The sequence below is a fragment of the Ursus arctos genome, unplaced genomic scaffold, assembly GCF_023065955.2.
Source record: "Ursus arctos isolate Adak ecotype North America unplaced genomic scaffold, UrsArc2.0 scaffold_21, whole genome shotgun sequence".
In the NCBI taxonomy this organism is placed as follows: Eukaryota; Metazoa; Chordata; class Mammalia; order Carnivora; family Ursidae; genus Ursus; species Ursus arctos.
This window is the reverse complement of record NW_026622886.1, coordinates 3778273-3917886: the sequence shown is the minus strand read 5'-3', so window position 1 is coordinate 3917886 and position 139614 is coordinate 3778273. Positions and strand designations below refer to the sequence as shown.

General features: G+C 54.7%; 4 protein-coding genes across 16 annotated transcripts in view; 1 reads left to right on the top strand and 3 right to left on the bottom strand.

The window, feature by feature from the left end:
* BAIAP2L2 (BAR/IMD domain containing adaptor protein 2 like 2) overlaps nt 1–8200 on the bottom strand; it is a 26792-nt gene extending 18592 nt beyond the window's left edge. The window contains exons 1-4 of the mRNA XM_026479653.4: nt 7608–8200; nt 6388–6463; nt 5354–5440; nt 4858–4919 (exon numbers count right to left, since the gene is read on the bottom strand). Coding sequence (XP_026335438.1) covers nt 4858–4919; nt 5354–5440; nt 6388–6463; nt 7608–7658 — 276 coding nt within the window. The 5' untranslated portion in view covers nt 7659–8200. The remainder of the gene's footprint in view (nt 1–4857; nt 4920–5353; nt 5441–6387; nt 6464–7607) is intronic.
* A 428-nt stretch (nt 8201–8628) lies between these two features.
* PLA2G6 (phospholipase A2 group VI) lies at nt 8629–66922 on the bottom strand. 8 transcript variants are annotated; one of them, XM_026479649.4, is made up of 18 exons: nt 66517–66561; nt 56677–56711; nt 56323–56576; nt 39093–39308; nt 38135–38318; nt 36142–36329; nt 33247–33343; nt 31964–32146; nt 28346–28454; nt 26908–27069; nt 24980–25058; nt 22587–22750; nt 20748–20898; nt 11958–12094; nt 11476–11630; nt 10169–10336; nt 9603–9676; nt 8629–9402 (listed from the first exon to the last, which is right to left on the bottom strand). In XM_026479649.4, the coding sequence occupies exons 3-18, from the start codon at nt 56529–56531 to the stop codon at nt 9258–9260; spliced, it is 2421 nt and encodes an 806-aa protein (XP_026335434.1). In that variant the 5' UTR covers nt 56532–56576; nt 56677–56711; nt 66517–66561; the 3' UTR covers nt 8629–9257. The 8 variants fall into 8 exon arrangements, with proteins under 8 accessions (XP_026335434.1, XP_026335433.1, XP_026335435.1 ...); XM_026479648.4 differs by having other exon boundaries at nt 56323–56711; nt 66517–66578; XM_026479650.4 differs by lacking the exon at nt 56677–56711 and having other exon boundaries at nt 66517–66568.
* Nucleotides 66923–77490: 10568 nt separating this feature from the next.
* On the top strand, nt 77491–87463 carry MAFF (MAF bZIP transcription factor F). 3 transcript variants are annotated; one of them, XM_057316333.1, is made up of 3 exons: nt 77491–77568; nt 85050–85115; nt 85746–87463. In XM_057316333.1, exons 1-3 carry the CDS (start codon nt 77551–77553, stop codon nt 86199–86201), a joined length of 540 nt encoding a protein of 179 aa, XP_057172316.1. In that variant the 5' UTR covers nt 77491–77550; the 3' UTR covers nt 86202–87463. The 3 variants fall into 3 exon arrangements, with proteins under 3 accessions (XP_057172316.1, XP_048073779.1, XP_057172315.1); XM_048217822.2 differs by lacking the exon at nt 77491–77568 and adding an exon at nt 77582–77799; XM_057316332.1 differs by lacking the exon at nt 77491–77568 and adding an exon at nt 80132–83875.
* A 1556-nt stretch (nt 87464–89019) lies between these two features.
* On the bottom strand, nt 89020–136111 carry TMEM184B (transmembrane protein 184B). Of its 4 annotated transcripts, none has more exons than XM_044392415.3 (10): nt 136035–136111; nt 112452–112700; nt 110867–111032; nt 99352–99442; nt 98758–98833; nt 95855–95946; nt 94771–94940; nt 94202–94396; nt 92313–92333; nt 89020–91499 (listed from the first exon to the last, which is right to left on the bottom strand). In XM_044392415.3, exons 2-10 carry the CDS (start codon nt 112641–112643, stop codon nt 91258–91260), a joined length of 1245 nt encoding a protein of 414 aa, XP_044248350.1. In that variant the 5' UTR covers nt 112644–112700; nt 136035–136111; the 3' UTR covers nt 89020–91257. The 4 variants fall into 4 exon arrangements, with proteins under 4 accessions (XP_044248350.1, XP_044248353.1, XP_048073933.1 ...); XM_044392418.3 differs by lacking the exon at nt 136035–136111 and adding an exon at nt 111484–111600 and having other exon boundaries at nt 112452–112539; XM_048217976.2 differs by lacking the exon at nt 92313–92333.
* Between the last annotated feature and the right edge of the window lie 3503 nt (nt 136112–139614).

Sequence of the window (139614 nt, the reverse complement as noted above, 5' to 3'; positions counted from 1 at the left end):
ATCGAAGGTTGGCAAGCATGTCGAGCAGCAGCAGCTTTCACACATTGCTAGCGGGGGTGCGGCTAGCACGGTGGCTTTGGAGAGCTCTTTGGCGGTTTCATGTAAAGCCAAATATATGTCACCCTGTGACCCACAAATTCCACTCCCAGGTATTTACCCAAGAGGAATGAAAACATACAGCCACAGAAGACTTGTGCGAGAATGTTCACAGCAGCCCTAGTCATAGTACCCCAAACTGGAAACAACCCAAATGACCATCAGCAGAAAAAGAGATAAACAAGCTGTGGTAGACTCCTTCAGCGGAATGGTAAGCAAACAGGACGACGCGTCGATCCCCACGACGGTGTGAAGCCACCTTACGGACATCATACCGGGTGAACAAGGCGGGTCGCAGAGGAACACGTAGGTACAAGTCCCATCATATGAAGTCCTAGAACAGGCAAAATGAATCTCCAGAGACAGAAATCAGGGAGTGGGTTGCCAAAGAGGGGGAATACTTATTTTAATGAAAAGAAACAAAGAAACAAGAGTGAATGTTAATGGTGACAGTGTTTTAGGGAAGAGGGTGACAAAAATGTTCCAACATTAGATAGTGGGGATGGGTTCAAAGCTCTGTGACTACCTTAAAAACTTCTAAATTGTATACTTTAAAGGGGTGAATTTCAAGCTGATATTACATATTTAATATCTAATATATACTATATATAAGAATATATTTTTCTATATTATTGTATGTATAGATACATCCATGATAGGACTTCTTTTTTTTTTTTTTTTAAGATTTTATTTGACAGAGACAGCCGGCAAGAGAGGGAACACAAGCAGGGGGAGTGAGAGAGGAAGAAGCAGGCTCCTAGCAGAGGAGCCTGATGTGGGGCTTGATCCCATAACGCCAGGATCACGCCCTGAGCCGAAGGCAGACGCTTAATGACTGTGCCACCCAGGCGCCCCCATGATAGGACTTCTATTATGGGCTCCATTCTTGGTCCAGGTATTAAATCATAACATCTGGAAGTATGTGGGGGGAAGAAATGAAGAAAAAAGTAAAAATAGCCAAGAGGAAGGACAGATGTTAGAGATAAGCTGTGGAGATCTAACATACAGATAACAGGAGTCCCTGAAGAAGAAATGCAAAGACAGAGAACAAAAACATTCTAAAAACTGTGATTTAAGACAACGTTCCTGAAATTTAAAAAAAAAAAGATTCAGAACTATTTATTGCAAAAATACCCCATGTGACTGGGAATATTGACCCAGACTGATCAACACCAAGACATGTCTAGAAAAATTACTGGACTGAAGAAAAAGAAAAAAAAGGAAAAATCTTTTGGGCACCTAGACTGAGAAAGCAAATGATTTATGATGGGAAAAAAATCGATCATCAGACTTTTCAACAGCAACGATCAGCGTTCTGTGTCTGAAGACGTCCGGGATGACCGAATGCTTTCATTCTCTGTATCCTCGAGAATCAGGATTCTTTTTTTTTTTTTTAAAGATTTTATTTATTTATTTGACAGAGAGAGAGACGGCCAGCGAGAGAGGGAACACAAGCAAGGGGATCGGGAGAGGAAGAGGCAGGCTCCTAGCGGAGAAGCCTGATGTGGGGCTCGATCCCAGAACGCCGGGATCACGCCCTGAGCCGAAGGCAGACGCTTATAAGCGACTGAGCCACCCAGGCGCCCCCCCAAGAGAATCAGGATTCTTGAGGAGGACCAGGAACAAAGGAGATGCTGTGGAACCCCTGAGAGGCTGAGCAAAGCAAGACAGCTAGAAAGCTGTCAAAACTACTAGGGTTGTGCCCAGGAGACTCGAGCCAGACTGAGGAAGCTTCTATTGGCCAAAGAGGGGACATTTTCAACTTGGCTAAAGACAAGAAAATTGCGAAGGACTGAAATACATCAGATGTGTTTAAATCTACAAATACGGCTGATACTAAAGACTGCTACAGTAATGGTGTGAGGAAACAATACAGCTCATGGGTCACCTTCAGAGGATGACAGGGAGCGTGTTCATGAGCTTAAAAGTTAATAAATAAGTAAAGGGAGTGAATAAACCTTGATCCTGCTTTTCCCACCCAAACGTGCCTCTGGTAACAAGGTAGGTAAGGAGAAGCGTCTCCGTATAGAAATATCCCAGCTCATGGGTAAGAGCATCACAAGAGCCGGTTAACTCCCAAGGTGGGAGTGGATCGGGACACACAGAGCCTCCACGGCTGTTCATATCACATGCTACAGACGTGCCGTGGCTCCCGACGGAAGAACCCAGTGCCCTCTGTGGTCTTGCCAGAGGGATAGAACCTGGGTCTGATCAAGCCCCGGCATCCAGAGGACAGAGGGAGAAGCTGAACTATGCCAGGAATGTGAGGTCAGCAATTTCCAGATTGTAGGAAAACCAGTCATAGGGCCCCAGGGCCTTCAACAGACAAGTCGTAAGGGCGCAAAAGGGATGGAGGGGAACCAGGGGACTGAGAAACTTGAAGGCAGATTTGAAAGAAAAGAGACAGAGCACAACCAGACCGTAATTTAGGGACGTACGCCCGAGTGATCAGCTACAAGGAGGGCAAGAAGTGTCGGATCCGTGGTCACTTTCGGAGGGAGGAGGGGAGGGAGGGGCTGTGATTTTGACAGGGGGCGCAGGGAGGGGTCCCCGAGAGGCTGGCATAGTTCTTGTCCTGGACGGTAGTTTGCCTTAAAATGATTCCTTAAGCTCTAATTTGTTCAGTGAGATTTTCCTGTCTGTGTTTTCGTTCACAATAACAAAAGCAGATCCTGTCACCCTTTGGCTTTGCGCACTCAGAATGGCCAGGGCTCGGGCAAGGCCACACGACAGGGCTCTTGTGATGGCCGATCATCTCCTTCACACGCGCCTCTGCTAGCCTTTCGGGTCTGTTGCCTCCGCCCAGAATGCCCTTCCCGCACGCATTTCCCTGGCTAACACCCTGGCCTCCTCCAGGCCCCTCTCAGGGTCCCCTTCCTAGGGCTGTTTTCCTGGAATATCTGATAAAAATTAAGCCCTCCCGCACTGGCTATGTGCCTTCCCTGCTCTATTTGCCTCCGGAACACATTTTGCGTCTAACCTGTTGCGTATATGCTCCCTCGTTAGTCTTGGGTTTTGTCTGGCCCCTCTCTTGGGGAAGGCCAGGGTTTTCTCTGCGCTTGCAACAGTGCCCGGCACCCAGCTGAAGAGAGCTGTTGAATGAATGAGCCCACGGGGGAGACAGTGTCTGCTGTGCTGCGTCTGGTATGGTCCTGGCCGACGGCCCTGCCCAGTTGTCACAGCCAAGACACCGGTGCCCAGAGAGGGCAGCTCTCCTTACAGAGAGGGCCTGGAGGACACTCGTCCTCATCCAGCCCAGGGGGGCCATGAGTGACACAGAGAGCCATCAAAGCCCAGGATGGGAAGTCACAGGCCGCCAGCACAAGCAGTGCTCCTGGCTCCTTTCCTGAACCCCAGGACGAACACGGCTGAGCCCTAAGCCTGCAAGTGTCCCAGAGAAGGGCCCCGGCCCAGGGCTTTATCCTGGGCTGGTGGATGCATGTTTTCTGCTCCTGCAATTGCTCCCCATTTTGACAGGACAACCAAACTGCTATTTTCTGGTGTCCCCCAAAGCACACACTGACTTCCAAGGGTTCCCCCCACACACATTTGAGAGCCACATGCTGTCACAATGAGCTGACATTTCCTCCCAAGTTTTCCAAGACCCGTCACCATGAGGCCCTCTCCTACTCCGCCCCAGCTCCCCATCCTTGGCCCACTTCTGCCCGCTGCGCCCCCTGGGAACGCCCTCTCGTCTCCTCTCCATGTGGCCAGCCCCCACTCTCTTTTCAAAGCTTGCTCTTTCCATCCAGAGTCAGTGAAGCCCTGCTCTGTGCCGGGCCCCACCCCGGCCCTTGCAGGGCTCCCAGTCTCGGCAGGGATAGCCAGGCCAGTAGATCCTGCTGCCCGTTATCACCACGGAAATGCATGGAGGGCACCTAGTTTATCCTTAGGGATTCACCTGGTCCTCACCAGGGTCCTGCCGGTAGTTATGATCGTCTTCAATGTACAGACAGGCAGGCCAAAGTACAGAGAGGCTTGTTCAAGGTCACAGGCCAGCGGCAGGTGGCGCCGGGCTTTGAACCCAGGTGCTCTGGCAGCAGAGCTCGCTTTCTTCACCACCACGTGCTAAGAGGGCATAGATGCATCCGCTGGAGTTCAGAAGGAGAAGTAATGAGCTTGCCCAGGGGTCAAGGGAGGCCTGGTAAGGTGCTGGCCAGCGAGGCAGGGGATGCCACTGGGCTGGGAGAACAGCCCAGAGGTAGGAACACCAGGCCGTGTCTGCAGAGGGCAGCTGTTCGCGGTGCTGGGTTGTGACTGGGGGGCGCCACAGGGAGGCTGCTGGGTCAGCAGGGCCTGGGATCCCTCACTGGGAAGACTGGGTTTAGTTCTGTGGGGTTTTCTCATGGCTGTATCAAGGCCAGGTGGCTGGCAGCTCCCTGGGAGCATGGAGGGAGGGGCCGGGGAGCCAGAGAGGCGCAGGGCCTGGCCGCGTGCACCTGAGCAGCGGTCCTGTCTCGCCCTAGCTCCTCCACTCGCTGTGGAACTGCGGGCAAGGGACTCGGGTTCCTGGTCTGTAGAATGGAGACCGAAGCGGCGGCTGCCCCCCAGGGTTGCTGGAGGCTTGGACAAGCTCTGGCAGGTGCACACGCCCCGCATGGCTGGGCCTGGGAGGTGCCCGGAAGGCCTGCGCTTGTGTGTCACTAAGGGCCACAGGGAGCCCTCCCTGAGAAAGGCCGTGGTAGGTGGGGCCCTCGTCTTCCTTGGAACGCAGCCCACTCTCCTGAGTGACGTCTCAGGCCCACACGGCGCGATACTCACCACCACCTCCAGGTCAGAGTTCAAGTGCCGCTGCGTGTCCGACATCTGCACCAGGATCTCTCCTGGAGGCACAGAGAACGGTGGCGTCAGTGGCGCAGCCCGCCCCACCCGCCCTCCTCCTGCTAGAAGCTGTCACAGGGGCTGCCTGAGACGGGATTTGGGGACCAAAGTCCAAGGATTTCCCAGATGGCTCTGGGAGGATGGCAGTGCCTGTCCCAGCCCTCGATCAGCCCGGCAGGGAGTGGCGGGGAGGGGCTTGGGCTCCGGAGCAGGAGTCTGGGCTCTGGACTCACCCTGGGCTGCAAGGCCTGTGGCGTGAGGGGATTTCCAGGAAGGGTCGGAACATGAAAGGAACCCTCTCTGGGACGCCAGGATGGTGGGCCAGGCAGACCCCGGGCCTGAGGGACAGCACCAGGGAGACAGAGGGGCCTCGGCAGCACGAGGCGAGCCCTCCAGGCCCAAGAAAGAGTATATAGTGGAAGGGGGAGCGCCTCACCGAGAATCTGCGAGGTGGAGCTCTGCAGGGCCTGCTCCCCGATCTTTTGGATGGCGTTGAAGTACACCTCAGCCGCCTCAGACAGAGCTGCGTGGGGACAGGGGATGGGTGTAGCCCCAGCCCCCTCCTCCATCCGCCCCCCCCCCCAGGGGATCCCTCCTGTCAGGAGAGGGTGCATGGAGGGGACACTGTGGGATCTGGCAGAGGTGTCCGGGGAGGGGGGGGGTTCCTGGGTGGTGTGTGTGAACGCGGGGTACTGGCCAGAGGAGGAAGTGGGTGTGGAGCAGGGTCCAGGGCAGCTGCACCCCGCACGGGGACTCGGCGTGTATCTGTCGTGGGCGGGGGTGCAGGCGTCTGTGTGCACCCATGGGAGGGTGTGGGCACGTGTGGCGTGATGCGAGGGGTAGGGGCATGGGCTGGGGGTGGGCTGGGGGACCTGGTGTGGGAGGAGAGCAGGTTTTGACTCCAAAGTCCTAAAAGGCAGGGAGGGCTTGTGTGGCCCTCAACTCCGGGTGTGTCCCTGGCTTGTCCTTGGCCCAGAGCCTTGCAAGCCCTGGTGAAGTGATTAGCCTTGGTGGAGCGGGTGTTGTTGGAAAACGGGGGAGGGGTAGCTCTTTGCACGGCACCGTGGGGGGAGGTTTGGCTGTCGGTGTGTGGGTGGGGGCACTGGGCAGAGTGAGGACACACAGCCGTGGCACAGAGCCCGGCTTGCCGAGGTGGGCCTGGGTATCGCAGTGGGCTCATGGGGTAGCATCCGGGTGACACATACTAAGTGTGTGCAGTAGGGGCCGTGGAGGCCGCCAGGACCAGGCGCTGCGTCTCTGGGGGCATCCGGGGGCATCTAGGAAGCGGGCAGAGGAGGGTGTGCGGGTGTGCGGGTGTGCGGGTGAGAGTGCTGGTGGGAGTGTGGACGGGCGAGCCCGAGTGGAGTGTCTGGTGTGGGGTGCAGACGATGCGGGGGTGCAGGTGACTGCGTGGAGGGACAGGTGCGTGGGCACGGTGGGGGCTGGGGGGCTGGGGGGCCGGGCACTTACCATGGAAGGCCCGGAGGTAGTTGTTCCCAAGGTACACCAGGTTCTCCAGGGCGGGATTAAATTGCTCCATGATGCTCTGGGGCCCGAGGCCAAAGGGAGGGAGGATGAAGATTGGGAGAGGGAGAGGAAGAAAGGGACGCCCCCCCCCCCAGCCCCAGAGAGGAGCCTGACTCTAGGGAAACCCGCCTAGAAGTGTGGAGTCACCCCAAATCCTGACGCTGTGGCAGGGCCCTCGAGGTCATCTCCCCGAATCCCTGTTCCACACTGGCTCCCGCTCACACACCTGCCCTGGCAGGAGCTTGCTCCCAAGACAATGCACCTGGAAGCTTCTCCTCCTCCCATTGGGAGGAAGCTTGTGGTCTGTTGCAGCCCCCCGCTGGGGGTGGCTCAACCCTGCACTGGGTCCAGGCCTTGCCGGGCTGGACACACGGGTGTCTGACAGTCACCTCAGGGGCAAGGGCACATCTTGACTTCCTCAAAGAAGAGCCCCTTGGGAGCAAGGCTGTGGCTGGGTCACGGACCACCTCAGGCCACGGCCAGCTGGAGAGTACCCTTGGGGTACAGAGGGCCTGGGGCATGGACTTAGACTTGGGTCTTGGGTCCCAGAGGCAGAAGTCTCTCTGGGACGTTCAGAGACCTTGAACAAGCTGTTTTACTGTGCTGGCCTTGGCTTTCTCATCATTTGGGGTGATTATTTTCTATCCTACAGGCAGGTTGTTGTGGGGCTTACATATGAAAGGGTCCTGCACATAGTAGGTGCTCAATAAAAGTCTATGAGGACAGTGGCAATCCATCTGGAGTGAAGTAGAAAACTTGAGTGAGGGGCTCAGAAAAGAAAGAGACAGGAAGACAGAGACAGACAGAGAGGGACTCCCCAGTCTTGGGCAGGTGGCTCTTTGGGCCCCTGCCTCGCTCCCACCTCTAGCCACCCTGGGCCCCGTCCTGCCTTTGTCTAGCATCTAGGAGTGCTGTCTCAGCGGGCCTGTCGCTCACTGGGTGACTGCGGACAAACCCCTTCCCTGGGAGCCTCAGGTTGGGGCTGGGATGGCTAACTATCCCCCAGGATCCCCACCCTGTGCCCACAACCCAGCCTGGCTCTGGGCCTTCCATCCCAGAACACGCTATAGTCATGCTCACCCTCTGTCCTCCAGACCCAGCCCGACCTTCGAGCCCTGAGAAAGGGCGCTCGGGCCTGGGGCCTGGGCCACACGTCTGCTCACCTTGTAGATGGCCATGGTGGACCGATAGAACTGGTCCATCTCGGGGGCCATGGGGTGGGCTGCAAGCCGGCTGCTGGGCGGGAGGCTGGAGGTGCTGGCGGGGCTGGGAGCACGGAGGGTCGGTCCCCTCCAGAGCCCACAGCTCCGGAGCGAGCAAAGAAAGCTGCAGAATGAGATCTGGAGACGGAGGGCCTGCTGGTGGTGGTGGCCGGGGAGGAGGTGGCAGCTTAATTATTCACCAGCCAGTGATGTCAGAATGCGATCTGGGGCGTAACCAGACCCGGGGGAAGGCATCCTGTGACGCGGGCAGGTTCGTGTGACCTGCCTTCAATTATTTACCCCTCTGAGCTGTGGGCCCGTGGGCACGCGTGGACGGGCCACTGTCTTAGGTCCCCTCCTCCTCCAGGTCGAGCCTCCCCCAGGCCAGCAGGAACGCCCGGCTCTGGTGTGTGTGTGTGTATGTGGGACCCCTGCCCTCCCATCTGCCCACATTGGGCATGGCCCAAGTTATAGGGCCATAGCTGTCGGGGGCCCTGCCCCGAGACCCTCCCTGACCAACCCAGCCCTGGAGGCCAAATGTACCACCGGGTGTCCCGGCTCTCTGGCCTCTTCTCTGCCCCAAGTCCCCCCCCCCCCCTGCACCTCGAGGGCTGAGGCTCCCACATCTGCCGCTGCCTGACCACCTCCTCTCATGCTGGCAGCACGAACCCTGGAGCCGCACAGACCTGGGACAAACCTGGGCCCTGCTCGCGGCTGTGTGACGGGGTCCAAGGCCCCTGCCCACTCTGGGTCTCATCCCCTGCCCCAGCAAATGGGGCTCACCCTCGCCTCCCACCGTGGGCAAGTGGGCTTAGCTGCCGCCACTGAACATCACCGGCCTGATTGGGGGAGCCCTGGAGAAGAAAAGTGGTGCCCTCCCCCGCTCCCCGCCATCGGGAGAGTTAGGAAACAGAGCACTCATCCAAGGGGGCACAGGACGATGATAGGCTGAAGGGAGCACTCGTAGCACACACAACACGGGTGAGCTGGAATCAGGCTTTACTTCAGTTTGGAGCAGCCCCGGAGCCCCGCCCCCTCACCCACCACTTCCTGTAGGGGAGAGCTGAAGTTCAGGAGTGACCTTTGAGAGTCGAGGAGTGCTTCCAGGGTGGGGCAGCTCGAGGGGTGCAGGTGGCTGGGTGTGTGTTGAGGGGCAAAGTCGGACGGGGAACTCTGCTCCTGGAGCCTAGGATTCCCCGCTGATGGGCAGGCAATAGCCATTTCTCCAACCCCCGTCCCCTCCAGGGAAAAGGGCAGAGGGTGGAAGGGGTCTTGGCGGGACCAGTAAGATCCCTCCTTAGTGTCTATATCAACAGGGCTAGGGACTCAAGGGTCAGTTGTCCTTGGCTGTCAGAGAGAGGGCCCGAGGGAGGCTCTAGGATTCCCAAGTCTGGAATGACAAAAGGTGCCAGGAGGTGGGGACAGTGGGGTCAGGCCTTCCGGACCAGCCGCAGGCAGGAGGCCCAGCGCCCTCCGACGCCTGGTCTGGTCCGTAGATGCAGAGCCGCCCAGGCCCAGTTCTGCCCAGGGGCGTGCTAGGTGGACATCGCCCAGCCTCTCCATCAGGTTCTGGGCGGGTGGGATGAGGTGGGGGTGGCTGGGAGCCCAGCCTCACGGTGAGAGCAGCAGCTGAATGAGCTTCTGGAACTGTTCCCGGTGCTCGTGGATATAGACCTCAGTCTCCCACAGCGCATTGACCAGCACTGTGTCGTTGACCTCGTCCAGCATGATGTCTGTCCCCAGCTGGGGGTTCAATCTGTCTGGGTCAAGGTGGAGGGCTCACCCCAGGAGGCTCGGCTTGGGTGGGGGGACAAGAGCGAGGACTGGGGCAGGCTCGGGGCCCAGAGCAGCTGCTTGGGGAAAGGGGAAGTCCGCGCCAAGGGCTGGGTGGGAAGGTCACTGGGTCTGGCCAGGCTGGGGCATGGGGTGGGGGGGCGATGCTGGCCAAGTCCTCACCTGAAGTACTGGATGCCGACCATCTCACACCAGGCCCGGGCGCGGTCCACGGCCCGCCCGTCAGGATCTGTGCACTGGCAAGAAACAGGCTCTGTGAGCGTTCAGGACACATGCTACCCTGAGCCACTGCCCGGGGAGCCCCAGGTTCTAGTCTGGCTTAGCCACCCCACCCCCAGCAGAGCCCCCTGCCTGGGCTGCAGTGACTGTCCCAGCTGTGGAACAGGGGGGCCCGGTCTGAGATCTTCATAGGTGGTTCAGCACACCTGGCTGGGGGGCGGGGGGCAGGGGCTGAGGACAGGTCTCTGAGACCCGCCCCCTGTGGCTTGTGTCCCATATGATACTCTGGGCTCTTCCACACGGGGCTGTGTTCGAAGGAAGGGCTCCACGGTTAAAAGACACCTGAAACCCCCAGCGGCAGGTGGTCACTAAGGGTCCCTGCCAACACCGGAATCGGGGACCCCCTACCCTGAGTTGGCTCAAGAGGTTCAATAGAGCCTCTCTGACACCCAGGGTCCCAGGGACTGAGACCCAGAGGGCAGTGGAGGTGGGGAGGGGCCCATACTCACACAGTCCACCACCATCTTGCCCAGTTCCTTGGCCCCAAAAACAGTCTTGGCCAGTTCCCAGGGGTTGCTGGGACGGAATACATCCACACAGGTCACGGGCACCTGTGGGGACCTCCCTGTCCCCAGAGAGACCACGATGGAGAGCTTCTTCACCTTGCTCTCCTGACCCTGTTGGGGACAGGACAGGGGTAGTTGGAGGGGATCTTCTCGGCGGCAGACCTTTCCCCAGGTGGCAGGGGCAGAGCCTGTGCTGTCACCTCCTTTGCCCCACAACGAACTCCTCTGCCAATATGCTGGGCACCTTGGCAAGTCCCCCACCCCAGGGGGCTCATCCACCATAGGAAGCCACTTATATGATGGAAGACCCTTCCCCATTTGAACCTTAGAGTCCCTCTTCCTCCAGGAAGCCTGCCCTGCCCTATCTAGCCCCTAGAGGGCGCCTGCCTCTGTGGCTGCCGCCCCTGCTGTGTCTGTCACCCAGGGGCTGCATCTGGGGCTTCCTGATGACCACAGTGAGAACCACAGCCAGCAAGGATCTGGCACACTAGGGGTCAGGCAGTGTCCTACACATTTCATGGAAAAGCACGCGGACGTCTCATGCCAGTCCCCACACAGGTACCATCACTGCCCCTGCAGCGGCTGGAGTGAAACACAGGCAGAGCCAGGACCCCAACGCTGTGGCTGTCTGGCCCTGAGCCCTGAGTCCACGTCACAGCGACGCTGCTAACACACATGGGCCTGGCCCCACCGCTGCGCTAAGCTCCTTGGGCCAAGGGCCACTTCCGTGCCTCCAGATCACTGACTCAACACGGTCTCCTCCCTAGAGGTCTCTTCCATGGGCCCTTTCTGAGCCCCCGGGTCTCTCAGCAGAGGCAATCCTGCTCCCGGGCTCCTGCACGGCCCTTATCACAGCACCCGAAACCCCTGGAGGGGCATATCCTTATTTACAAATAGTCTCCCCTAGACGTGAGCTCCCCAAGGGCAAGCGTGTGTCCCCGGGCTGGGCAGAGCGGCCAGCACAGAGGCTGGCATGTCCTGGTGTGCCTGCTGCTCTCCCCACTAGGCGCCCTTCACCACGCACACCAGACTGGGCCTCAGGATCCTTCTGATTCCCACAGAGCTCCGGGCAGACGCCACCCATCCAGCAGGGTCAAGTGTGAGACACAGCGGCTGTCCAATGCACCAACGGATGAGCATTAATAAAAGCCACGTGCTCTCCTAGGAGTGGATCCTCAGTAAGATTTGCTGACACAGGGTGGCTCCGGGGGACGCTCCCGTCCAGCCCCTCTGACCGGAGGCGCTCTCACCTTGCGGATCATGTCCTGGTTGTACTCGTGGATCTCCGTCATGGCGTCCAGCGTGGGATTGTTGGCCAGCAGCCCGCCGTCCAGGAAGCGCCCATTGGGCCGGAAGTAGGTGGGGGCCGCCCCACTGCTCCGGGCGGCCCGCCACACCAGCTGCTCTGCGGGGGGAGAGGACGGCGGCCCGGTGGCACGGGGGACGGAGACAACACCCATGTGCTGCGGATCCCAGTGGGCGTGTGCATGCGTGTCTGTGGCTCTGCAGGAAGAGGCGGGGGCTGCGGACTCTTCGGAAGCATGACCCCCGCCATCTCCCCAGCATGGGGAGCTCCCCAGTTCTGCCTGTCCTCAGCTGATGAAGACTCGGGGCAGGGGGTGGGATGGTGGCGGGCTGGGGGTGCCCGGCAGCAAGCCCACGACTCCGACCCTCCACCCCGCGGCCTCGCAGGCCGACCGTTTCCCGCAGATGCATCAGACATGCTTTTAACCTGAGGGCTGAGTTGGCGGCTTGAGGTTAATATTCTGGCTGAACCGCGGCTCTCGGACAGACTCCGGAGCCTCATAATTCCGGAAGAGGTGGAGTTCAGCCGGCTGCCGGTCAGACAGTGTCCCTGTCAGCATCACCCTGGAGAGAAACGGGGAGCAAGACAGCTGGTCACTGACGTAGCCACCCCTGACAATCCACGTTGGCGATCTTTGTCCAGATTCCCAGAGGCGTTATCCTTACACCCAGCGATCCTGCTTCTGGAAGTTCATCCTGAGACATGCTCATGCGTGTGGGAGACGGGCACATGCAAAGTTATTGACCAGTTTGTTAAAGCAAATCACTGGGAACAGCTGAAATGTCCATCGGTGGGATGGCTGGACACACCCCGGTTCCCCTACCCCAGGGGGTCTGTACGGCATAGGACCGAGGAAGCGCTTTATGTACTGATGGGCGGTGAGCGCCAAGGTTTACGGTCAAGTGCAAAGAGTAAGGTTTAGGACAGTGTGTGTAGTATGCCACCATTTATTTAAAAACAAAACCCCAAACACTGCCTATTTGCTTGGTCAGAAGGACCCACGAACAGAACCTAGGAACAACGCGCTGCCTCTGGGGCAGGGAACAGACAGCAGTGGGACGAGACTTTTCACCATGTCACCTTTGGTTCCTCTTCAATGTTTCACCGTGTGAGTCTATAACCTATTAAAGAAGACTCCTACTTGTCTCAAAAGACACAAACATCCTTAAATGCCGCAGGGAGTGTGCACGAGCACAGCCCCCTCGGAGGCAAATACGTACTAAGATCTTACAACTATCTAAGAATTTCATCTGGGAATTCCATTTGGGAAAATCTACCCCAAAAGAATAATCTGAGCTACAATAAGGGCTTCTCGCATAAAGCTATTCAGTACAACATAATCTATTACAGTAAAAAAAAAATGAACCAAATCTAAATGGTAACAATAGAGGGGCGCCCAGCTAGCTCAGTCGGAAAAGCATACAACGCTTGATCTTGGGGTTGTAAGTTCGAGCCCCATGTTGGGTGTAGCAATTACTGAAAATAATAATAATAATAATAAACTTTAAAAAATAAATATATAAATGGTAACAATAGAATGGGTAAGTAAATAAAATGTTTTGCACCCATTCCAAATTATGCTAGCCAACTAACAAAGGAATACGTTTGCTGGAAAGAAAAATATACACGAAAGGGAACCCAAGCTGTCTCTGCAGAGGAAAAAAAGATTAGTTTTCCATTTCTGGGAATACTGTGGAAAGCATACCTGAACAACCTTCCCACTGAACAAAAAGTGAAATGTTGGGAAAAAAATATTTTTAAAAATCTCCTTAAAATATAGAAGACCAGGAGTGCTGGGGTGGCTCAGTCAGTTAGGCGCTGGACTCTTGATTTCAGCTCAGGTCATGATCTCAGGGTTGTGAGCTCGAGCTCCATGTTGGGCTCTGTGCTCAGCGGGGGTCTGTTTGAGATTCTCTCTCTCCCTCTGCCCCTACCCTCCACACTCTCTCTCTCTCAAATAAATAAATCTTAAAAAACAAAAAAACAAAAAACGAGGTGCCTGGGTGGCTCAGTGAGTTAAGCTCTGACTCTTGATTTCAGCTCTTGGGAGTCATGAGATTGAGCTTGTCGGACTCCGTGCTCAGCGTGGGGTCTACTTGGGATTCTCTCTCTCCCTCTCCCTCTGCCTCTCCTCTCACTCTCTCTCTAAATAAAGAAATAAATAAAATCTAAACAAAGCAAAACACACACAAAAAAATAGAGGACCTGACAAGATAGAAAGGAAATACCAGAGTAAGTTCTGAGGATAAGCAAGAACCCAGAGAGGTAAGTGGAGCACAGACCCGGGTCTGACCTGAAGAAGATACCAGACTCAGTAAATTTGAGCTTCAGGATCATGGTCTCATGGGGTCAGGGGGACAAGTTAAACCCAGGGTCCCACATTAGGCTGGGACCCCAAAGGACTGCACTTTTGGATGAGGGTACACCAGAGATAAACCTGCTCCTTTCTCACCCCAGAGGCTGTCAGGAAAGTTGCCTTGGCATTGGATAAAGGAGAGAGAAAAAAAACAAAAACAAAAAAAACACCTGAAAATGTATCACCACAAGCTAACCTTCTGTAGATATGAAGTCTAAATTCACATCACCTGGGGGAAGTCCCCAAACCTTCATGCCAGGAATTTAGTTATAGGGGCCCTAGATGGCAGGGTACCTAGGTACCTGGAAGAGACAACACAAAACACTCTTGGAGGAAGATACTCTCATTCTAGGCCTCAAAGAATCTGCACATATTATTTTTCAATACTAATGAACACCACACAGTTAAAAGGCAGTGTGTGTGGGGGTGGGTACAGCACACAACGAAATAAAACATCATAAATGAAAACCAGTATAAACCAACAGAAACAGCAAAACATACCTACATAGACTGCAGATATCTGAGTGCTTAAACAAAGATTATAAAACAGCTATGCTTACAATATTTAAAGACATCAAAGGCAAGTGTGATAATATCTTCAGGGAATAGGAAACTCTAAGTAATGACCTAGAAGATTTGAAGAACCAAAGAGTACTGCTAGAAATTAAAAAATAAAAAAGCAATAGAATTGAAAAAAATCAATGGATGCGTTAAGTGGAAAATTAGATAAAGCTAAAGAGAGAATTAGTGAATTAGGAAAGAGGTAAGAAGAAATTATCGAGAATGCAACACAGAGATAAAATGATAGGATATCATTTAAAAGACATGGAAGAAGTTAAAAGACATGGAAGACAGAAAAGGTCTAGCATATGTTTAATTGGCGTTCCAAAAGGAAAGGAGAGAGAAAATTAAGAAGAGGCAAGGGTTGAAGAGATAACAACTCAGGCTTCCAGAACTGAAGAAAGGCAAAAATCCAAAGATTCAAAACTAATAAATCCCAAACAGGATATACTGGAAGTAATTCCTACCTAGATATATCATAGTATAATGGTAGAACACCAAAAGCAAACACATAAATAAAAATATCCAGAGAAAAAAGATCAATTACTTTCAAAGGAATAAGAGACTGAAATTGACTTTACAGGCGCCCCAATAGAAGCTAAAAGATGACAGAACGATATCCTGCATGTTCCCCAAGAAAATCATCAGTCTAGAATTCTATACCCAGCAAGAACCAGAAAATACAACTATTTTCAAACAATTCTGCTGGCAGAGAATTCACCACCTGTGACCAGACTCTCTCTAAGGAAAAGTCAAAAGACCATACTTCAGGCAGAAGGAAAGTGGTGACAGATGGAAGTCTGAGATGCAAGGGAGATGGCAGAACAAAGATGTGAGACACACCTGTACACACACATAGGCATACACACACACACACACACACACACACACACACACAGCCAACAATGTGCTGGAGCCAGTGCATCCTGGCTTGTAAGAACCCACTGCTAAATCCCACAAGGTGGTTGTTAAATGGTTGGTAACCTGAAATTGGCCAGGGTAGGAGTATTTACGCCACAGGAATTAGTGAACACTATAAATCAGGGCTTCTTCCCCTGGAGGTCTGTTTTCCCAGCACACTACTGGATAAATCTAAATGAAAACAAACTTGGAAAGATAATAATAATGCTTGCGAGCTTAAAAAAACAAGATAGACTTCAAATACAGAAAAACACTTATAGATATGCTGCAACTAAATTATTTTAGAAGCCTTGATTATCTGAGGGAAGGGTAATGGGATCAATTAAATGTAGGCTTTCGTAAGTTAATCAAGCACTAAGAAAAAAAAGAAATGAGTGCACTAATTTCAAACCACAGGGGGTAAATATAAAGATCAAAATTATCCAGTAATTCTAAAAGAAGGCAAGTAAGAGAAAAGAAATGCAGAACAAAATAGGCTGGCACATATCATCCCAAATATATCAGTAATTATGTAAATATAAATGGACCAGCCATATAAACTATTAGATTAACCACATGAATCTTCTGATAATCAAATCAACCAACTAATTCAGACTTCACTAGTTAACTTAGGTCAATATATTAACATGCACTTAAAACATATAAATGGACTAAATGCTCTAGGTAAGAACAAAGAATACAGCTTAGATTTAAACAAAATCCAACTATATGCTATTTACAAAAAATATATCTAAAACATAAGGACTCAAGGAGAGTCTGGGTGGCTCAGTTGGTTAAGTGTCTGCCTTCGGCTCAGGTCATGATCTCAGGGTCCTGGGATCCAGCCCCACATCAGGCTCCCTGCTCAGTGGGGAGCCTGCTTCTCCCTCTGCCTCTGCCTGCTGCTCCCCCTGCTTGTGCTCTCTCTCTCTGTCAAGTAAATTTTAAAATAAAATAAAATAAATATTTTAAAATTTTTAAATAAAATTAAATTAAAATTTAAAAAAATTACAAAGAAAATTAGAACATATTTTGAACCAAACAATCATAAACATGCTTATGGGGTATCATTAAAACAGTTCTTAGAGGGGTGCCTGGCTGGCTCAGTTGGAAGAACATGCAATTCTTGATCTTGGGGTTGTGAGTTTGAGCCCCACGTTGGGTGTAGAGATTACTAAAAATAAATAAACTAAAAAAAAAAAAAAACCCAGTTCTTAGGGAAAAATGTTTAAACTTACACATATATACACATACATTATACAACAGAAGGTTAAAAATCCATGAGCATCAGTTATTTCAAGAAGTTAAAAAAAAAAGAACAGCTAAATAAACCCAAAGAAAGTACAAGAAGGAATAAAAATAAAAGCAGAAATAAATGAAAGAGAAAACAAACACACAACAGAGAGCCAATAAATACCCAAGAGTTGGTTTTCTGAAAGACTAATCCAATGGAAAAGCCTGTAGCAGGACTGGTAAAGAACAGAGAAGGTGGATATCATTAGGACTGAAGGGGGCATCACAACAGATGCTGCAGACATTAAAAAGATAGTAAGAGAACATTCTGAACAACTCTATGCCAATAAATTTGAAGAGCTGATGAAATTGACATATTCCTAGAAAAACCACCAAAACCAACTCAAAAAGACACTTAGAAATTCTAAATAGTCTTATAATCATTACAGAAGTGAACTCCACCATCAAAAATCTTCCTCCCAGCCAACTCCAGGACTTGATGACTTCACTGGCAAATTCTACCAAATACGCAAGGAAGAAGCAAAGTCTTTATTACACTAACGTTCCCAAAAAATAGAAAATAAGAGGAAACACTCCCTTAAAACCAAAACCTGGCAACCCCCAAATGGGGAAAAAATGGGTCCAGCTCACTCATGAATGTGGATGCAAAAATCGAAACAAGATATTAGCCAGTGGAGTCCCTCAGAATTCTCTCTGTAAAAGGCACCAGGAATTGAAAGCAGGAACTAGGAAAGGGACCTGTACACCCGTGTGAATAGCGGTGTTATCAACTAGTCAAAAGATGGAAACAACCTAAACGTTCAACAGATGAACAGACAAACACAATGTGGTATGTCCATTCAATGGTGTGTTATTCAGCCTTGAGCAGGAAGGAAACTCTGACACGTGTTACAACATGGATGAGCCTCAAGGACGTTATGCTTGGTGAGAGGGGCCAGATACAAAAGGACAAATATTGTATGGTCCCCTTCCAGGGTGGCCCGAGAGTAGTCCAAATCCTAGAGAGAGAAAGCAGAATGGCAGTTGCCAGGGCCTGGGGGAGGGGGGAATGGAGAGGTGCTTCCTGGGACCAGAGTTTCAGTTCTGCAGTATGAAAAAGCTTGGGAGGTCAGCCACGTACCAGTATGGACGCACTTACCACTTACTCAGCTGTACTTAAAATGGTTTAGATGGGAACCTTTATGGTACGTGTAAAATACATCGTCAAATGAATAAATAAATGGTATCTCTCAAAATGTATACTTTACAGTAGCACAAACCCCGTAAGAACCTGACCCCCCACGTGCTGGATCTCTATAGAGAAAACCATAAAACTACACTGAGGAACTTTATACCAATGGAACGTTGTACTATATTCTCTAATTGGGAGGCTCAGCATTCTCAGAGGCCATTTCTCCCCCCAAATAAGCATACAGATTCAATGTAATCTTTATCAAAATCCCAGCAGGACTGGATTTTCTGTAGAACTGGACGATCTGATGCTACCATTTATGTGGAAGCATAAATAGCAACAAGTAACCTTTGTACAGCACTTGTGTGTGCCAGGTGCTTCCTTTAAAAAAAAAAATTATTTAAGCAATCTCTACACCCAACGTGGGACTCAAACTCACGACCTCGAGATGAACGACCTCGAGATGAAGAATCGCATGTTCCTCTGACTCAGCCAGCTTCAGCGCCCCACCAGATGCTTTCTAAATATTAACTTTTCTCCTCGTTGTGAAAACCCCAGGAGGCAGGTCGGATGTTATTCCCATTTTCGAGGAGAGGAAACTTCAGGGCACCTGATCGTAACCACTTCTCTAGGGTGCCTGCAAGAACAGCCGCGATACCCCTGAAGACGGACAAGGCGGGAGGCGCTGCTGTCCCAGATATCGGGACTCGACATAAAGCTGACGAACGGAGCCAGCCCACCGAACAGAACACAGTCAGAAACCGCCGAGCAGACATGGAGGGAAAGACAGACCTCTTCACAGATGGGGCTGGGGAAACTGGTTATTCGTGTGGAAAACATGAAATTGGGCTTCCCCGGATAGAAAAACCAGTTCTAGGTTGATAAAGACCTCAGTGTGAAAGGCAGATCTAGAGAGATTTCTGACCTGATGAGAAGATCGCTTCCTGCCTCAGGCTAAGGAAGGGTTCTTGAACGAGCAGAAAAAGCACAAACCGTAAAAAGAAAAACATTGATAAATTCTACCACATTAAGAACATCCATTCATCAAGAAAACACTGTCAAGAGACTGAAAAGACAAGGCATGGAGTGGGAGAAAAGATTTAAAATCTACATCAAAGGACTAGTTTTCAGAATATAAAAAAGATCATTAAGAAGCCTCCTGGGGCACCTGAAAGGCTCAGTTGGTTAAGCAGCCGACTCTTGATTTCTGCTCAGGTCATGATCCCAGAGTCCTGGGATTGAGCCCTGAGTGGGGCTCTGCGCTCAGTGCGGAGTCTGCTTGAGATTCTCACTCTCCCTCTGCCCCTCACCCCTGATCTCTCTCTCTAAAATAAATAAGTGAATCTTTAAAAAAGAAATAAAAAAGGAGCCTCTTAACACCTTGGGGTTGTGGGTTCGAGCCCCACATTGGGTGTAGAGATTACTTTAAAATCTAACACATACATACAAAAATACCTTTTAACCCCCAAATCCCACAACCTAATTTTACCAAAAATAGGCAAAACACTTGAATAGGAACTTTACAAAAGAGGAAATGCAAACAGCCTTTAAAGCATATAAAAAGTAGGAGCGCCTGAGTGGCTCAGTCAGTTAAGCATCCGACTCTTGATTTCAGCTCAGGTCATGATCTCAGGGTCCTTAGATTGAGCAGTTCTTCGGGCTCACACTGGGTGTGGAGACTGCTTGAGATTCTCTCTCCCTCTACCCCTCCCCACCCCTCTCTCCCCCCCCAAAAAAAACGAAAAAAAGAAAAGGAAGGAAGGAAGGAAGGAAGGGAAAAAAAGAGAAGAAAGAAAGAAAGAAAGAAAGAAAGAAAGAAAGAAAGAAAGAAAGAAAGAAAAAGAAAAAGAAAAAAGAAAAGAGAAAGAAAGAAAAGAAATCAATCCAGGAAATCCACTTCACACCCGTCGGGAGAGCGGCTCCCCGAGGGGCGGCAGGGCAGGAGCTGCGAAGGGGCTGGGGACGTGCTCAACGGGCTTTGGGACTTGGCCGGTGGTTATGTGGCTGTTGGCTTTATAATTATTCATTGAACTGGTTTATGTACTTTTCTAAATGTATGTTCTATTTCACCATTTAAGAGAGAGAAAATGTCTAGGATACGATACACAAAAATGTTTTTAAAACATTATCTTTTGGTTTTTATGACATGAATGATATTTTCTTTTTTATGTTCTGTATTTTCCTAAAGACTATGCATTATTCTTAAAGGAAAAAAAAAGAAAAAGAAAAAAAGCTTCATTATGAAAAGAAATCCTCCCTAGCCCACTAGGCCTCGCTCATACATCACTACCTCCAGGAAGCTCCCCCTGACCACCTCGCCCTCAGTCCTCAGTCCTCCCTCTCTCAGCACACGAACACTTCTCAGTGCCCTGCTCTGGGGCAGTGCTGGGACTGCAGAGAAAACAAGGCAGCCGTGTTCCTGCCGCAGGGAGCTCAGGTCTGGCAGGTGACAGACACAGGCAAGAAATGAACAATAAAGTAATCCCGGGCTGGGGAGTACTACAAAGCAGCAGTTGTGCTGTAGGCCCTTCTGGAACGTCTCAAACACCTGCAGCCTTGCACAGCTGTCATTTTTCAGGTCACTTATCTCCCAACCAGATTGCAAATGGCTCACTGGCCTTTCCACCTGGCGGTGGCCCCCTTCAACACCCCTGTACACACACACGCACACGCACACACAATGCCTGGGGCACGGCCCCACTCAGCAGAAAGGTCCCGGGTATGTGGCGGACGAGAAGTGACCCCCTCTACCCCCAGAGATGTGCCGTCCGGATGGGAACACAGCAGCCCCAGGTGGGGGGTGTCCCGCAACAGTGTTTTCCAGAAGGCCCTGGCCCAACTGGGAGGAGCTGCTGGTCGCCCCCTCACCTCCACTTTCACCAGACCGGGGTGGGGAGCCCTCTGCCCCCCCAGAACAGCAGAAGGGCTGCCCGGCTGGGGCCACAGCCACAGTGCTCCCGCTGAGGCGGCTTACTTGGGTTTCTTGACGTCAGTCATCTTGGTGTGCTCCCCAAACTCACGCTTCAGGAACTCCTCCAGGGGCCCCGACTCGTAGGGCCGCGAGCCCCGGAACACCTCATCCTTCATGCGAAAGTACACACCCCGCATGTAGGCCATGGACTTGCCTAGGAACAAGGTGGGGGAGACACAAGGGCTGCGCCCTGACAGCTGCAGGAAGGAAGGCCAGCAGGGGCAGGGGGTGGCAGCAGGGGTCTGGCTTTACGCAGGCACTTAACCCAGCTGGGGCTCCTGGGCCTCTCCTTGGCAGCTTCCCACAGAGGCAGAAATCCCCGTCAGCAGCCCCGAGGCTCTGCCCTTAATTCTGTATTCACAATGTTGTCTTCTCCTTAAGGAGGGGCCCCAAAAGTCTAAGAGCTTGTAAGACTAATGAGATCTACCCCGTTTGGCTCAGAATAGAAGGACCAGTGTCCCGTGGGCCTCTGAGGACAGGCAGCATCAAAGGGCAGGCTGCACCTCACTGGGGCCAGGGCTGTGCGAGCAGGGGGGCTGCGGAGAGGGAGGTGTCTGCTCTTACGAGAGGCTGAACTAGCTGACTTCTCAAATCCCTTCCATAGCCCCCAGGAGTCTGAAGAAGGAAGTGACTCTTTCTGAAGGCGGCTAGGACCTCCGCCGCCAGACCTCACGCCCCACTGGGCAGACAGAGATCCAAGACAGCTTTTCTCTCATGGAAGGCAGGAACTGGAGACCAGAGAGAGGCTGTGGGGCCCCTGAGGCCAGGGGAGGGAAGTCCCAGAAGCTGCCGACTGCTAATCCTCTTCCCAGAGCCCCACGGGACGCTGCTCTCAGCCGCCTCCCGGACTGGCTGCCTCATGTCCCTGACACCCTGAACTGCGGGGCGATGGCCTCCTCACACAGTGAGCCCAGACGCCCGCGGCTTTCCCATGGGACTGGGGCTCCTTGAGCGGGGGCATGCACCTGCCTCAGCCCCACGACCCCACTGCCCAGCACAGGCCTGGCCTGGGGCCAGAGGGTCACCTCCCCATGCCTTCAGACCTGGGGGGTGCACTGGAGAGCCTGGAATCGCCAGGCACTTGGGCAGGGATGGCAGGTCAGGGAGGCCGAGGCAGAGGACCATTCTTGTCTGGGCAGCAGCTGGCTCTGGAAGGGCCCCCCACAGGCATCAGGCAGCCCAGACAGCTCCACAAAGGGGACATTGCTTGAGTGAAGAAAAGAACTACCTAGAAGGCTGTCCGGTAAGCGAGGCACCTCTGTCACCTCCGGGAAGCTGTGATGCGTGGGTGCCCTGTGGCCTTGGGAAGTGCTGGGCTGGGTGTCTAAGAACTGTCCTAGCCGCAGTAACCCCATGGCTGGGCTGTGGGACTTTGGGTCACCCCTCTCCGCCCACGGCCTGAATTGCCCCATGGGTAAACAAGGCACACTGACTAGGGCTCTGGCACCCTATGACTCCGTGGCTCCTCCTTCCTGACACCACCCATTGCACCCACCCTCCGAATGGTTTTCCTTATTTCCAGTGCTTCGGAGGCCCCGGGGGGCCTGCCTCACAAGGCTGTGGGAAGAGGGGTAGAGGCGACTGATGTAAAAATGCTTCGTACAGAAAAAGGTTCGTTCTGTCCCCCATGGAGGGGAGGGCCTCCACCCCCAGCCCACCCCCCAGCCCTTCTCTTTCCAGCCTCACACCCCAATGCCCTCAGCCGCCCCCACAAAGGGCTTTCAGGCCCTCCCCCCACCAACGGCCCTCTTTGAAAAGCTCTGAAAAGAAACTGAGTGCAATCTGAGGGCAGATCCCAACCGCACCCTGCCCTGTCCCCACCGCCCAGGGGCCTGCCCTCACTGTGCAGAATGGCCAGGGCCAGGATGCCCCCCGTGCTGGTCCCCGCCACCCAGTCAAAGAGGTCCTTGGTGGCGACGCCCGAGGCCTTCTCGATGGCGATGAGGAGCTGGATGATGACGAGGCCCTTCACGCCCCCTCCGTCCAGGCAGAGCAGGTGGTCGTGGCTGTGGTGGGGACAGCGGTGGGAGAGAAGAAGGTCCCGTTACAGCCCACTTTCTGTGGGCCTGCGTCCCTGAGCATCTGTGAGCGCAGAAAGGCCCCCCCGTGGAGCTCGCGTGCTCCTGTGGCTCCTTTTCGGGGGGGTGGGGAGGAGCACAGTCAGAAAAAGAATAAACGTATAGTATTTCAGGAGGGGACAAATGCAATGAACAATAAAGCTGGCCAGTAACGGTGGCCCAGAGGGTGAGGACAGTCCTCCCAGGTGGGAGCAGCGAGGGAGGAGGGAGCAGGCAAGCAGGACCTGTGTGTGCCAGGAGCTATGAGATTCACACCAACATCCCAACCCCCTTGGAGGCAGACACTCCCTATGCCCGTGCACGTCTGTGACAGAATGAAGGAATGGAGCTCAGAGGTTAGGTGACCACCCAGAATCACAAGACTGGGAGAGGATGCAGCCGGACCTGGTCCGGGGTCTGCTGACTCCTGAGTCACCTGCTCGGCCACATGCCCTGACACGGCTCCAGGGCCCAGCCATGCCCAGCTCCCTGCCCTGGGGAAGGCTTTCACGGTCTGCGCTCAGACCCAGAAGCTTCCTTCCGGTCTCTTCATCCTTCCATCTCAGCTGCTCTGATGCCTTCAGCACCCTCGGGCTCAGCTCGCTCTTTCTCCACCCGCTTCCCTGGTGTAGAGCACTTCGGGCTCCCGTAAGCAAGCATTTTTGTTTCCTCCTGCACAGGATGGGACAGAAGCTCCCTGAGGGCAGAGGCCGGCTCTGCTCTGTGCAGGGCTGTGCTTCCAGCGTCCTCAGGAGGCGTCCGGTACACAGCTGGTAAATGGAGGAGGCCTGCGCGGCCCACCTCCAGGCCCTGCAGCAAGCCCAGAGGGTGGCAGGGAGGCTGGGCTGTCACCGGAGGCCCGCAGGGCCCCTGACCAGGGAGGCTGGTGCAGACATGCGAGGGACCCTTCTGAGGATGCGGGGCTTACAAGGAGACATCAGCCCAGACGGAGCAAGGCGGAGCCGTGTGGCTCACAGCCCGCTGCGGTGAGGCCCCGCAGGGAAGTCCTGATTCTTGCTTCAGCCTTGCCTGCAGGGAGAGTACTCCAGCTGGGGCAAACTACCCTGGTCCTGCAGGAGAATCTGCCTCCTCTCCTCTTACTGGCCGGGATAGGTCGGTCCTCCCTCTGGTACCTTCCTCGGCCCCTGCGCGGGTGTGTGCGTGTGCGTGTGTGTCCACACGTGGGAGGCGCGGTGGCAGGAACTGCCAGAGTGCAGATGGGGCAGGGGCACCTCCAGGGCGCACATCACAGGGTGGCCTTGGAAACGAGTGGGACCTACTAAGGGGAAGCCAACCCCTCAGGCAAGGAGAGGTAGTCACTGGCTGCCACCACGTAGCCCTAGGCCCGGGGGGGGGGGGGGGGGCTGCTTCTGCTGACTCGGCGGCTTTCTGCACAGGAGGCAGGAGCCGGCCCTAGAGATGTGCCCCGACAGAGGCTGCAGCAGCAGGAAGGGAGTGAGCTCCGAAGACCCGGGCTCAAGCCTCCCCTCTGACGCTCACTGTGTGACCTTGAGCAGGGCACTTCTCGTCTCGGGGACTCAGGTCCTGCACCTGCGGAACAAGGGTCCTAATCCCTCCCCAGGCGGGCTGTTAGGAGCATGTGAGAGCCGGAGAACAAGAAAGCAGCTCTATTACGTGAGGGAGAAGAGAGAGAGAGCACAGTTGATCCCCAGCACATCTGTGCCGGGAACTTGCGATGCTGGCAGACCCTGTTTCTGAGCCCCAGGGACTGTCCTCAAGGACCAAGGCTTCTGAGCTTTGTGCCCATCACCCAGGCCTGGCTCTGAGAATGGGCCTGGGTGTACAGCAGGTGCTGGGAAGCCAGCCCACCCACGAGCTCCGGGAGTGGGGGGAGCAGGCCAAGGGGCAGGTAGAGCCAGGGGAGCCAGTCTCAGCATCACAGAGCGGATCTGGGTGATCTTCCCCAACACGCCAGGACAAGGTCAGGAGGGAAGGGACAGGACTGCAGCCGATGAGTCGTGTGACCCCCGAGCCCACATGGTCACTGATGAAAGAGCAGACCTAGACTCTCTGAAGGGCCAGTCCCTTCGCTGTGAAGTACAGAGGACGCAAACTACCTCGTGGGGGCCTGGCGTGGACTAGACGAGAGCCCCAAGCCTGCTGGGGGGCACCAAGCAGAGGCCTTGTGCGTGCACTCTCCCTCCCTCTTCCACTTACGTCCGCTTCTCGTCCCTCATGGAGCTCAGGATGAAGGCCGGCTTGCGGGACCGGGAGATGTGCACGATGTCCTGTAGTTCTGCGAGGCACAGGGCAGGGTGGGCCGGGGCCACGCGGGTGCCAGGTCCCACCATCCCACGGGCCCTGAGAGCAACTCTGAGGCTGTGCCCTCCCCCGACTGCCCCCAGCAGGAGCACCTGTCTCCGGCCAGGAGCAAGACACAGCTGAGCCAGGGGCCGCCGGGCCCTTGGGGTGAACATGCAGAGGGGAGCCCACCGCTCAGGGAAGTGCCCCCACCCCGCCCGGCCAGCTCCCAGACTCTCCTCGATGCCTTCCTCCCAAAGCCCCGAAGCCCAAGCACCCCCGCCATGCCCTGTGCCCTTCAGTTTCCACAGCGTTTTCTCATGCATCGGGCAAGCGGAGCTGCTGGAAACCACCATCACCAGAACCCTCACTCCCAATCTCCAGATGAGGCTCCAAGAGCTTTATGGGACTGACTCGTCCAAGGTCATTTAGCCAAAAGGGCTGAGTCTGGACATTCCTTGAGGTTTAAGTCCCTGAGTGAAGGGAGATAACCAACCACTCTCCAGATGCTGCTTATCCTGATCCCACGTCTGGAAACTTCCTCAGCAGCCTCTCAGATCAGCCACACCCACCACTCCCTCCGCGTTCTGCTCTGCGCCCAAACCCCCTGCCCCGCCGCCACCCGATGGACTGGCTGCTCTCCTGCCTAGCCCGGCATTGCCATGTCATCCAGCTTCCGACAGGCCCTCCCCACCACTGTGCAGAGTCTAGAAGCAGCAAAGCAAGAACGCAGGCTGCAAGGCAGGGTGCCTCTCCCTCACCAGGGCATGTGGCCAGAGGGTGGGCGAGATAAGCAGGAGACTGGCCAGGAGAGGCAGTGGCCAGAGTGCCAGGGAGAGGGTGGTAAGGCTGGGTGCGTGTGTCTGGCCTGCAGCTGGGAAAAGGGGGAACTAGAGCTACAGCTAACTCGGGGCTTGGCAGGCTCCGCAGCCCCTCGAGGCCCAGGGCATTACCCATCTGACGCCGCGCCCCAGGCCCACCATCCAGCCTGGCTTGGGTGACGGCCTGCCTGTAAAATTGAGAGATAAAGATGGGGTGGGGGGGCCAGGGCCTGGATGGGGATGGACAGGGGAGGAGAGGGGCAGAGCCAGAAGGGAACTGTGGCCGCAGGCTCCGCCTCTCCTGACTCCACGCTAGGCTGGGCTATCCTGGCTAGAGGTGCTGGTGTCTGCTTCCACAGCAAGGGGGGAAAGAAAACGCCGGCTTGCCAAGGATTGGTTTCTGACTGCTCTGTTCAGGGGACCCTACCCTTGAATAATCTCAGGCGCTGCTTGGGCCAGCCCACAGAAAGCCCAGAGAATGGCCCCCATCTCCTTGGGGGCCATCTCCACGGGCACCAAGGACACACAGGAGCAGAGGCAGGTTGTCTGGCCACGTTCAAAGGTCTGTAGGTCACCAAAGGGGCCAGCAGGGGACATTCAGGCCCCAGACCTGACAGATTCTGCAGGTGGCAGAAAGACACCTCATTGGAGCCTGAGGGCCGGGGGCTCTGGACCCCAACAGCACTCCTCACTGCCCACCCTGAGCTCCCAGGGCACAAGAAGAGGCCATGAAAGTGCACCCCTTCATGGGTGCCCTGGGGATGCCCAGACCTGAGACAGTGTCCAGAGCATTCTCTCAGGAGACATGGACTGTGGGATATTAGCCAGGCCCGTGCCCCCGCCACCCCCACCAGGCAGGTCTCTGGGTTCTACCTCCAGAGGCTGACAAATCCTGCCCCATCCTTCCTTGTTCCCTTCAACAACTTCTACCCTGGACCCCGTTTCCTTCGGATCAGGACTGCTCTGATCCCAGCACCTAGGGACCAACTGGAGCGGAGGGAGCGTGGCAGGGGGGAGGCCTACCTAGGTTGTTTAAGCTGATCGGTGGGGGCTGAGATCTTTCCAGGGAGAAGGAGTGATGTGTCGTAGAGGAGCACTGCTCCGAGGGGGGCCCTTGAGTGACTGGGAGGCGGTAGTCGGCCCCTACGGTTCTCAGCAGAGTTAAGAGCGTCTTCCTGGTGACAACTAGTCATGGTTTGGGAGGGAGGAGATCGCACAGGATCACAAATGATGTCAACACGCAAGTGAGAGGCCCCTCCTTTCCACACGCGGCCCCCTCTCTCATCTACCAGGTGACCTGGGTATGGGGAGAAACCAGGCGCCCCAGAGGCCCAACCCCACCCTGACGGGGAGTGCTGACTCCAGTCTGTTACAGCCAAATAGCTTCCGGAGGCCTGGGAAGGCACGGAGGTCGACCACAAGACTACAGAAGAAGGTCGAGGTTGCCCAGTCCAAGTATTTGGGGACCCCCTCTTTCCCTTCACTTTCAGTCAAGAAAACAGGACTCCCAGGGTGCCTGGGTGGCTCAGTCCGTGAAGCGTCTGCCTTTGGCTCAGGTCATGATCTCAGGGTTCTGGGATCAGTCCTGCATCAGGCTCCCTGCTCAATGGGGAGTCTGCGTCTCCCTCTCTATCCGCCCCTCCCCTTGGCTCCTACTCACTCTCTCTCTCTCAAAAAAAATAAATAAAACCTTAAAAAAAAAAAAACAACCCAAGATTGGGCTTAATTATATCTAATATAAATTATTTTTAAAATCTACTTTAAAAGCAAAGAAAACAGGACTCCCACCTCCACGTTCAGCGATTCTCAAAACCACTGAATGGAGGGCCCCTTTCAGAGCTTAAAAGGGACCAAGCAGCCTGGGGGCATTTACCCTCGTGAGCGGAGACGCTGTAAGAAGTAGCACACGTGCGTACCTGCACATGAGCAGCTACGCACCCACACCGACCCCCCAGCTCCTCAAAGCCCCCCGGAGGGGACCCAGGCTTCTGCTGATGATCTGCTGTTTCCAGCCCTGCTGCCAGGGCTCCCCAGGGGAACGTGCAGTGCGCGCGGTGAGCCTGCATGCACGGGGCATGCGCATACGCTCGTGCAGTGCATGCATCAACCCACGGCTGTCCATGCAAGTGGTTCCACTGGTGAATTCCTCAGGCAGGAGCAACTGGCTAACACTACTGCATATCTCACCCACCTCCCCGGGAGCCCAGGCATCCTGAGGAAGGATGGGGGCCGCACAGAAGAGGACACTCGTTTGGCAAGCCCCTTGGTGGGCTCCATCTACTGGTGATGGCCCTTGTTCTTGGGCGAAGAAAGTTTCCCCTCTCAGCCTGCCAGGTGCTCTTGAGCAAGAAGGGTGGGTACGGACAGGATGCTGGTGCCTGATGGTGGGGACCACACTTCTCCCCAGTGCATGCACCTGCCCACCCCGGCCCAACTCTGGTCCAGGGTGCAGGGCACTTACGTTTGCTGATCTTGGAAGCTATGAACGCAGGAGTCTCCCCAAAGTCATTTGGGGTATCCACCTCTGCCCCAAACACTATGAGGGCCTTGATCATCTCCACGTTGTCTTTCTGTTGGGGATGGAGTAAGGGGAAAATGCAACAGCTCAGGGAAAGGAAGAGAAAAAGGACGCCAGCCTCTTTCACTTTGCCCACCAACTCGGTGGGCCTCTCATGGGCACGGGAGAAGATGCTGGAACACTTCAGAACCCCCACCCACTTAACAACCCAGGCAGAACCTGGAAGTGACTCACCCCGGTCCCCGCCAGCAACTTCTCCAAGGAAGCAACGCATCTATGACCCCTGCCCCAGGAGCCATGGGGACACTGAAGGGTCAGCTGCTGATCACCTTCAGGAGCAGCAGCAAAGGCTGAGCAGGGAAAGGGAAGGCTGTCCTGCCCATCATGTCTCGGACGCCATTTGGGAGGGGTAACTGAGCACACGTCCTCCCTAATGGCAGCCTTCAAGGGCAGCCTCCGTCCACGGAGCACTGTGCACTTAACATCTGGAGGCTGGGCAGGGGGGTGGGGGACACGGTTTCCTAGGACAAACCAATAAACCGGCTGCCTGGAGACCAGAGCCCTGGTCTTATCACCTCCCTCTTCCTGGGGCTTAATTTCCCTGCCTAGAGAAGGAAGAGATGTGTCTAGAATGCAGTTTTCCAAACAACAGTTCATGTACATTAGCTTGAGTCATTAGCTACGTATTTTCTGTTCTGGTTACCTTTCTTTTGCGTCGCTGGTTTACCACTTTTGGTAGTGATGGAACACTTCCTTCGAAATAAATTTAAGTAAGTTTAAAGGCAAAGCATCTTCAAGAAATGATTAAGTTTGTAAATATAAACGTGGTTCATTAATGTGCCAAAAACCGTGAGGCTGGTCCGCAAGTACCTGCGGTATGGGAAACAAGGGACGTTGGCAGTTCTCAAAGTGCGATCTGTGGCCCCCCGTGAACGTGTGAGACCCTCTGGAGGGTTCACAAAGGTCAAACTGTTTTCACAGGGGCGCCTGGCTTGCTCGATTGGAAGAGTGTGTGGCTCTTGATCTCAGGGTCTTGAGTTCGAGCCCCACGTTGGGCAGTAAAGATTATGAAAAAAGATAAGTCAACAAAACAAAAAAACAAAACACCCTGCTTTCATAAAAAATCAAGATGTTTGCTTTTTGCATTGTATTGACTTTTGCACCGATGGTGTGAAAACAGTGATGGCTAAAGCTGCCCGTGCCTTAGTGAGACGCGGCACCAAACTAATGCTCTCTGTGGTTTTCCTCTCCGCTGTTCGTTCACAGTAAGAAATCAACCAGTTAATTCAAAAGCCAGTTTCCCTTAGGAATGTCTTTCATGAATCAGTAAGAATTAATTTTATTAAATTTTGACACTGTCTACTCCATGTCATAAGATGGAGAGAAATTGGGACGCCTGGCTGGCTCAGGCGGTTAAGCATCTGCCTTCAGCTCAGGTCATGATCCCAGGGTCCTGGGATCGAGTCTCACGTCGGGCTCCCTGCTCAGCTCCCTGCTCAGCTCCCTGCTTCTCCCTCTGCCTGCCACTCTGCCTACTTGTGCTCTCTTTCTGACAAATAAAATCTTAAAAAAAAAAAAAAAAGATGGAAAGCATAGGCATTTCGGTGGCATCCTAAAGCACAACTGTTATCTTGAGGAAAAGCATGGATGCCACTGGGTTGTGAGGAGAACCACGTTTTTCCTGGAACACCATTTTTACTTGGGATCATGACTGACGTGCTACGATGGGTTAGCCTTGGGAATGCAGAAGACATGTTCTCAAAAATGAATGCAGTGAGCCTGGCACTTCAAGAAAAACAACTGACAATATTTTGTGCCAAAGAAAAGATTCAGGCTTGCAAACAAAAATGGGAATTCCAGAACACTTGTATACGCCATGACGGGCTTGACAGCTTCCTAAAGCAGAAAGACTCTTCCTATGAGATCGGTGGGGGTATTTACAAATGTGGGGTTTTGATACCATGTAATGAAATGGTTCAACAGTTCTACGCAAGCACAGTGAACCAGTATTTTCCAAGGATGACCTGAAATCACGCATGGGTAAGAGGTACCAATGGAACAAAGTGTTTAATGGAACAAAGTGGGAAAAATTCATGGAGGTGGTTGCAGTGCCCGCTTGCAATTGTCACAAACTAACCCTTGTCCAGGTTGGGTGCAGCATTGAAGAATATTCATGATTCTCTGAAAGGCGCAACTGTGTATCTACGCGACGCCAGATTGTCTTCAAATCCTCCAACATATAGTCAACAACATATTGCAACAGGATAAATGTAGCGGAAGACAGGAGAATCAGTATGTCTTCCCTGAGGCCAGGCATTAAAAAGATCCACAAAAATGTAAAACGATGCCAACTCTTCTCGATTATTTTCGGTTTTAGAAAACAGAGTTGTTTTTCGTAAAAATGTTACTTATTGAAGTTACGCTGTGATTTGTGAATTGTTATTTTTAAATGAATTCGTGTTTTGAAATTTTCTTATTTTTAATCTCCAATCTAGTAAATATAGATAAAATCCATACAAATGAAAAGTCTTTGGGATCTTCAATAATTCTTTTCTAAGAGTATAAAGGGACCACATAGACCCCAAATTTTGAGAACTGACCAACTAGAAAATTGTAAGGGCTCCTTCAGTGCTGAAAATGGCCATGGTATTATTTAGGGTTTCTGCCTCCCAGGTAACAGTGTCTCCACCAGGGTTCTGGCCTTTGGTATAAAACAGGATGTCTTTGAGTGTGTCCTCAATCCACACTTTTACGTATTCCAGATGCTGCTCCAATTCCATCGCTCGGAGATCTGTTGAACATACTTACGTACACGTGGCACTGCTACGGAACCCCACGAAAGACATACAGACACGAGGCTGACAGAGTAACGTTCCCTCCCCTGCATTTACTATGTTCCTACTCTAGCTGTCTCTCCACACTGGAGGGGCTTTAAGGGCAGGAACTATGCTCTATAATAAGCCAAAAACTGTGGCCAGCACCTACCGTGGGGCTACCAAGATGTACAGGCAGACGCTGCCTTCCGGGAGCTTAGGTCCCACCCAGGAGACGGGACCAATGTGCAGATGAGTATTTCCCCCGAATAATGCAGGGGGAGGAGACCTGACATCTGAGGGATGCCCACTGGCGCCAGGGACTGCACATTATCTGGGTGTTCCTCCTGGGGTCACCAAGGGTCTGCCACTCACCCCTCTCAACAGCTCTGCCGGGTGGGTGCCGACACCCCCGGTTTCCAGATAAGGAAATGGAGGCTGACAAGAGGTGACTTGCCCAAGGCCACGTGGGTCGCCCGGGGCTGTACTTCTCCTCTCACACCATGTACTTGTTAAATGGGGAGCACGGGGCGAGAGGGACTGCAGTGCAGAGGAAGAAGATGATACTTTGGGCTGAGAGGGGGACACGGAAGGTTCCTGAGGGAGAAGGCAGCGTCCAAGCTGCGTCTCAGGTGAGACTCCCTGCAGCGGGGACAGGAAGAGGGTACCGCGGGAGGAGAGCGACAGGCAGTCCCCCCACCTCGCAGGCACTGCTGGGGGCGGGGGTAGAGGCGGACCACGGGCTCACCGACATGGCCAGGTGCAGCGGGGTGTTGCCGTGCTCCCCGCGGGCGTCGGCGTTGGCCCCGTAGGTCAGCAACACCATGACACAGTCGAAGCGGTTACGCATCACGGCCACGTGCAGAGCCGTGTTGCCCGAGGAGCTGGTGCTGTTCACGTCGCAGCCCCGTTTTAGCAGCATGCGGGCCATCTGCGGGAGACAGGGTCCGTGCCCGAGTGGGCGGTGACACCCAGGTGCTGCCACCTCCTCCCTGAGAGTCCCTTGGGAACTGGGCTTCTGGAAAGCTCTAGCAACAAGAACTCAGGTGGCAGGCCCTAGTTCTGGGGGTTGCCCTAGACCTTGGCCCACGCTATCAGCACCCCAGAAGTAAAGGACAAAAGGCTGAAGGTATACTGACTGATTTAAGGGGCTTCTGGGTTCTTCCCTGGAGTTAACAGGACTCGTGCATCTCTGCAAACTCCAGGAACTGCCCCCACTCCCTGTGACCTTCCCTGGGATCCTGTGAAGGTCTGACCCCCTCCCTGGGCCAAGGCAACACATCCCCTACACCCGGCAGCCCTGGGGAGCCTGGCCTTTGGCGCTGGACAGTCCTGAGCTCAAAGCTCAACCCCACTTCGTCCCGGTCCCCTGAGGTTGCAGCCCCTGCACTCAGTACTCTCTTCTGCGATAAGAGTCCCTACTTCACAGAGTGGTGACAATGACCAACGAAACATACACGGAAGGGCCTGACTTGGTGTCTAGGCGCTGGCAGGCAGAAGGAGCCCTGCAGAGGTTGGCAGTCTCCTCCCTCCCGGCCTATCATGTTTAAGAACAGGCCACAGTCCCTGGGGGCATCCAGCGCGCTGCCAAGCTCTGCTTCCTGGCAAGGAGAGACCAGAGGCCTCCATCCTCCCAGGGGGAGCTGGGCGAAGGGAAGGCCCCCCGGGGAGCTGCCCAGCCAGGCTCTCGGTGGATACAGTCAGCAGCAGCTTCACACCACCTTCCATCTGACAATTTACAAAGCATTTTCTCACACATTACCTCGCTGACTTCACACCTCCAAAGGCAGGCCTGTAGGACCCCCAATTCAGACACAAAGAAACCACAGAGGGGACATTGCCACTGTGCTGGCGAGCAGCAGAGCGATACCGGGATGTCATCTCCCCCTGCGGGACCACTAAGAGATCAAGCCCCACAGCGCCATCCCCAGAGTCATCTCAGGAAACGCTTTTCTGCAGGCAGCTGAGGAACATGCGGTTCTGGGACTGCGCCCGCTGCCCAGCCACCACTCTCCCTCAGACGCTGCCTACCTCCGCGGTCTTGGCCCAGTGGAGGGGGCTGGCTCCGTAGCGAGGGTCTTTGCTGTGGATCTGGTTGCTGTCCATGCTGATGATCATTTCAGCACACCTAGGGAGAAAGGAGCCATGGGGCAGTACAGAAGGCCGTGGGGGTGGAGGGAGGTGGCCTGGGGCTGGAGAAGGCCTTGACTTGGACTTCATCTCCTGGTGAAGAAGAGTTTCTGCAAAATTTCTGTTGCTTTTGCAACAGAACCAACCAGCATGTATACTATGGTATGTCAAGGGTATCCTGGGCCCCTACAGGCATAGCTCAAGCCCCCGCCTCCAAGAAGTCTTCCCTGATAACTCCAGTCTGCAATAATCACTCTCACTGGTGCTGGCCTTAAAGTCAGGCAGGCCTGAGGTCAAGCCCCAGATCACTGGTGATCTCTGGGAAGTGGCTGAGCCCATCTGCAACACGGGCACAGTCCTCACTGGACTGGTGGGGATTAAAGGAGGAAAGACATTTCATTTCTGTGCCTGGCACATGGCTGCCCTCCATCCCCCGGCCATCCACTCTTGATGTTTCATGCAATGACCTGCACCCTGTAGGAAGTATAGGCAGAGTAGTTACAGATTTATTTATTTACTTGAAAGAGAGAGAGAGAGAGAGCAGGGGGAGGGGCAGAGGGAGAGGGAGAGAACCTCAAGCAGACTCCACACTGAGTGTGGAGCCTGACCGGGGGCTCAGTCTCATGACCCTGAGATCAAGACCTGAGCCGAAACCAAGAGCTGGATGCTTAACCGACTGAGCCACCGGGGTGCCCCAGGCAGAGTAGTTAAGACTGCAGTTGCTTTCCACTCCGGGAGTATAACCAAAACTCACACAGATACTCGTACACGCGTATTCCTAGCAGCGTTCGCCAAAAGGGGAACAACCCAAGTGTCCATCAGCAGATGGAGGGAAAAGCAAAATGCGGTCCATCCACACCATGGAACACTATTCTGCCTTAAAAAGGAAGGGACTTCTGATGCATGCTACAACACTAATGATCCTTGAAGACATTTTGCAAAGTGAAAGTCAAGCCCCAGGCCCAAACCTGGCTCTATAAAGGTCAGCCGAGTTGACATAAAGAGCAGAGGGGCTCCCAGACTGGAGCTGGGATGGGATCTCTCCGTAACCCTAACGCCTGAGATCTTCTAGAGGACAGCTGTGCTGGCTACCGCCTGGTGGCAGAGGGATGTCCCCGCTGGGGCCCTGAGAGGACACGGCTGTGTGGGGCTGCGTAGGGCATGCCCACAGCGTGAGGCCACTCGCATTGTCTTCTGTGCATGATCCCTTGTGACGTGCCCAGCCCCATGGGCAGAGAGGAATGTCGCTAGAGGTGTCTTAAGGAGCAAGTGAGCCGGGCAATACCAGGCCCCAGGACAGGAAAGCTTGGGGTGGCCAGAGCTGAGCCAGAATGGGGCTGCCACTGCCCCCCTCTCGGGTATAAGAGACTATCACCCATCACTTGTGCCCATTCAGGCTGCAACCTGCCACCAGCGAACGGGACTCCTGGGGGTGAGGGTGTTGGGACTGTCTCCAACCATCTGGTCAAGTCTTCCTGAAAGTTCTAGTCCGCTTTGGCTCTGCTGCAGAGGATCACAGAAAGGTGGGCTGGCCCAAGCTTGGACTAGACCTCTGAGGGAATGGCCAATGGGAGGAGGGCCAGCAAGGTGGGTGCAGGCTCCAGAAAAAGGGAAAACCTGAGGGAGGGCACGGCTTGCCCCCCACGCATGTGCCGCCCTCTGTGCTCTTCCGGCTGCCCATCCAGCACACAGTCTAGAAGGACCCAGTGACTTATGTATCTCCTGTCCCAGAGCTGCTCTCTTTTCCATCTCTTTAAGGCCAGAGCTTAGCACAGCGCCCAGACAGAGGGACCGACTGCCCCATTCATTCCGTCAGCCAGTCATTCTAGATACTGTTCTCACTGGGCAATGTTTTGAGATATTCATCTCTTTTTTTAAAGACTTCTTTATTTTAGCGAGAGAGAGAGCACGCGCATGCACACACATGCAGGAAGGGCAGGGAAAGGGGAGAGAGAATGTCAAGTGGACTCCATGCTAAGCACAGAGCCCAACATGGGGCTCGATCTCACTACCCTCAGATCATGACCCAAGCTGAAACCAACAGTTGGACGCCCGACCAACTGCACCACCCAGGCACCCCTTCATCTCTTTTATCACACACCCCCCACACTACACACACACACACACACGCATGCACACACTTCACATGGAGAATTTTCCTGAGACCAGGGTTTCCCAGGTCTGGGGAAAAGGGCAGAAAATCGACAGTGGTCCAGAGCTCCCCATGGCATGGGCCTGGTACCTGCATCCCAGCAGTGCCACCAGCCAGGAAGAATGGACACATCTAGGCAGAAGGGGCTCTGGGCCACCTTGCCAAGTGCTCCTGCACTTCGAGGCTGGAATGTGCAGAAGCCACGGGGCAGCGCTGTAGCCACGAAGGGGTTCAAATTGGGCTGGGGGGCTTGGACGGAAGAGGACCCAGGCAGGTGGGCCCCTCCTTGGGGCTGCATGTGACTCCAGCACAGGAGGACCACCTAGGGGAGGTGGAAAGGGAGGACCCCAGGGAAGATTTGGATTGTTCTTCTCTAGTCTGGAAGAGGGAGGTTCATGGCCAGACATTACGGTGCATTACAGAAAACATTTTAAAATTCTACCCTTTGCACAGCGGACTTTCTGGACTGAGACTCACATCCACGATACGTTCATCGAGCACCTTCTTCAGGCCAGGCCGGCCCTTGGCGCAAGTGTGGAAAACACATCTAACGAGCCCGTGCAGGCCAGTGCTCGCCTGGGCGTGAGGAGAAGAGCTGTAAGAGCCGGGGGCCCAGCCAGCCGCGCGGGGGCGGGAGGTCTTACCCCTTATGGGAGAACTTCATGGCCGTGTGGATGGGGTAGCCGGCGGAGCCCATGACATTGCACCGGGCGTTGCAAAGCAGCAGCACGCGGACCATCTCCTGCTTGCCCATCTGGCAGGCCAGGTGCAGCGGGGTCTGCCCCTGGTTGTTCACCCGGTTCAGGCCAGCTGATGCGTTCTTCCCTAGGAGCTGAGAGCAGGACACCAGGGTGGGCTGGGGCCAGACAAGGACAAGCCCCCGAGTGACCCTTCCCGACACCCCCCGCGCCAGTCCCCTGTGCCCACATGAGGGGAAGGGAAATCAGACTCTGCGAGAACACGGTCGGGACATTAAGGGAAGCCACCGAGAAAGGAGGTTCGCAGGAAAACGGGGCACCGGCTGTGCCAGGGTTGGCTGGGGGCTGGTCTGGCACAGCCAGGCTCGTATGGAAAAACTTCTCGACCAAGAAACCTGAAGGGAGCTTGTTCATATGGATGGGCACTGGGGGTCTGGGTGGGAGTGGTTCCTGCTTTCATTGTACACTTTCGTCGTATTTTCATCTCTCCTGCTTGGATTTCTTTTTGCTAGGTTCACATATTATTTTTCAATTAAAAAAAAACCAACCACGCAGCCCTTTATGTCCATGGGTCCTGTCCTCTGCTTTAATAAAAACACCTTTTTGCACCAAAACGAACAAACAAACAAACCAGTATTACAAAGAAAGCCAGGACCTTCCTTCCTCACTTGTGGCCGAGTGCTGTCTCCACAGTGGGCTACAACTCCTGTGTGCCCAGGGGACCTCGCTGGGCCTGTCGACAGGCTGGGGACACGGCGAAGAGGCCTGACTCGAGGGCCAGCCCCGCCGCTCACAGCTCTCCCCGTCCCTGGGCATGTTTCTTTTTTTTTTTTTTTTAAGATTTTATTTATTTATTTGACAGAGATAGAGACAGCCAGCGAGAGAGGGAACACAAGCAAGGGGAGTGGGAGAGGAAGAAGCAGGCTCCTAGCGGAGGAGCCTGATGTGGGGCTCGATCCCAGAACGCCAGGATCATGCCCCGAGCTGAAGGCAGACACTTAACCACTGTGCCACCCAGGCGCCCCCCTGGGCATGTTTCTTAACCTCATGGAACCTCTCAGTTCCTTTGGCAAAGAGAGGAGGATCATGACCCCCACCCCCCCACCCCAACCCAGAGAGGCTACTTTGAGAATTAACTGGAACACACAACACTCAGTACAGGGCCAGACACGAGACCAGCCCATGACAAAGGACAGCTATTGGTAAGAGTGTGTGCCTGGCGTCTGCACCGAGGCAGGCCCTGTGGGGCACGGTGCTGGGCGCAGAGCCGGCTCTCAGGAAGGATGGAGTTCACCGGGACATGTGGAAGTCCCTTCCCTGTGCGCCAGACAACACAATCGTGTATTTTCTGGAACAATGTCACTCCTTTCTGATGCCAGGGCAGAGAAGGACATAACCTTTAAAAGAAAGTCTTCTAACTCTGGGAAATAAAATCCTGTTTGGTATTCGGTCTTTTCCATCCAACACATAAAGTAGCCTTTAATGACATCACTCCATCTACTTGCCTACGATTTTTATTTTCGTTTCTCAGCCCGATAAACAAACATTTAACAGGAGGAGTATGTCTAGTGCAAATGTCTACAGGAGCCGGATGGAGTTTTGAGTTGCTGTAAAAAGCTAAGCTCGGGTCCCACTGGACCATGAGCCCCTCCAGGCAGGGCTGAAATGAATTCACCCAGCCTGGGGTCGGGTTCCGTAGGTGCTTGGGACAAGCTGAACCGAACTGCTTGGCTGGACTGGGACTTCCGTTTAGTTTGCTGGGATGGGGGACCTCCCTAGGGTTGTCAGAGCCCAGTGGCCGAGGATGTGTCTCCTTCACAAGCATGAGGAGGGAATGGGGGAGAGGAGGGTACGCCCTCCACGAAGCAGCTTGGGACTAGTGGGGATAATAAGGTGTTGCCGGCTCCGGTCCCCCTGTCCCTCCCCCACCCCCCCTCACCTGCAGCACCTGGGCGTTGTCACCCTGCACAGCATAATGAAAGGCCGTCTCCCCGTTGTTGTCCGTGACGTCCATCTGGGCGTGGCAGTACTGCACCAGCTCCACCAGGATCTCCCCGTCACCCTTGCGGCAGGCCAGGTGCAGGGGGGTGCAGCCCTCCTCATTCTCCCTGTTATTGGCGCAGCTGTGGCGGTGGGGGTGGGGTGGGCACAAGGAGGGAGGGGTGCTGAGAAACTCAGGCGCAGCAGAGGGAAGCGGGCTAGGGGCTCAAGAGCATTCCTGCCGTGCTCGGGCCGGCTGGTGCGAACTGAGGGCTGGCTCACAATGTATGCGGGCCTGAAGTGATTTCATCAGTTGTGTACTTGGGACGGGTCCTAGGGCCACACCAGCCGGCAGTGGGTGGTGGGGTGGCGCAGAACGGGTCGGAAGGCAGAAATCTCACTAACCTCGGGCAGTTTCCTAACCTTTCCAGGCCTCGATACTCTTATCTACAAAAAAATAATAACAATGCCTGCCCTAGGAAAGGGACAGGGCCACGGGGAGATTAATCCCTATGATGTCCAAGAACAGGCCTGGAAACTATAAAGGGCAGTGAGGAATTCTGAGCCTGGGGCCTGGGGGCTGACCCAAGCTGTGGCCACCTCAGGGCAAGCAGGTGAGCAGGAGTCCTATGGCAGGGCCCACACGGTCCCCTCTCAGGGGCACATCTCCTGACATAAGTATTGGCTGAAGGGCCACATGAGAGAGGGCAGCCAGATCTCTGGAAGGAGACACGAGGATCTGAGGCCTCTTCACCTCTCTCCGGCAAAGCGACCCAGCACGGGTCACATCTAAGGTGCTGGGCAACGTTTGGCTTTACAGAGGGAAACTGAAGCAGGACTCAGCGACTGCCCCAGGCCCCGCCCCTCCACATATGCAGGCACATGCCCTGTCCCGGGGTCCCACCCTCCTGGCACACCTGATGATGCGGCTGTGGTGGAAACACTCTCGGATCCCCAACTCCACCGCCAAGTGGGCCACCGACCAGCTGGGGTGGTTGCGGATGAGGTCAGTCAACTGCTGCAGGACCTCCACGTGCAGGATGTGGCAGGAGCTCTCGTAGAAGGGCGGCAGCTGCGAAGAATAGTGCTGGAAGTTCACGAGGGCATCCGCCTCTGTCTCCAGCTGGAAGAGCCTGTGGAGCGGGGACACAGAAGGACGACACAGAAATGAGCCGGCTTCAGCCCACCCTCTTGCTAGAGGCAGACGCCTTGGGTCCCCCCGTACATGGGTCGCTGCCTGCCTCTGGCCACACAGGGACCCACTCCAGCCGGACTCCCCTTCCCACCGCACGTGCACACACACGCGCACGCACGCCTCCAAATGGAGTCAGGATTTTATTTTTATTTAACAAGATTTTCTTTTCCATTTTTTTATATCATCTCATGGTGCTTTTAAATCTTATTTTAACAAAGCCCTGTCCTATCCATTTTCTAATTTGACTATGACATCTGAGAGCCCCAGCCTCAAGTCCCCGGCCCTCCATACCATAGGAAATAAATAAGCATATAACTGAAATGTCCAGCACTAGAAGATGATATAAACGGTGGCCCAGCTACGCGATGGAATATTACGCAACCATTAAGATGCGATGTTAGAAGAACGGTGAAATGTTGATTTTGCAATGTTAAGTAAAAAAGATGCAAATTTTATATGATACGATGTGATCTAAATTGTGTTAAAAATGTCAAAATGTACACGGTAATATAGTAATTGGAATGTTCTTTATCCATTTCTGAAGTTTCTAAATATTCTACAATGAGTTTATATAATTTTTATTTTTTTAAATAGGACTTCACTCCCAGCATGGAGCCCAGTGTGGGGCTTGAACTCATGACCCTGAGACCAAGACCTAAGCTGAGATCAAGAGTCAGATGTTCAACTGACTAAGCCACCCAAGTGTCCGTATAATTTTTATAATCAGAAAAAAAAATTTTTTTTTTGAGAAACCACTCAGATGGTGTCTCTTCCCTCTCACTCCCCCAAAGGAGGAGGAGAACAATCATCATAAACCTTGTTCATTTTTGAAGAGTTGTGTTTATGTCCAAGGTTTGCTATTAAGCTGCTGTGTGACCCTCAAAAAATTCCTTCCCTCTCTGAGCCCTATTTGAAACACGAGACTAACTGTACCTGTCCCACCTAGCTCACAGAGGTACTATGAGGATCAGATGGGATAGCCAAGTAATAGCACTTTAAAAACGGATAATCACAATGACGGTTGACCTTGAAGATACTTGAAGTTTTGACCGGGGCTTTCAACATGGAAGACCCACGGCCAGCCAGGGTCTAGCAGGAGTGGTGCCCAAAGAGTGTTGGCTCCACAAGCCTCGCCTGTTCTTTCCACGAGAGACTGCAATTGTTTAGCAAACATCTACCGAGTGCGTGTTCTGCACCTGCCATTGTTCCAGATGGAAGGGGTAAATTAATGAACAAAACAGATGACACGCCCTGCCTTCCTGGAGCCTGTGTTCTTAGGGGAGGGACTGACACAATGCGTAAGCGACAAATCAAAGTAAGAAAGTACAATAAACAAAGCTCCAGATAATAAGCGCTAAGGAACAAACAAGCCAAGAAAGGAGGACATGGAAGGAAGCCCTTCCTCGTTCTCCTGGGGTGGTTTTGTGTCATCTCAGCCACCCCTGCACGGAGCGCTCCATGTTAAATGCTGCTGCTATGTCCGATACGACGACACTAAATGACAACGAAATTATGACACCAAATGACACTAGACAGGACACTAAACACTGATCACTAGATTTAGCATCAATAAAACATTAATGACCTTGACAAAGTACTTTTGGTGGAATGGAGGGAACCAGAGCCTGATTGGAGAGGGTTTGAGAAGGAATAAGATGCAAGAAATCGGAGAAGCAAGGATAGGTGATATTTGTTAGGGGTTTTGCAGCAGAGGGGAGCAAACAGAGGTAGCTAATGGGAAAAGTGGAACCAGGCATGTGAATGCTGGTGAATCGCTCTGAGGACTCCCACTTCCGCAAGGACAGACGAGGCAACGTGAACCAGACTGCCTCCTGGGGACAACCAGAAATGCTGGACAGAATGTAAAAGGCGTCTGCTGGAGGCACTGGGCATCTAAGCAGACAGGGATGAAGTGTCAGGTTGGAAGGGATTATGGAAACCCAGGAAGTGAGCCTGGGATTTCGGACTGCTGGCACCTGAGAGGCTGAAGGAATATACCATGGCATCAGCAACCTCATGGGCTCGGGGGACAGGGACCGGAGGCCAGGGGAGGGCCCTGATGAACCCCCTTACCGTGGGTGGGGGTCCCGAAGGACTAAGGCATAAGATGAGCCACAAGGAGACAGACCCTCCCAGAGACTGCAGCACAGCTCCAAATACTTTCAGTTCCAGAAAATGGATTGAAGTTACCCTCACTGATAATGTTCCCAGGTACCCAGGAGAAGCAAACATAAAAGAAACATGAAGCCAGGCTTCAAATTGTTTCTACAAGCATCGTTGCAAATCCAAGGTCTAGCACATAATCAAAACACACAGGAGATACTACGTTGTATGAAAGAAAACCAACAGAAAAAATGTATGATGGAAACTGATCTGTAAGTAGGGGGATGCAAATACTGAAGTTATCTGACACAGACTTTAAAATAACTGTGATAGGGGACCTGGGTGGCTCAGCTGGTTAAGCATCTGCCTTCGGCTCAGGTCATGATCTCGGGGTCCAGGGATAGAGCCCTGCATTGGGCTCCCTGCTCAGTGGAGAGTCTGTTTCTCCCTCTCCCCTTGCTCATGCTCGCTCTTCCTCTCTCAAATAAATAAATAAATAAATAAATGTGATAAGGGGCACCTGGCTGGCTCAGTCGGTACAGCGTGTGACTCTTGATCTCAGGATCGTGAGTTCAGGCCCCACGTTGGGCACAGACTTACTTAAAAAAATTAAATAAAATAAATGTGATAATATTCAAGAGAATAAAATAGAAGATTTAGAATTGGGGCAAAGAACTTGAAACCATTTTAAAAATGGAAATTACAGAATCAAAAAATACAGTTGCCGAAATGAAGAACCCAGTGGCCAGGTATAAAAGCAGACTGGACAATGCTGAAGAGAAAACTAGTGAACAGGAAGATAGGCCAGAAAAGAGGAAACAGAATAGAGCCTGAAGAGCCAAAGGATGGAAAATGCAGGAAAGTAGATAAAAGACATAGAATATATAACAAAAAGATCCACCATACATATAACTGGCCACCAAAGCAGGTTAGAAAAGGAGAGAAGCCATATTTGAAGAGTTAATGTCTGTGAACTTTTCAAAATTGATGAAAAAAAAATTTCATAGTGATTGAAAATATCTATGAACCCTCCTGCACACACACACACACACACACACACGCACACGCACACAAAGAAATCCACACTTAGGCATCTTGTGGGTTTTAAAACATGGACCCAAATTTTTTGACAGTGCTCCCATTGAGACATGATGTCTCTTATCATTATCCCATGAATGTCTCTCAACCCTTTCATCTGGCTCTGCAACTGCTTTACCGACAGAATAGGGCAGAACTGATGCCGCCCTAGTTTCTGGACCAAGGCCTTAAGAGACTGGAAGCTTTTACCTCTCTTCTCTTGGGACCCAGCTATCATATGACGGGAAACTGATGCAACCCCCAGGGATGATTCTTGGTCCTGGACCCTTAGCCCTGGACAAACTCACAGCCGACAGCCAGCAGCAACCTGCCACTTGCGAGTGAGTCAACTTAGAAGTGGATCCTGCATGTGGAGAAAGGGGATCCCTCCTACATTGTTGGTGGGAATGCAAGTTGGTACAGCCACTCTGGAAAACAGTGTGGAGGTCCCTTAAAAAGTTAAAAATTGAGCTACCCTATGATCCAGCCATTGCACTACTGGGTATTTACCCCAAAGATACAGACGTAGTGAAGAGAAGGGCCATATGCACCCCAATGTTCATAGCAGCAATGTCCACAATAGCTAAATCGTGGAAGGAGCCGAGATGCCCTTCAACAGATGACTGGATTAAGAAGTTGTGGTCCATATATACAATGGAATATTACTCAGCTATCAGAAAGAACGAGTTCTCAACATTTGCTACAACATGGACAGCACTGGAGGAGATAATGCTAAGTGAAATAAGTCAAGCAGAGAAAGACAACTATCATATGATTTCTCTCATCTATGGAACATAAGAACTAGGATGATCGGTAGGGGAAGAAAGGGATAAAGAAAGGGGGGGTAATCAGAAGGGAGAATGAAACATGAGAGACTATGGACTATGAGAAACAAACTGAGGACTTCAGAGGGGAGGGGGGTGGGGGAATGGGATAGACCGGTGATGGGTAGTAAGGAGGGCACGTATTGCATGGTGCACTGGGTGTTATACACAACTAATGAATCATCGAGCCTTACATCGGAAACCGGGGATGTACTGTATGGTGACTAACATAATATAATAAAAAATCATTTAAAAAAAAAAAAAAAAAAAAAAAAAAAAAAAAAAAAAAAAGAAGTGGATCCTGCAGTCGAACCACCCCGGCTCATGTCATGTAGAGCAGAAGAGAGCCTTCCCGCTGAGCTCTGCTCACATTGCAGACTCGTGGGCTAAGTAACTGATCGTTGTTTTAAGCCACGGAGTTTTGGGATAGTTTGTTACACAGCAGTAACTGCAGATGACACATATCGGCCAACATACGGAAACACAGCAATAACTGACATATGTACCACATTACAACGGCTATAAACAAAATGTGAAGAAAAATACTGAAAACAGCAGAGGAGAAAGTTAGCTTCAAAGACTGACAGCCGGCTACTCAGCGGCAGAAACCAGAGATAATGGAATGACATTCATAAAGAGCTAAAAGAAAATAAACGCCGATGGGAATTCTGTACACAGCACACTTCCCTTTAAGTATGAAGTTGAAACTAAAACATTTCACCAGTCAGGGGCATCTGGCTGGTTCAGTCGGTAGAGTGTGCGACTCTCGATCTCAGAGTCATGAGTTCGAGACCCACGCTGGGTGCAGAAATTACTTAAAATGAATAAGCAAAATGTTTTTAAAAAAACCATTTCACTAGTCACACAAACAAACAGAAAGAGAGAAAGGCTTTGTCATTAGTAGACCTACACGATAGAAAATATAAAAGGGTTTTCTTCGGGTAGAAGGAACTTGATCCCATATGGATGGTATAAGATACAGGAAAAAAATAAAATACCATGAAAATGGCAAATATGTGGGTGAATCTAAATAAGAATTGGTAGCATAATGTCTTATGGGGTTTAAAATAAAGACAGAATTAAATATATATATATATGTATATATATGTGTGTGTGTGTGTGTGTGTGTGTATATATATATATATATATATATATATATATATATATATATATATATGGCATAGAAGCCTGGGAATAAATGGGGTTAAAAAGTTCTAAGACCCATTTATTGTTCTGGAAGACACTAAAGTACCAATTATACTTCAGTAAGGCCGAGGATGTGTGTTACAATCTCTTGGGTTCTACCAAGAACTGTGAAGGGTTTCAGATTTTGCCCTACTTGCAAACTAACAAGTTAGCCTGACACAGTTTCATGGGTGCTGGCAGGAAGAAACAAGATTCCTGGATCAAAGACAAAGGGCAATTTATTGCTCACAGCAACACCAGTGGCCCGTTTCAGTGTTTGTGCCAATTCCCTGGGATCCAGTTCCCAAGGGTGACACGAAGAGGGCACGTGACACCTGCTCCTGTTGCGCTAGGGGAGAGAGAAGCCCAGCGTGTAGGGAACTTGAATCTTCCACAGTCGTTAATAAGCAAATCTGCCGAAGCTTTGCTCGGGAAGATGATATGACCCTTATTGCAGAAGACAGTAAGCAAACCTCCCCCTCTGCTCTAGGGAATGACCCAATCTCTATCTTCTAAGGCTGCTCACTATACGAACGTCCTTGTAAAGATAGCCTGGAACAAACGGAGTCAGTGTCTCCGCTTGCAAGATGTAGAGACCCACGAGAAATCCGTGGGGAACTGTCCCCCAACAGCTATCGCTAAAAGAGAATGACAGAATGCATAACTTCCAAACTGACAGGGAGGGAACACATGGGATAATAAGAAAACACTGGATCGTGAATTGCAAAACCATTACGCTAAGTGAAAAAAAAAAGTCATATGACTACGCGCTGTATGATTAAAGGCAAAGCCATAGTGACAGAAAGCAGATCAGTGTTTGTCGGGGGCCATGGTGGGTGCAAGGGACTTACTACTGCAAAGGAGCAGAGGGAATTTTGGTGATCCCAGGAACGTGTATCTTGACTGTGGTGATGGCACGTGGGTGTGCGTTACTGAAACTCATCAAATGCTACGTGTCAAATTGATAAATTTCTTTTTTTTGGTAAGTTACATCTCAGCAAAGCTCCCGAAAACAAAGCAAAAATAAAGCTCAGTGCATAAGAAGACAAAAGGGTAGGAATAAAGAAAATAACATGGGTGGAACGACAACAAAAAGAAAATGACAGAGTTAGACCCAAATATATGACAATTACATTAAGAAGAAATAAATTATATGTTCCAAATAACTATAAGGAATAACAGACAAGGAGGGAAAGAAAAGACAACTCCATACTCTAAACAAGATTAAAAGTATAAGATTAAAATACAATATAATACTAACCAAAAAAAAAAAAAGCCAGTGACGCTATATGGATATGAGACAAAGTGGAATTTAAGGTAAAAAGCAAAGAGGGGTAATTCATAACGATAACAGTTTCAACCCTCTAGGAAAATATGACAACTACAAGTTAATATGCACTTCATACTAAAGGTCCAAAATAAAGTCAAACTTGATAGATTTTTTTAAAAAACTAGACATGGGGCGCCTGGGTGGCACAGCGGTTAAGCGTCTGCCTTTGGCTCAGGGTGTGATCCCAGCGTTCCGGGATCGAGCCCCACATCGGGCTCTTCTGCTGGAAGCCTGCTTCTTCCTCTCCCACTCCCCCTGCTTGTGTTCCCTCTCTCGCTGGCTGTCTCTATCTCTGTCGAATAAATAAATAAAATCTTTAAAAAATAAAATAAAATAAAAAATAAAAACTAGACATGTTTACAAACAAATCATCCATAATTCCAGCAAAAAAAAAAAAAAAAACCCACAAACTAAACAAATCTGCCATCACACTGAAATATTTTAATAACTTTTACTACTCATAAACAATGAAACCAAAAAAAATCCCTACTGGATCTAGAATCATTAGTAAACCTGACCTGGCAGACATATATGAAACACCCTTCCCACCAGCTACAGAAAACACGTTCTTTTCTTTTTTTTTTTTTATAAAGATTTTTATTTATTTATTCGATAGAGATAGAGACAGCCAGCGAGAGAGGGAACACAAGCAGGGGGAGTGGGAGAGGAAGAAGCAGGCTCCCAGCAGAAGAGCCCGATGTGGGGCTCGATCCCATAACGCCGGGATCACGCCCTGAGCCGAAGGCAGGCGCCCAACCGCTGCGCCACCCAGGCGCCCCAAAAACACGTTCTTTTCGAGCCACACAAACAAAAGTTAGAAATACTGGACGTAAGCTGGGCCGTCAAGTACATCTGGACAAATTTCAAAGACCTGAAAATATTGAGCCTATGTTCTCTGACCACGATGAAACTAAGCAAGAGATCAATAACAAAAAGAGAATGAAACGTTTCCCATATATTTGAAAATTAAGCAAGATACATTTAAACTATCAATGGTTCAAGCAAGAAGTCGTGGGGAAATTTGGGAAATGTCTCGACCCAGTGGTAATGTAAATATTCCATATCAAACTTCTGGAAGAAGCTCCATCTCTGGATAGGACAGAGGAGCTTTGTATCAAACTAGCCTTCCTGCTGAAAACGAACAGAATGGCAGGATCAAATGCCAATGAGTGCCAGAAGGCGCTGGAGGGAACCTCAGGGAGGCAAGCACCTAGGGCCAAGATTGTAGAGAAGAGGGAAGCACGCTGAGGTAAGCCCCACATTTTCACTCAGGGCACTCTGGGATCTGCGACGTGGGATGTGAAGGACAGACAGGCTAGGAGGCAGCCAGGGGCTGCTGGCGTTCCTACGAGGCTGGGCAGAGACAAGCCGGCATCCAGAGTTGCCGAGAAGACCAGAACCTGAGGGAATCACAGGGAAGTAAGCCCAAAGTTCTGCATGCGATCTTCACTCATAAGCTAGGCAGAGCGAGATGTCAAGAAACCAAATGGAAGGGGCGCCTGGGTGGCTCAGTCGTTAAGCGTCGGCTTTTGGCTCAGATCATGATCTCAGCGTTCTGGGATCAAGCCCCGCATCGCATTGGGCTCCCTGCTCAGCGGGGAGCCTGCTTCTCCCTCTCCCACTCCCCCTGCTTGTGTTCCCTCTCTCGCTGCCTCTCTCTCTGTCAAATAAATAAATAAAATCTTAAAAAAAAAAAAAAAAACGGAAAACAGCAGCAGAGAGGACCCAGAGTGAGTGGAAACTCTGGCGGTTTCTCAGTCCTTGTGAAATAGAGATTCAAGTTCAAGGCCCGCCAGGTGGAAGGACCCTTGTAAACCAAGGCCTTCCACTGAGGCTTGAGAACTTCTACTCCCCTGAGAGTAGACGTGATGACCAAGGAGTCATTTCCAGGTAGAGAATCAATCTAGTGACAAAAGGCAAAATAATAAAGCTTCTGGAAGATCTATAGAAAAATATTCTCAACCCCTTCTGGTAGAGGACTTTGCTAAACAGCACAGGAAAACCAATGGTAAAGATGGGTGACTCTAACTTCCTTGAGACGAAGAACTCTTGTTTCTCAACAGATCACGTTAAGAAAGTCCAACAGCAAGCCACGAGGGGAGACGGCCGCAAGACACGTAACCGACAACAGGGGTGTATTTAAACAGAGATGCTAAAACTCTGTAAGAAAAAGAACTAGGTTTTTGTTTGTTTGTTTTTTTAATATTTTATTTATTTATTTGACAGAGATAGAGGCAGCCAACGAGAGAGGGAACACAAGCAGGGGGAGTGGGAGAGGAAGAAGCAGGCTTCCAGCAGAGGAGCCCGATGTGGGGCTCGATCCCAGAACGCCAGGATCACGCCCTGAGCCGGAGGCAGACGCTCAATGACTGAGCCACCCAGGCGCCCCAAGAACTAGGTTTTTTAAGTGTTCGAGAGCAATGGAGTAGGTACTGCACTGAAGGGGATTGCCAAATGGTTCATCAACCTACCCAAAGGTGCTCAAACTCGTATGTCATCAGACCAAAGCAAATTAAACCCACAATAAGACACTACTATACACCCAACAGAATAATTTTTTTTTTCCACTGGCACCACTAAGTAGCAGAGGATGTGAAGTAACAGGAATCTCCTTCACTGCCAGGAGGAAACCAGACGGGCGTCATCCGCTGAGGGGTGTGTGGTCTCAGCTCACCAATTCCACTCCCCGATAGATGCCTGACAGAAAGGCATGCGGACACGCACCAAGAAAACCGGAAGCAGCCCCAAGTCCCGTCAGTGAACGAATAAGTGAAGCTGTGGTGTAGTTAACACAGGGCAATTGTCCTGCGCGCAGAAGTCGGCCCCAGTTACGTGCAAAACATCCACGGACACCTCACAGACAAAACGCGGAGCCAACAAGCAGGTACCATGCAAGCCAGGTTCAGGACTGCCTTTGGGGGGCAAGGGAGCAAAAGGGGGTTTCCGGGGGGCGGCAACGTTCTACCTTTGGACGTGGGTGGCTGGTTAGAGGTACTTGTGATGATGTCATTGAGCTATGCGTACTTTTCCATGTGCGGCATATTTCCCTATTTTTAACTAGTCTAGAGAGAGAACAGGAGGAGGGAACTGGGGACCACTGAATAGTGGCTGTGCCTGGGGAGGAAAGTGGATTCAAGAATGAAAAATTTTTTTTCTTTTTAAAAGAGAAAACAGCACATTTGATAGCAGTGGAAAATACCTAGTCAAGCAGGGGAAGTCGCGGAGGAGAGAGGAAAGAATTGCTGAACTGATGTCCTACAGTGGATGAGGGGATGTTGACCTTGATGGGGACAGGCCTCTACGATGACAGTGACAACAGGGAAGGCGCAGTATGTGGGTACAGGTGTGGGCAGCCGGGGTGGGGGTGCTCACCGGCTGTAGGTAAGCACGGGGAGCGGGGGCGGGGGGCGGGAGGGGAAGGACAGGGCGAGGCCAGCCTACTGGCTCCGAGCCCAGGGCTGCCCAAGGGCAGGGCTCACTTGAAGTGGGAGTGAGCAGCACGGAGGGGAGCCCCACCAGCCATGGTGGAGACCTGGAATTAACTAGTGTTGGGGTTTTGCCGAGCAGAGAAGACAGAGAGAGAAGTCAGGGAGCAGAGAGGGTATGCAAGGGGGTGAACATCATGACAGGCCACGAGTTTCTGCAGGGCAAGAAGTGAGGCCCGTGAGAGGGATGGGGCCACGGCAGGGGGGTAGCTGGGTCCATGTCTGCAGGGGGCAGGGAACTTGGCATTCAGAGGATGAGGGAGAAGGCGCTGGAAAGACAGGAGGCAGAGGGCGGAAAGTGGGGTGCTTGACACTTGTATTTTTGGAAGAGCCCCCGTTACTGATGATGATGACAAGGTCCAGGGAATGGCCATGTGGGCTGGGAGAGGGCTGGCCCAAGAGCCGTGGGCGTGAGGAGGGACACTGTGCGAATTTCAGTCACCGAGAGTCAAGACACACAGTGCAAATTTCAGTCACCGAGAGTCAAGACGGGTAGTGATGGGGAGAGGGAGCTCCAGGCCAGGGGCGCACGGCCCCAACGGTGTGCGGGAAACCCCAGGAGAGCGCGCGGGCCGTATAGGGCGACGTGAATTTCAAGGCTGGGGAGCAAGGGGCACCCTGTCCCACTTCCAGGCCCAGTGGAGTAAAGACCAGGAGAGAAATCTCTCGAGGCCCTCGGGGGAGAGCCAGGTTTGAGTTAGAGCCACGGGTGAAAGAATGATTCAGAAAAAGGCTAAGGACCTGGAGGGCTCAGAAGGCTGGCTTTCCCTCTCTTCTAAAACCGAGCCCCCAGACAAAAGCCGCCCGGCATCAGCTCTGGGGAGCCTTTGCCTTGGCTGGGAATGGCCTGTGGATAAGCCCAGTGGGGGAGGCTCTGTGAACTTCAGGAAATCACATGCAGATGTGTGTCAGTGCATTTGGAGGGTGGAGAGGTCCATTGGCCTCCTTCCATTGGACCTTCCAATGGCCAAGAACCATTAGGCTAGAGTGGAATCTAACTCTCCAGCTTCAGAGCTGAGCACCAGCCCTCCTCCACAGGCCCTCCAAAGGGCTCCTCCTCCATCCCTGCCCCTCTGTGCCTTCGCCCGCGATGCACTTCTCCCTGCAGCGCCCTCTCTCCAGGTGACATCTTCCTCCCTGTTGTAGGTCCATCTCTCACCCAAGAGACCTTTTCCAAACTCTCCTAGCAAACACAAGTCTACCTCCAGTGGACATGGGTCAATCACCCACTCCACAAATACTCCGCGTGCACCTGCTGAGCGCCCGGTGCTACAATGGGCATTAGGAGAAAGGACTTGGACGCAGACGCTGTCCCTCAGGAGCTCTGCAGTCTAGTGGGGAGACGGAAGTACAAACAGCCACAGGCCGATCCGAGGCAAGAGGGGCTGACAGCAGTATGGACAGTGCTGAGGGAGAAGAGAGCAGGCAAGGACCGGCTCACAGAGCAGGCATCGGGGAACAGAGAGGACAAAGAAAGAAGTGTAAAAAGGTGAGGTCAGTCTGGAGAACCTGAGAGCTTTCTTTTGTTCACATTCTAACATTTATCCCCCTGCATGCTGCGTATGGACCTCTTTTCTGGCTACTGCCTGAGCTCCTGGAGGACAGAGCTGCTGTATTCACATCTGCTGAGAGACGATGGGCTGCGGGCTGGATAAATCGGGAAGGAGCAAGCACGGGGTATGCCACTCAGCTTGTCCGAGGTGCTGACCAGTAGTTTCATTTCTGAGGGCCTCAAAAATCAGTCCCCTTTCGAGAAGCAAAGATCACACGTCGCACATGCTTTGATCATTCTTTTTTTTTTTTTTTAAGATTTTATTTATTTATTTATTTATTTATTTATTTATTTGAAATTGAGAGAGCGAGAGAACACAAGCAGAGGGGAAGAGCAGAGGGAGAGGGAGAAGCAGGCTCCCGGCTAAGCAGGGAGCCCAATGGAGGGCTCGATCCCAGGACCCTGGGATCATGACCTGAGCTGAAGGCAGACGCTGAACTGACTGAGCCACCCGCGCGTCCCTGCTCTGATCATTCTTTCTACGATTCCTGGAAAGTGCAGCCCTGTTTCTGCTGAGATACCAGTGAAGAACTGGCGGGTTTCATCAAATATCACATGTCACCAGCAAATGTCAGTAGTAAATGATTAATTCGTAGCAGGAACATAAGTACGGGTGTGACCATAATGTTCACACAACACTACCAGTGACCACCCCGCGGCTCACACAGAAGAGCCAGGGCTCTGGACCACAGGTCAGGCCAGGGGGGCCATGGGATGAGCCCAGGTGAGCCAAGTCCTGCCCAGTGCCATGGTGCAAAGTGGCCCTAGTGGAAGAAAAGGAAGAAGTGGGTTCTGGAGCCAAAATGCTGGGTCTGAGCCCCGGCTCCACAGCTGACCAGCAACGTGAGTTGGGCGAGTTACTGAAATTTTTGAGTGCCTCACACGCAGTAGGAGATACTATTATTGCTGATGTCGCCCTCGGTACCCGCCAGGGTCCGGTCTCTCCATCCAGTACGGATACTGGGGGTAAAGGGTCCCAGGGCCTTAGGTCATAAAACCGGAGGATTTAGGGGCGCCTGGGTGGCTCAGTCGTTAAGCGTCTGCCTTTGGCTCAGGGCGTGATCCCGGAGTTCTGGGATCGAGCCCCGCATCGGGCTCCTCCGCTGGGAGCCTGCTTCTTCCTCTCCCACTCCCCCTGATTGTGTTCCCTCTCTCGCTGGCTGTGTCTCTCTCTGTCAAATAAATAAATAAAATCTTTAAAAAAAAAAAACACCTGAGGATTCAGAAGATCCTGACTCCCTCCCCCATCCTGAAGTGACGCGGCTGTGTGCAGCCCACGGACACGTCTATCTGGGGCCCGAGGCTGGAAGTAACACCTCAGCATCTCCCTCGAACCCAGGTCTGGACTCTGGGCAGTTCAGAGCCCTCCGGGCAAGTAAAGCAGGAGGAGACCTTTAAGAGACAGAACCGCAGGGGCACCTGGGTGGCTCAGTCGGTTGGGCGGCCAATTTGGCTCAGGTCATGATCTCAGGGTCCTGGGATCGAGCCCCCTGTTGCGTCGGGCTCCCCACTCAGCAAGGAATCTGCTCAAGGATTCTCCCTCTTCCTCTGCCCCTCCTCCTGCTCACACTATCTCTCTAATAAATAAATAAGTCTTAAAGAAAAAAAAAAAAGGCAGGCGCTGGGTGGCTCAGTTAGATAAGCATCTGCCTTTGGCTCAGTCATGATCCCAAGATCCTGGGATCCAGCCCCGCATCGGGCTCCCTGCCCAGTGGGGAGTCTCCTTCTCCCTCTCCCTCTCTCCCAGCTCATGCTCACTTTCTCTCTCTCTCAAATAAATAAAATCTTCTAAAAGGGGGGGGGGGCTGGGTGACTCAGTCAGTTAAGCGTCTGCCTTCAGCTCAGGTCATGATCTCAGGGTCCTGGGATCGAGCCCCACATCGGGCTTCCTGCTCAGCAGGGAGTCTGCTTCTCCCTCTCCCTCTGCCTGCTACTCCACCCGCTTGTGTGCTCTCTATCAAATAAATAAATAAAATCTTAAAAAAAAAAAAAAAGAACCGCAGCAGCCTGAAGAGAAAGTCTAGTAAACCATACCTTCCTTCTAGAAACTGCAGGGTGCTGGGAGCAGCCGGGAAACCCCAGGATGGCTGCCCCTAGGAGAAGCCCAGGGCCCTGGCCCTCACTCAGAGGTCACACCCCAGGACTTGACATTGCCATTTCTGCAACCCTTCATAACCCCCGCTCCTGCTTCCCAGCTCACACACTCGACTGCCCTGAATCCAACAGTCCCCAGCCCCAACAGAGGACACGGCGCACAGCGGCCCTCTGCAAATACTGCTGAAGCTCTGCAAATACATCACATGCACCGCACAAACCCACGTGTGCCAGGCTCCTTGCTGGGCACTGGGGGTTGTACCGGGGCGAACAAGACAGACGCGGCCGCTACCCTCACGGGGTTTGTGGTCTACCAGGAAGGCGGTCTACTGAGCGCGGGGATGGATGCCACGGGACACGCAGCAGCAGTACCTCCTCTAGCCTGAAGGGTGAGCAGAAGTGAGGCAGGCAAAGAAGGGGAGAATGCTCTAGGCTGACGACCTAAGAGTCTACGTGAAGGCCAGGAGCACAGGGTGGCAAGAGCTGAGACCAGAGGGAGAGGCAAGGCTTGATCACACGGACCCTTTCAAGTCAGGCTAAGCAGCTAGTATGTTAAGGAAACAGGGAGTTCTTGAAGAATGAAGCAGGGGAGTGAGTGATGGGATTTGTCGTCTGGAAAGATCACTCTGACAGCAGCTTGGAAGAGGATGGGAGGAGAGCAAGACTATAGGCAGAACAACAGGCTAGGAGGCAGAGTGCAGCTGGAGTCTGTGTGTACAAGGACCACGGCCTGGAAAGAGCCGGCAGCAAAATGGAGAATAACGAAAGCCCGGATTTTAGACTGGCACGTGGCTGGGATACAAGCTACACTGCCCAGCCTCCCTAGCAGTTAGCTGTGGCCACGTGACTAAGTCCCGCCAACGGGATTCAGGTGGAAGACATGTGTGCCACTTCTGAGAAGCCCCTAAAAAGAAGGTGAGTGCCCTTGTTCACCGTCTACCTTTCTGCTAACTGGAAAGGGGGCTGTGATGGCTGGATCTGGCATGGCCATCTGGGGCCATGTGGTGGCCTAGAGAATAAAGGCCACACGTGGTGGAGCAACAAGACAGCAAGAGCCTGGGCCCCTGGGGACTTGGGGCCCCTGGGAACCACTATCTGCTGTGGTTGTCACTTAGGAGAAAACTAAAAGTCCATCCTGTCTGGCAACTATCATGTTGGCCTTTCTATCACTCAAGCCAACCTTAAACATAACTGGTGGAGAAGCAGCAGAGACTCAAGATATGCTTGGCAGGGGAGCCTGATAGAACTCAGTAATGTCCCGGATCCGGGCGGGAGGGAGCCCAAGGAATCAAGGATGGCTCCTGGGCTTCTGGGCTGCACAACCTCGTACAGGGATGGTGATGCCATCTGCTGAAACAGAAACGTTGGGGCGGGAGCAGGTGAGCCAAGTGAGGGCTGTCAGGAATTCCAAGAGGAGATGCGTGCTTGGCTTGAAACGCCACCCAATGCTCCCTATTCTGTCCAAACACAGGGAACCACACAGTGGCACAGAACAGAGAAATGGCTTAGGAGCCAGAAGACCCAGATTCTGTTCCTTCACTGCTTCCCATGCAACCTTGAATGACTCACTTCTCTTCCTGAGCTTCAGTTTTCTTATCTGCAAAATGGGATACCACCTTCCTTGCTTATCTCAACGGGTCACTGGAGGATGTGCTAATATACCATATGTGATAGTACTATAAAGTGCCCTCCAATTAAGGGGAATAAATAAACATGCAGTTAATAAACTGCTAGCAAAGAGTTTAACCCCCTGGGATGGAAGTCTGCCCACAGTGGGGCTCGAGCTTGCCGGGACAGACCCAGAGTCCTGTCAAGGGACATTTACAGTTGACAGGACTTGGTGATGGTGGAAGGTGGTGGAGCTCCCAGGGCGGCACCCAAAAGGTAAGGCTGAGTGGCCCTCCAGAGAGTGGGCCCACCGCTCTGCTCGGCTGTGCATTCCCATCAGCAGCCCTCGGCTGCGGGCCTGTGGAGGGGTTCCGGAGCCGCAGGTAGAAGCCTGCCCTGTCCTGACCCAAGACTGCGGGATGGCCATCAGCTCAGGCCCATCTGCGCCCAGAGTGCGGACTAGCTCTGCTGTGTTACAACTGGCGTCCGGACTGGCTGCTGAGCTGTGTTCTTTGTCCAACCACCCGCGGTGGGGGCCTCTGCCTCAGTTTCCCTGTGGAACCAGACCTAAATTCTCCTGATTGGCCTCCTCCACTCTCCTCCTGTTGGCTGGACCCTGACTCCCAGCTTGCCACTTTCTGAGACTCCTGCTGCCATGTCTCCTCAATCGGAATGACCCCAGAAGTTCCCTCCAGCCTCAATTCTCGCCAAAGCTCTGCGCACACCAGGGATCCGGCCCGGGGCCATCCGCCTGTGGGCACCCCCACCTCCCACCCATGCCTCTGCATGTCTGGAACAACTTTATCTGCTTTCCTCTGCCAGACACATTCCTACTCATTCTTCTAGGCTCCAAGGAGCCCATCAGGAAGGGATCACCTCCTTGTGTCCCCACCATTCACTTCTACCCACAGCTCTCCTCGCATGGTTGGTACAATGCCTGCTTGGCACATGGCCTCCACCCAAGACTGCACAGAAGGGCACGGAGCGTATCTTGTCATCTCACAGCGCCAGCTGGACCTACCCCAGGGCCTGGGACTCCCAAGCCACTGCAAATGCCTGGTGCCCGGTGACGGGATGGATGGCGGGCTGGCCAGATGGATGAACGAATGGAGAAAGGCCCATCAGCACTAGGCCAGCTCAGAGCCAGTCTGCCAAGCTCCTCTGGACCCTGCATTTTGGGGGCCTGGCCACCCTTCCCCTTTATGCCAATAGCCCTGCAGCTTGCTCAGCTCCCTCAGCCCTGTCCTGGCTTCCCACACTTTCCTTCTAGCCCATGGGAGAGACAGCATGCCCTGAAAAGTGACCACTGTCGACCTCTTATACGTTCTCCTGAACGAAACTTGATCAGCCCCTACAAGGGCAGTCATGCCTTTAAAGACCCAGGAATACAGGTAAACCCTGGACTTCACCTGATTTGACCCTTCTCAGCTTTCCTGTCCTTCCTCCTTCCCTCCCTCTACACGGGTCCAGCCCAGAGGCGGGGGAAAAGCCCTGCCTTCTACCCTCACGCCCCTGCTGTGGGGACCCTGACGGGCCAGGAGGTATAGAGTCTAGAAGGTCCCTCTCCCCATCCTCTCCCACCCTTCTCCAGAGCCCTCAGATGTTAGGCCCAAAGAAGCTGCTTTTTGGCCAAGGGACCACCAGTCTGAGGATTCAAAGGAAAGAAGTTTGTGTGGCAGTTGACCATCACCCACCGGAATCCATTCTGTGAGTTTCTGGGGTTGACCAGGATGCAGTCCCAGGTGCGATTGGGAATGTTCTGGAACAGAATCAGCTGCCCTTCCTCCCGAAACCGGGCACTCGAGGCGTAGTCCGCCACAGCCACCTCCTTCACCCGGAACGGGTTCGAGAACAAGTTGGTGACACTACTGAGGGTATTGACTAGGCGGCCGAAGAACTGCATCTTCTGCGGGCCAGGTGGGGAGGCCCCGCCGCCTGCGCCCTCAGTCTGGAAGAAAACGGGGTCTCTGGTCAGCTGGGCTCGGTCTCCCATGCCCACCTCACCAAGTACAACAGTTTCCTGCACGGGCTCCCAGATGGCTCCCCACCAGTGCTGGTCCTCTGATTCCGGGCCAGGAGGGACCTGGAAAGGAGGGGAGAGAAAGAGAGACGACACTGAGTCGGGGCTAAAAAGGCCTGATGGGAAGTGACAGAGCGGCCACCATGCCCCGGGGACCAGAACCGTCCTGCTTCCTGGCCAGTTTCCCCGCCAGAGCCTCAGCTTCCTCATCTGCAGTGTGGACCCTATTGCTCAGGGACACGGCAGACAGGAACGCACATTACAGACGATCCTGCCCTGCCCAAAGGGAGCGGTTCTTGCTACGTGAAGTCCAGCGCTCAGAAAGCCTGGCGTGAGTCATTTCGATTCCACAAACAAAACCAGGGTCCCGTCTCGACCAGATACAGCCAGGGGACCAGGATCGGCCCACACTCCATCGGGCGCACGGGGACCGTGGACATCGGTCTCCAATTTTTGGTGCCTGCTACCACTGCTTTCCCAAAGAGCTCTGAGAACATGAAACCAGGTGCCTCGGAAATGAACATGAATGTAAGGACTCAGCAACAGTGAACTTGTGTGTGGATGGAAACATTATGTTGCAGACTCAAAGGATTCCAGTTCCTGCTGCGGAAACTGTCCCCAGTTTGGATGACAGAATTAGATGTCTCCTATTTTCCTAGGTTCCCAGAAAGCACACTGCATTCCTAAGGCAGTGTCACCAAAGCTGGGTGACATTTAGCTGGAGGCCGCCCTCTGGCTCTGTGCCAGGAAGTCACCCATCAAAAGCGCAGCCCAGACACTGAGGACAGAGGATGGAAGTGTGGGCACCCCGGAAGACAGTGGACATGTCAGCGGACACCAGTCACACTCTGGCCCAGCTATCGAGGAGAGGAAGGAACTTAGGGATAAAAGGAAGAACAAGAAGCCTCAAAGAACCACTGATAAAGGGAGGAAGGGCCAATAATGATAATGATACCAGGAGACAGAGCACCTACTAGGCAGGCACTTTACGCGACTGTCCCCTTTGGGTCGCTGCAAAGGCAAAGAGCTGGAGGAGAACTGTGTTCCCATCCTCGCCAGCTGTGTGTCCTTGGGCAAGTCACTTAACCCCTCTGTGTCTCAGTTTCCTTATCTGTAACATGAGAACCACAACAATGCCCAATAACTGAACCCGGCAGATAGCAAGCGCTCCACAGGCATTAGTCCTCTTCACTTCCATCGCCCTCCCTTGGACACATACGGAAACAAAGACCGTGACTGCAGAGTTTTGGGAGCGCCCTGAAGTTTTGTAACGACCTTCCTCTTAGGATCAGTAGTAAGATGTGGCATGATCAGACTGTGAGCCTCAGTGCCCCCTTTAAAATGAGGACAATGCTCAGGGCACCTGAGTGGCTCAGTCGGTTGAGCGTCTGACTCTTGATTTCAGCTCAGATCGTGATCTGAGGGCCGTGAGATCGAGCCCTGCATCAGGCTCCGTGCTCAGAGTGTGGCGTCTGCTCGGGATTCTCTCTCCCTCTGCCCCTCTCCCTGCTCTCACTCTCTCTAAAGAAAACAAATTTTAAAAAATGAGGCCAACGCGCCCCTCTTGTGTGCTGTGAGGATTAAATGAGAATGTTCTTAAGAATGTTTAGACCTGAGGGCACCCACGTGGCTCAGCTGGTTAAGCGTCTGCCTTCAGCTCAGGTCACGATCCCGGAGTCCAGGATGGAGCCCCACACTGGGCTCCTTGTTCAGCGGGGAGCCTGCTTCTCCCTCTGCCTCTGCCCCTCCCCCTGCTCATGCTTTCTCAAATAAATAAAATCTTTAAAAAAAAATGTTTAGGCCTGTGTCAAGTTCCTTCTTTCTTCTGCACTCGGGAACTGAGAGCACAGAGGCGCTGGGGTGCCTGTGCCCCTTCCCAGAGCCAGGGGAGAAGGGAGGGGTCCCAAGAGAAGGCATGGGCATTGGTCCCTGGAAAAGAAACCCCCAAGACGGAAGGCATGGCCCGCACATCAGTGTGCCCTGTAGCAATTTTTGTTTGACACAGAAACAGAAGCAACTTCTGTGCCCAATATTATAGGAATTCTAAATTGTGACGTGTTCACTCCAGAGATAGTGCGTGGTCATTAAAAGCCGTGACTGAGGAACTCAGGAAGCACGTGGTGGTGTCACAGACTCTGGGGCATCGAGTCCACCGCGCTCCCCGGGCTGGTTGTGGGCTGCGAGCTCGCCCGCAAGGCCCCTCCCTCCCTGTGCGGCCTGTTCCGCTTGGTCCCACCCTGTCATGCACGATTGCCGATTGCCGAAAGCAATGCTGTCTCGCACCTCCTTCCCTCTCCACGCTGATTTGTTTGATACATCCTTCCTCTCCCTCATCCTCCTGCCAGACCGTACACTTAATCACACCCATCACACCAAACGCTCGAGTGCCTCTCTGTGCTCTGGTCCTGGTCTAAGAACTTTACATATCTTCATCTTTCACCTGGACCACCACCCTGAGGTGCCTGGGTGGCTCAGTGGGTTAGGTGTCTGCCTCTTGATTTCGGCTCAGGTCATGATCCCAGGGTCACGAGATCGAGGCCCACATTGGGCTCCATGCTCAGCGGGGAGTGTGCTTGAGATTCTCTCTCCCTCTCCCTCTGCCCCTCCCCCTGCCTGTATGCCCTCTCTCTCAAATAAATAAAACCTTTAAAAAAAAATCTGTACCACCACCCTTTGAAATTGTCACCATTATTATCCTGGTTTTACATATGAGAAAGTCAAGGAACAGGGAGGTAAAGCAATGGGCCCTATGTCACACAGCTGGGAGGCAGAGGAGCAAGAATTAGAGCCAGACAGCTGGCTCTAGACCGTCAGAGCTTTTTAAGGACAGTGCTTGGTCCTTTCACCTCTGTACACTGACCCCTGGCACAGGCTTGGCCCACAGAAAGTCTGTTAAAACATAATTTAACTGAGTAAAAATTATGCCGCAAAAAATAAGGGTGAGGGAAAAATACCAAAACACTATGAGGATATTGGGTTTATGGGCCATTTTTTTTCTTTTTCCTGTTTATCAAATGGTATGGAAAATGCTTTTTTTTTTTTTTAATGATTCTATTTGTTAAAGAAAGTAAGAGTGCAGGCTGAGCCCCTGGGGACCACAGCTGGGGAGATGGGGGCGCAGGGGTCAGGACCAGCTTAGCAAAGCAGCACAGAGGCCTCCCAGAGAGCAGGTGGGAGGCACCTCCTGGAGGGAGTCGGGAGCACCAGCACCCATGAGCCCACTTGGGGTTAAGGGGAGAGTCACCGTGGGGGTCCAGCTGGATGGAAGGAAGATATCCCGCCCCAGGGGAAAGACACCTTCCTTAGGGGCTCAGGGCTGGTGGGTGAGGGCTGCCTCCCACACCTGGACGGCAGCCTGGCCACGGAAAGGACAGGTCTGACTCCCACCCAGCCTTCCAGGGTGGGCGTGAGGGTGAAATGACACAATGGAGGGAAAGTGTCCAGGACGCAGGCCGACTGCGGGCACGCAAACAGTGGCCATTGTTATCACAAGGTGGAAGAAAGGAAATGAACCCCCCAGGGCCACATCCTGGAACATCATAACAGAGCAGCCCGGAAAGCGGCAAGTGAGAAGTAGACAGAGCGCATGCTCGAGCTTCCTTCTCGCTTCTGTGCTCTTCCTCCCATCCCACCCCTGACCTCAGAGCCCGGGTTCTTTCCAGCACAGCTGCAGGGGGGAGGATGCCCCGCAGCGGAGCAGCCCCCTCCCTCCCGGCTTCCTCCCCCTCTCGCTTCTCACAGACCCTTGCCCTTGACCTCCCCACAGGATCAACATTTGCTTTTACCTGCTGACAACTGTTCTCTAGGGCTCCTCACCTGGGCTTGCTCCCTGCGCGTAGGTGACACAGGTGACACTAAGGTCACATGATGGGGCTGTCCGCTCCTGGGCACTGGAGGCTTCGAGCAGCTCTCAGATGCCACAAGCAGGAAAGCCACAAACCCAAGACCTTTGCGGTGAGGGGGACGCTGACAATTCTGCCTATCTATTTCTGCAGTTTCCGGGTGTCGACCGTGTCTGCCCTACAAGGAGGCCAGAGATTTCTGGCCTGTTCTCCTTACTTTTGCTCACCCGTCCCCTGTCAAAGGCCCCATGTGCCTGCTTGATTCCTTCAGGGAAGGCTTACGAAGCCGCTGCTGGGGAAGGCAGCCCTAGAGGAGAGGAGCTGTGAGGCAGGAAGGACAAGCATTAATGTCCCCATCTTAGAGAGGACGTAACCGAGGCCCAGAGAGGCCTCAGATTGTGGGTGTTGGAAGGGCAAGTTAAAGTGGGACATGCTGATGGCCACCAAAAAAATAAAAAAAGAAGCAGTACTGGGGTCAGAGGGAGAGGGGAACCAACAGGTGGCATTTTTGGTGAGTTCCCCAGAAATGGCCGGTTGGGTTCCTAAAATGAGTAAGTCACAGGGGGACCCAAACCCAGTCCCTGTCCCCCTGGGGGAAGAGTCAGGAAAAGATGGCTGTACGAGGTGACTCTTCAGATGAACTCTGCAGTGGGGACTTGGGCAACAGGCCTCCCCACAGGAGGAGCATAAAGTAAGGGAGGGCACGGGGACAGGAGCCTGCCTGGCCGGGAATGAGCATTTTCATCGGGCTTGGGCAGCACACAGGGAGTTGTGGGCACTGCCGGGACCCACATGAATACTGGTCACCACGGAGCCATTCTGCCAGCATCTGCTCTAGAGCCGTGCTCAGAGCCAGCCTGTGACCTGCGTGCCTGGTTACGGGGGCCAGACGGACCCCATCCTCAGATGTCTGTTTCCACCTCGGCCATGAACTCCCTGAGACACCCCAGGTAGGTCTCAAGCAAGAGAGGGAGTAGAAAGCCACCAGGCCCTGGGCCCCGTGCCCCCACCTCCTAGCCTGGACAGTTATCTCTTTCAGAGAAAAAGAGAGAGGCCCTGAATTGTTAAACTTCCTGGCCTGTCCTCCCTGGAATGTCCTCCCCTGCCCCCCTTCACTCCCGTCTCTGCCAGAGCCTTTGCTTGTCCTTCAAGGCCCAATGGCTCCCTATGGAGACCCAGAGCTCCGGACTGGTCCCTCCTGCATCGCTCCCAGCTCAAGTTATACCCTTCCGGTCTACAAGCGCCGTGAGGGCCAGGTCCACCATCCCTCCCTACAAGCCCTCTGTGACTACCACAAGATGCAAATCCGATGCTTACACCAGCCCAGTGGTTCCCCATCACCTTCCAGAGACAGCCCAAGCTCAGGGCAGGGAGGCAAGCAACCTGGCCAGCCATGCTGCCCCAGAAACCTCCCAGAACATACCACCCGCACGCCTCCATGGACCTGCGCGCACTCCCGCCTAGATTGCGTTCACTCATCTGTCTCACTGTTAGACAAATGAATAAACCCTTCCTGTCCTTCAAGAATTGGCTCACGAGCCACCTCGTCTAAGAGGCCTACCTCGTGCCTCCCCTCCTCTTCGCCCTGGGGGTACCCTCACCCTACCCAGGGGCTCCCCCAAAGAAGCATTTACCCTGGGATAATGATGGTGCATCTGTTGGTTTGGGTTGCTCCCCCCCTTTATTTTTTTTTAATCCGCGCACATAGCATGCTGTTCCTGATGGATAGTGGATATTTAAAAAATGGTTGGTGAATGAGTAGGACAAATGAATAAGCCACTGGAAGCCCGCGGGGCCAGGACCTTCGAGGCACCCTCCCCTGCTCTCCTACTCCCTTGCGGGTGGTAACAGGCCACACACCCTATTCCCCGCCCACTCCGGGCTGCCCAGCACACCACCACCGTGCACACACTCAGAAGAACATTTATGGGGTATCTGCTGGGCTTCCCGAGTGGCACTGAGCTTCGATCTGGAAAGTCTGGCTTTATATACCCGGAGCTCAGGCAGAGTCTAAGCAGGGACACTCTACAGGCCCTCTGCTTCCCTCTCGATGAAGTCCGGCTAGAGCGGCAGGACAGCTGCCCTGCAGTGCGTGACAGGATCCCACCGGCAGCCGGGCCAGGAAGCTGACCTCACAGGACTGGCCTCGTGGCGGATCCTGGGAGCACACACAGAACCGCTCGAGTTGGAAATCAGGCTTCCCGAGCCCCGGCTGCTTGCGACAGGATGTCCCATGACCGGAACAACTGGCACAGGCCAGCGGCGCCCTCCTGTGCAGCTGAGGTCCCCCCATCCGCCGCCCTGGCAGGACGGTCAGAGCGCCCGGCCCAAGCACCGCCGCCTTCCTTCCTTCAGCCCCCACCAGCCGCGCCTCTCAGCACGCGAGCGCATCAGCACACGCTGGCCTCCGCCCACTGGCAAGAGCACCCCGCTTTATGGTTGCACGGGTTCCCACATCTGTTAGCTGCCCCGAAGCTCACGGATGCCCGTGAAAGAAGGAAGTGCAGGTGTTTCTCTCTGTCTGGCACATGGGGAAACTGAGGCCCAGAGAAAGGAAGTGGGAGGTGTGGCCAGCGGCTGGACTCTTGCCTTCTTCTTCTGACTCCTGAACTGCACTAGGCAGAGGGCCCGCAAACAGTAGGTGCTCCATTAGTGCATAAGAAAAGGCTGACTGGAGGAAGGGGTTAGGTCAAATGTCCTTTCCATCCCCCACCCAAGCCTCTGGATCTCCAAAGCTGCCTCTAAAACAAAATGTTCCTTCAAATGTTCTCTCTGACCCCAGCTCATCCCAAACTCACACCTAATGTGAGGAATGGAGAAGGGCTTGCCCCTGCCACTTCACACACGAAGCAACACTGCTACATTCATCCAGCACCCACTGGGCACCCGGCGCCCCACAAGGTGTCGGAGGTAATTCCCACATTTAATCCTCAAAACACTCCTAAGACACGGTGTACTTCCACCCCTATTACACGCGGGAAACTGAGGCACAGGAGCTTATGTGACTGGCCAGGGTCTGAACCCGATTAGTTAGCATCCGGAGCAGCATCTCGTCATCTTCAAACTGCCTTCAGGAGAAAGCCTGAAGGGAACGTGGCTGAATGGCTTGATTTTCAGCCTCTTGCCCTCCAGAAGCTAAGGCTCACAGCTAAAAACGCACCGCCGGTCACATGAGCCAGCGCCAAATGGCCTTCAAGACGGGGAAAGGTGTCTTCTTCACCTGCTCCGCTTAGCTAGACCACAGAGGCAGCAGAATGTCCCAAACGTGGGGCTGAAGCCCCCAAGGACGGGAGACACCGGTAACTTGAAGAGATCGTTGGCCTCGTGCCTAGGTACAGGGTGGCCCATTTTATGAATCATTTTATGATTCATTCTATAAATATTTACTGAGGACCTACTCTGGGACAGGCATTGTCCTAACAGCTGAGACTCGGCTAGTGAACTAGACAAAAATCCCTGCCCTCCCAGATCTTCTACTTTAGCAAAGGGTATAAATAATGAAGAAGATAAAAAAGGCAAAGCATATACGTAGGTTTTAGATGCTGGATAGATGCTGAGAAGAAAAGGAAACCAAAGAAGGGGGATAAGAAGTGTCGAGGTAGAGGCTGAAATTTTAGACAGGGTGACCAGGGAAGTCCTGACCAAGAACTTGACCCTGAATAAAGACTAAAAGGAAACGCTGCCGAAAACTGTGGATATCTAGGTGAAGAAATGTCCGGGCAGAGGGAAGAGCAAGTGCAAAGGCCCTGGGGCTGCCACATGCCTGATGAGTGCCAAGAACAGCAAGGATACCAGTGAGGTCAGAGCGGTAACAGAGGGCCAGGCACATACAAGTGAGAAAAGCCACTGCAGCGCTTGGAGCAAAGCAGCGACGTTAACACATCACTGCCTGGATGAGGGGTGTCGAGAGGCTGTAAGGATAATCTCACAGCTCCAGCCTAAGCAACTGAAATAACACTGCCATTTCCTAAAGATGGGAAAGTAAGTGAGAGGGACAGACATTGGTGGAAGGTGGGGAAGGGATGAAGGGGTATATACCAGGAGCTTAATTCTAAATACCTTTAACTTTGAAATGCCCATGTTTGAGGTGTTGAGCAAGCAGTTATATAAGTGAGTCTATCATTCGGTGGAAAGATCTAGACTGGACTGGAGATATAAACTTGGGAGTTGTCAGAGTAGAGATGGTACTTAAAGTTATGAGACTGGATGAGGTCACCTGAAAAATGAGGATGGATTTAAAAAAAAGAGAGAGAGAAGCAGCATTTCAGGCATGGACCTATTAAAATGTTCTCCCAGGAGCCACCCTCTAGAAAGCGAAGCTCCTAACAAGGCCTCCTCTTCACTACGACTCCCCTCACCCCTTCCAAAGACACACGCACACACAGCACTTCCTCTATCTCTTGGTGATGTCATTCTGCTGAGTGAGAAGGAAATTCTCATGGAGGATACTGTCACCTAATGAGAAAGTAATCCGTGGAAGGGAGAAAAAGTGCCCTGGGTGCTGAGACAACAGCAGTGAGCCTCACACAGCAGGGGGATCACACAGGCTCTACTGTTCCTGTTGGCAGGTTGCAACTCCAGCCTCCTGGATTGGTGTGACCTCAGGCAACTCATTCGCCCTCCTTCTTATGTTAAACAGGAATAACACTGGCTACATCAACGTAAGAAACAGTCTGTGATATTTGTTAAATAAATGAGGAATGAATGAATGGTAAAAGCAACAACATACAAAAGAGTCGAACTCACAGCAGATGATCGATAAATACTGTCAAATGCTAAATGCAGACGCTGGGCCTTCTACTTGTCTTTCTCTCCTTCTTTTGTCATGTCCCTTTCCCTGTCCTGGCTGTCACACAATAGCAAAACCATGCATTTGTACCAGATCATACTGATTACAAAGTTTTGCCTTCTACACTTTCTCAAATTTTCAACCTCATGGCAGCCTTACGAGGGCAGGAACTACAATCCCCCATCACAGACAAAGACTGCAGCTTGGGACAGAAAACAGCCTCCAAACTCCAGGAACATTTTAAGGCAGAAACAATAACAAAAACACTGCATACAGCCCAAGGGTGGGGCACCAGTGTTGCCAAACCAAACCTGCCTAACATCCTGTTGGGTGGGTAAAAGGGCAGGTGAGGGAAAGACCCAGAAGCTCAGGGGAAGGGAAGGTATTTGTCTGGGGTCACATGAGTAGTCCATTAAAAAAAAATGGGCACAGATCCCTGAGCCCTGTGCCCTCCTTGTCCCACACCCATGGACCTGCCCATCCCAGTGGCATGGTCAAACAGATCACACCTTCCCGATCACCAGCTTCCAGGCCATCTCTGGGAGCAAGCGGGGGACACAGAATTGGTGGGTTGGGAGACACTGGGGTGAGGAGGCTATGAGGAACGAGGGAGAATGGTGGGGCGCAGGCACAAATGAAATCTGGAAGCACGTGAGAGAAAATAAGCAGAGAGAAGCAGGCAGTTAGGAGTCAGAAAGGGGGAGAGGAAAATGGACAACAGGAGAGACACAATGGAGAACTGCAGAAGACAGGTGGTGCGGGGGATCAGGTGGGAATACAGAGGCAGAAAAGTCGGAAGCGCTTAAAAGGGCACAGGAAAGCAATGGGACAATCAGTGCGGCCCAGAGTGAAAACTGGGGGCCCTGAGAGGCACTGAGAGAGTTGGGGGGAGACGGGGGGGGCTAACCAAGGAAGTCAGTGATAGAGGGGAGACACACAAGGGAGACTGGGGTACTAAGGAGGGACCCAGGGCCAAAGCTAGCGTCCCTGGGGAGGTCACAAGTTTGAAATGAGACAAGAGCTGTCACAGATGGAATTTGGGGGCGCTGAAGAATCAAAGGGCGGAAGGTACGGGCACTTAGGGGGTCACACAAGGGTCAATGAAGGACACGACTAACAACCGGGGAACACAAGGGAGGTCCGAAAGAGGGTCGGGGTGGTGACCACCGAATCTGGGGCGCGGAGCTGGTTTGGGGAAGGGCCCCCCAGGCCCCGCCTCCCCTGCGCCGTCACTCACCTCGGCTTACTCAGCACTTCTACTTCCTTCTACTTCCGCAAACAAATGAACCCGGCCTCACGTGACGGCCAGGCCACGGCCCTCCGCCAATCACCGAAGTCCGTGTTCCGGCGGCCGCTGAGGCCCCGCCCCCGCGCCGCGAGGTGGGTGCGCGAGGAAGGCGGGGCGGGGCTCCGCCATGTTTTCTAACTGCCCAATGGAAAGGGCTCTCAGCGTCGAGGGAGGCCTGGCTTCGGGCTGTAGCCAGTCTTCCGCGGCCGGGCCTGGCCACGTCTGTGCGGGGCGGAAGGTCCTCGCGCCGGCTCGTTGGCGGACATGTTGATGAGGGGCAGGAGTCTCCTCCTCCGCCTTCCACCTCCTGAACTGATCTGGAGGCCTGGAGTCTGACTTACCGTTACTGACGGCTGGGTCCTAAAGATAAAAGTTGAAACTAGCAAAGACACTGGGCGTGGCAGGGAGGAACCTGCTTTGATTTTTGACGGGGACCCCCAGATTGAGCAAATAAGAAATGGGATGCCCAGATAAATTTGAATTTTGGCTCAACGACCAATAATTTTTTATTTTAAATAAAAAACCGTAAGGATGGTTGTGCCAAGAAAGTATTCGTTGTGATCTGGCAGCCCTCCACCCAGCTGATCTCAGGAAATACCTTAGCACTTTCAGTAGAAACGTGGGCAAATGACTTGGTCTCTGCAAACTCCTCATCCTTAAAATAAGGATGTTGCGACCTAGAGATAAGTTCATCTCTGTTCCTGCACATAGTGGAATTTCAACAAATGGTCGTTGGTAAGGCGGAGAAAGGCACACTGACGAGCGGGCTGTAGTGACAGCTTTGCTTCTGCTGAGCAGATAGTATCAACTAATACCCGTACAGAGCTTCACCCGTTACAAAGTAGTTTGACTTCACATCCATCATCTCTGAAGTGTAGCTGCTCTTGTCTGCACTTTACAGGTGAAGAAACTGTTCTTAAACTAAGATTTGAATTTTGCTCAAGAGTTTGAGATTTGAGAGTTGAGAGAACCGGGTGAAGACTCAGACTTCTCACTGAAAATATTTTGCCCTCCACACCCCAAACAAGTAAAGTGAGGATGATGGTTATCGGGGAGCTTGCAAAAGGTCAGGCATTCCACCCTCTACCAAGTCATCTGACCCAAGAAAACACGCAGGTTCAGCGGGCTGAGTCCCATTCCTCAGCAAACACCCTGGTATTCACAGTGGGTCTGCAAGGCAAGTTTGGCAACGCAGACACACAACTGAATCTGAAAAACAGAAAAGGCTGAGGGAGGCTGGATCAATTTTTAAAAGCCCTCAAAGATCCACGAAAAGAACTCTAATCTCAGGGCCTCATAAACTGAGCGGCCCTCCCCTAGGTATTTCTGGTGAAAACTGAAATGAATGGATAAAGCAAGAGATGAGGAACAGGGGATTAATAGGAAGTACTGAATGATCAAGCAATGCCAGAAACATCTCAGAGGGACTTTAAGCTACAAACATCTCAGAGCAAAATGTCTGCTTTCTAGGAGCCCAGAATCCGGAGAGTCAGACTAGACCAAGTCCCCTCCCTCAGAGTTGGACAGAAATTTAACTCTCTGGGGCGCCCAGGTGGCTAAGTTGGTTAAGCGTCCGACTCTTGGTTTTGACTCAGGTCATGATCTCAGAGTCTTGAGATCCAGCCCCGCACTGGCCCCGGACTCAGCCGGCTGGGAGTCTACTTCAGATTCTCTCTCTTCCTCTCCCTCTGCCCCCTCCACACTCACGCACACGCTCTCTCCCTCTCAAATAAATAAATCTTAAAAAAAAAAAGAGAGAGAAATTTAGCTGAAATGCTAATGATACAGTTTACACTCTTACCTTGCTGGATCCTCACCACAATGCCGAGAAGTAGGACTCTTGTCCCCCACTTTATTGTTGAAGAAACCTACAGGTCCTGCAATGGGAAATGATCTCCAGAGTCACGTGTCAGTAACAGGCAGGACCAGGGGCGCCTGGGTGGCCCAGTCGGTTAAGCGTCAGCCTTCAGCTCAGGGCGTGGTCCTGGGATCTGGGGATGGAGCCCCTTGTTGGGTTCCCTAGCAGGAAGCCTGCTTCTCCTTCTTCCTCTGCCCCTCCCCCGCCGCTGGTGCTCTCACTTTCTCTCAAATAAATAAATAAAATCGTTTAAAAATAATAAATAAATAAATAAATAAATAATAAATAAAAGGCAGAATCAGAATCAGGACCTGCCTTGTTTTTTCTTTCCCTGCTCCATGGAAGTACCCACAGTGAACAAAACCAACAAAAATCCCTGCTCTCCTGGTGTTTGCAGTCTTGTGGGGAAAAACCGATGATAAGCAAAAGCAAATCAAACATAGGGTGTGTTTTGCTAAAAGTCTTTCGGTGAAGTGTCACGACGTAGCATCTTTCTTTCCAAGAAGCTTAAGTGCGGAATCTGGGGTGATGTATATTAGTGCCATTGCACTAGTCCTTCTACATGTTGTGTATTTGAACATTTTTATAATTAAAAACCTGGGCGGAAAGCGCAGCGTGGTAGAGGGTGATAAACACTGTGGAATAAAAGCGAGGGAACGTGAGGGGTGGGGTGCAGTTTTAAACAGAGTGGCCAGGGAAGGCCTCACTGGGAAGGGAGATACTTAAACAATGGCCTGAGGGAGGCCAGGGAGTGAGCCTGGGAAAAAGGGTTCCTGATGGAAGGACTGGTATGAGCAAAGGCCCTGAGGCAGGAGTCTCCTTGGCTTGTGTCAGGACAAGCAAGGAGGCTGTCAAGCTCGGAGTAGTATGAGAGAGCAGGAGCCGGGTAGGCCAAGAGGTCAAAGGGGTATCAGGGCCTGAAGCACATTGTAGATCATTTTAAAACTTGCACTTTCCTTCCGAGGGAAATGGGGAGCCATGGGAGGTTTTTGAGCAGAGTGACCTGATTGGATTTACATGTTAACAGATCATATCTGTTCGATAAGAATAGGCTGTAAGGGCAGGCAGAGGCTGGGCGGCCAGGGAGAAGGCTATTATAGAAACTGGGGTGAGAGACGCTGGGATGACCCGTTATCCCATCTAATCTTCACAACTGTAGAATTACAGTCGGGCTTTGCGTCATGATAAAACGTGTACGGTAGAGAAGGCATCGCAAGAAGGCGTTGTTGAACTCTGTCTGTGGGAAGCATTGTGAGATGACTCTTGAACAGGGGTGGGCACCCGCCACCAGTTCCTGTAAACCAAATTTTAGTGGAACACAGCCACATCGTTCATTCGTACCCCTGTGCTGTCTACAATGGCAGAATCGAGGAATTGTGACAAGACACCGTATGGCCCACAAGTCCTGAAATATTTCTATCTGGCCCTTTACAGAAAAAAAATGTGCCAACCCCGGTTCGTAAGTTGAGTTTCAAAGGTTGAATAGGAGTTTGCCGGCTGGATTGGGAAAGTAAAAACATTCCGGGTGGAAAGAACCCTATGGGCTGAAGTTCACATCACAAGATCATATGGATTGTTCGGGAACTGCAAGAGGTTGAACGTTGCTGGAATCCAGGGTGTAGCAGGTGAGTGGGCAGTGAGCCACAGAGGCCATGCATGAAGGTTCTCGAGTGCCAGGCTGAGGACGCAGACCTTGCCCTCTGCAGCCCGTGGGAGCCCCAGCAGGGTGACAGGCCACTGATGTGGAAAAAAGTCCCCCTGCTGCTATGGAGAGGTGAGCGGAGGGCACGGAGGCCACGAGGCAGCTGTGTAATGATTACACTAATTATATGGCTTCCGACTTGACGGTGGGGGGGGGGGGGCATCGAGCCTTGTGCCTTCTGGAAGGAAATGGGTGCAGGTGACCTTGGGCCGTGAGGCAGCAGCCACGTGTGTTCCCATCCCAAGGAGGAAAGCCAGTCCTGGCCGGCAAAAGCAGGACCTACCCACCACCCTGGGGGCCCCTCAGCCCAGCTCAGGGGCTCCCAGGACAGACTGTGGCCTGAGGAGAGACTGGTTCTCAGGGCCAGGGAGCCAGGGAAGCTTTGCCAAGAAGCTAGCCTGAACCTGGATCCTGAAGGGTGGGGAGGGCTTGCCGAGGCTGAGCGGAGGGCATCTCAGGCAGAGCTGGGGGACCCGGGGCCAGTGGCGGCGCAGAGTCTAGCCTCTCGGGAGGGGGTCTAACACGGGGTTCTTGGGCGTCAGAGTGCACAAGGCCTTCACCCCTTTCTTCTTCCTCCTGGGCGTCTCGTCCTCACTTCGGCTTCTCCAGCCAGGACTGATGAAGCACCTACTATGTGCATGGCCACACTCTTGGTGGGGTGGGGACACAAAAGATACATCGTTCCTGTCCTTAGGGTTCAAGTTTAATACGAACTTGCCTCAAATACGCAGATAATTGTTTATTGCGAAGAAGCATTGCACTAAAGGCAAATATGGTTTTCCTGGAGAAATCACAAAATTACAAGGAATCGTGTTCCAGACAAGCAGGATAGACCAGGGAGCGTAGTGGTGACCCCAATAATCCTACTGGCTTAAACACACGCTTATGCTTTTGTTCACACTGTATGTCCAACGTGGGGAGGGCTGGGAGTTCTGTTTATCAAAGTCACGCAGAAAGTGTCTTGTCCAATTTAGGTTTTGGATGAGAGGCTGGATTAGAAGGTTCTGGAAGTGGGGAGACCAGGCAGGAGGCTGAGGAGGCTGTCCGGAGAGAGACGCAGGGGCTGGAACTGAGGCAAGGCTGGGGAAGAGAGAATGAACAGGACTCGAGGAGCTGAGGGCATGGAGACTTGGTGACTGCCCTGCTGTGGGAGTGAGGGAGAGGGATAAGGCGAGGATGGCGGCCTGGTGTCTCCCTAGGGTGACTGAGTGGATGGCGGCATCTCCAGCCTCTTAGGGAAATGAGGAGAGGTCCAGGTTGGGCGGTGACCCCAAGTTGCTTGTGACTATCGTGACTGTGCTGGGTTGGACCAGCCTGAGTCCACGTCGGCTATGCAGACGTTCAAGCAGTTCTGGCCCACAGAAGAGACAGACAGACAGACAGACAGACGAGAGTTGGTGAGAGAGAGAGGGGAATCATTAATACCGGCCGACACCTGAGATCTTGAGGGGGACTGAGGTCCCCAGGGAAGGGAAGAGGGGGCAAAGGCCAGAGCTCAGAGCATCACTAATCACTGAGCACAAGGGTAAGAAAGGACGGGGACTGAAAAGGTAGGAGGGAAGCCCATGCCTGAGAAGCTGAGGGGAGAGAGCCACAAGGTCAAGTGCTGTCAAAGAACAGGCTAGATCGGGAGGGAAAATGGACCCTGGATTCAGCCACAAAGAGGTCCCTTCAATGGATGGTGGGGCTGGAGCCAGACTGCAGGGTGGGGAAGAGGAGGGGGCAGGAGAGCTCAGAGGTGGCGAGGCAGGTTGGGCCTAAAAGGGAAGAAAAGGCGAGGCTGGGGCTGGGACCGATGAGGAGTGAAAGGTGCCGGGCAGGGTGCGGGTTGGGGATGGCAGCCGCTTGGGGAAATGTCAGTGCTGGAGGGTAGGCATGAGGGTCTGGGAAGAGGAGAGGCAGCTTTGGGACAGCTTCTGCAGGGCAGAGGAAAGGGGAAGGACAGGGGCAGGGGGTCGGGGCCCGGCCTCTCAGCTGGCCACCCCTTCTGCAGGTGGAAATGGGGACGAAGCAGTGCAGTTTTTCCCTGGGGCCTGACCCAGGGGCCAGACCCCAGACCCAGGGCTACCCTCACAGACAGTAGCCCAGTGCAGGGACACCCTCTGCCAGTCCCTAGTGCAGGGACACCCTCTGCCAGTCCCTCCCCAGTGAGCCTTAGGATCTCAAAGTAGGAGGGAAGAAGAAGGGCCGGATTCCTGTACCGGATCCCTGCCAGGGCTGCCCACAGGGAGTGCTGGAGTCGCTCAGATGGCTCCCCAACAAAGCCCAGGGGTTATGCCGCAGAGGCAGCGAGGGACAGCTCTGCCCTCGCATCAGACCAACCTGAGTTCAAATCGTCCTCTGCCAGGGACTGGCTGTGTGATAACGGGCTGGTTATCTCACCTCTCAGAGTTCCGATGTCTCTTCCGCAGGCGATGGTAACACCTAAGTCCCCAAACGGTGGCGAGGATTACTGGCGACCAGGCGCGGCGCATCCAGCAACCGGCTGCTCTCTGGGCAGCTGCTGAATCCACAAATGGGTCCATTTCCTCTGCTCTAGAAGGAGGCCGATCATTTGGGCCCCCACTGCCCACCCACAACAGGGAGGGCTTTTGTGAGAAGGAAAAATTAAGTTATGAAGACACTGAAATGTGAAGAAAGTGCAGGTAATTTGGGGCGATCGTTGGTTTATTTAGCAGGCGGAGGAAAGGGCTGGGGAAACTTACAGGGCACAGACAGGTCCTAGGCACTTAGCATGGTGCCTGGCCCCTAGGGCGCATGTCAGCAACATAGTAATAGCAACAAGTCCTACGCAGTCATAAGCTGCTACGAGGCATGTGAGGCGTGAAGAAGTGGGAACAAGACGAGGTGCCAGGAAGGATCCCCTGACATCGCTCCCACCCAGCAGAGGAACCTACCTCAAAAGTGGGACCTGGCTCAGTGACAGAGGGCTGCCCTGCTAAGGGGGCTGGGGAGGGCCCAGTGTCCAGGGACAGGAGCTCTTGGGGGCCTGGAAATCACATCTCAGGGCAGGAAGGGCCTCCAGAGAACACCCGAGCGGAAATGTCCAAGCCAGCACTGGTCCTCTCCGCAGCTATTTTTACAATGTGGAACACACGGTCGAGTCAACTTTCCTTTGAAGAAAGTTTACTGTGGTTTGAGATGGTTTCGAAATCACTGACCTAATCCTTGGCTTTCACTGCAGATGGGGAAACCGAGGCTGGGAACGAGGGATGCCCCACACTGGGTTCAGCCAGGGGTGTGAATGAGGTGCAGATCCAGGCTTGGGTCAAGCCTGTCCCTGTTCCTGAGCACCTACGGAGGGCTGGGGTCCCGCAGGGATATGCTTGGGTGCTATTTGGGGTTTTAGACCCTTGGCCAGATGACCAGTGGGTGAGCTGAACCAGTCAGAGTTGTGGGGACTTAGCTGGCAGAGGCAGTCAGTCCCTCCCTAGAAACTGACGAGGAGGCCCCGCCCTGCCCTGTGGGCGGGGTCAGCACTGGGGAAGGGCCAGGTTTCTCCAGGGGACTCCAGAAGACTCATCTCTCTCTCACCCAATATCTATCGATGTCTTATCCCACACTAGGCACTGGGTTACATGCTTCTAAGTGTGAACACATTAAATTGTTTCACAATCCATGAAATCGGCACTATTAGTAAGCCCGGTTTACAAAGGAGGAGAGTGAGACGGGGAGAGATTCAGTCACTCAGCTGGTGAGGGGTAGAGGCCAGGATTTGAGCCCTCGGACTACCCCGAGGGCCCCTACTTAACAAAACAAAACAGAGGAAAATCACTTCTGTTAAAACAAAAATCGCAGGAATGACAGAATTTCTGTATGTTCTTCACCCAGATTCCCTAACTGGTAATATTTAGCCACATGATCTTTATGGTTCCCTATCTTGTTCTGAACCGTTTGAGACTAAATTTCAGGCACGATGTCCCTTTACCTCTAAATAGTCCAACACGTGTTTCCTAAAATCGAGGACCCTCTCTTACCTAACCCTCTTTTACCTAATCAGGAAATCAACATCTGTAAGAGGCTATTAGCTGGTCTACAGACCTTATCAGGACTTTACCAACTACCTTCCTAATGTCCTTCATATCAACAGAAAATCCTGGATCCCACACAGCACTCAGTTGTCCTGTCTCCTCTAATCTAGAACAGTCCTGTCTTTGTCTTTCATGATCTTGTCATTTTTTTAATTTTATTATTTTTACTTTTTTAAAAGATTTTATTCATTTATTTGAGAAGAGAGAAAGAGCATGAGCGGGGGGAGGGGCACAGGGAGAGGGAGAGTCAGGCTCCCCGCTGAGCAAGGGCGCCTGTCGCTGGGCTCGATCCCAGGACCCTGAGACCATGACCTGGAGCCAAACGCAGAAGCTCAACTGACTGAGCCACCCATGCGCCCCAATCTTGGCATTTTTTAAAGGGTACAGTCCAGTTATTTGATCAGATTCTCTCTGGGTGTGTCTCCCGTTTCCTCACGATCACATTCACTGTCCCACAGAAGTGAGGCTGTGTCCTCCTCAGGGCCTCCTTCAGGGGGGTACCTGCTTCAGTTTGTCCCATTACTGCTGAAAGGAACTTTGATCACTTAATGAAAATGGTATCTGCCAGGTATCTCCATAGTAGAATGACTATCTTTCCATTTCTAATTAATAATTATAGTTGGGGGGGGGTGCCTGCGTGGCTCAGTTGTTTGCGTGTCTGCCTTTGGCTCAGGTCATGATCTCACGGTCCTGGGATGAGCCCCATGTTGGGCTCCCTGCTCAGTGGGGAGTCTGCTTGCCCTTTCCTCCTGACCCTCCCCCCTGCTTGTGCTCTCTCTCTCTCTCAAATAGTCCTTTAAAAAAATATATTTAGGTTAATACTTCAGAACTATAAAATTTCACGTTTCTCATCAAATTTTCATATCCACTGATGATTCTTCTTGGAATTCATTATTACTAGAATGCTTGCCTAATGGTCATTTTCTAACTCCATCGTTCCTTCTACTGGAAGGAGGAGCTTTGTCTTCTTCTATTCATTCATTCATTCATTCATTCATTCATTCATATTAGTGTGGGCTCATCGATTCTTCTCTTATTTAATGAGTTATGATCCATCATTACTGTTATTTTTTTTGAATATTCGAATTGTCCTACATTTGTCCAGTAGGAATCCTCCTTTCAAGCCACAGAGCTGCCACTTTTAAATATGACATTGCACTATGTCCCTTGACCTTGACCAGAAAGGGCGTCATGTCTGTGGGCAAGCAGTCTCTGCCGAGCGGGTACTGAAGTGTTGACCCCCTGACATGGGCAGGCTGGGGATGGGAGCAAAGGATTTAGGCAGCAGGGTGTCCTGGGGTGCTGTGCAGGTCACTGGGGATTCATTCACTACTGAATGAATCACTAGATTCATTCTTTCATTCACTACAATGGTCTCAGCTCTTAAGAAGCTCATAGAAAACGGTGGGGGTGGGGGGTAGAAAGCCCAACAATCACAATCGTGTAGTTTCTAAAATCACGAACTTCTGTATCCCGAGAGGTAATATGAGTGGCTCTGTGAGATGTGTAAAGGTAGGTCAAGTGGGCAATCGGTTGGGGGAGGGAGTTGTTTGAGTGTCAAATTTGCCACATTTGGTCACTTGGGAAGCTAGTGGGCCAACCTGCATATGAAACCCAAGGCCTTCAGGAGGTAAGAGATAGTAGTCACAATCCCAGGGGGACCTAGGTGCAGAGGCAGGAAGGCATAATGAGGGCTCTGACATCAAATTCTACTCTATCAAGAGAAGGAAGAGTCTTGCCAGGGACCAAGGCGCCACACAAAGACCACCTGCTCCAGGGGCCCTAACCCTTACACCGTAAAATAAGGTAGGCGCCGTGATGTCAGTTTCACAGAAGGTGTGGCTGTTGGAGGGACAGGCACTTCAGGCAATGAAAACAGCATGAGCGAGGACAAGGGAGGATGAACCGCAGTACTCCCCCATTTTGCCCCCCAAAGCTACCCCTTTTGAGTGGAGCTCCAGGCACTGAATATGACCCTCACGCTTGTACTGGTACCCACTCAGTTGGGCAAGGTCCACATATCTGGACCTGGAATCCATCAGGTCCAGATTCAAATTCTAGTTCTCGTACTTTGCAGCTGGGTGACTTTGGAAAGTCACTTGACGTCTCTGAGCCTCCACTGATATATTTCCTCAACACGTATTTATTGAGGGCTCCATATGTGCTGAGCAGTGTTCTAGGCACAGGACATGCAGTGGTGAACAAGGTAGACAAGAAACTTACATTCTGTTTGGGGAAGATAGACAGTAAATAGTAAGTAAATGTAAGCAAGTTAATACCTTATGGAGATGGTAAGGTAATATGAGAACATATTTCAGAAGTGGGGGCTCTTTTAGGCAGGGCAGATAGGAAAGGCCTCTCTGAGTCAGTGACTTCCAAGCTGGCCTGAGAGATGAGGAAGAGCTGGGCAGTGAACAGAAGAAGACATAGCTAATGCAAAGGACCTGTGGTAGGAATAAGTTAGGTGTGTTTGAAAGACAGGAGGAAGGGCAGCGTGGCTGAAGAGTAGTGGGTGAGGGGAGAATCGAAGGAGGTGAGGCTTTAGAGTTGGGTAAAGGCCAGATGGCTTAGGGCCCTATAGAGCGAAAGGAGTATAGTTTATATTCTAAATGCAAAGGGAAGCCATTGAGGGTGTTAAACCAGAGGGTGGGTGTAGTGAGAAAGAATCTTATCCTTGTTTTAAGAAGAACTTCTGTGTGTGAAAAAAGGCTTCAGGGGCAAAGTGGGGAGGCTATCAGGAGGCTTGCTGCCATTGTCCAGGTAAGTTGATAGTGCCTGGGCCAGGTGGTAGGATTGGGGGTGAGGAAGAGTGGTCAGGTGCTGGATGGTGCTGGATGGTGCTGGAAGTAGAACCAGCCTGACTAGTGGGGAAGGAGGGAGAAAGAGGAATGGGCTTGAACAACTGAAATTGGGAAGTCTGGGGGTACAGGGAGCTGAGGTAGGGTTGGTGGTTGGGAGCTGGATTTTTGCCATCCTCATCGGGCTCCCAGAGAGAGGTGCTCAGTGGGCAGCCCAAAACTCAGAGAAGCTCTTTGGAGATCATGGGCATATGGTTGGCATTTAAAACCACGGGACTGGATGAGATCATCAAGGCAGAGGGTGTAGGTTGAAAGGAGAAGAGGCACGGGGCTGTCGACTGCAAAATGAGACAAATGACACCTCCGCCCACGCGGCTCTCGCGAGGTATCACGTGAATGCGCCCGGCCGATGTTCTAACAGGGGTTGAGAATCCCGGCCCGCGCTGGGGTGGGGGTGGAGGTGGAGGAATGGGGCCTTGTGGGGGCGGGGCCGGGCCGGGGCGGGGCCAGCTGGAGGCGGGGCCGAGAGCTGGGAGGCCGCTCCGGGGCAGGAGGGACCGCAGGGCGGTGACGTCACCGCATGACTGGGTTTTTATGAATGAAAGGAATCCTGTGAGTGAGTAATTCCGGGAAGCTCGCCTTACAACTCCGCGCCGCCCCCCGCGCCGCCCGCCCCACAACAAAACTCGGCGCGGCGCGCTCGGGAGCCCGGCTCGCAGCGACGCGCGGTTGGGACCGGAGGGGAGAGGGACCAGGACGCGGGCCGGGACAGCAAGCCCGGACGGCAGCGGCAGCGGCAGCCGCGCGTGCCCGGGGCGCCAGGCGAAGCGGGCCGAGAGACGGGTGAGGGACGCGGGTTCGAGACGGGGACGGGCGCGCGAAACCCGAGGCGGCGGAGTCCCCGCGCCCGGGAACATGCCTGGGGCGGGGCGCCGGGGCCCGCTCCGTCTGCGCTCCGGTGTAACCCTCGCCCGGACGGCTGGCGGGGGGGTGGTGAGGGAGGGGGTGAACACGGGGGGTTGGGGGAGCGGGGGCCAGAGGTCTGGGGGGACCGAGACGGGGCCCGGGCAGGCTTGGCGGGGTGCGGTGGTGACGGGCCCCTTCTGGGGGCGCGCGCGGGGCGGCGGCCGAGCCGGGCAGGAAGGGGCAGCGCAGGCCGGCGAGCGTCAGCGTCCGCCCAGGCGGGGCCGGGGGCGGTGTGTGCACGTACGTGACTCGGTGAGAACAGTCCCTGGACCGGTGCCCGCTGGCCGTGCGTGCGCGGTTTGTTTACGTCCGAAGGCGGGCGTGCGTGTGTGCTCCCGGGCCAGTGTCGCTCGTATCTTGCCCGGTGCGTGCGTGAGAGAGAGAGAGAGAGTGTGTGTGTGTGTGCGTGGTGTCTGTGTCTGCCCGCGCGCTCCCAGGGCGGTGAAGACCCTGGGGCCTGTGTACCTCGGGGAGAGTGTGCTCCCAGGAATAAACGCGGAATAAGGAATCGATCGAGGGAAGTGGCCAGTTCCATGGTCACACGGGAATACGGGAATTCTCCCTCGGGCTGTCCCCTTCCAACCAGCCTGCCACCAGGCCCTTGCTGTCCCTGGAGTTTCCCAGGGACATGGCCATGTGACTGTGGTGTTTGTCCCCCGCCCAGAGCCAGCGCCTGCAGCCACAGGGTGGGGCAAAGTATCAAAGGCTCCACCCGGCTGGGCTGGGGGGTGAGATGGGAGGGCCACCCCTGGCCTCGGCACCCTAATGGGTCTGGCAACAAAGTGGGCTGGTGCCTGTCCTTGTCCCCAGGTTTTCCAGCTGCCTGGGGAAGGCAGAGCCTGGGGACTCTCCTTCATCCCCAGGGTCGCCCATCCCCTCCCTCTCAGGAGGAAGAAGGGCCAGAAAACCCACCACAAAGGTGGGAGGTGGGAAGGAATCCCTGGCCTCCTCTCTGTTGGCTGCTCTGGCTGGTCTGGGTTTCAGAGGTTGTACCTGCTGGGTCGGGGAGGGTGAGACCGGGAGGATGGGGTGGAGCTGGTTTCTGCTCTTCTGGTGGTTTCAGTTCACAGGTGGGATTAGTCAGACAGACCTATTGATGGTTGGACCTGAGGAGCTAGTTGAAGGCCTGGGCCAGCCCTAGGACCCAGAGTCCTCACTCTGGGAGAGGCATGGTCAGCAGGCAGTGGTACACGTGGTCTTGGTCCATGAGGGGTTAATATGTGAGGGGGGGGTCCTGACCTAGCCCTCTTTCCCCATCTTCCCTATGGGATGAGATGGGGGTTAGAGATTCCTTCTGCACCCCTTCCACCGACACAGCTTCCATTGGGGGGGGGTGATTGAGTTTACTGGGGTGAGAAACCAGATGATCTTTTAACCTTGAATCTTTGAGCCCTGGCGAGCTCTGCTTCCACAGCTGGGAACTTGTCTCCTGCAGCAGGAACTAAGCAGTATGTAGGGTGGCAGGATGGGTGTAGACTGGGAAAGTATGGCATCCTCCACACACAGCCTGTGGAAGAGAAAGAAGAGCCAACAGCCCCAGGCTGGAGCCAGGGATGTCCAGGAGTATAGGGTCTGAGTAAGGGAGGTGGCAGCCAGGGAGCACAGGAACCAGGGAGGCCCATCCTTCAAAGCTGGGCAGGAAACATCCCCCAGTAGGGCGGGGGGTCAGGGGACAAGGGGAAGTGGCTGGTTGGCTCACAGATGGAAAGCTAGCTCTGAGAGTTTCGACCTCCCACTGAATCCCCTCGGGCCTCCCCTAAGGTCTAGGACCCACTAGGCGCTCCCGTACCTCCCTCAGTCCTGACAGTCTGAGCCTGCATTGCCGCGGAGCCTGTCATGAGCCCGACGCTGGGTATGAGACAGTGAACAAACCAGACCCAGAGCCTGCCCTCTGTGAGTTCACTGACAAGGAGGGGGAGACAAAGTTGGAGAAAGAGCTACCGAACTAAATGCAAAACCACAGCTGAGGTGGGTAGCTGGAGGCAGAAGGCACTGCGATTTGAAAGTCTATAACAGGGCTCTGACTTAGCCAGGGCAATCAAGGGAGGCTTCCCCGAGGAGGTGACCAGTGAGCTGGGTGGTCAGATGGAGTGATGGTCATCTACAAAGCCCTTCGGGGCAGGGGTTGTGACTCATCTTTGGGTCTTTGGGACCCAGCAGCAAGTCTGGCACAGAGTAGGCGCTTCTCGGAGGTTTGCTGATGAAATGAATGAATGAGTAGGTACATGGCCTGGAAGAACTTCGCAACACTCGGAGAAACAGGCCTGGGAACTCCTGGGAGGCCGGAAGCCCGAGGGGGGCTACAGGATTCTTGAAGCTGTCTCCCAAAAGTGAGCAGATCCTTCAGGACCCAGGTGCCAGCCTCCCTTGCACACACACACAGACATACTCCCTATGGGAAAGGCACAAGGATGGTAGGGTTTACTGGCCATTCCTTCACTTGTTGTGAGCATAAGGATCCTGGGAGAGAGTGGAGAGCATCCGATGGAGACCTGGGGGTCCCACTGTGTGGGCCGGAGGGGAGGCTGGCATGGCAGGGTTTTGAAATGGGCTGAGCCTGGGCCGGTTTGTAGGTTGGTGTCAGCTGTCAGCAGTGCTCCCTCGGACAGCTCTGCAGGGAGGACAGACGGCAGGGCCGGCAGTGGAGGCAAGCAAGACTAGAGGCCAGTGACGAGGCGGCTGTGGTCATAGTTCAGCTGAAAGGGGAAGTGGGTCCTGGTTGTGCAGGTGGAGCAGAGGGATGGTCAAGGCTGACAGTCTCAGAGTTTGTGTTCTCTTGCCCCTGCCTCCAGGAAGCCTTCAGGGATTGCCTTTCCCTTCCTCCAGGGCCTCCACTCTGTTGGTGGTCTTGGAGCTCCATTCTGGACCAGAGTCTGACACTCAAAACTCCAAAATAATCAGGGCTGGAAGGTACTATAGGCTCGGTGGAGGTTTGGCATGGTGGGAAACTGAGGCCCGGAGAGGGGAGTGACGGATCTGAAGTGGTGCAGCGAGTGTGAGTGGGTGGCAGAACCAGAGCTAGAATGCAAGGCCCCTGCTACCCCGCGGTGCTGGGTTCTCCCAGCTTTGCTCCCCTTCCAGCAGGGAGGAGGCTGCACCAGTGCTGGCTGCCAAGGCCCAGGAAAACACATTTTTTCCCTCTGTCCTCACAGAGGAAGCAGAATGGCTCAGCAGCCAGAGAGGAGCCCATGCCAGTGGGTGGGCCGTCTACAGGATGTCTCTGGAGTGGACTAGGGGCCAGGGAGGGGAGTGCAGGAGGGCTGGTGGCCGCTGACTGGCCTTGGCCGCTGTCAATCCCCGAGAGTAAGTTCATTCCCTGTGCCTCCAAAAGAACGTTGGGAGCCTGCAGACCTTGGAGGTTGACTCTGCTGGCTTAAAGGGAAGAAGAAAAAAAATTGGGGTGGGGGGGATGTGGCTGGCACTGAAGAAAGGGCCTTGAATTGGGGGTCAGGACCATTTATTTACCTGCTGTGAGACCTCAGGCAAGAGATGCCCCTTCCTCTTGGGCTAAGTGAGGAGGCGGGGCCGGAGGCCCTCCAGGGGCCTGTCCTGTGTGACCCCAGCCGGCCAGGCAATGCTGAGTCCCAGCGAGGTCCCAGCGCGTGCTACTGGCCTGACCGCTCCTGGACGGACTGAGCCATGCTCGTAACCCCCAGATGCTCACTGGCCCCTACAGTTTGGACCACTGGGCAGGTGTTGTTCTGATCCTACAGTTGGAAAAGTGGAGACCCGGAGAGGTGGACCTTGCCCCAGGTCGCACAACCTGGCGAAGACAGGGCTAGGACTCCAACGCAGGCTTGCCTCAATCCATTGCTCCTTTCCTTGCTTCCCATACCCCCCGCTGGGGGCCAGGCATCATGAGGGTGGAACCCCTTCCGCCTTCCCATCTTCCTAGCATCCGTGTATAGTCCTTGCCAAGCAGAAGCAAGGAAGCAGGTGGAAAAGGGGGAAGGGTTTGGAGACAGGGCAGGAGGTTTTTCTCCTGGACAGCGTTCAGCGAGAACGCTGGGCTTGGCCCTCGGTTCAGACACTGACAAGTGGGGTCATGGTGTGACAGACCACCCACCCCCATCTCACCAGTGCCTGCCCCCTGCCGGGCCCAGTGCTGGTGGCCTCAGCGCCCAGAACTGCTTTCCTGCCGCAGAGCTTCGTGTCTGGGGGGGAGACAAGGCAACAGACCATTACAAGATAGGAGAGAAGTGCTCAGGTGGGTGGCACCTAAGAAGTTCTGTGGGTCCCCAAGGGCTTCCTGGAGGAGGAGTTATCTGCACCAAGGGGTGAAGGATGAGTAGGGATCTGCCAGTTAAGCTCAGGGGAGAAGTGTCACAGCGTGTAGAGTTGCCCAGAAGCAATAAAGTGTGGGAGAGAGGAAGTGAAAGAAATTCTGTGGGGCAGAAGTGCCAGACGGAGGTGGGCAGTGATGGCAGGCAAGCCTGGGATGCCACACAGGTGGGCCTGGACTCTGTCCCAGGGATAGTAAGGAGCAGGGAAGGTTTTCCTCTGGGTGGTGACATGGCCAGAGTCACACGCTGGAAAGATCCTCAGGTTGCTGTGTGGAGGATGAGCTGAGGCCAGCAGGAGAGCATTCTAGGCCCTCCCTAGATGTGTGTGTGGGAGGGGGAGGCAGCCCTTTAAGAGGACTGTTTTGAAGGGTAGGATTGGTGGGGTGTATGAACGTTTCCAGGTGGCGTCTGTGAAAGGCCAGGGTCCTGACTTGGGACTTTCTGGGCCTCAGCGACACCATAAGAAGCTTGCGTGCCTCTGAAGACCTTCCCAGCCCGAGGGCCGTGGTGGCTGCCTCTATGAGGGGATCTCTTCGCATACCACCTTCCCCCTCCTGTCTCCTTGCTTCCCTCTGGGGTGTCAGACCACCCCCCCACCGGCTGTATGGGTCCGGAGGAGCTGGGGGACTCCAGAGAAGCCGGGGGCTTTCTGCACCTCGGCCTGAATCACCCTGAGAATTCAACCACCATTCCTTGAGCACGTGTGCCGGGCTGTGGGCACTGGAGGCGCAGCAGGGGACAGGCTGACTCTCACTGCCGTGGAGCTGGCCCTCAAATGGGGAGGCAGACTCCGAGCAAATATGTACCACGGACGAATAAGAATACATACGGTGGAAAGTACCGTGGAGAAACATGAGGTAGGGAAGGGAGGTGAAGAGAGAGGGAGAGAAAGAGAGAGAGAGAGAGAGAGAGAGAGAGAGAGTGTGTGTGTGTGTGTGTGTATACCAGGGACTGGGAATTCTAAACTGAGTGAGAACAGGAGATTTGAAAAGAGGCCTGAAGGTGAGGAAACTAGCTCTGTGGCCATCTAGGAGAAGAGAGAGCCAGGCCCAGGGAGCAGCCAGTGCAAAGGCCCTGGGGAGGAGCGTGCATGGTGTGTGCAAGGAACAGCAAGGAGGAGGGTGTGGCCGGAGCCGAGTGAGGGAAGGAGAACGAAGCAGGAGCTGCAGTCAGAGGCCTGCGCTGGGCCACACCATGCAGCAGCTTGTGGGCCATTGTGATGACTTTGGCTTTGGCTCCAAGTGAGATGGGAACCATGGGAGGGTTCTGAGAGGGAAGTAACATGAGTGACCTGACACACTCTGGGGCTCACCCCTGGGGAAACAGGCACAGAGCAGTTACCTGACCGGCCAGAGTCAGAGCTAGTGGGTGGAACCACCATCAGAAGGCCCCACCGGTGGCTGGCACCAAAGTCCGTGCACTTCGCATTTCTCCACAGCGTGTCCCAGGGACACCCGGGGGCCTGCGGGAATGTGTCAGAGGCCGAGCTGAGGCTGTGAGGTGGGCCCCACAGAAAGCTCGAGAAGCCGGGTTTTGGACCCCGTTTGCCCGTGCTGCTCTCAGCGTCCCGGGTGTTGCTAATGAGGTCAATCGCACGCTGGATCTCAGGCCACAGGGCATCTCCCCGCCTTCGCTCCTCACCACCAGTGCCTCCCTGTGGGGATTATCAGGTGAGGAGACACAGGCCAGCAATGAAGGGGGAGAAGGGTAGATCTGCTGGGGACAGGGAGGACTGCTGCTTTCAAGGGGGCTTTGGGAGACAGTCCCCTTCCTGGACCCGGACCATGGCCACTGGCCTCCAGAATGTACCCGCCATGTCTCCCCATTGCCAATGTCTGGCATAGAGTAGATGCTCAAAAAATTTTTGTCAAAGGGACATGGAGCTTTCAGGCCTGTGGGGGGGGACACTGAGGGCCCCAGGGCCCCTCGTAGGTTGAGGTATGGCTGCCCTGTCTGCCCAGGCCGTGCTGAGTGAGTGCTGATAGCAGCCGGCGGGGGAAGATTTCCCAAGACAGATTGGGGTGAGGAGGGCATGGGCTGGGGGAGAGGGGAAGGGACTGTTACGTTTTATTTTGATGGGGTGCTGGTTGGACTCTGAAAAATCATTGACTAGCATATATATATATATTTTAAGTAAGCTTTATGCTCAGCGCGGGGCTCACTCATGACCCCGAGATCAAGAGTTACACACTCTACCAGCTGAGCCAGCTGGGTGCCCCAAATGTGGTTTGTGTACTTTGCTGTATATAGATTATACTTTAGTGAAAAGTTAAATAATTTGAGTAGGCAGCTCTGGACCCCCTGTGGGAGAATGGTGGTGGTGGGGGGGTCTGTTCACTTGATGCCTGTTTATTGAGCACCTGCTACGTGCCAGGCACCGATTTAGGCACATGGATGTCATGGTAGAACAGGCAAGACCGCAGTCCTCCTGACTTTGCATTTTGGTGGAGGAGAAGTGGGACAGAGACAGATAACCAAGTAACCAAACAAAATAATTGCGGAAGAGGTGACTATGAGGGTTAGCGATAGGGTGATGTGATGATACAGGAGGTGTTTAGCCGGGATGGTAAGACCACTTCGAAGAGGTGACATTGGGCAGCGCTCTCAATGAAGAGTCACTGTGGAGAGATGAGAAGGAAGACAACAGTAAAGAGAGCGGCAAGTGCAAAGGCCCTGAGGCTGGAATGAACCATTCAAAGGGGCCACTGTGGCTGGACCACTGGGACAGAGAAAGGTGGTATGACAGGACTTCCATACCAGCAGAGGCCTTGAATGCCAAGGAGGTGAGTTTGGGTTGTATTCAAAGTAGAAAAGAAAGTGACCGTGGTCGCCTCTCTCTCCTAGGTCTCAGCCCAGAGGACACCTTCGGCAAACATGTCTGTGGATCCCTTATCCAGCAAAGCCCTGAAGGTGAGGAGGCAGCCCCTATTGTCCCTGTCCTCCTTGTCTAGGCTGACTGTCCCATCCCAGCTTCCCCTTCAGTTCCTGGAATCCTGAAGGGTGGCTCAGCAGGCTTCAGGTGTTCATGGGGCCCCCGGAAGGGCCCTGGGCTGGAAACTAAGAGGCCTGGGCTCTGGTCATAGGCTGTGTGCCCCCCCCCCCCCCGGAGGCAGGTCACTTCCCCCTCTGGGCAGCCTTCCCCATCAGAACAATGCTTCCTGGGCTAGAGGACTTAAAAGGTACTTTCTCGGCCAGGTTTCTCTGGCTGAGTCCAGGCTGGGGCACTGGGGTAGAATTAGAGCCAAGCCCCAGCATGGTGGTTCCTTTTGTGTTCAGATCCTGGTTTGGCCCAGTTTCCCCTTTCTGGATTCCTTGTCCCGTTCCCCCCCCCCCCCCCGCCCCCGCCCCGCCAACTTCAGGGCCTTGGAGCAAGTCCAACCTCCACGTCAGGGCCTATGGTGGTGAAGGGGGAGCACTGGGGGAGGGGGGGAGCCGTCTCCAGCACCTGCTGCGCCCAGCGCCAGGCCCAGGGCCAAGGCCCACAGGCAGGGCGCGACCCTGGGCCTTAGTTTTCACGTGCACCCAACCTGCTACCCCCAGATCAAGCGTGAGCTGAGCGAGAACACGCCGCACCTGTCGGACGAGGCGCTGATGGGGCTGTCGGTGCGTGAGCTGAATCGGCACCTGCGCGGGCTCTCCGCAGAGGAGGTGACGCGGCTCAAGCAGCGACGCCGCACGCTCAAGAACCGAGGCTACGCGGCCAGCTGCCGCGTGAAGCGCGTGTGCCAGAAGGAGGAGCTGCAGAAGCAGAAGTCCGAGCTGGAGCGCGAGGTGGACAAGCTGGCGCGCGAGAACGCAGCCATGCGCCTGGAGCTCGACGCGCTGCGCGGCAAGTGCGAGGCGCTGCAGGGCTTCGCGCGCTCCGTGGCCGCTCGCGGGCCCGCGGCTCTCGTGGCGCCCGCCAGCGTCATCACCATCGTCAAGTCGGCCCCGGGGCCCGGCCCCGGGCCCGGCCCCGCCTCCGCCCCCGGCCCCGCCCCCGCAGCCTGCTCCTAGTGCCCGCCCCGCCTATCCGGCCACGCCCCCGTTCCAAGCCACGCCCCTCCCGCCCCCGCCCCCCACCCTTACTTCCTTCCCAAAGTGCCTAAGCGTGGTCTCTGTCCCCAAGTGCCATTTCTCTGCAACCACCAGCCCCCGTGGCGAACACATGTTCCGTCCCGAGCCTACTGTCTTCCTCGTTGTGGCCCCTAATAGGTGGCCCTGGGGTGGGACAATTTTCGTGAGAATGGTAGGGTGGTGTTGGAGTCTGGGGTCTCTTTTGGCTGAAAGTCCAGCCTTCTTAGGCTCAGAGGATGGGATACAGAGCGGATTAGAGAAGGGCGGTCCGGGAGAAGAGGGCCACCCCTCATTCTGTAAAGCGTTTGCTCCTGTTGCGCCCTAGTCCTTCTGCACCCTCCCAGAATTCAGGACTAGGTTTGGCTCCTATATATATCTCCTGGGGCTGGCAAGCTGATGCTCCCACCTCTGCTTTAGGCCTGGGGGTGCCTGGCCTTCCAAAACTGACAGAATCATTAGACATCACCTAGGGTGAGCTGGAAAAGCCAGGTCTTCCCACTGCTGCCCCCAGGGGATCCAGCCAGGGTACCAACCAGGGTTGTCAGGGGGACTGTGGACACGGACCAGAAAGGATGATGGAAGGGCCTCCCTGGCCTGGGAGCCGCCTCTGTGAGTTAGAAGAAGAGAAGTAGAGGGCCCGAGAAGGTGATACAGATGGAAGAGATGGAGGGAGCTGGCCAGCCGCAGAGAAAGGGGACCAAGGAGGCGACCATCCACTGTGGCAGGTGGGAGGATGAGAAGACAGATCCTGAGGTCTTGCAGCCAGGGATGGGCGTCCGGAGAAGCCAAGGATCCCACCCCTCCCCCTGGAAGTGTCCTGGTGGCCACCGCCATTGACTGCCATTCTCCTGGGGAGCCCAGCCCCAACCCTCCCCCTCCGGTATACAGCTCTTTATTTATTGCACGAATCTAAGTTATTCTCACCAGCCAGAAACCTAGCACCCACTCCCTGGGAAAAGTGGTGCGTGGTCCTGGGCTGGACTTTATATTTTATATCTGCAAATAAATCACATTTTATCTTATATTTAGGGAAAGCCGGATGGCAACAACCAAAAAATGTTAAAAAAATTTTTTTTGCCCGGCCCCCAGAATTTATTTATTTTCTGACTTACAGTAAGCGAGTTATCCGCCTTCTGTATTTTGTAGACTTTCTGAATAAAGTCAGGTTCTCTTTTTCCACAGTGATGAAGTCTAAGTTCCTGGGCTATGGTTTTTGGGGGGGTGGGATGGTTCTGAATGCGGGGCGAAGCTGGAGTTCTTCTAATCCCAGGCAGAACCCTCTGTTGGAGAGGAGAGCTAGCCCTGATTTGCAAATGAAGAAACTGTGCCTTGGGCCCTCACTGGCTCTTGCTGGGGCGTTTGGAGGGTGGGGTGGTGCTAAAACCTCTGTTCTTCCTTCCGGTTGCCTGGAACCTCCCAGGGGAAGACAAAGCCCGGAGGACAATGAAATGTAGGGTTAAATCCCTGGCATCCCTTCAGTGAATAAACAGTCCCGCCCAGAGGAAAATTCCCGGATTTAAGAGTAATCTTTCCAGCACTTTCCCACCGAGGCCTGACTTTCTACAGCCAAGTAGAAAATATTTTCCCCATGTTCCTGAAGACACAGGGAGGCCGAGAGAGAAGTGGCTTCTTCAGTCCCAGCCTGCAGGCCTAAAAGGCAACTGTGTGTCTCATCTTGAGTTCCAAACTCGCTATAATTTCGGCCCAATCTGCCAGCCCTTCGGGGACACCCTGAAAAGTTGTGGAGAGTATAGCGGTCTGTGGGTCAGGGAAATCGGGGTTTGAATCCAGGTGTACCTTTTTCTAGCTGTGACTTCTGAGGACTTCTTGCAGCCTCAGTGTACGACGAAGGTACTGGAAGGCCGTAGGTGTGACAAGACCTGGGAACCCGAGGGGCTACAAGCTTTAACACGCAGCGCAGACATTCACAACCGCAGTGAGGAGGATTTGTCCAGAGAGGTGGCAGGGCTGGGCTGAGGGAAAAGGCCACGTCTGTGGCAGCTGTGGGCTTTGAAATTTGGGGAAGGGCCAAGCCACATGGGTTGGCTGGGTCCACTGGCCTTTCGCCCCCTCTCAGGTTGAGGCCCGTGATCCTGTTCCCTGATCCTGGGATGTTGAGCTCAGGCCTGCAAAAGGGCAGCAGGAAGCCACAAGTGGGGTTTGGTGGCTGGCTGGAAGTTCCCCCGCCCACGCCGCATTCCTGAGGGCTCCTGTCAGCAGGCCAGCCCCTCCTCCCCAAAGGCGGGTGGCCGGAAGGTGCCCTGTGTGACCAGGCACCTGGCCTGGCAGCCCACAGCCCGCGGGCCCCTAGGGGGAGGGACCTAGGGTCCCATGGTGGAGGGTGGGCCCAGGGAGGCAGGAAGAGAGCCTGCAAGGAGTAAGGAGCCCTGGAGATCTCTTCAAGCCCCCAGGAGACACCTGTAGGAATGGGGCTGCCAGTGTTTGGGGGTGGGGCCCCCTCTGGCTGGCTGACAGAAGAGGGAACTGCACACGCCAGCATGGGGGGGGGGGGGGGGCTTGTGACCAAAGCAGCCTCTGGGTCCCACCGGCTGGTGGAGAGGGAGACCATGCATCCAGTGGGAGCCCGGACCCCAACGTCAGTCTCTGGCAGTGTGCATTCCCCCATCACCGACACATCACACCCTAGGAGGAAGCCGGTTTCCTAGGAGACCCCTGCCCACAACCACGAAACCCACCCCCAAACACATACCCGGGAGGCAGGGGAGAGGAAGGAAAAAAACCTCACCCACAGGCAGAAGAGATTTCAATACAATCTATATTATCTCATATATATATTTCTCACTTTATTTGCTCACTTCTGTCACGCATTTAAAATGTCACAGAGACCAAAATAGAGCGGCTTTCTGGTGGAACTCATGGCAGTCACACACGAGATACAAAACTAGGGGACTCTGTCCTCTCATACATCATACAGTTCATTTTTCAAGTATTTTTTATGTACAAAGAGCTACTCTATCGGGGAGGAAATTAAAAAAAAAAAAGGTTACGCATCCTAGGAAGGAAGGGTGGAGTGGGTGGGCACACGTTGCTGGCCCCTTGACTCCCCGGGGGCCACTGGCTCCCTGCCCCCGAGTCCTCCCTCCGTGCCCCCCACAAACCGTGCTAGCCAGCAAGTGCCGGGGCAGGCCAAGGCCAGGGGGCAGAGAGTCGGCAGCACACTTTGGCCTGGAAGGAGAATCACAGATTGGTGAAAGCAAAAGGGGGGAGTGGGGACCGAGGAGCTCCTCAGACAGTCTGCTCCCACTGCCGCCTCCCTGGGCAGCCTGGTACCCAGCCGGCCAGGCCCACCAGACAGGGCCCAAGAGCCGGGCTCCGGGCCCCTGCGCTCAGGCCTCCGAGACCCTGGGGGGCTGGCTGGGTCACAAGGGCTGGCGGCAGCCTGGGAAGACGACAGGGGTGGAATCCCACACCGGGCCCCTGGCACACTTCATTCCAGGAATGAACGAAAAGGAAGAGACCCCACGGTGAAGTCTGGTGCCCCAGGGAGCGGCCCTCCTCACCCTACCACCTTCTCCAGGCTGGTACGGCCCAAACCAAGTGCCATCTGGGTTCCAAACGACAGAATGCTACGCCTGTAGGAACCTACGTTGTCACCGCCAAGAGGCTCCCCCCGCGACAGTGGTGGGTCTAAGCCCAGCCTGCCTGGGGGCTCCGGCCCAGGGAGGCCCCAGGTACACGCGTGTGGAGGTGAGCGAGGGGAGGGGACGGGCGATCCTGGCCACTCCTAAGGCCTGTCCAAGGGTGACTGGCCCAGCACAGCAGGATCCTCGGAGTGCCAGCAGCTGGAGAGGGAGCCCCCAGGGAGTGTCTGCGGCCAGACAGACGGAGGGCCTAGGAAGGGGGAGCTTTCATATGTGACTAAGGCACAGAAGAGATGGGCCGAGGGGCCAGCCGAGGCAGGACACCAGGCCCTGTGTAGATACGGCGCCAGGGAAAGGAGTCTGGGATCACTCCTCCTGCTTCCCAGCTCCCTGCTGCACGCCCCCTCCTTCCGTCCTCCCTCCCGTAGGGCTGTTCCTCCCAAAGCTGGTCGGAAATGTGGAGACTCAGACCCTTCCCCTGAAATGGTTAGGAGAAGCCCTAGGGAGAGCCCAGGACCCTGTGGAGGTTCTCATGGCTCAGCCTGGGAAGGAGGAGCTGGGAGATGCCAACCCTTTCAGCAGCCGGGAAGCAAGGGCTCTGCCCCAAATGCTCTCAAGAAGAAAGACCCCAAGTGATAGGGCAGTGTGGGCTGCTGGCTGCCCGCAGCAGGTCAGGAGGAAGGGGCATGACGCAGGCAAGAAGGGCAGCCACGGAGAGGGCACCCAGGGACCCAGGGACCCCTGCTTGGAGAGGCCTCGGCAACAGGGGCCCAGATGCACCTGAGCGCTCTTCCAACATGGGACACGGGCTCTCGGTGTCGCTCTGGTCCTTGCAGCACGCTAGGCAGGCCTGGGACAGGAGGGGCCGCAGGGAGCATCTGGGTTCCCTCCTGCCCCTCTTGCCCAGGGCGAGGCTAATCCAGCGTGGACGGGGGCACAAGGGAGGGCGCAGGCAGGAAAGAACCCAGGTCAGAGTATTGCACGGTGTTGGGGACAGGGCTGTAAGTCTCATGGGGGAGGGGGTGACCCGCGTGGGGGCTGAGAGGGCCGCGGCCGCTGGTCCACCGTGGCCACCGCTGGTCCCACCATGCCACCGCCACAGGACAAGCCACAGGGCCACAGGAGTCGCTCCCAGCGTCCTCCGTCCCTCGCCTGGCAGTGCAGGGGTGGCCACGTATAAATATTCCTGAAGGCTCGTGCTGAGCCTGGGCTGTCCCCTGGGCCGACAGCTTCTGGCTGTTCCTCTGGAAGCGATAGGTGAGTGTTTCTGGTCCAATAAATTAACAGGCAAGGTCAAAGCCGTGCCAGCCTGCCTCCCGGCCCGCGCGCGGGGCTGGAGGGGGGCACACACTGCCCTGGGCCCAGGTGCCAATCCTCCCCACCAGCAGCTGCACCTAGAACTCGTCATCAGAGCTAAGCAGGAGAGTCTTCTCATTGTCGCGGGCGCCACTGAGGCTGTGGGAGCGCGAGAGGCCGTGGGCGCCCCCACGCCACGCGGGGCCGGGCTCCAGGGTGGACTGCTGCGTGTACTGCTGGTAGGCGGGCGAGAAGTTGTGGATGGCGTCCTGCACGATGTCGTGGGGGTTCATGGTCTCCTTGAGGCTGCTGGAGATGCTCTTCATGGGGGCGCAGCGGCCTGCAGGGTGAGAGCCCAGAGGCAGGGGTGAGGGGCGGGGGTGGCAGGGAGCCCCTCGACCTGGGACGGACCCCCACCCCAAGGCTGTGTCACCCGACAAGAGAACGGGGTCCTGAGCACATGGAGGCACAGGCAAAGAGGGGGCTCCTCTGGCCGGGGTGCACAGCGGAGGCGAGCAGCCGCGGGGGGCTGGTAAGTCCAGCTGGTGGGAAGGGACCCAGGGTGGAGAGCAGCATGCCCCACAAAGCCAGGAGTGTCAGGGAGGGTCCCCCTCCCCAGGGGTCCCCCTTCACCTGAGTCTGCTGACCAACTCCGTCAGGACGGGCAGCCAGGGGCCGGCGCCCACAGTGGGGCTGACCCGTACATCCTCACCAGCTCCCCTCTGAGAGGGCGGGAGCCGCCAGCCCTGAGACGCCCCCTCCGAACTCCCCCTCTAAGGAGCTCTCCCCCCACGGGTTCATCGGGGGGAAGTGGCCCGGCCCCAAAACCGAGAGGTGAGAGATAAGCCCAGGTCTTCAAAATCAAACCGGCGTGCCCTTTCCACCTGCATGTTCTCCGCTATGGATTTCCCACTAACACGCACCGTGCCCCCAGAACCCAGCAAGGCATATTCCAGAACAGTGACAGACCAGGACGGAAGCAGGCAAACTCTATGGGGGGCAGCCCTTGGCAGGCAGGGGCTCTGAGCTCTGCTGCCTGGGGGTGCCTGAGGGGGAGACAGAACACAGAGAATGGGCTAGGAGAGAGGCATGCCGGTGACGGTGACCACGACTGACGTGCAGGACAGACGTGCAGACCGAGAGCAGAACCTACCGTAAGGGCCGTATGTTGGCACTGCCCGTGGCCAAACCCGGGGCAAAAGCAGGGCGGGGGGGGGGGAGGGGAGGGGGAGAGAAGCCAGAGAAATAGAGAAGACAAGAGACAGCTGAGTGACACCATCTGTCCACCACCGAGGCCTGCACACCGCACCGGACACCCTTCCCGCCCCGCCCCAGCTGCCCCCTCGGAGCCTGGCCCCCGGACGGGTAACTCCCCTCACAGGGCACATACTCTCATCCGGGGGGATGGGAGAGCCACCCGCAGACACCCAGAATGGTGATCACAGTTCCACCTCTACATCTAAGTCGGGACCCAGCACCCCCACTTCTCTTTGGGCTTGGCTGCAATTGCTAAGCCTGTGCCACGTGCTTTACAAACCTCACGCCACTTCGCAGATGAGAAAATCAAGGCTGGGGGGCCAGGGGGCATGGTTCCCCGTACAGACCCCACAGGAGAGGCAGCGGGGGACCCAAGCCGATTGCAGGGCTGAGGGATTAGTGTGCGGGCATCTGGCCGGGGCCCAGCACAGAGATGGGGTCCTGCCTTGCCCCGGTGGGGCTGGGCTGGGGTCTTTGCTAGAGCTGGGTTTCTGGCCACGCTGTACTTTGCTGGGCTGGTGGTCCAGGAGCCGCGGGTGGAACACAGCCCAGGTGTCCACTGGGCCTCTGCAGAGCCACCACATGTGACATCTTAAACCTCGAGGGTCCAGAAAGGGTTCTCTGCTATGACCCCACGCTCTAGGCACAAGGGTGACTTTCCTAAGGGCACAGGCTCGGTCAGGCGCAGGTCCAAGGGACACTGCCCTCAACACTGGGTGGGTGCTTGCCAGATCTGGGGGCCTAGCGGGAAGCGGGTGGGACAGCAGTGGGCAGCAGCGAGGTGGCCAGCACGGCGGCCGGCACAGCGCCCAGCACAGGGTACGTGTGCGATCACAAAGGGAAGAAGGGGTGCCGGCAGCCCTCAGCCAGCAGATGTGCCAGGAGAACACAGCTGGGCGCTCAGAGCTGAGCGGCCGGCAGGTCTCTTTCTGGCCAGGAAGAGAGCGCCTGATTAAGAAGGGGAGGGGGCTGAGGGGCCCTGCTGCAGCACCCCACTCCCCGGGGACCGTGGTGGGCCTAGGCACTAGGCCTGGGGCAGCCACATGGAGGGCAGCCAGCAGCAGCCCGACTCCTGGGGGGGGGGCAGTGTTAGAGCAGAGCTTCCCCTCCCCAGACCCTCCCGTGTCCTCACTGCACAAGCCATTTCAGGCATTCCCAGCCTCCTCTTCTGCCCCCCTTGACCACCCCCGGCCCGGGGCAGCTGGGAAACCCCTGCCGCGGCAGCCCAAGCCCAGACCATTTATTGTGGAATCTCGGCCGGGGGGGGGGGGGGCAGGCAGACATGGCACTTGGACGAGGTGTCCTAATGTACAACTGGGGTTGCCAACCTCTTCCAACACAGAGCAAAATGAGCAGGTGTAAAAACCAAGCTGTTAAAAACAATGACTATTTCTGAGTCTGTTATTTAGAAGTAAGCAGTTTTTTAAAAAGACGGGGAACTTTCGAGCGGAGGGAACTGTAGGACAGAATGGAAACCTGTGTCTGGTGTGAGGAGCCCCGGGGAGCCTGTTTATTCTGGGGTGTCTGTCCTGACCTTCCCGCGGGGCTCTCCAGACTCCGGGCCGGCTGCAAGAGGCAGGTGGGCTCAGCTGCCAGGACCCCCTGCAACCCTGTGTTGGGGGCGGAGGGCAGGCGAGCCTCGACCTGTGTGGCCCCTTTCCCACAAGCCAGCCCGAGACGCCTGAGCCGTCGGCGCCTGTCGGACACCGGGTGGCAGGGGGAGCCTGGGGCCGGGCCACCGAGGCCGTCTCCCGCTGGGGGTGGCGTCCGGCCGCTGGCCCCTACCTTGCGCATCCAGCCTCTTGTCTGCATAGACCTTGTAGGTGAAGGCGTGCCGCAGCGCCAGGGCCGCGAAGAACATCTCCACGCAGATGATGAAGTCCTGGTAGCCGGCGGCCACAGTGCCCTCGCCCACGGACACGCGGGCCGAGTGGATCTTCGGGATGGCCCCACACTTCTCCAGGATGGCCAGGAGCATGCCTGGAAGAGGAGGCGGGGGCACGGAGCCCTAGACCGGACCCCTTTCCTGTGGCCCTTCCTCATGCAGCGCCCCCCCCATGCCACACCCGCCGGCAAGGATGGCAGCGGGGGTCACGGGTGCTCCTGTAGGCCCGCGATGCCGACACCAAGCTGAGGCCTCTGGGAAATGCCGCTGCACTAGCTCCTTGCCGGCCACCGACGCTGGGGGTCCCCTGGGTCCCCCATCCATGAAGCAGCCCCACTGAAGGTCCCCCGGGGCTCCCGTGAAAGGCCCCCGAGGGCCTAGACTTCTCACCCAGGAGGTGCCCGGTAGACAGAGGCCAGGCTCTGGGCTGGGGTTGCCCAGGGACAGCGCGGGCCGGGAAGAAGCTCACCTTGCCAGAAGGAGAGAAAAATGACGGACTTGACCATGAAGAACTTGAGGACGGGGCTGTAGGGGCTAAGCAGGTCCCGGGTGGCAAAGTAGAAGAGGAAGAGGGCGTAGAGGGCCAGGCTGACGGAGAGGTTGTAGACGATGGCCACGTAGAGGTAGCCGCTGGTGACGCTGCGGGGACGGGGAGCGTTCTCTGGCTGGGACAGAGCCTTCCGAGACACCGGAGGCCTCCCTCCCGCCTCTGCCCTGCCAGTATGCCGAGCCCCGCGGCTCTGCAATGCTCCCCGAGCAGTGCTCCGCGAGCCACTGAAGAACGGGATCTAAGTGGCCAAGAAGCAGGGGTGGAGGGGGGCGTGCGAGGCTGTGCCAGCGGTGAAGGCCAGCCCTGCCGCCTCTGCTCTGGTGTCCAGGCACCTGGTGGGGACATAGACGTGGAAGCCACCCGCACCAGGGGTGGGGAGCTCAGCCCGATGGTCCGGCAACAGGTGTGAGAATGACACAGAGCTTGGCTCTGCTCTTTACTCTTGAGCCAAGTCATGTCCCCGTCTGAGCCTCCAGCTGCTCACCTGCCCTGGCGGGGCTGTCACGTGGGGTACAGGTGGTACACACAGTGTCTGCAAGCACGGGGCCTGGACACACGGTCACTTTCACTAACCCCCCAAAACAAAAGGAAATCGACACGGGAGAAGACTTCTACCCGGGGACTCAAGACAGGCCTCTCAGGGCTCTGACTTTCTAGCTCCCTGCCCTAGGGGTGGCCACTATCCCTTCTGGGCCCACCCCTGGGGCACCGGTCTGCAGGCTATCTGTGAGGGTGACGGGGCTGAGGGCGGGCTCCCATGCTGGAGGCGGGGCCAAGCAGGATGGCAGTCACTGCCAGGCTTGGGCCTTGAAACTCAGGGGTGCAAGGGGGGCGTGAGGAGGGCCGGGCCGTGCTGGGCCTCCCCTCAGGGGAAGGTCAGGGGCGTGGGGCCTGTCTGCAGCCACCCCCTTCTCGAAGGCAGGGCATCAGCCTCGGGGCAGGGCCACCCGCTCCCGCACCAACTCTCCTCCCCTCACGCCTGTCAGGGGGACCCGCTGCTTACTCAAAGTCACCATCCCGGTACTTGCCGAAGGCCTGGAGGACCACGGTGCTGACAGCCATGAGGGGCTTCACCACGCAGAACTGCAGGGTGGCCTGTTGGGGGAGAAGGTCAAGGGTCGAGGACGAGCTAAGAAACTGTGTGACAAGCACCCCCTCTGGCCAGCTGGGCCTGTGCTGGATGCTGAGGGGCCGGGTCGGGGGGTGTCCAATGTCCTGCCCCGAGGGGACTGCCGTCTGGAGGGAGAGGCAGAATCTGTAAGAGGGTGGCCGGGCAATGCAGCTATGCGAGCATATGGGGGGGGGGGAGGCAGGCCAGCCGACGGAGGGGCAGAGGAGCACAGGACAGGAGAGCCTTTGGAGGGCTTCTGAGATAAGGGGTCAGCAGGAACGTGACCCCAGAGAAGCAACAGGGACAAGCAGAGGGAACAGTCCCTACCAAGAGCAAGAAGCCAAGAGCAGACACGGGCAAGGGGGTAGACGCTGGTGATGGACGGCAGCAGGACGGGGCCAGGGCCCTGCTCGAAGCCTCCTCCCGTCCTCCTTGTCCACCCCCGGGTCTCACTGGGGCTGGAGGGGACCTCCAGGAGCACAAGAAAGGGGGCAGCCCAAAGCACAAGGTCTGGGATCCTGAATCTGAGTTTGAATCCTGGCCTCACCAGCTACCACCTGGGGCAAGGTCCAGTGAGCAGTCACGTGGCCTCTGAGCAGCCGCCTCACTGATAAACGGACGTAACCAGCCCCACATGACAGGGCTGAAGAACACGGCAGTGTCTTCTGGAAGCTCTCCCACCTCTGTGTGTTCCAACAAAGGCCTCCACTGGCCTGCTCAGCCACTGGAAGAATTCCTGAACCAGGTTCTCACAGCGGCCTCGAGGGGCTCCAGCAAAGTCAAGGACAACCCACGGTGCCCATAAAACCGGCAGAAACACCATTCCCTTGAAATGTACATCTAAGCCGTAAGGCCCCTTCTGTGGAGGGGCGAGCAGCTTTAAAAGGCTGAGCTGTGTGGCTCAAGTTGGGCAAGGGCTCTGGGGCAGAGAAAGTCACCTGCTGAACCCAAAGTTTCTGCCCCACTGGGGACCTGAGTGCAGTCTGTGGGGTGTCCCAAGGGGCCCCAGCTGCAAGGAAGCACGTGTGACGGGGGAAGAGGTGCGATGCTGCCCCCAACAAACCCCCAACATTTCCCAGCCCCGCCACCCACCTTGAGGGAGCAGGACCAGTATCCGGGGAAAGGGAGGAGCACAGTGGGCACCGAGAGCCTGCCAACAGGCTGCAGCCCCCCAACAAGTGCTGTTACAGGTGAGGAAGCTGAGGCACGGAGAAGCTGGCATGGCTGAAGGGGCAGTGGAGCTCACGTCCGCAGGCCCCACAGCCTTCAGCCAACCACAGCCCTGCACTGGGTCGGAAATCAGGCAGAGGTTCCCAAGCCAGGCTGGACAAGAGAACCACCCACGGAGCTGTCAACACGACCGGGCCCAGAGCTCCACGCCAGCCCTTCTTCGTCAGGCTGGGGGTTGAGGAGGGGGTTGGCTGACCAGAGAATGCCTACAGTGAACCAGCTCTCCAGGAGATTCGGATTCTGGGGGGCCCTGGCCCAGGCTTTCTCAGGAGGAAGCAGCAGAGTGCTCTCTCCCAAGAGAAAGGGGTGCAAAGGCTGCTGTTATCCTCTGTCCTCTTACTACCACTCCCTGCCCCTCCTAGAACACCAGAGGACATCGGAACCCACGGGGCCCGGGGATCATTTATAACCAGGCTTCGCAAGCTAGTGATCATGGGATCAAAACTTTGTACACAATATACTCATCGAAGAAGGCAGTGAGTCCCAGCTGGCCCAGGGCGGCTGCAAGGCTGGTCAACAAAAGCTCTGGAAGGCCCCACCCACCCTGATCCCAGGACACGTTTAACTCTTTGCCTCCAGGCCCAGTAGGGAGATTGTGAATGGAGGAATGCCCAAGGGAAGGCAGAGCCGGAAGCCGTGGCCTGTGGTGTAGACCAGTCCATCCAGGTGGTGTAGACCTGGTCGGTCCAGGTAGGTGCTTTGTGGGTGTGCCCACACTGCAGGCAGTGGCCCTGCACAGAAGGGAGTAGAAAGGGCAGCCCTCCGGTGGCCACAGTGATCAGCTGTGGTTTTCATTTCCCTTTGTGACTACTCTTGGTGACAAAGGTCGTGGCACCCCGGGACAGACTGAGCCGAGGTCGCCCACCAGCAGGGCGTGGCACCTCAGACTCTCTCTCCCGGGACAAGAGTGGGCTCCATGCCAGTCTGTGCTGACTGCTTCCCATCCATCACCCCACCTGGGCCTTAAACCGTCCCTTGAGATAAGTATCGTTCTGCCTGCTTTACAGAAGAAGAAACCAAGGCAGGCTCAGAGAGGTTACATAACGCAGCCAAGGTCACCCAGTCAAGAGGAAAAGCTGAAAATCAAACTCAGATGGTCAGACACTCGGGCCCATGCGCCTCACCACAACCCCACATGGCCTCCGCCCAGGCTACTTGAGACCACAGGGAAGGCAGCCGAGGAAACCGGAAGCTGGTGGACTGCCAGCTGGGAAATGGGGAACAGACCAGAGACTCGGTGGGCCGTCCTGGCAGGCAGCTTTCATGCAGAAGCCCTCCTGGCCTCTAGCTGCAGCTGATGAGGGGTTTCGAGCTGAGATTCTAGAATCCCCATACACACACACCGAGACCTGCCTGGTGCAAGTGAGCAGAATTGTGGGACCACTTCTGCCCGGGGCTGCCACAGACCCTTTCAGGACACCTGTTGCTGCCCCCTGGAGTGGGCGCTGGGGCTGGGGGTACTTCACGGGGTATGGGAACTCTGCAACTGGGGTCCTCTGGGCCCTATGCCCGCCTCTGCCACCGGACGAGCACCTCTTGACCAGGGCAGGTGCCGGGGCACACACCTGCTTGCAGAACCGCAGGAATCCAATGGAGTAAGTCTTTCCCCAGAGGCAGCATGTGCCGTACATACAGCTGGACCTGGAAGAGACAAGCGGAGAAGCGGCTGAATCCTGGCTGAATCCTGCCAGCCAGGATTCGGGAAAGGTGGGGCCGGGGGAGGCCGACCTCCCTCACATCCACACGAGCCCGGGTAGAGCGGACGGGGCTGGGAACAGGGCACAGATCCCAGGCAGCCTTAACCCGGGGGCTGAGCACATGGGGAGAGTTTGCATGTGCGGGGAGGGCTTGAGGGAGCAGGGCGGCCCCAGCCCGGGGCGGGGGGGCAACAAACCAACCCAAGGCCTGAACGGAAAGACTGCAAGAGGGAAAACCAGGCAGACAGGCAGGGGCGGGAAGAGGAAGAAGGAGCAAGAGCCGGCGAGGCCGTCCGCAGGGTCGCCGTGAATGGCGTCGCTCAGGAAGTGAGGAGGGGCACGCCAGGCCCGGGTCAGGGGCAGAGCCAGTCTCCGTGGCCGGCTGATACCAGGACGGCTCGAGGAACATCAGGCCCAGGAAACCGGGTATGTGGGAGGGCTCCGAGGACACTTCAGACTCACTCGATGGGCTTCCCTCTGATCTCCGACATGATGGAACTTTCTCCCCCGAGGTATTCATAGCACAGGCTCAGGAAATTATAGATGACCAGGGCTGCGGAAAACGTCCGGAGAAAACCACTCAAATCAACAGGATGGGTAAACAGATGGTGGAATTCTAAACAGCAACGGGAGCGAGAGCCCCACATTCGTGCGGCCTCAGGGACGCAAGGACCCGCACAGCGAATATTCCACTTGTCATCAGAACCAGGCAAAGCTAAGTCCTGCTGCGGAGCGTCCGCGTGCCTTCGCTGGTGGTCACACCATATACAGCAGCACAGGACATGATAAACTCCGGACCGCGTGGGGAGACGGGCACGGGCTCGCTGGGGGGCACACTCTGGGGGTCAACAGGGACCCGCTTTGTAACTGCTTACTCGTTTCAGGCACTTTTCTGTGTGCGTACGTGTGTGTGTGTGTGTGTGTGTGTGTTACGGATCAGAGTTTTACAACAAAACAAAACATTCTCTGGAGGGATCTCAGCAGAAATTTTCAGCAGGAATGAGACAGGAGAACCTTTGTCCACTCACCGAGAGTGGCAGGTGAGGCCACACGCCACTAGAGCCTCCCGGGGTGGGCACGACGGTGCACGAAAGACAGCACCAATGTGTGGGGAAGCTGGGCCAGCTCTCTCTGGGCGCGGCGCCGTGTCACCGCAGAGACCCAGCTCTGCGACAGCGATGGACGGCACCGAAGTGTACCGGCCATGCTATAAATACAGCAATCCGCTGTGAGCGGTCTCCTGGTCAGAGGACTTCTGCGGGGTCAGCAAGATGAAGGCTGCGGCCTACAGGTGCTAGGAGCACGGGGAACGTGCTGGGAGCAAGGGTGGGGAGAGTGGAGAGCAGGAGGAGTGCAGCAGAGGCCGCCAGAAGGAAAGGGCGCAGGAGGAAGGTCAGGCCGAGAGCATGGGAACTCAAGAGCGTCCAGCAAAAGAGTGAGGGTCCAAATGGGGTCCGGGGACAGGAAGTCCCCGGGAAAGCACCAGCAACCCTGCAGAGAGAAGGCTCCTTTTCATCTGACCCTGCCGTCCCCCTGCAGCACAGAGGCCTTCAAAGCTCCGGGTACGGCCCTGAGGTTGGCGTTCAAGACTTTTCCACAGTGACTTGGCCCCTGCCCACCCCTCATATGGCCTTCCCGGCAACTAGATGCCCCTCTTTCCCAGCAGGTTATGATGCCCTCCATGCTTTTCCCTTTGCTGATCCCACGGCCTGGGCGCCCTTCCCTCTGTGTTGTTGGTGCCCATGAAACCCGTGAGGCCCCCCCGAGAAGTCTCTGGCCCCTTCCATGGAGGCTGCTGTGTTCTCACCCCGGGAACTGCTGACCCGCAGACACTGCGTGGTGCTTCCTGCCCTGTCTCGCGGCTCGCGTGATCCCTGACTGGTCTCTCGGGACTGCGCCCCTGGAAGGCGGCCCACCTCTTCCCCAGAGCACGGCCACAGCACTTGGTACGTACCAGGCACACCACGAACGTGGGGCTACCTCGGACTGGAGCGCATACCACCTTGGCGACAGGGCTCCAGGCTAACGCTGGCCTTCAGCAGTTTGGAAAGGAGTATTTCCGAGGTGCTGTATACCTAACCTATTAAGGGCTCACATCTCCTGCTAGGGTGGGAGGCCCAGGTAGTGCCCTGTATCAACAAGACCCCCAGCACCTGCCACACTGTGCTGTGACTGTCCCCCTACACAGAGGAGAGGGTTTGCCACGGGTTAGCTGTGAGCCTCTCTGTGCCTCAGTTTCCTTGTCTGGTACATGCGGACAGCAGAGGTCCCTACCTTGCCAGGGGGGTTGAGGTTTGAGTGTGCAACGTACTCAGAAGAGTGGCTGGCCTTAATAGTGCTCACTGGTGGCCATCACTGTTTATCTGCTGGTCTTCCTCAGGGGCCAGCGTCCCTTGATGGGGCTGACGACCGTGGACGCTGCCTGCCTGGCACGGTAGCAGCTCAGGAAATGTGGGGACTGCGGCAATCTCCACCGAGCTCCAAAGCACTCTTCAGTGACAAGAACTCTGGGGCGTGGGGGGGGCATCAAGCCAAATCTGATGTCAGCCTGCTGATAACTTTTGTCCGAATCCACACGAGGCCACGTAGAATGGCTGTGCCCATTCCACTGGGTCCAGCTACACTGTGGCCCATGGTACTTTCCAAAGACGGCCACACCCCAGGGTGCTGACTTCCCTCTGCAGGGAGGTAAGGTCTCCCTCCCTCTCTTTGCATCCGGGGGGACTGGGGTGACTACAGCACAAGTGCTGTTCCACGACATCTGACGCCGGGCTTAGAGAAGGCCTCTTCCCTCTGGTTCTTTCCCTTGAGTGCCTGCCCTTGGACGCAGCCCCCCGTGCTTCAAGGAAGCCCAAGCCTACCCACGTGGAGAGACCACCCAGAGTGGCTCGTGCGGGAGGAATGGAGGCCGCAGCGGATGTCAGCAACCCCTGCCAGACACACGAGCGAACCAGACTTCAGACCCCACCCCTGGCCGAGGGTCCCCAGCGGAGGCCCAGAGAGCAGGGCACAGGGACAGACTATCCGCACTGTGCCCGTCCAAATTCCTGGACTGCACTACCCATGAACGGTTTACACCAGTCTGTTTGGGCTGATTGTTAATGCAACCAGAGTGAATGTATACATAAACGTGTGTGTGTGTGTATGTGTGTGTGTGTGTGCACTGGTGTGTATATATAATAATGTGTGTATGTATCTACATACATGTATACATGATATAAAACCACTCCTAGAGCTCCCAGGACGTGCCACGGGCTCTCACATCTCCCGTGCTAGCATGTTCTGGTGCCTCTGCTAACTCCCAGGGGCAGGCCCTGCTGAGAGGCCACCTCTCCCTCGCCAGTCCTCTGTCCCTTGCCAGCCTCACTCCACACACCATCATCCCGCTGTTCGTCCGTCCGATCCTTCGCGTACAGGGGGCAGCACCATGAAGCAGGAAAGCCACGGACCTGGAGCCACACGGCCAGGGTACGGCTGTCGGCCCCACCACTTCGGAGCCGTGTGACCTCAGGCAAGTGTCCTAAGCATGCTGTGCCGTGGCTTCCTCACCTATAAGCCAGGGATAACAGCAGCTCCTTCCCCGAGGAAAGGGGGGAAGCGGGACTCCTTCGCTAAGGCTGAGCTCACACTGAGGAATCCGCAGTGTGTTCCCCAGTGTTCTTTCCAGACTGTGAACTCCTTGCCGGAAGGGACTGAGGCCTACCGCCTGACGACCAGAGGGCCTGGCACTTGCACGCAATCAACACGGAAAGAATGAACATACAGACGTGGGCCTTAACTCGGGGTGAGGCTCGGAGAGGCGGGGCAGGCCTGCAGTCCGTTCCTGCCCACGGGGCCCACCCTTCTGCAGGCTGCACAGACGCACCTTCCCCAGGCAATGACACTCTGCTCTCCAAAGACAAAACTCTCAAGAGAAGCCATAGGGGCCGAGGTTCATCAGCCCCTTGTCCAGAACCGCCTCCCAAGCCAGGCCGTCTCGCAAGCCACTGCTGAGAGGAGCTCGGTGCCTGAGCTCACCTCCTTTCCTGAGTCAGGACAGACGTCAGGACCCCCCTGAGCTACGTGGCTGAGCAGTCAATACCGATCTAGCTCTGCAGTCAACCGGCCAGTGTCATCCCACTGGATGCATCCAGCTCTCTCGGGTCAAGATTCTTGACCTTATCCCATTGCTCCACCCCAGCCGTCCGTTTGCTGACGGCTTCCTTTAAAGAACCATTAGCCAGCCAATAGCGCGTTCTCAGACAAGGGAGAGAAGACAGACTCTCCTTGAGATGACTCAAGCAGCCCACATCAGCACCCATTGACCATCTGGACAAATCGATCCCCTCCTAGGAAATTACCAGGCAAAACACTACCTCCACCCAGCAAGGCTGTTTACAACAGACAACTCATCACACCCCGGAACGAGCACGAAGACACCCAGCCCTGGGCTTGAGAAGAACAAAAACGCCGGGGGTGGGGGGGGCAGCAGTGCAGGTGTAGTTCATGGCCAGCAGGCTTGGTGCCTGTCTGCCCCTCTGACCACAGCTCCAGGGAGCAGCCGGAGAGGCCCCAGAGACACAGACCGACTCTCTGCCTCCCTAAGTACTAACCACACCCTGTGCGGGGTCTCTGTGCTAGGCCCTGTGGACACACGAGTGACCGAGGGACCCACAGACCAGGCCTTCTAGTCTGGAGGGGAGCATCCAGTGGGAGGGAGGGGATGGTCCTTCTCTCTCTCCTGCCCTGGGCAATGGAACTTTCTGTTCCGTTCTAGATACCAAATCTTAAAGATTTATTTATTTATTTTAGAGGGGGAAGAAGAGGGGCAGAGGGAAAGAGAGAATCTCAAGCAGACTTCCCACTGAGCGCTGAGCCCAACATGGGGCTTGATCCCAGGACCCTGAGATCATGACCTGAGCCAAAGTCAAGAGTCAGATGCTTAGTCGACTGAGCCATCCAGGCTCCCCCTAGACACCAAATCTTTTTTTTTTTTTTTAAGATTTTATTTATTTATTTGACAGAGATAGAGACAGCCAGCGAGAGAGGGAACACAAGCAGGGGGAGTGGGAGAGGAAGAAGCAGGCTCATAGCGGAGGAGCCTGATGTGGGGCTCGATCCCATAACGCCGGGATCACGCCCTGAGCCGAAGGCAGACGCTTAACCGCTGTGCCACCCAGGTGCCCCTAGACACCAAATCTTACATGGACTAGAAACAAATGCACGAAATCAGGAGCAACGGGCCAAGATGGGAGATGAGATGAGCATCGTACCGGAGCCTTGAGGCCTGGAGAAAAGACGTGAGGGTCACTTTCTTCATAAAAGGGACACGACCTTGTCCAGAAGGTCACATAGGACCCACCTGGTCCCGGAGGCAGATCCTAGGCCTTCAGCCTAATATAAGAACCAATGGCCGTCTTCAGAGATGAAAGGCAGCGAGCTCTGTGCCAGGGGGAGCATGCCATCAGAGGCTGGGGGGCCTCTTAGCAGACATTATACAGGAATTCTGAGAGACTGAGTCTTTACAGGTCTCTTCCGACCCTGAGACTTGAGGTGTTTTCCTCACTGGCAGCGTCTCTCACCCACAGCTGCCCGGACAGGAGGCTATAGTCCTAGAGGCTGCTCCCCACCCAGCCCCCCACCTGTGCCCCCGGAACGGGCACCCACAACAGCACAGCCCCGAGGAGGCCCCAGGGCTTCAGAGAGGGTCCACCAAGAAGTGCACTCCGGCTGTCCCTGTCTCCCGGGCCAGGGGTCCTCACGAGCTCCCCGCTACAGGCCGACGGGCACATCGGTCCGTTCGTTCAATAACCACTCCCCGGACGCCTGCAGTGTGCCACCCCCCAGGATGGGGAACCTCAGCGACCCTGGGCACTACCGGCTACTCCCAGCTCACTTCCTCCCCGCGCCCTCAGCACCGACAGCGGGCCCCTAGGCCCGGCCCCCTCGGCTGCACACGAACACTCCAGTCATCCGGAAAGACGTGGGGCCATTTCACAGGGCAGGTAACTCGAGGATGAGCCCGGAAAACTTAATTTTGACTACTTTGGACAGAAATCTTCTGTGCTCAGTAAATAGGGGCCTCAGAACATGCTTCCTCCTCTTTTTCCGGGATCACCAGGGACAGTAACGGACACAATGCGCCACAGCCCTGGTGCGCCGGGGGCAGGAGGGGGGCTCTGCCATGAGCTGCTCAGTCTCTCCTCCCTCGTGGCCTGTCTCCTCTCTCGATCCTGCTTGTTGCTCCCAGATCACTGTTCCCGACGCCTCTTCTGATTGGTTTCCTCTCAATACCTTGTTTCATTCCGCCGGACCGAGCTCTCGTAGCTGCCGCTGTCGGCGCCGGGGCCAGCGAGGGCCCCGACAGCCACGGCATGCCGGCAGCACCCCAGCCTTCGGGTCTCGTGCGGCCCTGTGTCTGTGGCCCTCGGCTGGGTTCCGTTTACCCCAGCTGTCCTCTCTCTCTGCTTCGGAAGATGCTTCACTGTGGGCCAGGCTCCAGGCAGTGAGGTTTGTCCAAAATCTGAAGTCGGGTGAAGGCAGCCTCCTTCTCTAACTGTTTCATGTAAACTCTCCCCTCCTAACAGAGTTCATGCTCTCCCCCGGGAGGACGCTGTCCTGCACTCCTCCGTCCAGCCTGATGCGAGCCATTCTGGGGACCCAGAGACCCAGGGCTGCATCCAGCCTCTGGCAGTGACTCTCTAGGTAATCCTAAGTTTCTTAGCCTACTCCAAGTCTTTTTTTCACGAGTACAAAGTGCGGATGATAATACATCCACCAGCTAACTGGGAGGTGAGATGAGCTAACGGTAAGGAAAAAGACACGGCAAAGTTTGCAAACACCACACAAACAGTATTCACGGCACGGTGCCCATACGTGAAGCAAGAGCCGGTCTCCCTCCTCTGAACTCTGGCCCTCTGCACTGCTCTGCTCACAGAGCTCCCCAGGGCTGTCTCAGAGATGTCTCTAGGGAACACCCCTCGCGCCTCGCACGATCAGACGCTCCCTGCATGCAGGGGCTCGCTCCGTCCTCCCCTGTCCACCTGCCCCAATGGCTTGTCCTCGCGCCACGTGGATTACAGCCCTTGCCACACGGTAGAAACGGGACCCTGGGTGAGCCACGTACTTCTCTGAGACTCAGCCCCCCTTCTCCTTAGAAGACAGCAATCCTGCCACCAAATTGCAGGGTTTAGTACTATTCGCTCCCCCCTGCCCGCTGAAAGGCAAACAAATGGGGGGGGGGGTACAAACCTTCACGCACAAGGGGCCAGCACCAGGGGCAGCAGACCAGAGATGCCGACCACAGCTCCGGAGGGGAGGGAGCCAACGGGGACCCCGGGAAGCCCCCAAACCGGACACACCGGGCAGTCCTGAGGGCTGAGGGTGCTAACGGGAACCTCAGCTCCAAGTCTCCACGGGGAGCTCCCGAGTTTTTACTCTCAAGAAAGGCTGAGATGGTTCTGTCCTCAGCTGAGCAATGAGGAGATGTGTACGAAGTGGACGAGGCCTGAATGCAAAGGGCAAGACGTCGGGTCCCTTGCCCCATCCGCTCCCTCAACTCAGCCTGCCCAACTCTGGTCTCCCAGGCTGGAGATGAGAACATTATTCTCCAGGAAAACAGGCGCAGACTCAAAAGGTCCTCATTTCGTGCCTGCCCCTATGGCTGCATGACACCGGCGGGGTCGCGTCAGTGCCCTGTCACCCAGAGGGGAGGCCCCGCAGTTTGGAGCCCCGTTCTTAAACACAAAAATAGCCAAGGATACTAGACATTTGAGGAGAGCTTCCGACACAAAGGTCAAAGACCAAAGCCAAAAGACGAAAGGAACTCAGGAGGCAGAGATAATGCCGGGAGCAGAAGAAGCTGTAATTAGCATCGCCAGAGAGAGAAGAGGAGATGCCCTCTCCAGCATCAAGGACGGGGGCTCAAACAAACAGGACAGGGAAGAGCTCCTGACATTTTACAACATGACAAAACAAAAAGCAAAAACCCAAAAATCCTTCGATAGAGAAGCTCAAGAATAAAGATTTTTAAAAATTGTAATAATAAAGCAGAACAAAATAAGAGCTGGAAAATTATAAAGAAAATGTGCGGCTCAATCCAGAGGTACGACATCCTACAACAGGGATCCCGGGATGGGGAGATAAAGTGGAGGGAAGAAATTATCAAAGAAACACGTAAGAAAACTTCCCAGAACCTCAGGACAGGAGCTTCCACACGGAGAGGGCCCAAGAGGTGCCCCGCACGAGGAGTAAATATCCCACCGCCTGGGAGATTCCAAAACACTGGGGGTAAAGGCAAGACCCTCCAAAGCAAGACTCAAAAAGCAGGTCACATTCCGGCATGAAGGCTCGGAGTCCTGCAGACTTTCCCAAAACAACACTGGAAGCTAAAAGACAGGGGGAAACGTGCCTTCAAAATTCAGAGGGAGGATGACTTCCAACTTAGAACTGGATTCCCAACAAACTCCAGATAGGATAATATAGTGAAAATATTTACAGATAATTTTCAGATTGGAAAAAAAAGAAAAAAAAGAAAAAAAAAACCAACCAGAACTCTCATGCACGCTTTTTGCCAGGAAGCTCCTGGAAGGTATGGACTGACCAAAAAGGGAGAGCAAACCACAGACGAGGGAAAAACGGCATCCAGGGAACAGCTGACTGAGCACAAGTGAGGTGAGCAGGTGTCCCAGGAGGGTGGTGAGGAGAAGACCCAGGACAAGAACCGAGCAGGAAGAGGCCAGAAAGCAGCCAGTCCAGACCGAGCGGGGAGAGCAGGGCTCAGGGGAGACCCAGGGCTAACAGATGTGCCCGTGTGGCTGACGGCGCGGAGGAGGGCTTCTCTTTTCTAGTCAACTGAAGCATTTGGGAATAAACTAATGATAGATACACAGAGAGCAGAGCGAACCAAAAAGCAAGGTAAACAATAACCAGAGGAAAATAAAAAGTCATACAGGGAACCGTCGGCCTGGGACACCACAGGGCTCAGCTCTGATCAATATTTACAGACAGGTGATCATGGAAACACTGAACGGAGACTGAGAAAAATTTGTGATCTAGTCACAACGAGAAGATGAAGAGAGAATTGTGTGTGTGTGTGTGTGTGTGTGTGTGTGTGTGTGTGTATGGGGTTGGGGGGTAAGATACCTAAGTCAAAGCTCTCTACAATCGGAGGTCACTATGTAGCACTATCTGAAATTGAAAAATCGAGAACCAATAGTATAAGCACATTTTTCGGTTATTCTAGGGGAAAAAAAAAAGTTGAAAATGCAGTGAACTTGGGAGTGAGGAGGAGTCAGGGCCATTTTGTGTTTCAACTGTGTGCACTAGTACCTAAATGAGAGTAAAATTTAGCTGTCATGTTGTTAAAGAGAAAAACAAATTGTGCAATGCTCCGAGACAGCCCAGCTGCCTGGCTCTGAAATTGGGGTCCTCCAGCACAGCCGGACTCCTCTTCTCCCTTCTGCCCCTTCCCGGGTCTTGGGACACCAAGGAGGAAGGGTGGGGTGGGAGGGGAATGAAGGGGGGGCCTCTTCTTGAATTTTAAGGGAAGCCCTCCATCCCCAACTCTGCAGGGACAGGTCTGTAGATGAAAGGACAAGGGGAGGGGGTCCCAGATGCTGAGCAGAGCTGCAGAAAAGGGCAAGGCGAGGGCCAAGCCCACCAACTCAGACACTAAAAGCTGGTGAACCCCGGGGCAGCCTGAACTCCCCCACAGCTGCTGTGCTGTTTGTAAACTCCCTGGGAGAGGCCAGGGGATAATAGTGTTGCTAGGAGACATGCTTAGCAGGGAGGCAGACTTCTTACCAGGACCTCTAAGTGGACCAAGAGGAAGGTTGGGACAGGCGGGGCCTGAACAAAGAAGCTTCTGGAGTGGGGGGACCAGCCAACCATCTGCCGCCACCTCGGGGGCACAGAGTGAGGACCATACAGACGCTCCCCTGGCTGTGCCCCACTTCTGCCAGGCACCCCAGTCTTCGGGGCCCCGCAGAGAAGGGAGATGGCACCTGCCCCTTGACCGCCCAGGAGAGGATTCCCCTTGGCAGGGAACAGCGCTCTGCTTCTGAGGGAACCAGTGGGCAGAGGCTGCTCCCGGGCCCCCATCTGCGATTGGAACGTGATTGGAAAAGGATGCTCCGTACTAGCGTGTGCAGTTCCCCAGGGACCCAGAGGTTTCCCTGGACTCTGCTGCTTCCAGGGACATCGGGCATTAGAGCCCCAGTTACGCCCAGCGCAGGTCCCCACCTGGCCTCAGCATTCTCACCTGGCAGAGCCACGCAGGGAACCCCGCCAGGAACTCGATGAGGCCCCCTGCGAGTGCAAGGTGCACAGCAGCTGTGTGATAAAGTCCCTCATTCGTTCAGAAATTCTGGGCTGAGTGAGCACCTGCCAGGGGCTCTCTGCCTGCTCCTGCTCTCGCGGAGCTAAGTCTACTCGGGGAGACTTGAGCAAACCAGGCCCGCATGCTGCTCAGGCCGTGTGGACGCCGGCAGGGTGCCGGGAGAGGAGCCACAGGGGAGGTCTTTCTGAGGAGACACGAGAACGAGGACAAAGAAGGAGCGGGCCAAGAAGAGCCTTCCAGACACTGGGGAAACACCTGATGGCCCTGCTGGAGAAGCGGGCAGTGTGGATGGAGGGGAGGGTAAGGGCGAGGCCAGTGGCTGGGGGGGAGGAGGGGGCAGTTCGCTCCGTCGGGCGCCTGCATTTCCTGGCTGAGGCCTAAGGCATTTCCTGTGCCCCGCGAGGCCTCGGGGATACACAGGTTCCAAGTGGGACAGGAAGAGAGACTCCAGCTTCTGTGGGGATGAGCGTGCTGCACCCCAATATCCCCGGAGCCCAGGGCCCGAGGCAAAGCCCCCCCATCCCGGGGTCAGGGAAGGGGACCAGTGGTCGTGGGCAGGGCTGCCGTGACATCTGGTCACTACACCCGAGGCCAGCAGTGCAGACAGGGGAGGAAACAGGAAAATGCATGACCTTGGCGGGGAGTGTCAGAGCAGGGATCTCGAATTCAAGGAACCCTCCTCCCAGCCCTGCTGCCTGGTAAGGCCCAGGGATTGCAGACTTGTGACCTGTCTTCAGGGCTCTGGCCGCTCCCTGCTTGCCCGCCCTCCATAGACAGCTGCTAACCCGCAATTTCCAGTTGTGCCATATTCTTGGGCATCAACAGTAAAAAAGAAAATCTGAATTTCTCTGTGTACCCTGCAAGGCTGTGTCCATCCTGTCCTTCCTTCCCAGTGGCATCCCCTCTCCAGCCTCTGGCCTCTCCTCTGGCCACGGCCAACCCCCAGCCCAGCTCCCCCCACCTCCCGGACATCTCCCGGGCCATGCACTAGCTTTCCTGGCTGCCTGGGATGCTCACCCCAGCCGCTCTAGGTCTCTGCTCCCTGAGTCTGCGGCTGGGCCCCGTGGAGAACTGTCCTGTCCCGTCCGTGGTGACTGGCCAGGCGGGGGGGGGGGGGGGGGCTGGCTTCCCTCCTTGCCACCCAGGGCCCAGCAGAGGGCCTGGCTCCTGCTGGGAGCTCAGTACCAGAGCAGCTGATGCGTCCACACCAAACATGGGACCTGAGGCCCGTGAAAGGCAGGGAGTCACCTTCTTGGGTGACAGAACAGAGCCTGCTCCTGGGACAAAGCCCTCAGAATTAAGGCACGTGGGGAGGGAGCCTCACCCCTGCCACTGCCTCGCCATGGGCCCCCGGATAAGCCCCTGACCCATCTGTACCTGGGGTTTCTAACGACAAACGGACAGCTTCTTTGCTGCTCACCCCCATCAAAGCGGCCAGACTGAGAAAGGAGGCACGGGGGAGGGTCCCTGCTTGCAGGTGTCGCGGGAGCCCTGTGGCCAAGTGCTACGCCCGTGCCGTCACCTGGCAGCGTTGGGCCCAGACGGAAACCCCGAGGGGGGTAGAGAAGCGAGGGGCAGCCCCTCTGGAGGAGCCTGGGCCCAGGGGTACGCCGCCCGCCGGTGCTCCCCCGCCCCCGCCCCAGCCCGCGCGCCCCTCACCCTCGTAGCAGTCCCGCACGGTGCCGAAGTACACGTAGTACTGGTCGTTGGTGAAGAAGAGGAGGCTGAGCCAGGAGTCGAAGGCGTAGATGGGCACGATGAAGAGGATGCGGACGATGTAGCGCTGCTCGTTGGGGCAGCTGTAGCAGCGCAGATGCATGTAGATCTGGGGACAGACGGGGGGCTCAGCCGGGGGGCCGGCCGCGGCAGCGCACCCGCCCCCTCCTGCTCTGCTTCCCAGGGCCGTGACCGCTCCCGACCCTGAGCCTTAGCCCCTCGGCGGCGACCAAACTCCCACCGTAAAGCTGTTTTGAACGTCAGACCAGAGGGGGCAGAAAGCTTGTGGGGTGCGTTCAGCGGGGCCCGGGCCGGCGCCACAGACGCGGGGGCCATGAGACCAGGCCCAGGACTCTAGGATCCGAGGCAAGAACGGCCGGGGAACCTAGAGCTGCAACAAACTCCCTGGGGACCCGTGAGCACAGCCAGCTGGGGAGCCTCGGGTGAGTGGCACAGAGACGGCCCTCCATGGACACGGGGGTCTCCTCGCCACCACCCCGGCCTTCCTAATGCCTGGTCCCCAGGGTTTTAGGGCAGCAGTGTCCACCCCGTGCACGGACAGAAGGGACCCTCGCTTCCACGGAAGGCGGAAGCACTTCCTGGCTGAGTGGCTGCAGTGACATCATCCTGCGTCTCACTTTCCCATCTGTCCAACAGAGGCAGCGCTGCCGGCCTCACTGTGAAGGTGGGAGAATGAAGTGCAGTTTTTAGAAAGGGCGGTGGGGGGGACAGCAGCCACACACACTCTGGCCACGCTCTGGCCACGCTCCTCAGTCCCAGCAGCCAGAGTCCTGTCCCAGCTCTTGTGACTTCCCACTCGGCCCCGCCGAGTCCTGGGCTCAGGGGGAAGAGAACAAAATATTCCCCAGCTGCTACGAGCCAACTGCTTTGGAAGCAATGGGGATTGAGAAGGGACGGGAACACAGGGCAGCAGGCTGAGCTGATGGAGACCTGAACGGGCTCAGCCTCCCTTCTTCAAATCTTCCTTGGGCAGCCGAAGCCCACATCTCCTTCTCTGGGACCGCAGGTATAGGGGGACAGGAGACCTGCCCTCTACCCTGGCTCTACCGCCAGCTTGTGCGTGACTGGGCCAGCACCCCACCACCTCTAGGTCTCAGTTTTTTCCTCTGCAAAGGGGTCACTGATGCCTGTGTGCTCCTGCACGGCCCCCTACAGCTGGGGCTGCACATGTCACCTGGAAGGTGAGCAGAAGTGGCGAGTGTCACATCTGGACTGCGGTGGTTAGATAGCCAGAGTGGCTTCCGCACACTACCCTCCTCCCAGCTGTCAGACAGATGACGCTCTGAAGCCACAGGCCGTGGGGGCCACTCAGCGGAGCCTGACCCGCGTCGGCCTGGAATATGGGGAAGGATCGACTTCTACCAGGTGGAGCCCCCAGATTCAGGTTATTACTGCAGCATAGTCTGGCCTGGCCTCATACTCTCTGGGGCCTAGAAAACCTCCCTGGACCCTTCCAGAGGGCCTTCCGTGGCTCCGTGGCTCAAGGGCCCCTGACTGGCCTGCGTACCTGGTGGCAGGTGATGAGCAGGGCCGTCCAAACGAAGAACCCGGAGATGGCCTGCGCGGCGGTTGTCATCAGGAACACGGGCTGCTCCATGGCCGTGGGGCTGCCCTCAGGGATCACAGACACGCTGGGCGAGGCTGCCATGGTGGTAGGCGACGCTGGATCCGGGGCCAGTGCGGCCCCCCTCACCGTCATGGTGCCTGGCAGCAGGGGGTCCCTGAGACAAACCCTTGCGGTACGCGATGAGCTGGCCTGAAGAGAAGAAACCGCAGCGTTAGCCTCCTTCCCCAGAGAGTGGCAGTGTGCAAACAAGCTTCCGGGCCTCTACGTCCACCACCGTCAGATTGTAACCGGACTCTGACCACGTGTGTCCCAGCCCTGCCGCTGCGATGGTCCCAGCCCCTACCGTGTCGCCCCTAGATTTGTGAAACAGGTGCCTGAGCGGTCTCTCTGCCTCTGCCTTGGTCCCTACTGTCCCTTTGTCCCTACTTGGTCCCTTGGAAGCCATGTGAGCTACCCTGGGCCCCCCCTCTGCTCAAAACTCCCAGTAGCTCCCAGCTCCTTCAAAGTACAAGCTGCTGTCCGTACAACGGCCCACAAGACTGCCCAGCGGCTCCCGCGGCTCCCACCTCGACCCTCCACGCCAACCACGCTGGCCTCCTGCTGCTCCTCGACACTCCAGGCCGGCTCCTGCCCCCCTGCCCCCGGGCCTCTGCATGGGCTGCCGCACCAGCGGGCCACCCAGCTCACGTCTGCACTTCCTCTAGGTCTCTGCCCTGACCTCCCGCCCCGGACACTCCCGACCCTTTCGCTTTCTTTTTCTCCAGAGCGCTGGTTCCCGCCTGACTCCCTCTGACAAAGCGTAAGTTCATGCATATATTTATTAGCTGCCTCGTTCACCAGAACGTAAGCTCCCTGAGGGCCAGGGCTCCGTTCTGCTCACGGCGGGGTCGCCAGCACCCGGCACAGCACCAGTCGCACAGCAAATGCTCAGCAAACACCTGCAGGGTCTGCGGGTCTCCACAGTTCCCCATCTGGCAAGATCGCTTTGTCGCTTTCTCTCTTCGAAGGGCTGTGCCTTTTCTTTGCCGTTTCTCCCCAACTTTCCTGATGGCCGGCCCCCGTTCTTCATCATCGGCTATGCTGTGCCCACCTTGTGTGCCTTCAAACTGCTCTTTTAATTCAGTTTCCCGTATCCCTCTTCCTAAAAGCCTGCCCCCGCGCTTCCCCCAGAGACTTCTAGCCACGTCACACGCCCTTGTGTTTCTATGTAACAAGCAGAGGCTGTCCGCTCTCTGAGGCAAGACCGCATCTGTCTGTCCACACCCCGCACCAAGCTCAACACCAAAGCCTTTACTTTGTTACCTATTGATTTTCCGTCCTGATTTAAAAACTCCGTATTTCACGGAGAAGCACAAAGAGATGAGGAAACTGGCATACAGGGAGATCCTGGGTGGGAAAATAAAGATGGGAGCGGGAGGGACACAGGCTGGCCTTCTAGGGTCCGAGGGTCCCATCCAGTCACTCCACGTGGGCTCTCTGTCCACACCTCTTCCCAAGAGCAACTTCAAGATCCATGACAACAAATGAACAATTTCACATTAAAAATTAACCCAGATGCCCCCGAGGAAGAGCTGCTGTCGGAGCTGAGCGACTCCTGGGCGACGGGTCACTGCTGTACCAAGGCCGTCGGAGCCCCCGGCCCTGACGGGCATCCCTTTCGGTTCTACCAGCTGCCGACGGGCTGGCCAGCGCCGTCCCGGAGCCTCTGGGTCCCCTGCAGCAGAGGTTCTGGGAGACTAAGCAGCAGGGTGACCAGAGGATCCGCTGCCTGAGGCGCAGAGAGTGTGGATACCGGGGAGGGCACTCCGGCTGCAGCTCGGGTCCCAGCTCCACCACCAACCAGCCGTGTGTCCCCACACAGCTTGGCTGCTCCCTGGAGGGTCACTGCGGCCTGACCCAGAAAACAGTCAAGCCCCCAAACTTGACCATCTCAGCCTGAGCCCCGAGGTCAGCCCAGATGACCTCTCATGGTCCCTTCCAAGCCCCAGCTGATCTTCTCAGCCAGAACATACCGGCGCCAACAGAGGCTTCCGGGGTGCACCCAGGCCCAAAGCCTGACCCCTCGATGAAGAGACTCTTTGCTTACCATGTCCCCACACTCCCGGCTTTGCCCCCGGCCCCTCTCCCAGGTCTCCAGCATCCCCTGCCCCCATCTGCGCATCTGCTCTTAGCTGTCAGTTTTTACCCTAGGACAGCCCTTTGCATTTCTATTTTCCTGTGAAAATAAGTGATCTCTAGCATACTGACCAAGAGATGCATCTAGATTTAAAATCCAAAGTGGAGAAGTAATCTATATAAAGAAACTCAAAACTGGAGAAGGTGTCTATATAAAGACTGGTGGCGAGCTCTGAGAAAGAAACAGTGACAAGTCTAAGAATAGCTCCTGTAAGGATAGCTGCAAAATTGGAAACCAGGGCCAGAAATACTTCTTTAAAAAAGAAGATTTGGGTTGTAAATCATCATCTTTGTCTATCATCCCAAATTAAATGAATAAACACAGGCAATTGGGGGAGGGGGGGTGCCCGGAGGAAGTACAAATACTCCTAAATCTTCAGCTTCCAAGCACAGGCAGGCCGGTGTGTCAAAGGCTGTTTTGTTCGCCACTAAAGGCAGTGCTGGGAGGCCCGGAACCAGGGCACTGCTGAGCTGACCTGCCTGCGGGGAGGGGACCTGCGCCACGGAGGCTCCTCAGCTGTGGAAGCTGGGTGAAGGCTCCAGGCCCAACTTCTTCTGGGGCTTTGTTCACTGCCATTCAAGCACACCCCTCTTCCAAGCCCAGAGAGACACTGGCATGCAGAATTCTCTTGCATTTTCCCCATGTAGGTCACTTAGCTTCCGGACAAGAGAGCCACTCAGAGAGGGTGGGTGACTTGCCCCGAAATCAGGACCAGGACTCGAATTCAGGTCCTATAAACACATTGTTAGCCCCGCACCTACCGAGTGGGGGCCCCATGTGAGCAGCCCCTCCCACTCCAGAGCCTCCTTCCAGAAGCCAGTCCTGTCCTAGCAGGCCTGAGACCCTCCTTGCAAAAAGGGGAGGGAGGTCCTCAGGGAGGGGCAGCCGATGCTGGAAGGGCTCTCCGGCCTGACCACGCTTACCAGGCTTCGGGGTTTGCTAGCTCTTTACTTGACTCCGGGCAGCGCTCCTGGTTTACACAGTTTTCCCAAGCTTTGTCTCATGTTTTTTACACAGCAGCTTTGAACTGAGCAATATTAACTGCATCTGAGAGATGAGGAAAATGATGTGGAAACTGGTTTTACAGCCCCCCGGGGAACACCAAATGATTCGAGGGTTTTCATAATACCTCCCCCCCCACCACCACAACACTCTTAACTCACCGACGCACGCACGGCGCCTGTGAGGACAGCTCCTCCAAGGCTGTCAATCCCAGGGGCTCACCTTGCTCCCAGGGCCCAAGGCAGCACACAATGCTAGACCCTGCAGACTGTTCACAGCATGCGTGCTGGGGGCAGGGGATGGACACCGGGGTCCCCTCCTTTCACACTGGCCAAGGCTGGGGGGGAGGGTCAGGGAAGGCTTCAAAGCGGCAGGGACTTTGGGACAGGGTGTTTAAGTAGCATAACCAAGCTTCAGCTTGAGGCCACCCAACAGGGTTCCTCCCAGACCCCACCATCCGCAAGCCTAGACAAGTGACTTCATCTCTAAAAACTTCAGTTTCCCCATCTGTATTTCAGGGTAACTACAGAATGGCTGAGGGCACGTTCTACTTTACAGATGTCCTGTTAATGAGTAGACGAAATAATAGAATAAAATAATACAATAAAAATGACCATTTTGCAACTCCTAATACAAATACTGGACGTAGATATGGACCATCAATGGATGATGAAGCCCCTCGCTAACAGAGTCTGGGCAAGTCCAGCTCTGAACCCACAGTCAAGATCAACATTGCCAACATGGGGCTGCGAGAAGCTTCCAGCCTCCTGATGGGATACGTAGGGAGCAAATGGCACCACCTAAGAAGGACCCTTGCCCAAAAGTGAAATGGGATCAAAACAAGCCTCCAGAGCTACTACTAGTAGCCAGGAAATACAGAGGGTAGTGGGACAGACTAAATGATATCATGAGGATGCAGCAGCCAAATCTAGACCACGGCACAGTCTACAGGACAAATGACCTGGTTTCGCCAACAAATCCGTGGCTTATAAACAAAGGTGCTTGAGGGGCTGTTACAGAATACCCGAGAGACATAACTAAATGCAACATGTAGACTTTGCTGGGTCCTGATGCTAACAAACCAATGATGAAAAGACATCTTTGAAATAGATAACACACAGGAATTCTTGTCAGTTTCATTAGGCGTGATCATGGCACGGTGGGCATGGCGGGGCACATAAACGTCCTCATCAATGGAGGAAGAATCGTCTTTTCAATAAAGTACTGGAACAACTGGACATCCGGAGGCAAAAAAGAATGAACCTTAACCTAAGCCTTTAGACCATACACAAAAATTAATGCTACACGGATCACAGATTTAAACGTGAAACGCAAGACTATCAACTTATAGAAGACACGTATCTAACAAACGGCAAGCATCTAGAATACAGCAAGAATTCTCAAGCTCAACCGTAAAAAAATAGCACAATTAGAAAATGGGTCAAAGACATGAATGGACATTCCACTCAAGGAGGATACATGGACAACAAATACATGAACAGCTGTTCAACATTGTTAGCAATTAGGGAAATGCAGACTAAAATCACAAGACATCACTATACACATATTAATACGAAATAGAGACAACACCAAAAGCTGGCAAGAATGCAGGGAAACTGGCTCTTATGTAAGTTCCTGGCAGGAATACAAAATGGTAGAGCCACTCTGGAAAACTGTATGGTCGTTTCTTACAAAACTCACACACCATTTACCATACAACCCAGTTATCACTTAGACGTTTCTCCTACAGAAATGAAAACGCATGCTCACACAAAACCCCATACGCTAACGTCCACAGCAGCTGTATCCGTAGTTGCCAAAACCTGGAAACGATCAACGCGTCCTTCAACAGGCAGAAGGTTAAACTCCCAGTATGTCCAGATCACGGACTACTACTCAGCAATAAAAAGCAACAAACTATCGACAGCGGCAGAAATCTGGATGGAGCTCAAGGGCATTCCGTTTAGTGAGAATAGCCCATCGCAAAGGTCACATACTGTCTGGTTCTGTTTATATATGACATTCTCAAAATGGCGACTCTATAAAGATGCAGGACAGATTAGTGGTTGGCAGAGGACAGCAAAGAAGGGGGTGTGTACAGAGAGAGGGCAGCACGGGGACTTCCCTCCAGGTGATGAGATCCCTTGTATCTCCCTCACACACACACACACACACTCACACACACATGAGGACTTCCCTCCAGGTGATGAGATCCCTTGTATCTCCCTCACACAGACACACACACACACACTCACACACACACTCACACACACTCACACACACATGAGGACTTCCCTCCAGGTGATGAGATCCCTTGTATCACACACACACACACACACACACACACACACACAGGGGGACTTCCCTCCAAGTGGAGATCCCTTGTATCACACACACACACACACACACACACACACACACACAGGGGGACTTCTCTCCAGGTGATGAGATCCCTTGTATCACACACACACACACACACACACACACACACGCACACGAACAGTGAAAACTGAATAAGGTCTGCAGTCTGGTTAACAGTGCTGTACTAACGTCCACTTCTGGTTTTGATCATGGTCCTATAGCAATTCGAGATGTCACCATTGAGAGCAGGGCACATGGGACTTGGGGTACTATTTTTGCAACTTCCTGTGAACCTATAATTATTTCAAAATAAAACAAGTTTTTTATTTTTTTAAGATTTTATTTATTTGAGAGAGAGCACGAGCGGGGGTGGGGGAGGGCAGAGGGAGAGGGACAAGCAGACTCCTGCTGAGCGTGGAGCCCACCATGGGGCTCGATCCCAAGACCCTGAGATCATGACCTGAGCTGAAGTGAGACGCTTAACCGACTGAGTCACACAGGCACCCCAAAACAAGCTTTTTTCTTTTTAAAGTCCTTATCAAATAGAGATGCATACTGGATTATTTAAGGGTGAAAAAATAACATGACTTCTGGGATTTGTTCTTTATAAGGGGGAGAGGGACACAGGCAGCAAGGCTGTAGGACAGCCCTTGCTGTCGAAGCGAAGTGACTACGCGCAGAAATCCGTTCTATTATTTGCTCTACTTCTGTACGTTTGAAATTTTCCATAGTAAAAAGCTTTAGACAGTAGAACAGAATTTTCCACAAAATTTGTAACGAGATGGGCAGTGACTCAGGAAACAGTCTGTTTCAGACATTTACTGGCGATCTCGTAGAAAAGCAATCAGAAAGACCTGTCAAGCCTAACAACTTAGCTCAACACATCTTTCTTTCACAAAAAACTTCCGCATTTGTCCATGTTCTTCTACGAATACTGGCTGTCAGGATACGCTTCCCAGTGAAGTTTCTGAAACATCTTTAAGCATGTTTAATACGTCCCTTCGTGGGAAAGGCGTGTTATCACGACAAATGAGAAAAGAACTGCTCTTTTAGAAAACACCGCGGCCGGCGGAGCATTCTGGAAAAGTGTATTTGGGAAATGTTGGAAATGTTTCTACTGTCACAGGATTTTGTTACCAAAAACAATATAAGTCTGTAACTTACAAAAACTCTCACGTCTGAACTAAAAACCTACGTAACAGAATTTTCTAATCTGTTCAAAAATTTCCAAAGCATCTGAGTGGGTTTTGGACTCCTGTGTTAAGAACTTTAAAATAAAATACCTTCCATTTAGTTGACAGAAACATCTGATTGGCATCAGGAAGGATGGAAATGTACTAGCCAAATTTCAACAAATCCTCTGCATACGCCGTGGACAGGATGGAAAGATGAGTAACCCAATTTAGAAAGCAAGCCAGTGATGCGTTTCCTCCGGGTGCAGCTACGTGTCTCAGGCAGGGCTCTCCTTCAGAGAGGGCAGCCATTAAACCCAGATAGCTAAGCAGACTGAACACAGAGCCAGCCCTTCCACCTGCTCGCTCACACAGCAAGAAGGCACACTTTCCAAAAATAATCAAGCATATGAAGCCAGGAGGTTTTTGTACCACCAACAAAATTAAAAAAAATAAAATTAAGTATTAGATCTTTAGCTCAACCTTTGATTCCTATTTCTGGTGTAGGTTTTATGTCTACGTGGTCGAACAGTAAGGGAACACATGTATGCAGCAACATGCAGGTACTGGGGGTACATACCCAAAAAGTTTTTTACTGATAGGGATGCAGCCAGTCGCTGACAGGGTTCCCTCTTTCCCCTGAGGCCTCTGTCCCTCTGTCCTTACGCCTCCCCTGGTGTCGGGCCCGCTCCCTCCAACAGAGGCCGAGGAAGACATAAAGCACAGTCAAGACTTGGTCCCGCCTCTCTCCCAGTGGCCCACCTGCCGGCCAGGCGGCTCCACACCTGTGCCCTCACCTGCACGCCCACTTCTTCTACGAAGAAGCCAGGCTACGGTCCGTACTTTGTCCAAGCTCTGAGTCAGGGAAACAGCTGGAATCCCAGCGCTGCCACCCAGCTGTGACTGGGCAGGCGCCTGGGTGTCTCTGAACTTGTTTCCCGGGTGCACCATGCCCACCTTCGGCCCAGTGAGTTTAGGAATTCAGAGTTTTTCCGATTTAGAAAGGATCTGATTTAGAAAGGATTACAGTGTTGAATATGGTGTGCAGAGCGACTCCCCCAGAGGGGTGTGGGCAGCACCCAAAAATCAAATACATAGTATTTCCATAGAGAAACATGAGATATTTTTAAAGAACATAATTAGTCTCACATCAATTCAGGTCAGATTTTTTGCCACGAAATTAGTTTGCTGCAGGCTTGGAAGAACCTTTGGGATTTTGAGTGTTCTGGATTCCAGAAAGGTGGGGGCCTGGGCTGCCCTCCAGCGCTCCAGGGAGGCTGATGCTCGAAGAAGCAGGAATCCAGCGTGGTCTACTTCTTACCTTATTTTCAGACGTGACCACATCCCTCTTCCTGACCTGAGATGCTCTGGGCACGTGTCAGGATCTGATGGTGGGTGGAGTGCAGTTCTGACCCCTCTGTGGAAAGGCCAGGGTCCTTGGCAGCTGGGTCCTAGCCTCGCCCCAACCCACCTTCCCACCGCCTCCTCCGGGAGGGTCCCTGCACACTGGTGGCCCCCGCCTCTGCCCTGGTCCTTGTGGGGAGAGCCACCTCTTCACTCCCAAGCCATCCTCAGCATCATGGCCTCCCAAGGGCCAGCCCACTCCCGCTCAATCACCCTGTGCTCACTCCACGGCACTAAAAGGTCAGCTGGGACGCTGTTCTTGTCTCCCCACACATGAGTCATCGGTCTCTAGGCTGGCACAGAGTCAGACACATAGTAGGGATTTGGAAGAGAAGAATCCACCAACGGGCTGACTGTCTGGCATTAAGCCACCTGCCGCAGACCACGGACTTTCCATCACTCGGCCCCTCCCCACGATGGACACTTGCCAGAGCTCGGCTGAAGGACCTGGACCTTTGGCTGGAGAGACGGGCTGGGTGAGGGCAGAGGCTGGAGGCTGCATCACACGGCCCCACACTCATCTTCCAAAGTGAAGAGGCCACACCAAGGAGGGCAAAGGGACTTATTCAATGAGCTCCAACAGGACACAACCCCGTCCACCTGCTGGCAGCAGCAGGAAGATGAGTCTGCCAAGATGGAACAATCTAGCAATATTCTGTTGCTTCGAGAATAAGGACGCTCCCAATCAGATGAGGCTAGAAGTCCCCTGGGGCAGGAACACGGACTGAGGAACCTCTTTCATGGGGTACTGTACTCTTACCTATCTTCTCCCCAACTAGCCTGCAGTCTCCTGGAGGTCAAAGGTCATGCCTTATGTCCTGGCAGCGGTCTCAGGGCCTGCACACAGCTCACACTCAATATGCTCTGACTGGCTAAGGGAACAACTGAATGCGTGTTTGCCCTTTGCAGTTCCTTCCAACTCTGAACATCTGTGATGCCCTCCATCACCACCATACCAACCCTGGGGAGTGGAACTTTCTCTTGCCCCCACCCACAGATCTTTGTCCCAGTCAGCCTCGAGATACCGCCTTCTATGACCTATCACCGTTTGCTCAAGGCACGTCTTCCCTGGTCTTCCAGAGCATTTACCACTCTGTGATTAGATCTGTTCCCTTAACGCCCTGTGAGCTGGGCTCCGTGAGGGCAGGGATCAGGTGCCAATGTGGAAGAAGCATTTACTGACTGATTGCTTAGGGGACAGAGGGAAAAACATGAACAGAGGCATGGAGACAGTATGTGGGCAGGCACTCGGCCAAGAATGTGCCCAGAGCAGAATTTCTGCATCCGGACCTTGTTAAAGATGGGGGGCAGGGTGGCCTGATTGACAGACCACCTACGGCTCTCTAGACTGACAAGGCCCTCCTGACAGCCCTGGGAGGTGGCTCTTGTTGCAGCCGGAGCATCCAGGCCGGGGTACAGTCCTCTGGGAGGCCACAGGGAGCACCAGAACACAGAGCCCCACTGGGTCACCAAGGCACAGGGCTGGACGGAACTCACCTTGTGGGTCAGAAAGCCAGGCTCAGGAGAACAGGGTTGGGCAAACCCAGCTCACGAGAAAAGGGAGGAGTGTCAGTTTATAAATGTCCTCTTCATCTCCAATCAGGGGCCCAGGCAGGCCGAACCAGTTGCCAGACGGGTTCTTGAGGGCATAGAACCAGGGTATAGAGAGTGGGGGGGGGGGGGTCCAGAGTAAAATCCAGGCAGGCCTGGCAAGGCCTAATGAATGAAGCCAAGCCCTAGAAAAGCCCCCAGAGTGCCGAGAACACTCACTTCCCCTAAGACAGCGCCTACTGCCATCTTTCCCTCACATTCATCTTCCAAAGTGAAGAGGCCACACCAAGGAGGGCAAAGGGACTTTGGCAAGACAGCTTCTGGCTAACTTCCTCCTGAAGATACCCACCTCTTCCAGAAAAGCTACAAAGCTATGTGCAAGCTCGGTCAACTGCCTTGGAAGTTAGGGGTTTCAGAGAACACCTCACCACCTCAGAGGCCTTTTCATTTCATGTTGGGGGGATACCTTGCTGTTACCCCCACCCCGACTTCCTGTGTCAAAGACTGAATAATGCACCCCCCAAAGATGTCACATCCCAAACCCCCGAACCTGGGAATATTTTGCTGACATGGCAAAAGGGGCTGTGCAGGTGTGACGACATTAAGGCCACCGAGAGGATCCCTGATTATCTGGGTAGGCCAGATATAATCACAAGGGCCCTCACGAGAGGGAGGCAGGGGAGTGAAGGAGGCAGTGTGACAATGGGAGCAGCCAGGAGAGACTGGAAGGTGCCAGGCTGCTGGCTCTGAGGATGGAGGAAGGGGCCCCGAGCCAAAGAATGCAAGTGGCCTCTGGAAGCTTGAAAAGACAGATTCTCCCGAAGGAGCACAGCCCTGCCAACACCTTGATTTCGGCTCAGTGAAATACATTTTGGACTTGTGACCTCAGAACTGTAGGATGATAAATTTGTGTCACTAAGTCACTACGTTTCCGGCGGTTTGTTGTCGAAGCCATAGGAAAGCGATGCATGCAGTTTCCAGATGAGGAAACAGAGGCTTGGGGGGGTACCGCCGTTTGTCCACAGCCCCCCGTAAATGGCTCGACACCGCCCTTGCCAGCCATGGGCTCTGCAGGCGAACCGCCTGGACTTGACTCCCGACCCCGCCACTGACTCGCTCTGCGTCCGCGGCCAAGTTACATAAGCGCTCCTTGCTTCAGCTTCCCCGGCTGTGAAATGGGGTTGCAGTCATTCAAGCCTGGGACAGAGCTGCGAGGAGCAAACGGGGTGATGCGCCAGGCATGGCCCTGTGTGACCTGATCTATCCCAACTCCTCTCCTGCCTTAGAGCCACTCTGTCCTTCGGTAGGTCTCTGAGCCCCAGGTCTGTCCTGTCTCTGCTTGTTTGCTCTTTTTTAAACCTTCTGAGGTCATATTTTCATTTATTAGTTTTAGGTCCAAGCCCTTTTGAGCTGCGGCCATGAAGTGCTCACTCACCCACAGGCCGAGCGAAGCTGGTGACCTGTTCGCACGCACGTCTCCGGAATATTAACACGGCTTGGGAAGGGTTTTGTTGAATAGATTTAATTTTTTAAAAAGATATATGAAAGGGGCGCCTGGGTGTCGCAGTCAGTTAAGCGTCTGCCTTCGGCTCAGGTCACGATCCCAGGGTCCCGGGATCAAGTCCTACATCGGGCTCCCGGGGGAGTCTGCTTCTCCCTCTGCCCCTCACGCCACTTGTGCTCTCTCACTCTCAAATGAATAAAATCTTCAAAAAAAAAAAAAAAAAAAAAAAAAGGAAAGAAAAATATATATGGAAAACTTCCCATCTTAACCAGCTCGCCAGGTGGAATCTGACTTAGGAATTGCTCATCTGAACCGACCACTTGCCCCGCCACCCCCGGCACCTGCGACAACAGCCCTCCCGCCTCTCCAGGTCCAGGGGCTGTCAGGCTCTGTGAACTTCCGGGGGGGGGGGGGCTGCCTTCTGGGGGAGGCTGACCCACATCCGAGCAGGTCAGCAGCCCACGGCCTGGCCCTTCTCCAGAGGGGATTAGAGGAACAGAGGCCCGGCCGCTGGGCGGTTCTGTCCGGGCAGCCTTTGGGAAGAGGATCACGTGCCCTCACGAGGGGCAGTGTCCCCTCTCAGCCCCACTCCCTTCCGTCAACACCCACAAGCCAGGCCACTCCAGCGGCTCCTCATCTCTCCCCCTTCTCCCGGGGCCAAGTTCCCACGAACCTCCCAACCACCAAAGAAAAAATCCTCCAATCCTGTAGCCCTCCTTCGCTTGGGGCGGGGGAGGGGAGGTACGGGCAGAAATATAAGGGAACAACAAAGTCATCCAAAATTCTTCAGCAAGGGCCGACTTAATTCAGCCTTGTAATTAGGTTTTGTTTTGTTTTCATACATCCCAGGCCAAATCTTGATCACTCTAGTTTTCTCCCAAACTGCGAGCAGATAGGCCAGTGCTCTGCCTCTTTAGCCGAATTCTGTGTCCCCCTAAACGTGACCACCTTTCCGGCCACCTAAACCCCATTCAGCACAGCACAAATGGGTGCCCTTCAGATGCAGAACCCTGAACCTCAACTGTCCTAATGCCCCGTGGGAGCAGGAGACCCCTGAACCTGCCCCACCCCCTGGGGCCCCTTGAGCAAGGAACCCGGCTCCTGCCCAGGGTTCGTGCGTGAGAAATCCCAACCTGAAGCTCAACTCACGCAAATACGGACTGAGGGCCGTGAGCCAGCATCCTCCCGAGGCAAACGTACACCCAGTGGGTGCACGCGTCCCACAGACAAGAACGAGAACCTTCTCAGCAGCCCGGTGTACAGAGTGAAAAGGTGGGCCACCACCCCACTGCCCACCCCCAGGAGAGCGGATACGTAAATGGGGTACGGTCAAACAGTGGACCCCTACACAGCAGGGAAAAAGAACACAGCACTGCTGGTCGCAGTCTGGACAAATCTCACGGTCTTTTCTATATGACTCCATTTCTGCAAAGATCAAAACCGGGCAAAACTAGTCAGAAGTGATGAGGTGTGAGCAGTGGTTACCTTGGGAGGAGGCCGCAGGGAGCCTTCTGGGCTCTGGATGTGTTCTGCAGCTTCCGCTGGACATAATTTATATGGGGATTTACAGGTGTAAAAACCCACTGTGTTGTAGGCCTAAGACTAGTGTACTTTATTCTAAGTCAAGTCAATTAACCTCCTTGAAAGCTTTCAAAGTATAAATATTTACCTGTGAGCACCCTCTGTATGCTAAGTCCAAAGGGTATCTCGGACAAGACGCTGATCCTTTACAAGCTTCCGGTCTGGTGGGGAAGAAAAAACACTCAAATAACAAAAGGCTGCCCGTGGCCGTGGGACAGGTAGTGAGGGTCAGCCAAGGGGATCAGTATTACTCGTGGTTTGGGGGAGGAGACAGAAAAAAGCTGATTAAATGCAGATTTTGGAGGTGGCCAGACTGGGGTCCAAATCCAGCTCCTTGCTGTGTGACCTGGACAAGACGTTGGCCCCATTTCCTCTTCAGTAAGGGGCAGTCACAGCAGCCGCACCTGGAGGGTTCTCAAGAGGGTGCCCGGAAAGAACTCACAGCGCGCTCAGGCCTCAGACTGGTGTCACGCTGGCTCGGAGGCTGTGCCCACCCAGCACGCACTGGGGTTTGCAGACGTGACCCAGGCCCTGTCCCCAACAGCTTCCAATCTCGCATGGACTTCGCCCTCAAGGAGCTGCAGCTAGGGAATCAGACGCTTAGGACACATTGTCAAAAGGTTCCGTGCCAGGGGAGAGGAGCAGATAAAGAAGCCATGGGGGTCAGAGGGCCCTGCAGGGGTGGGAACTGAGCGGGGGCCTCGCAAGGCCCACAGGCTTCGGCGCCTGGACAGGAGCCTGCTCCGCAGGGAGAGGCCAGCAGGGAGAGGGGCCTGCGTGAGCAGAGGCAGGCGGGAAGTCAAGGAGGCACAGAGAAGGAAAAAAACTAGTCAAGTGTGGCTCAAGAAGGGGCCCAGGGGGGCCTGGCTAGCTCAGTCCGAAGAGCGTGTGACTCTTGATTTCGGGGTCAGGCATTCAAGCCCCATGCCGGATGTATTTTATTTAAAAAATAAAATCTTAAGGAAAAAAAAAAAGAAGGGGCCCAGGAAAGAGGGCCTAGAATGCCCAGGGCTGACTTCGACTTTATTTTGCTGTCAGTGGGGAAGCCCTACCGGTTTCAGAGGTCAGGAAGTGAGCTCCGAGCAAGGATTTAAAATGACAAGGCAGCCGATAGCAGTATTTTGGAACAACGGGTGACTGACTACTTTCTCCAGGGCTGGGGCTGGGAGTCCTTTTACCAAGAAACATCCAAACCTTCACACCTGGTCTCCTGTGAGACCCAAGCATGCATTTTGTTTGTCTGTTTAAGTAAACTCTGTCCAGCGTGGGGCTCGGACTCAAGACCCTGAGATCAAGAGTCACGCGCTCTATAGTCTGAGTCAGCCAGGCGCCCCCAAGCATGCATTTTTGATTAGATGGTGGCCGGGGCCTGGTGAGGTGGGGTGGTCCTTGAGGGAGTGGCCGGAGACTTGACCTTCTTGCCCTGGGTGAGATATAAGGACACGTTCTTGTGGTTGTTTACTTAATTTTACTTATTTTTTTAAAAAAATCATATATTCCCATGATTCAGCACTCAGACGGTTCAAAGGGTCTCTAGTGAACAGCCTCCTGGCACCAGCCCCATCCCAGAGGCCCCACAACCGCTGACTTCCTCAGACCCCTGAGACCCTGTGTATACACGTAAGCCAACACACCTCCCTGCACCTGCTTCTTCCAGAGCAATCCATCTAGGCGACTGCTCCGTGTCTGGGCATGGAACTTCTACCTTATTTTCCACAGCTGCACGGTATTCCATGGTTCACACGGAGCATAATTTGTTCCTGGCCCCCTGCAGATGGACATCAGATTCTTTCCAATCTTTTGCTAGTACAACTAAGGCAGCAATGACTAACCTTCAAATAAATCATTTTGCACACATATTAAAACATCTGTAGGATGAAGTCCTAGAAGTCCAACCGCTGGGTGTTGCTGGGTAAAAGCGTACAAGAGTCTCTAATTTTGAAACTGTTGCCAGAAAGACAGGATACATTTAAATCCTCATCCAGGGGCACCTGGGTGGCTCAGTCGGTTCAGCGGTTCAGCATCTGCCTTCGGCTCAGGTCACCATCCCAGGGTCCTGGGATCGAGCCCCACATCAGGCTCCCTGCTCAGTGGGGAGTCTGCGTCTCCCTCTCTCTCTGCCCCTCCCCCCTGCTTGTGTTCCCTCTTGCTCGCTCTCTCTCTCAAATAAATAAAATCCTAAAAAAAAAAAAATCCTCATCCAAAAAATAAGCCTAATTATTAGGAAAAATACTGACAACGTGTAGTTTTTAAAAGTGCCCAGAAGAAGAAACAGTAGAGCAAAGCCCAGTTCAGTGGACAGAGCACGGGGTCAGGAGATGGTTCTGGACCTGAATCAGCCCCTACTCACCCAGAGCCCTGGTCCACTTGTACTTCCTCATCTGTGAGTGAAGGGCCAGACCTGCTCAGCCCCTCAGCCCTTCCCGGAGCAGACAGACCCTGACGCCCTGGTCCCAGAACAGGTGGAAGGATGGACTGTGACCGGAGTCGCCACGACACCCAGCCATAATTGGTCTCCCTGGGCATAGGGGCCGGGGGCCAGGGGAGGGGCAGGCCACAGAGTGCGTGCCAGAGCCAGGCCTGGCAGGAGGGGGTAGGAGTGGCGAGCCCCAGAGGACCAAGAGTTTCCAGCCTGGCCATCCCAAATGAGTGGTAAGCGTCTCTTGCTGTCTTCCCTGCATGGGCTGCTGGGACACCACAGCCACACCAGACACGCTCACGCTCTACAACACTCACTGCTGCGTCTACCGTGGACCCGTTACATAACGTGTGCCTGACCGCAGCGGCCACCTACACCTCACTCTTCAAGTGGGCAGCCGGCGGAGGATGGAGGCAGGCCTCTGGATGCCCAGCGTCCTCCCTGCGAGGACAGCTGGGTAAACACGGCGGGCAGGGCAGGGCTTCCTCCCACCTCCACAAATCCAGCTCAACGACAGAGAACTGGGATTGAAACGGTTTTCTGCCCCCAGCAGAGTAGGAGAGCCTCTTGGCAAACCAAAGACAGCTTTCGGGAGGAAGAACCTTCGCCAACCTTCCTGTTTCCAGCCCATGCTTTGCTCCAGTGGACGGGAGAGCCAGGAACTCCTCCAGATCAAATCACACTTAAATGCACTGACGTTATTGCTATTAAAATTTTTCTACAAAAGCGGGGCGCCCAGGTGGCTCAGTTGGTTAAGCGTCTGCCTTTCGGCTCAGGTCATGATCCTGGGGTCCTGGGATCGAGCCCTGAGTCGGGCTCCTTGCTCAGCAGGGAGCCTGCTTCTCCCTTTCCCTCTGCCACTCCCCCTGCTTGCTTGCTCTCTAATAAGTAAATAAAATCTTAAAAAAAAAAAAAAAAAGCACAGTGCATCAACTTTTGTCTTGGTAAACCTAAATTCTCACATGTACTATTTGTTTAAAATCCACAAACTCATGAAGAGATGTACCTTCTCTTCCTGGAGGTGAGGCAGGGCACGCAGACGCCCTGGGAGAGCTCACTCGGCCTCCCCTCCTCGACTCACCTGCCTGTGTCTGCCTGTGTGTGTGCGCTCAGGGTAGCCCCACTGCTTGGAAAGCCTTCCCCCACTGCTCCACCTGCCAACCTCCACTGACCATCAGAGCCCCCAGCTCAACCCACCCTTTCCCCAGGAAGCCTCGGCCCCTAAGCCCCAGGAGCCCCCCACCCCACCCTGGCAGCTCTGACCTGATTCTCTATAAGCACACCTCCCAAGTCTAGGCAGCAATTCCACCTGCTGGGCGTCTGGAGGTGGGACTGCAGGCTCCGAGGGCACAGCTGTGCTGGGGGGCCACTCAGAGCAGCAAAGGCACAGGATTCAAAATTGAAAACGTGCGAGCTTCCTTCCATAGAATCTCAGGCCAGTTCACCCTTCTGAGCCTCATTCTATCCAGCGACAGGGTAGGCACAATAATTCCAAGGCTCCAGGGCCACTGGGAGGATTAAATGAAATAGTTTATGTGAAATGTAATTAGCAAACTGTAAAGCCCTACACAAATCCTGGTGAGGATTAGCAATATTGCTATTAATTAATATGTTAATATTAGTTGATAGCAATATCCTCACACACATCCCTTCACCAGCCCACCGTTGTGCCTTGCAGGCACCCAAAATGATCGTCAATGGAGTCCCAGATTCCGTGTGTTCTAGATGGAATAAAAAACACAGGCGCTACAGCCAAAGGCCAGGAGGCTCTGCCGGTGGCCCGCGCAGCGGCAGCCATGGGGTGAGCTCTTTCTCCCTCAGAGCCTTCCTGTAACTGGTGACCGAGAGGGCTTTGGGGAGCAGCATCGCCTAGCAGAGCGGAGGTTCTCAGCCACCTGCCAGCAGTACAGGGCCTCCCCGGGGGCCAGGCTGTCCACAGTCGGAGCAGGAGAAAAATAAAGGTAGGCAACTCCACGGTGTCCTCCACGGCGGGCAGGCTGTCTGATGCGAAAATCCCTGCAGGGTGACAGATGCAGCAACTTCTAGAGGTCTCACCCCACCCGCTCTGTTGAGGTGGCGGTGGCAGGGCCAGCGATCCCTAGGACCACCCACCGTCGCAGGCACAAGAGTCCACAGAACATGGGTCCCCAGAGAGGAGACCTGAGTCTTCGGGAGGCTCACTAGACAAATTTCAGGTTGGAAAAGAAGCCACACACACACACACACACACACGCGCGCGCGCACACACACACACACCCCCATTCTCCATCCATCTTCACGTGAACTGCTCTGACTCTAAACCAGGCCCGACCCTTGGGGAGCTCAAGGCTTTCAAGGCTTTAGAACCAGGGACCTCAGCGGCACCCAGGAGGTGAGCAGAGGAGTTACAAGTAGCCCCACCAGTGGCAAGCGACTTGCCCAAGGTCATCACTCCGGTTCTCTGACTTCCCTGCAGTTCTCTGCTTGCTGCTCACGGCCCTAACAGCACCAGGGGTTCTGGCTTTTAACTTCTGTGACTCTGTCGTATCTATGACTAACTTAATACTGTCAGGGGGAAATGCTTATGACCTGATGTTACGTGAACAATGAGATAATGCAGGATTATACCTAGAAAGCAAATACGCCCACGTCAACAGTGATTATTTCTTGGTTATGAAAGTGGGGGTGATTTGTAGTGTTACCCACCAACCTTCTGTGTCCCAAATTCACTACAATCAACAAGTACTATTTTCAAAAGCAGAGAAGCCTATTGTTTTTCAAAGGCTGAAACACTGAGATCAACCCTGCAAACTTTCCATTAAATACTCCATTACTCGTGTGTGACTTTTTTAAAACAGAGTAGAGCTGGAAGTGACGCAGGTCAGGCACAAAGGTTTTCTGGGTGGGATCTTCCCCCTCTGGCTTCCGCCCCAGCGGAGAAGGAAAAGGAGTGACTGCGGGGCTTCCTGCCTCTCAGCACAGGCCCGAGACCTCCCAGACCCCAGGCTGTCCCCTGTGCCCCATTGGCTCCTGATGGAAGTTCTGCTCTAATCGACAATCCTGTTCTGATTAGTCCTGGCCTTAGTATCTGTCACTTCTTGAGAATAATTCCAGCTTTACCCCGAGCGGCAAGGACAACAACCTACCCCGCCGTTGATCTGTGTCGTCGAAAGCTAGTTCAGCCTCTACTCCGTGCAAGGCGTCGTGCCAGACAGGGAGCCATCGGTAACCCAAGGCTGCAAACGACCAACCAGAGGCCACACGTCTTCCTTCCAAGCTCTGCTCTGGCACAGGGTCTCAGCGGTGCTAAAACGGCAGCAGCAGAAATGCGCACAAAGGCTGCCTGGGTGTGCGGCCTAATTCCAGCACATGGACTCCCTCTGCTGTGGTGCCCCCCCCCCAGTCCTGAGGCAAAGCGGGGTCCAGGAATGAGTGACTGCAGAGGATGCTGGTGGCTTAGCCGCACTGCTCTCACGCCCCTGCACAGCATCCCACTCGGCAAGAGGTGGAAGCAAAGGCGAGGGACCAAGAGAAAACCCAAGACTGTTGGGGCGCCTGGGTGGCTCAGTCATTAAACGTCTGCCTTCGGCTCAGGTCATGATCCCAGGGTCCTGGGATTGAGCCCCACATCGGACTCCCTGCTCAGCGGGGAGCCTGCTTCTTCCTCTCCCTCCACCGCTCCCCCTGCTTGTGTTCCCTCTCTTGCTGTCTCTCTCTCTGTCAAATAAATAAAATCTTTAGGAAAAAAAAAAAAGAAAGAAAACCCAAGACTGCAGGACCGTCCCAATTCTCTCAACAGCCCCCTCTCACTTTACTTCTCCCCCTTCCTGTGTCCTCTCTGAGGCTGCGAAGATCACATTCGATTAACATTTATTGAGAATCCACTGGGTTAAGACCAGATGCCAAATAATTTTACAGACAAGAACTCAGACCTTGGCTTTGCACATGCTGTTCCCTCTGCCTGGAACATGCTTCCTCTCCTTCCACACGATAACAGCTTCAATGTCACCTCCTCAGAAAAGTGCCTGCCCAGGCAGGAATGCCCTGATGTTCCCTCAGGGTGCCCACGACAACTGCCACTGCTGCTGCACTTGCGGTCTCTCTCCCCCACAGAACTCCACCCCGCGAGGGCCGCCCCTTGCACTGCCTGACACATGAACACGCGAGACTTTATTGTTTTTTTTAGATATGTTTTTTCTTAGGTAGGCTCCACACCAAATGTGGGGCTTGAACTCACGACCCTGAGATCAAGACGCATATGCTCTACCACAGAGCCAGCTGGGCGCCCCAGCAATCCTTCTGTCTCAAACCGAACAGCCTGTAAGGTAACCCTAACAGCCAGTGTTCGCTCAGCACGTGCGGAGCGCTGTGCTGAGCTCCCTGCAGACGTGAGGTCACGAAGGCAGCCTGAGGACCACGCTATTACTATTCCCATTTTACAGATGTAGGAAATTGCATCAGTTCCGCCCTGTTTTTAAAGAATGGAAATTAGAACCTGGTAAGCAACTTGCCCAAGGCCACAGGGCTAAAAAGAGAGTAAGGATTTAGACGCCTCCCAATTCTCTCTCCAGGCCCCAGGACAGCTCGGCCCCTTATCTTCCGCTCTCCCCAGGGCCCAAAGGGGCGTTTCTTTTTCCTGCTGCCAGTGACCATTCATCCCTTTCCTGAATTCTCAGCCTCCTCTCCCAAGGTACCCAATACAGAAATCTCCCGACTTCCCCCCTCCTGTCCTGCACCCCGAGCTCCCACACCTGACGTGGCGTCTCGTGCAATGACCCCTTGTCTCTCGGCCCCAAAGGCCCAGCGGCTAAAGCACCGCATGAATGCTGGCCCCTGGACACCCAGCGAAGTAAGCAAGGAGAGCACGCATCTTCCCAGTGAACTCATGTGTGGGATCCGCAGTTAAACCCAGATTCCCAGGTGCCAGGTCCTGCTCTGTCCCTACTCCCCTCTCGTTGTATTTAGGGCACCGCTGCTGAGCCTGGGGGCATGTGGGGTGGGGGGGCGCACAGCCACCATAGCTCTCAATAGGGAAAGGGAGCCCACATTCATTCCAGATCTACGGCACGAGAAGTCGGTGAGGTCCCACAAGCCCCGGGAGAGCCAGGAAGAACACGGGTTCATAGCCAGCCCCAGAAGCCAATTTGAGGGCAGACGCCATGACAACGTTGGGCTCCAGAGGCGGCCAGTCCTGGGTCACGCAGGGTCATCAAAACTAGAAGCTGCTGGAAGAAGAAAAGGGACCTAAAAAGGACGCCTGTGGGAAAAGCATCCTGAGGGAAAGCAAAAAGAAGAGAGGGAGGCTGGGTGTTCTCAGAGTCCCCTGCACGAATAAGGGAAGGACAAGAGATGCTTATGCTGTCCCGCATGTGTGTGACACATGGCTGAGGACCTCAATTCCTTTCTGAAACCTTCAGCGGTTCCCTGTTGACCACTCCGAGGTCAAGTTCAAACTCCTTAGCAAGGCCTTTAAAGATCTTCATACCCGGGGCCCACTGCAGCCAGGTCTGGGAGGCAAGGTATCCCAGGCCTCCACACCCCAGCCCAGAGGCTCTCATCCTTCCGGGTGTAGGGCACTTTGCTCCTAGGAAGACTTCCGGTACACCCCGGGGGTGAGTGGGGCAAGAGCATGGGCTCTGAAGCCAGACGCTCCGGTTCAGAGCTCAGCTCCACCAACTACGTCCACCTGAACCTGCCAGGCTGACTCTCTGCAAAGCAGGAAGGTAAGGATTCCCACCTCACCAGGTGGTGGGGGGATAAAATGGCCATTCATCAAAGCACTTTAAGCTGTGCCTGGCACACAGTAAGTGCTTAATAGACAAGCTGTTGTTTCTATTGTCCTCTGCACCCCGTTAGGGCCTCTGTTTCAACCACAAGTAGAGCACTGTCTTGTGCATAGTCTTTACACATTAGACTCCCTCAGCCAACCAGAGCCTTTTGGAAGGCACCACCCACCATTCAGGACCCGGTCCCCTGAGGCCTAGCAATGGAGCCCTGCACACAGTAGGACTTCAGCAAGTGCTTACTGCCCCCGGTGAGGGTCCGTGGCAGGCCCCACACAGAGCTCTCCCAGGACCCAGCTGCTGGCCTTCCACAACTCACACACCAATTCCCCAGGCTAAATGCCCCACAGAGTGAGAAGGGCATTCGTTGTTACTCGGTTTCAAAACAATAAAGGGCTGTACTCTCTGCCTTACTGAGGCTGTTTCCACTCCAGGGAATTTACGGGGAGAAATGAGCACAGCGGGGACTGGAAATGGCGCTGAGCCCCTCTCAGGGAGAGAGCTGGGCTGGCCCGCCACAAACCAGGAGCAAAACTTCAAAGGCAGAGCGGGAGCAAACTGCCTCCAGACAGAAGCCCAAGCGCCACAGAACTCGGCCACCAGGAGTGAAGTAGGACAAGGAGATCACTCACACCCATTCTGCCTTGAAGGTCTCCTTCCTGCCCACTTCGAGAGCTTTGAAGGGGTTCCTTAACCCCCCACGTGGGAGGAACTTACAACACATCCAGAATCCCAAGGGCTGCAAAAGGCACCTCAGGTTGCCTATGGTCTGGGGGGCAAGGGGTGGGGTAGGCGGGATTTCACAGTACCTTTTCCACCCGCACAGGCTATTGGGCCCTCGTATCTGAATGGAGGTCACTATCTACACCCACCTACACCCTTCTCCCCGGCAGACCCGGAGGCCCTAAGCCAGCACCAGGTCCCATTCATCTTCAGACACCTGTGCCCCTAGCACGGTGCCTGGCATGTGGACTGTTCAATCAGTTACAAGGCAGCAAGATCTGGCAGCAAGAGAGGTCCTGGCTCAAGGAAGACTCTATCCAGGCCTGCCATGTGCCACAGACAAGTGAGTCATGTACTCCCCCTGGGTCTCAGTTTCCTCAATTGCACACAGGGATGACAACAGTTCTGTACTCACACAGCCGCTGAGAAAATTAACTGGGAAAACATGTGTGGTAAGCACCAAAGACAAATGCTCGTCATCCTTCAAGCTTCAGCTCAGCTGTCCCCATGTGTTGGAGTCTTTGCTGCGGGCCATGTTCCCCCTCTTCCAGCAGTGAACCCACACTGCACTCCCTCTATTGTTTTATATTTTTCACATGGTTGCGATTACTCGTTTCTAAGTTTGATTCCCCCACCGACCTGAGAGCTCCCGGAAGCCAGGGGCATCGTGAGTTTGTGTCCAAGGTCTGACAAAATGGGCACACAGGTCAGGCTGCTGGGGCCCTCCCAACCCATGGTCCCAGCACTGGGACCCTCTGACGAGATGTCCCGATGTGCAGAGCCAAGGGGGCCCACCAAGCATGATGAAAAGGAACACAGATGGGAAGGGATGCTGCAGACAGAACCTGCGAAGGAAGTCACACCTCTGAGACCTGCATCTCGTCCCTCGTCCGCAGGCGCAGGTGAGCTTGTTTGCCGGGCTGACTCTGCAGCACACAGGCCTCCAGGGCACAGATTGCCGCTGCTTTCCTTACATAAAGCACCCAGCAGTCAGATAAATAATACATGGCCTTCACATCACACACAGGTAGCAGGCGTGCAAACACAGGCCATGGTGCCCTGGGCGTGCGGGCACACCCATGCATATGTGTATGTGATATCTGGCTTTGCGTGACCCAGAGAGGATATGGATTGGAAACAGATACCCAGGCCCACCCCCGCAACCCTGCCTTGCCATGGCCGGGAGTCAACTAGCACCAGACCTAAGCAGTGTGCCCAGAGAGGAAATGTACAACCCACGGGATGGCTACACACACCCTAAACCAGCCTCTGTGGTCCCTTTCCAAACAAACATCCTTTGGAGCCCCAGGTTAGCCTCGGTGCCCCTCCAAGCAGCTGACTTGTATGCAAGGCGTGTACACCCTGTGTGCATGCATCCCCAGAGGCCTGGCCAGGCCAACCATCCTCCCAGATCACAGCCACCCGCACAGGGCACGGATTCCTCCCCCACTCGGTGGTGCCAGGCGCCAGCACACCCACCGGGCTCACACAATCCCACTTGCAAAAGGCCTGTCCACCCGCTCTCCCTCTCCCCCGGCCACCCCCACAGGCAGGTCCGATTACAATCCAGGCGAGGGCCTGCCACGTTGGCCAGGAGGGGGCCAAGGCACACCCACGGGCGGCCCCGCGACCCCGCAGGACGGGGAGGAGGCGCAGGGCGGGACGGGCTGGGAGGCGGACGCCCCCTCCCTCCTCGGCCAGGCCGGCCACCTTCGTACCTTCCCCGCCCGGGGACCTGCGGCCAACGCGACCCGTGGGGCACCCCCCTCCCTGCGCGGGCCTCCCCAAAACGGAGCAGCCCCCCGCCCCCGGGAGCCCGCAGCCGCCCCCTTCAGGGCCTCCGGCGCGAGGCCGACCGGGCCGGGTACCTCAGGAGCCCATGGCGGCGGCGGCGGCGGCGGTGGCGTGTGGGGACGGCGCGCGGCGGCCGGACTCAGCGGGCGGGGCGGGCGGGCGGCGCCGCAGCCCCGGTTTCTCGCCGCCGCCGGCGGGTCCCGGGCCCAGCGGAGTGCCGCCGCGGCGCGCCTGCGCACTGAGCACGCCTCCGGGGAGGGCGGGGCGGCGAGCGCGGGGCTGAGATCACCCGCCCGGCCTTAAAGGGGCCGCGCCCGAAACCCCCAGCCCGCCGCGAGGTGGGTGGTGGGAGCGACTTCGGTTCTCCTGCCGCTCGCAAACAAACCGGCCAAAACCCGCCTCGATTCGACTCCCCAACCCTACCCACCACAGAGCTTCTGGGGGTGCACGGACCGAGTCCTGGGCTCCAAGCTCTGTCCCCGACACTCGCGGGCTCTCTGGCACTTCACTTTCTTAACCCTAATTACCTCCACTTGGGCCGGTTTTGAAGTCGGAACAATATATAATGGCTATTTGTCGAGTGAGGGATGCGTGTGGAATTGTGAAATTAATATGTACCGAAGTGCTGTATGCAATCAAGCGAGATGAAATTGCAGAGCAGAGAAAGAGACTTTCTTTCCAATCCACTTAGCGGCGCTTCATTCTTGCCCCGCCTGTCTCTAGGCGGCCTAACTAGCAAAATTTTTCAGATGTCATTCAAGCTGCCTACCCCATTGCTCTTTGCCAGGACCACACCTTACTAGGTTAACTGAAAAACAATCAAGTTCTGGCACTGGTGTGTTCCAGATCCCCAAATTTATTTTTATCCCCTTGCCAGACTCCTCCCTTGAACTGTCTACTTAACACCTCATACTTGAGGTCCAGGAGGCATTTCAAAGTCAATGTGCCTCCCATATACATAAAAACCTGCACCCTCACAGCCTCCCCCAACAGCGGTTGGCAACTCTGTCTTTCCAGTGCCCCGGGGCCAGAATTCCTGGAGTCATCCCTGAATCCCTTACCCACTGAAGCAGAAAATCCTTGGCTCTACCTGCAAAATATATCTAGACTCTGACCTTTTCCACCCCGTCTCCTCTGCTAACACCCTCATCCAGTTTCTGCCAAGGATCACTGCAATATCCTTGTTATAGACTGAATGTGCCCCTCCCCATTCATATGCTGAAATCCTAGCCCAATATGATGGTATTGGAGGTGGGGACTTTGGGATGTCATTAGGTCATGAGGGTGGAGCCCTCATGAATGGGATTAGTGCCCTTATAAAAAGGATCCCAGAGAGCCCCCTGGCCTTTCTGCCATGTGAGAATAGAAGAGGTTGGCGATCTGTAACCCAGGAGAGGGTTCTCACAGATCCCAATCATGCTGGCAGGCACCCTGATCTGACACTTACAGCCTCCAGAACCGTGAAAAATAAATCCCTGTTGATACACCACCCGGTCTATGGTAATCTGTTACAGCAGCCCAAACTGACCAAGATTATCGGAACAGTTCTCCTAACCCGTTTCCCTTTTTCCAACCTTGCCCCAGGCTGTGTCAGTATGGGAGTCAGAGGGATTCTTTTCTTTTTTATTATTATTTTTTAAGATTTTATTTATTGGGGCACCTGGGTGGCCCAGTGGGTTAAGAGTCTGAGTGGGTTAAGAGACTGAGACGGCATGAGCAGAAGAGGGAAGGGGAGAAGCAGAGGGAGAGGGACAAGCAGACTCCCCACTCAGCACGAAGCCAGACATGGGGTTCCGTCCCAGGACCCCGAATCATGACCTGAACTGAAGTCAGATGCTTAACCCACTGAGCCACCCACGTACCCCAGAGGGATTCTTTTAAAACCTAAGTCAGAACATGGCAGATTTTTGCTCAAAAACTTCCATCACCTGCCTCCCCCCCCTTTCATTCTGAGTAAAAGCAAAAGTCCTTACAAATCCCTACAAAGCCTTGCTTGATTTGGCATTCTGAGGCATGTCTGACCTCATCTCCACCTCTTCTTTCCCTCCACACTGACCTCTTGCTGTTCTGAGAAAAAATCAAGCATCCCCTGCCTCAAATTCTTTGCATTGGCTGTTCCATTTGCTAGGATCACTGTTCCCTCAGAGAGCCCAATGAGCCCTCCCTCATCTTCTTCCAGGATCTGTTCGGATGTTCTCACTCAGTGAGGCCTTCCCTGGCCCCTTAGTAAAATTGCTAAGCCGCTTACATGCGCTCCTGATTCCCCTGTTCCATGCTCTATTTCCCCCATATCACTTAATTTCTATCATAATATATAGTTTGCCGTTTTTCTGTTTTTCTTCCAGCGGTAGAACATAAGGCCTGTGAGGACAAAGATGTTTATTCTTTTTGTTTCCTGATGTAACCCCAGTACTTAATACTGGGGCTGGCACAGAGAACACGCTCGAAGAGTGTTTGTCGCATTAATGAATATCTTCTAGAAAGAGTCCTGTAGAAAACTTTCTCACCCAGCCTCAGGTAAGAAGTTCCTCAGGGCTAACCCAACACACAGAACAAGGTTGCCAGTTGTATTTTGATCATCTGCTTATGACTTCCCAGCCCTCCTGGCAAAGTCCTCGTCCCAACCTCACTATTTCGTATGCTTAGCATGGACAGTTTACAAACTAGACACAGTCCAACATCTGCTGAGTGTTCAGGCCAAGCCACACCCAAATTCAGCTTCTCGGTCCCTGCTCATCAAGGGTACAAACTCTTGGGTCTCAACTTACAGAGGCCCTAGGCTGCCGGGGGGCAGAGACAAGTGGTGGGTATTTTTAGGCTTGGACTGCCAAAAAGGGCTTAAAGACAGAAAGTCACCTGGCCCGAGTGACATGGCAGGTCAGCAGGGGGCACTGGGAGCCCTGGTTGTTTGCTTTGCCTTTCCTCATCCTCTCCCCCAGGCTTTCCAAAATGAAGATCAATTTGTATTGCCTTTGTCCCCTCCCTGCTCCGTGTAATTGCCCACCCATCAAGGCTCAAAGACACTGATCATATCAATCCCTTCTCTCCCCACCTGGAGCCACTGCCCTGATTCAGGTCTCCTTACCTCTGTACAATCATAACGGTTCCCCAGCGCACCGGTCACCTTTATACCTGCCCAGTGGCCACAGAAGGCAGAATGCCTTTCTTCCCCTCCAGCAAATAGCTACTCTTTCCTCAAGACCAAATTAGAGGTCATCTTTTAATTCCTTCTTGATCCCCACCTCCCCCATTTTCCCCATGCTGTCTTAATTAGTTTCTCCTTAACAAAAAGTTGGAAATAGTCTGAAAGTCATCGAAGAATAGTTAAGTAAATTCTGGTATATCCATACAGCAGCCTATTGTGTAGATCTTAAAATAGCCTCTTTATACATTTCTTTTTTTTTTTTTTAAAGATTTTATTTATTTATTTGACAGAGAGAGACAGCCAGCGAGAGAGGGAACACAAGCAGGGGGAGTGGGAGAGGAAGAAGCAGGCTCATAGCAGAAGAGCCTGATGTGGGGCTCGATCCCATAACGCTGGGATCACGCCCTGAGCCAAAGGCAGACGCTTAACCGCTGTGCCACCCAGGCGCCCCCTCTTTATACATTTCTAATGACATGGGGAAATGATTAGGAACAATACTGAGTAAAAAG

Excerpts from the sequence above, each read along its gene's own strand:
- PLA2G6 (XM_026479648.4), bottom strand. The coding sequence starts at position 56,621 with ATGGGAGACCGAGCCCAGCTGACCAGAGACCCCGTTTTCTTCCAGACT. Across the intron at positions 28,455-31,963 it reads CGCTGCACCTGGCCATGTCG|AAAGACAACGTGGAGATGAT; the intron begins GTGAGCCCGTGG and ends CATCCCCAACAG. Across the intron at positions 27,070-28,345 it reads AGCTTCCAAGATCAGCAAAC|TTGTCACCAGGAAGACGCTC; the intron begins GTAAGTGCCCTG and ends AACCATGACTAG.
- MAFF (XM_057316332.1), top strand. The coding sequence starts at position 83,786 with ATGAGGTCAATCGCACGCTGGATCTCAGGCCACAGGGCATCTCCCCGC. Across the intron at positions 83,876-85,049 it reads CTCCCTGTGGGGATTATCAG|GTCTCAGCCCAGAGGACACC; the intron begins GTGAGGAGACAC and ends TCTCTCTCCTAG. Across the intron at positions 85,116-85,745 it reads TATCCAGCAAAGCCCTGAAG|ATCAAGCGTGAGCTGAGCGA; the intron begins GTGAGGAGGCAG and ends TGCTACCCCCAG.
- TMEM184B (XM_044392415.3), bottom strand. The coding sequence starts at position 112,643 with ATGACGGTGAGGGGGGCCGCACTGGCCCCGGATCCAGCGTCGCCTACC. Across the intron at positions 98,834-99,351 it reads ATCAGAGGGAAGCCCATCGA|GTCCAGCTGTATGTACGGCA; the intron begins GTGAGTCTGAAG and ends TGTCTCTTCCAG. Across the intron at positions 92,334-94,201 it reads CAAGAGGCTGGATGCGCAAG|TGCCAACATACGGCCCTTAC; the intron begins GTAGGGGCCAGC and ends GGCCACGGGCAG.